General features: G+C 37.1%; 5 protein-coding genes and 1 long non-coding RNA gene across 7 annotated transcripts; 2 read left to right on the top strand and 4 right to left on the bottom strand.

The window, feature by feature from the left end:
• Window positions 1–31,727: 31,727 nt before the first annotated feature.
• On the top strand, window positions 31,728–86,474 carry LOC589794 (collagen alpha-1(V) chain). Of its 2 annotated transcripts, XM_030998029.1 has the most exons (61): window positions 31,728–31,943; window positions 33,448–33,649; window positions 40,138–40,303; window positions 42,062–42,175; window positions 42,807–42,983; window positions 43,421–43,462; window positions 44,179–44,217; window positions 44,853–44,915; window positions 46,227–46,301; window positions 47,243–47,344; window positions 47,992–48,048; window positions 48,675–48,782; window positions 49,250–49,357; window positions 49,712–49,765; window positions 50,434–50,532; window positions 50,955–51,053; window positions 51,594–51,692; window positions 52,469–52,513; window positions 52,972–53,070; window positions 53,716–53,769; window positions 54,563–54,616; window positions 54,901–54,954; window positions 55,624–55,677; window positions 56,283–56,336; window positions 56,796–56,894; window positions 57,526–57,570; window positions 58,329–58,382; window positions 58,698–58,751; window positions 59,391–59,444; window positions 60,215–60,322; window positions 60,951–61,040; window positions 61,506–61,559; window positions 61,910–61,963; window positions 62,482–62,535; window positions 63,174–63,227; window positions 63,969–64,076; window positions 65,447–65,500; window positions 66,090–66,197; window positions 66,861–66,914; window positions 67,310–67,363; window positions 68,061–68,114; window positions 68,739–68,792; window positions 69,639–69,746; window positions 70,147–70,200; window positions 70,941–70,994; window positions 71,508–71,561; window positions 72,110–72,217; window positions 72,844–72,897; window positions 73,954–74,007; window positions 74,737–74,790; window positions 76,118–76,225; window positions 76,926–76,979; window positions 77,518–77,589; window positions 78,103–78,120; window positions 78,382–78,402; window positions 78,896–79,376; window positions 79,678–79,790; window positions 80,628–80,657; window positions 82,996–83,064; window positions 83,601–83,816; window positions 84,584–86,474. In XM_030998029.1, the coding sequence occupies exons 2-61, from the start codon at window positions 33,627–33,629 to the stop codon at window positions 84,725–84,727; spliced, it is 4,911 nt and encodes a 1,636-aa protein (XP_030853889.1). In that variant the 5' UTR covers window positions 31,728–31,943; window positions 33,448–33,626; the 3' UTR covers window positions 84,728–86,474. The 2 variants fall into 2 exon arrangements, with proteins under 2 accessions (XP_030853889.1, XP_030853890.1); XM_030998030.1 differs by lacking the exon at window positions 80,628–80,657.
• Window positions 86,475–94,943: 8,469 nt separating this feature from the next.
• On the bottom strand, window positions 94,944–96,523 carry LOC586598 (PI-PLC X domain-containing protein 3-like). The gene is made up of 2 exons (XM_786373.4): window positions 96,375–96,523; window positions 94,944–95,898 (listed from the first exon to the last, which is right to left on the bottom strand). Exons 1-2 carry the CDS (start codon window positions 96,472–96,474, stop codon window positions 95,036–95,038), a joined length of 963 nt encoding a protein of 320 aa, XP_791466.2. The 5' UTR covers window positions 96,475–96,523; the 3' UTR covers window positions 94,944–95,035.
• Window positions 96,524–122,999: 26,476 nt separating this feature from the next.
• LOC115929063 lies at window positions 123,000–125,765 on the bottom strand. Its single transcript, XM_030997195.1, has one exon. The coding sequence runs from the start codon at window positions 125,763–125,765 to the stop codon at window positions 123,000–123,002; it is 2,766 nt and encodes a 921-aa protein (XP_030853055.1).
• Window positions 125,766–125,835: 70 nt separating this feature from the next.
• LOC115929062 lies at window positions 125,836–126,813 on the bottom strand. The gene has a single exon (XM_030997194.1). The coding sequence runs from the start codon at window positions 126,811–126,813 to the stop codon at window positions 125,836–125,838; it is 978 nt and encodes a 325-aa protein (XP_030853054.1).
• Window positions 126,814–128,292: 1,479 nt separating this feature from the next.
• Window positions 128,293–129,248, bottom strand: LOC115929225. Its single transcript, XR_004066387.1, has 2 exons — window positions 129,200–129,248; window positions 128,293–128,383 (listed from the first exon to the last, which is right to left on the bottom strand). It is a non-coding gene; the product is annotated as an uncharacterized LOC115929225 (long non-coding RNA).
• Window positions 129,249–133,496: 4,248 nt separating this feature from the next.
• LOC100891380 (histone-lysine N-methyltransferase SMYD3-like) lies at window positions 133,497–140,043 on the top strand. The gene is made up of 7 exons (XM_030997193.1): window positions 133,497–133,514; window positions 133,841–134,198; window positions 134,831–134,931; window positions 136,940–137,027; window positions 137,580–137,748; window positions 138,730–138,838; window positions 139,873–140,043. Exons 1-7 carry the CDS (start codon window positions 133,497–133,499, stop codon window positions 139,954–139,956), a joined length of 927 nt encoding a protein of 308 aa, XP_030853053.1. The 3' UTR covers window positions 139,957–140,043.
• The last annotated feature ends 4,136 nt before the right edge of the window (window positions 140,044–144,179 follow it).

Here is a 144,179-nt window from a genome sequence, read left to right as displayed (position 1 = left end):
AATGTCAGTTGTATCTATCATCCAGTCGTTTCCAGTGAATATTGCATATAAGCGGGATGATGGTAGTGGAGTGATAACCCTAGTAATGCTAGCGGGAAGTCTCGTGTAATTGGTTCGCCGCGTCATCAGTTTTTCCTCTCCGTACGCTGGCTACATCAGCAGCAGGCCAGGCGGGTGCCCCGTTGCCTTGACTCACTGTAGAGGGATATAAGATTGGGCCGGGTCATGGATTCCCCGTTAAAACGTCAGTTTGTGATGGTAACTTTACGATGAAAACATCTCCATCATGGCGGATGACGTACTATAACTACTTTCTATTCCACAACTGTGTCTATTTTGTGCATGCACGTGAAATACGACTTTTAAAAAGAGAAAATACAATTTTTACATGTTTTGGAGGGAAAGTTTATTTCCTGGATTTTATGACGTGTCAGCTGTTTCTAAAAACTTGTAATAACATTTTAAAGTTTTACCAGATTAAAATATTATTTTTTCGTTAGGGACACTATAGAATGAACATCATCGGTAACGTTTGAGATGTTTGATAAAGTAATACTATAGGTGTGGTTAAGGAGTATATCGTATGTTAAAGCTTTATCTTGTTTTTTGGTGATGGCCGGACCGTTCATTTTTGCCCAATCGTGGGGCATGGTGAATGGCAAGGGATGTATTAATAATTACGGTATGTGTTTACGCAGCTTTAATTCAAATCCCAGCCTCTGAGGAGTGTGGGTAACAACCGGTTAAAAACTTGGTAAACATACCGCCCCACCCGATGAAATGTGGGATGTGACGTGAAGCCAGGGAGATTGGCAGCGCCTTTATCAGAAACATATGTGGACTGCTCGTCTGGGGTTGGAACGGTATAGGCAATGTCAACCGTCATGGGATCTATCATTTAACCCTTGAGTGTCTGATATTAGTTATTGAACGATGGGAAATAGGCCTGCAACTGTTTTCATGTCATTATACATAACTAGGTCAATTTAATTCTAACCGTTGGCGTTATTAGGAGAAAGCGTGACCGGGGAGAACCAGTTCTAAATTTACATGTAGTTCCAAGGAGGCAGAAATCTGTTTTCACTTTCGTGCTGCTATGGTAGGATAGCGTGTAACATCATTTATGTATTTGATGTTTGGGAATTGTATAGGTAATGTGGTTCAAAGATTTTGTACATTTGATATGACTGCAAACAATATGGAGAATATATTTTGTGAGATTCGAATTCAATGTAGCAAGTTATCTGGGGCGGAGGCCGGAGGGTATAAAATTGGGATGCTCTTTTGTTCAAGTTGAATCGAGTAAAATGAATACGAATTATGCATCAAGACGAAAACAAAAAGTATGTTAGTTTACAGGGATAGTTTACAGGGATACTTAGGGGACCGGTCATAGATAATTTGAAGAAAGTGAAGATGAATTTTTCTTAAACGTCTGTGGAAGGCATCTTTGCAACTTGCAACTAAGATTAATTCAGTGTTTAAATTGAATGAAAAATGCGTTTAGCACTAAAGACGATTATGTCTCAAGAATACGTCAATTTGGCAAATATTACATAACAAGGGTTTGGAAGTGTTATGATGGGACCGTTGCAAAGCATAGGCAATGCACAGTTTTCGACGATACAGGCTTGGCAGTAGGAACAGGCTGTTAGATGCTTATCCATGCGAACACTCTCTAGATATGTACTTAGCCTTCCGATGGGTGTTCCTGCATTCCCTGTAACCTTTGACCTCTGTCTAAGTGCAAGTTCATCCCGCTTGTTCTTCCAGGCTATTCTCGTCGTATTTTCATCAGATGGAAACTTAAACCGGAGGCTTTGAAGTGAACATGTGTGAGGATAGTCAGGATACAGCCCCGCAAGGCAAAACCAAGAAATGACATTTATCACCCATTTTACACTTGACATCTGCTCCCAAGCTGTACCTTAATCCTCAACGGCTCCAGTCCGCCCAAAGATTTTTGCCTAATTAGCCGCTGATTAGTTGTATTCGTGGTGGCTGCGCACCGCGAATTGTGTAACTAATTATCGCCCTTTTGCCGGAAATCGTCAGTAGATGTAGAAGCACACTTAATATTTCTAGAATCGTCTGTCCTTTTTCGTTTTCCTTTTCTAAATTGTTGACTCCCCCTTGGCTTTTCCTTTATCACTTTGACTTTGTCATGGCAATGGCCGTGCAATGCACATCGTTGTATATATCTTTGATACTGAATAGAAATAGGTGTTCGTAACTTAATTTATACTTCATAAACATTTGATATTATAATTTAAATGAAAGCTCCTAAATACACACTAGAGGCAGAAGAGTATACTATACCGGACTTGTCTTATATGATCTATTCATCAGTAAAACGCGATTGCATAATAACGCTTGAGAAATGGTATACAATTATAACTTTTAACTTGTATTATCCACATAATGTATTATATTGATAAATCCCAAGGAAAGGATAGACTTCAACAAGAAATGCAAGTAATCGAGGGCGATTTATTATGAATATCCAAATGCCAGGGATCATTGTGATTGTGCCCAATGATGTGTACAAAGTTCTCCAGTTTATTCCCCCTACTTTGAAAGTTAGTTTGCTTGCGCCTACTTTTGTCGAGGATCTTTAATAAAAAGGAATTAACCAATTTTCCAATGTTTTTTCGTTTCCATGTATTCATCTGGGAATAGATACATAGTAAATCTCCTTCTTTTTCCAAGCATTGGTTGGGCAACAACGCGTTGTCATTCAGGACTAAGCAATTTTATACATCAATTTGAGTTATACGTAATAACATACAGTTAGGGAATTCGTATATTATGTTGCTGGTACTAAAGGCCCAAGTTTGGGCCATGTTTACCTCATGCGGTCTACATTTCCTCTCCAATTGGATGCCCTAAAACCGGCATCAAATTATAGGAGACCGGCCTCGACCGTCTCATCTCTATGAATCTGAGTAATGTCTTCCTTGTGTTTTTACTCTATTGTCTCAAGATTTCTGTCCACTGGTCCCTTTCATGAATTCAAGCATATCTTTGATCAATTTGAAATTTAAATGTGAATCATTCTATTTACTTGTAAATCAGAATCTGAAATGTTGAAGATAATTGATGACAATTCAGTAGCTTTATATCTACCAAACATGGCGAGGTAAAAAAAGACCGCATCTGCCACGTTGCTTGATGCTGCCTGAATTCTTGCGATCTCTGATTGGCCGCCCCGCATTGCACAAGAATGTTACCCCTTCTTACATGTGCTAGAGCGTGTACCGATGTAGCTAGGGTCCTCCCAGCAGGACTGTAATTGAGAGTTAGGTCTCTCCACATTAAAGAGACAGTTGCTAGTTGCATGCCTGCTTTTTACCAGTGCATAGAACAAAGAAGAGTAGAACGTGTAGAAGGTTTCCACCGGGTATAAAGATGCAATCTCTGCAAACTGTCCCGTCCAATTTATCAAGGAATTACTTTTGGGAGACAAGTTGTGATCTGTGCAACAGAGGACAAATGCCTCTGACAATAAACCTAGTGAGGAATGTGATTTCCTGCCCAGGTTTAGGCTAGAAATACACACACTATACTCGAACGTTCTTTGGAGTTGGAAGGTTTTAACACGATTTTATTGGGTTATTAATCAGTTTGATATCTAAAGCAGCTCTGATATAAAATCATAAAATGTCGTATTTATTTTTAGATTTGGCCGCCCATTCGTAATTATGTGTGCCATGGTCTGAATACAGTTTACACGAGATGTAGGTTCATTTTGGAACGCGGTGCAAATTCAAACTTCGTACAATGATTGCATTTCGGCATTTTAATCTTGGAAACCCAAGTTGTGTCATACTAAAATCATGAGGATCCGGAAACAGTTTCTACACCATTGTTCCTTAAAAAAATAAAATACTGAGGGTCCAAACTCCAAAACAATCGGGAGAGTCTGTAGCATGTGTTTTGGCGATGTTACACGATTATAATATCAATCAACTAATCGAATATTGGACCGAGGTTTCCTTGAGATAACTTTTTTTCTCAATATCAAGTATATTGTCAATGGTAAGAAAAATGGAATGGGTTGTTATCTTTTACGTGACACAGATATTAATGATAAAATGCTGAATCACAATCAAGAAAATAGAAAATTAACATGAATAAACGTGCATGTCCTACGCCTAGAGTAATATATTTTAATTAATTAAAGGCATAAAGGCCACTCTTTGACTAAACATATTCTTCGGACGAGACAAAAAGAAAAAGGACGTGAGAAAGAAGAAAAGAGCCTGTTACTGCTGCAGAAATGCGTTAAAGGGGTGACTCTCACAAGTGTTACTTTATTTAGATTTAGATTTTTGTTATAAGTCTTTTGATTCATAAGTAGATGCTGGCCTGTTTTAACGTTATACCCACATCCTACCGTTTTTCGCGCGCACACTCATAACAACCATATTTACATGTTGTATCACCAATGTGAACATATAGGAAAAAGAATTGTACAACATTAACAGGTGGGTCCGAAGCAGTTTTGCAACGACTGTCCACGTCATACATTCATGAATGATGTATTTCCCTAAAATGACCCAAATGTGGCCTAGAAAACCCAACGGAATGTTTACGACCCCATTAATGTAACATTAAAATGCTTTCCCCTTTTGCAGTTGTCAGTCATAAAGCATAGAATATATGACATGTCTACTTCCTGTCATTCTGACATGTGGCCGGATTTTGATAGTCAGCGATTCTGAACTTAGATTGTCTTGTTACGTAACTTACCATTTAGCACAATGCATACGAAGCACAAACTGTCAATTCGATAGTAGAGGAAATTTGTAAAGTTCCGATCTTCCGAATCAGCAACCTTGTCTTGCCATTTGTGCGAAAAATAACTAATAGATAAATAGCTTACTCAACTGTTTAACCTTTTTGTTACCGGACAAAATATTCTTCTGTAGGATTTGTATGTTACCTACGATGTATATTGGCACCCCTGACGACGTTTAGATGACGGTTTTGCAGACTGCAGAGGACACAATATTTATTTGTAGGGTTAATTGGCAATCTAACCCTTGTAATAGGTTCATTTGAATGAAAGCAGACAAAGTCAGAGAAAGAGAATGGCAAAAGTTTGAAATAATTTCGTACCAATAATCAAAAGATATAAACGTTTGAAATATAAGATCACTACATCAAATTGGCAATAGGAAATAATGACGTAGTGACGGATAACTCTATCACGATTGTCGTGTACAAATATATAACTAATTTTATGTTTTACCCCAAGTGCCTTAGCCCTTGGGGCACAACTCAACAATACATTATTGAAAATATATTAGTACAGGTCCTCAACAGAAAAGAGACCATCCCGAGTCATGCATTTTTTTTTTTTTTTACCTTTTAAAAGTCATTATGTGGGTTGGAACAATTAGGAAAGTTGTCCGCCACTAGATCACAGAGACAATTTGAAGACCCCATAGTCTCCATACCTGTAGTGATTGCAACTTTAACAAATCATACCTTTCTTAGTTTTGTCCGATTTCGTTCAACTTTTCACTAGTTTACTTCTTTGGTTTTTACTATTTTCTTGTAAAGTAGTTTGCTATCACGGTTTGATTTCCCTTTAACAATGCAAAATAGGAAAAAAGTGGAGGTTGAACTGAACTGAAATTTAAAAAAGGTTCATTGGTAAAAAAAAAAAAAAAAAAACTCCCTTTCTACAAACCAAGGACTGCAAAGTAGAGTACATTGTAAATCCATTCGACAATGCTTTGGATCTACGGATACTGTAGGCGATTTAGGAAGATTTGGGAGTTTATATGAAAGGAAAATATGGGTACGTGTACAAACAGTCTGGTCACGATGATGTGGTTAAGTCATTCATCACCTCTCCACTCAGCTGTACAAATCTATTTCTATTTTCCTGGTTTGATTTTATTACCGTTTTGGCCAAACTTTCGGAGACTATCGGGAAGAAGGGGGTAGATTTATTCCATTTATTGGCTATAGAAGGAGGAGGAGGAGGACGAGGAGGGAAATATCAATTCCCAAGTTGCAGCCAAAGCAGCGTGTGGTCTTGAAATAATCTTGAACTTCCGGTGGAAATTATTTCCCGCGTTTATTCATGAAACTGAACATTTACCCCACACGAAGTAAAATGTGAGACAGAGGTTAGGAACATGAACACCTTACTCAAATTATTTCCTTAAACGATTGACGACAGGTGGTTATTCATTTTTTGTAGTAATAATGGTTCAAATACCAGACATAGTATTATTATCTTTTGGAGAATGACATAAATATTTTTTTAAAGATTATCTTTGTTTGTTGATAAGTCTAAACCATTTAAATTGCAGTCGGGCTTCAAGAAATCGACCTATTTTAAAATACCTCCGATATCTGTTTATGACATTGTTCTTGGCTAATAGCAACAAATTTCTAAAATATTTTCTTCTTAATCTTATTATTATTATTATTATCAAATATACACACAAACATAAGAATATCCAAACGTCTCTGAAATGTGAATGGAAATTTTACAATTCGAAATATAATTTTAAAGGTTGGTCTTGTAGATTGTATCGTTCATTAACATCAAAGAAAATAAACGGCTGAAATACCAAGTTGACAAGGCCTAGGGATAAGAGTGAATATTCTCATTTCAATTCTAGTGATGATGTTATCGAAAAAAACTGATTTTTAATGTCACGACTATCATGTAGTGCAAACTTTGATATTAACCTTTATTTTTTATTTTTTTATGAAAGACCTTACAACTTACAAGGGACTTGTTTTGCAAGTAGGACTTGCAAGCAATATACCATTTATAATAATTCAAAATTAGAGTTCTTGAAGTTGAGCATATGCCACTGAAATACTTTGAGGGTATGGATTTCTGAAAGCTGGATATTGTGATACTCTCAGCACCCCATCCTTCAATTTGATATGATATAGTTTCACAAAGCTTTAGTCCCTGATGAAAACACTACTTTAAACTGCGGAATATTACTTCTTCGATCTTACTGAGAGTCATGTAAGCATACAGCATTGGATAGCCAGACAATAATTCTGAAAATATAGACATACATACTTATGCTAAACCTTTTGGTCTTGCACCCATCGGAGTATATCGCTAGACGAGAAACTTCATTAAGTCTGTATTCACTGCTATTCTTTGAGTATGTACTATGTAGTACTACTTCTGAACAATTATTATTATTTTCCTATAGAAAACTCCTAAAAGGCAAATTCCAAATGATACGTTAACAAAACAAAAATCATGTGACAGGACTTTTCAAACAAAAGGCTTATTTTGCTGATTAGTTTTGCACCATAGCCTGCTCACTTCCTGTGGACGTGTAAAATCTGATCTAAAAGAATCTCTGCCCATTTATGAATGGAAAATATAATTTGAGAATAAGTTTGTTTCAATATTTTTTCTAAATAAATCGTCGCTGGGACGGCCTTCGTAATAAGGCTCTTATTACTATCTTACACGGGTGAGAAGGGAAGGGGGGGGGGGGGGTGGTGGAGAGGCGTTTGAGCAGATAGGTATTTTTATGACCCCTTATGCATTTTGGATACGAATCGAACATCTATGGCGATGCTTCATGATCAAAGTCGTGTGAATAATCGAACTTGACAAATGATGTCATGTGATTACATGTCTGCATGGTGGCTATGATACATAACTTTTCTCGGTACTTCATATTGATATCATTCTCTTAGAAAATTACTTGGTATTCCACTTGAAATCAAATATGTACGATGGGCAAGTGCGTGAGATGCAGAAGATTAAACAATGTATAAACTGAATGATATATGGCTCAATGACAGTTACACTGCTAAATCAGGAATGTTTTTCGTCTAGACATCTGTAAGAGGGTTCGGGGACTCCGGAACACGGAACATACTGATTCGCTCAGTAACCAAAATTCATTGAAATCATCGCACGCAGAGTAGCGAAATTCGCAACAAAGCAGAAATGTAATCTTAACAGAGATCCTTTTTTTTTCTTTCTCACGTCGTTTTCCTTATCAAAATTTTGTCTCGTCTGAAAATTTCTTACCACTCTTTAGTCTGTTCATCCAGACAACCAATTTGAATTTCTATTGCACTTCTTTTCCAACATTTGAACAGGGGCGACATACTTGTAAATGAAGGTATTGACCAGGGGCGGCGATCCCGGGGGACGAGGGGGGGGGGGGGGACACGTCCCCCTAAATGTTATTTAGGGGAGGGGATCGTGCCCCCGGAAAATTTGTAAAAGTGTCCCCTCAAATGTATAGCAAATACTGACTAAAGACTGCAACACACTCTTAAGCTCTGGAAGGCCCAAGAGTGCAGCGTTTAGACTAAAAAAAAACCTTTCTCGCTCGGTCGCTACACTCCCTCGCATAATCTATATCACAATGTACTCGTAAATATTGTAGAAAAAAAAAGTGCATTTCGCCCCCCCCCCCCGGTCATGAAGAGAAATCGCCGACCCTGATAAGGATGTTCAGAGACAAAGCCATTAAACTCGACTACAAAATTTATTTTGTGTAAGAGTTTTAGATCTTAGATGATGACATAGTAACAGAGGAATTGTTTCTGAAAGAAGAGACTAGATGCTTCTGAGAGTAAGGGCGCGCGAGGGCCAAGGGGGCCGCCTGGGGTGCTTAGGCCGACCTTCCAGGGCACTTGGGGGAACCCCACTGGGAAAACTCCGCAACCTTTTTAGGTAGACCTTGTGAAGAATTTTCTGCCATGTATTGGTGAAAATTTGGGAAGAGGAATGGAGCCTTCGACTTGCTTGCGCTGTTATATATGGAGATACACCCATCATGCGTGCCCACGATATCCTTCCAAAGTTAGAAACCTTGATACAATCAGGACATCCATGATACAATGCCATGCTGTCATGGTCATGGTGAAGTTCAGGAAACGTTCGATCAAGTAGAACCGAGCTGACACAGGGTAGTCTGTTGATGATATAGGTGTCAGTGGTATATGTACACAAACTGAATCTGTTGTGCATCACTCCCATTAGTGAAACGCAATCTTCCCCGCATTCACAGGAGCATCTAGTAGTTACAGAAATCATTAGCTTCCCTTGATTAAAATCTATTTAATAACAATATTAACGATGTGGGATAAAGGGCTTCACAAAATTATTCTTTGTATCCTGCTGACTTTAAGTAAAACAAACACATTATAAGTTAATTGGGCTTAGTTATGGAACCAGTGAATCTGGTAATCCCTTGGTAGAACTGAACAATAATCATTTAAACTAGTAAGTGCAATATGACCATATTCGATAATCACTTGCTTTTACATGTAATTTTTACAGGAAATGTGGTCGTCTTTCAAGGATAACTTACTGTGATTTTAAATCTATCTATATAAACATAACCTCCAAATTAGTACGCCAGTTTAAATTTGTTTTATATAACGAAATGTCCGCTTAAAACTCGTGAAATGTACTACTGTTTCTGCTTAGTGAGTGAGAATTTTTGTTACATGTGATAAGTTATTGTTGATTCCAGGAAACGGTACGGTCTGTCCGTCCTGTGTGCAGTTTTCTCGATGTTTGGCCTACACTACAGTCGTGTGACTCGTTACCTCCACCACATCACGCACGACCAAAGCCAAGTCACCATATAGTAGACCTCGGAGTTCACGTCTAAAATTGATGGTATCCTTCAAAACAAACTCAAACCAGACATGGGCCCTCGATGAATACATAATACTGCACTTTCATCTGAGTGCAACGTGACTAAAGGTGACCGTTTCCGTGGAGCACAACTGCAACTTGTTACCCGTAATTTTATTGTCTCTTCAATCGTAATCATTTTTGACAGAGAAAATAGTTTCGGTCATTATGGTCCGCTCACGATAATTTTCTTTGGTTTGTATTTGTTCTACGCGGGCATTTAAGAGCCCCCCTTGGACAGAATGTCTCCTCATGTTGTTTTCTGTAGACACGGGACGTCGGCCCTTCTTCAGAAGGGGGAGGGTTTGGGGATGGGGGCGCAAGGCTAATCAGAAGTATACACTGGTTATTTGGCATCATACACAGTCAATGCAGAATTATTAATGGCATTTCCCCTCTTCAGCTTCAGGATCAGCGCCCCTCTACATATTAGCATCCCATGGCATGTTGTTTCCATTTCTTTATGCCGAGTGATAGTTGATACCACAATGACTTGCATAAAATTATAACACCTTTGCATGTTCTGTTATTTGGAATGCCATTATTAGAGTAGTGTAAATCTTTTCATTAATCCCAGTGACCAACTTCGGCAATTTTTGATAATAATATGACATGGGGAATATGCTGTCCTGATCATGTTCAATTATGATATTGAAAGAGAAAGGGGAGAGGGGAGTGAATGGGAGAGACCCAGGTGAAGGGAAAAGGGATAGAACCTTCTGGGTTATGGGAAGTCTCGAAACTTTTCTCGACTGTCTCTAATAGAAGGTTAAATGGTTCCAAAAGTCGAGCCCGACAATCATTCGTCAACTCCGATGGCGAAAAATGGAATATTGTGCTGCTGTCAGCGTTGTTAATTGATTGCCATCTGGTGCGTTACCACAGTGCTGTGGGAGGCTAAAAAAACCCATTACCACGCCCCTTCTGCTCATCCAATCAATGAGGATTTGAGATGCTGATAATGCTGTTAAAGCAACCTACCACTTGTATAGCAAAGACAATTATCACAATAAAAGTTGTTTATAGTGAAAACGGTAAAATCAAGGAGAAAAAAGGGAGGTTTAGCCTTTTAGGTGTATATAACATAACAGTTGAAGGAAGAGATGATGAAAATCAACTGTGGCCCTGTCACTGAATTAGATCTTATATCTCTCTTTGATATATCTTTCCTCAATTGTTATAGATGATGGTTCATTGAGGAATTAGGAAGATAAGGATTTGGAGGTCTATGGATTAGACCCTGGATTAGATAATGTACCTTCTTCGCTAATCAACACTTTTCTTTATTTCGTTTAGGTTGAGTGTTAAAACCACATTGTACGTCATGCTATTTTCTACAAATTAGACATTAGTTGATTTTGTTGATTTTACGAGCTTTTGTGTGCTTTATGGTTACCTTTAATCCCACAAATTTGGACGCTGTATTACAGATAGGCCTATATTATAACTGGGTCAGGGCACCATATTACTGGGATGTTGTCAAACAACTTTTTTGTGGTACTACCACACTTAAGTTCAACTGACCTTTCATTGAAACCAAATCGGTATTTAAGAACTGAAAATAAACCTGTTTACGAAATTTACTATTTTGCTCTGGTTTCCCGTCGTTGGAATTGTTGTTGGTATAAATTGTGGAGTAAAACTGTGAATGACATTGAGGAGAAAGATTTTCCCATGAAGAGCGTTGCAAGAACAAGAAAGCTAACTTGGAATAGATGATCATTTCATTGACTAATTCCTAACTTCTCATTTGGAGATCATCCCATTCCCGTCCAACCAAATGCCCATTCCTATTTACCAAATTCGAGGGGGAAAGGCAAACCTAACACTTATTTCTTGAACTTTCTCGTGTTTTGTTTACGTCATGGATTGTCATAATGTACATGTCCCATGAATCTGATAAGGATAGCTCTTCAGATGGCTGTTTATCCGAAATATGACAATGAAGATATGAAAAATCTGAACCGAACTTTAATGCTACATGTGTTTATAGTCCTATATATTCATTTCTGTGTGCAGTGCATGTGCTTTTCAGCAAGTTTGAGTCGATGTCTTATCCTTTTTCCCTTCCAATAACTAAACTTTACTATGAAACCAATTCTTTCATAATCAACATTTTCCACCTGCTTGGACACTTTCTTTCTTCACAATGTATTCACATGACCAGAACGCAACTAAATTGTAAACTCTAACTTAGCAAGAACTTGTATGGCTGAAAGCGATTTATGTATGTTCTGTTTGGTTGACGAAAGTCTCACCTTCAATTTTTCTTCACGGAATTGTGTGCTTTGAGCTCCAGCCTCCCCATTCTAATCGCTTAGATTTGGCTTCAACATCGAGACTGATCTATACCTTTAGAGAGTGGTAATACGATTTGTTCCTGTTAAGAATGAGCAGAGAGGTTGCCAAGTTTGAAAATTAAATTCTAGGAGATCTCGGGCGAGTTCATGGTAGACAAGATGGGTGAACTAACGTTTTTTCTGGTTCAAATGCACAGTGCATGGTGTGGTTAAGTGAAGATAAAGTATTTTTTATTCTTGTATAGTACATTGTACGTATGAAATATTTCTTTGTAGGAGCTAATATTGAAGGATTTACCTTACTGAACGGATCTATACATGCCCAGGCAACGATTAAACTACAGACTAAAAGCTTGGCATTAGCCGTTCATGTTATTGTTTCACGGTTTTGTCGTCTATATGTCATGTGTACTACATGTACAACCCCATATTTACGTTAATTAATGTCATTCTCTGACTTCTGCCATTCACCTATATATACATCTACAGTAGATGGGAAGTTAGTAATTTGAGTGAGAGAGATCAATGGGCTTGCTCGTTGTTGAGAAGAATACCTTGTCTTCATTTTTAGAGAGCCTTATCAGATTACCTGATGATTTCAGAAGAAGTTATTTCCACAACAAAAAGTTATCTCAGTTGATTTTATAGAATTTTTTGATAAAGGTATATACGTTTCATTCAAACTCTTTGTACAAAGATTAAGTTTTCAAAAATATCTTAACTGATGTATAGGCTAAGCTTGGAGTGCTGAGGGAGAAATTCGGCTCTAGAAACTGACTAAGTAGTTAAGTAGTAGATGGGAATTAGGAATTAGCTCCTCAATATTGGACCGAAACGAGGCCGAAAGTGGACATATCTACCAAGAAGTTTGTGCAGAACTCTTCTATCGTAAAGAATTGTCTTCTGTACTACGTAGCACTATTGGAAGAGACTACGCACAGACTGTATAGGAACCCACATCAGCTACGCACACTGTCACCGCACCGTCCGCACGTACGTGGGAAAGCGATTATTGCCAAATTTGGTTCGCAGATTGACCCCTTTCTTTCAGTGCTAATGAATGAATAAAAGTCGAGGTCGGAAGTGTTTGACATTGCAATAGAGACAAGCGAGGGTATAATTGAAATCAAATATGTGCTACTCTATTATTTCTTGTAAATTAGGCACGGGTCAGGGAGTAACAAAACATGAAAACAATGGTATAGACCAGACTAGAGACATCACGTAGGTGCGCATAGTTTAATTATTAAATCAAAAATACACAATTTTTGACAAAAACTGAGATATTTAATATCTAACGGCATAGCAGGAAACTTCCACAATTGATCTGGTCTGTCTTTGAAGGTTTTTTCTCAGCGTAATTTAGCAAAATTTAAATTATCTCGTTAGGATGATCTCTTGGTTTCCTAGTCAGATATCTGTCTCTGCAGTGTCCTGTGTATTTTTATGAGACATGTAACAGTTGTAACCCCATTGTTTATACTGGTCTTTACAGATCGCATAATGAGCCATTGTCATAGCATTTAATGGGACACCGCTGTCCCTGATAAATAAGACATATGTGCATCATCCCTTTGTTCTGACTAAATTTCCTGATCTAAAAATGTGGAAGATAGGGGACCGTGGAAATTGGGAGGGGGCGGGGGGGGGGGGGGTGGGGGGTCATTTGGTCATCGTAAAAATCATGCAGGGAAACTTCTGGAATTGTGTCAATAATATGATTTCGCTGATTTTATGCGTTGTCGCCTCTTTGTTCAGACTTTTATAGCACAGACCAATTCAAACCTGTATTGGTCTTTTTTTAAAATTCAGGCTTCAGGGTAATTGTCACAAGTCAATTGGTATCCATAGATATTACAAGTTGTGGAAAGTGGTGTGTTATGTTTTTGCTCTGGTAATCATTGACTTTGACACTTTCCATGACGTTGTGAGTATAGAAACAACGATGCCCTTGATGGCAGGTTAGGTTCAGATAAGAGTCACAATTTAACCGAACCAATTAATTAATCAAAACTTTAAAATGGTAATTACAGGAAATCAGTTTCAACCGTTGGCATGAGCAGAATTTTGTAAAGGTTTATGAGAGAAGACGAACATTGACAGATCGTATGAAAAAAAGAAATTGCCTTGTGTTTGACCAAAGTAAAATTATATTTCGTAATTGTTGATCAGTAATTATTCCCAACACAATGAATCGTCTTGGGCAAGCCATTATAAACAAGAACAATGGTAGGATCTGTAGTTGAGGTAATGACGGTTTTCCGATACAAACTGTGTAATAACTACTATAATAAGAAGGCATGGTAATAGTTACCAGCTGTAGGCTAATATATTAAATTCATTGGTGAGACATCTGCAAACATTTTGTCGAATTCTATTCATATTATGTACTTCCAGTTTTCAGTTCAAACCTCTTAAAAGAATCATTGAGTGAAACGAGGCAGGTTTCCTTTTTTAATTTGTACTACACTGTATATAGGCAGTATTAAAAAAAAACATTGAAGACAAACTATGAAAAAGGCTCATGCTGTACGAGGAAGGTTTGATTAGAATTTTGGATGGAGATTTCAAAGTATAAGATTATATGGGATCAGGGGGTGTTTCACAAAAACTAAGATGGACTTGATGTTGGACTTAACTATGTCAGGCCATTCATGGCATTGGTTGCTCTCACCATTGGTCTCTCAATTATGATCTTTAGATATGTTTTTTCCCTTTAATAATGAACTATCAAAAAAGGTAGATTCTGTAGATATGTGACCATGATTTGTACATCCCTTGAGAGACCAATGCCAGTTAACGGTGAGAGAAAACAGTGGCATGAAGGGCCTGCCATAGTTATTTCCAACTTAAAGTCAATCTTAGTGTTTGTGAAACACTCCCCTGAACTCGTAAAAATAGAGAGATCTTGTGAACTTCTGCTGACTACCAATGTCCTAATTCGTAAACTCCAGACAGTTCCTCTGCGTGATTTGACTCCAGACTACCACATGTCTACACTGCCCCAGGTCTCAAATTCTGCCTGGTACGACCCCAATTATTAAAAAAAGGAGAAAAGAATAGTCAACTTGAAGAGTTTTTTTTGCATGCAGCTATTCTATCCTTTACCAAGAAAATATATTCCTTAAAATTTATCTAACATAAGTAAGTTGGGAATATCCAGAATAACTTGAATGTGCCAATCTTCACGCTCATGCACAGAAATCTGAATGAAATATGTTAAATATTGTCTCATGTTATTCTCCTTTTGTTCAAAAGATGTATTTTCAATATCATTAATCATTTCCATTATTTGCTGATAATTTTGTTGTAAACGATATAGGTCTAGATATAGAGCTATATATATTAAACGGTTAGATAACGGTTATACACCGTCTTATGCGGTCATGCTAGGACCTTTCCACTAAAATAACCCCGGGCACAACTATATCAAAACTAAGTTCAGCTGGCGAGTGTTTGTGTAGCCTGTAGCGTGTACACACAGTACTTGGAAAGTTTTACGCATGTGAAGTGCAGGTCGCCTTTGGTGGATGTTATGTCTCGGGTCGGTTATGGAAATTATATGTTACCCGTCATTTGTTTAATATTTCACTGGTGGAGGAAAGTTAATTCACAGCTGCTTAGTATTGCCACATCTTCTTATTAATCATTGATCTAATATCACACAGATATGGGGAAAGGCTTTGTTTGAGAGCTAACTAAAACTATACTGACTTTAAAGTTTGTGGAAGGGATATTTTAGGCCAAATAAAAAAAAAAAAAAAAAAGGTTTAGCGTCCTGCCCTTTTTTGAAAAATAGGAAGGAAGAGGCCCAGTTTTTTACTTTTCAAAATGGCCGCTCAAAATGGCCGCACGGTACATTTTCCATGACAGACGGGCTTTTTCTCAAGATGGCCGCCGGCATTTTTTTATTTTTTAAATCCGAAATATATCACTTTTGCAATATATTTTTCATGTTTGTTTTTCTTTAAAAAATAAATAGATAAAAAGTTAATAAATTTAAGAAGAAAAAAAAGGAGACGGCCCCCGAAAAAGAAGAGGGCGGGGATGCTAAACATGAATATTTGTTAATGGCCTATAAAACCTTGAGAGGCAGTCAGTCCTCTGTATGAAATGTCACTTTAAAATAAAGAAGCGAAGTGGCCATACAGGTCATGGGTCAACCCACGCCTTTAGCCTTCTCCATCTTTCTCGATAATCACGAGGCAAATAATGTGCCTCAGACGGCACTTCACCTTGTGCAGTAATTTGCTTGGTCATCACTACCAAAAGTATTACATTAGGCAACTGGCAGCCAAACTCGTCAAGGTTAAATCCAGCGCCGACGTGGCCAATAATGTTCCTCCTGTTTTGGCTGTCTGATCTTGCTATGCTTTACATCTTGTTACATGGCTGTTGCACCTCATGGTCATTTGTAGCCATTTCATAAACCTCAGAATGCCTTGAGAATACCGGTTTGGCGCCACCACGTCGAGGATCTCACCGTTTCGAAAAAAGCAGTGTCGGTCAAGATAGCAGGACTATAATGACTTCACATATACACACAGTCAGATACACACACACACACGCACTCAGAGTCACAACCCCTCACCATCCACCCATCCGAACCCTACCATTTCTGCGTAATAATTACTTCTTTTTTTTGCTGGAAATTATTAGTTCCAGTAGTTACGTAAATGCGAAAATACCTGCCTCAGAAACCGATAATGTATATGTAACTCCTTCTTTTGATGATTGCGAGACCTCTTAAACTCTCAATGAATAATAATAATAATAATAATATTTAATTTTTATATAGCGCTTAATACAAATGTCTCTAAGCACTTTACAAATATACTATTACTATTACTAAACCTATTTTAACGACAATTTTGGAAAGAAATATTGGCTTTTATGTCTCGTTGGAAACCATCTGTATAGTTACCTGAGGCTGAGATCAGTCACAGTTCACATTTATTGAGTTCTGGTGGAATCATTGAAGAGAACACAACATCTCTTGGGACAAATGGGGTTCACATGAAGGCCTGGGAAAGTCATGTAGTTTTGGCCCCGATCGACGAAAATAATCGTATGACTACCAGAATACATTACTTACCCGACTGTCTTGGTGGCTTCATTTCAAGAGTTTATTTCCGACCGAGTCGGGTCCAGATTTCTCATATCATTTCAGTCACCACGAGATGGTCATCATCTCGTTGCCTTTATGGACCTCTCATTTGATTACACTTCAGAAATTCATCTTTCAACCCCGAGGGTCCCTTTTTTCTCGAGGTTCATAGTCATGTAGAGTCCCACCACGTCCGTCTTGCACGCTGTTAAAAAGGCTAAAGTTCATGATGAGTACTGAAAATACGATTGACGAAACAGTCTAGGAAGTTATTTCTGTGGGTTCATCACGTATTATAACCCAAAAAAGGGTTAGCTTCGGTATTTGAGTGTGAATTATGAAGCACAAATTGTTAGCAACTTGGGGAAAAAAAGTATAGAAAGACGTGGGTACAAGGATGGGTTCGGGACTGTCCAAATATTTATTCTTGGTCGAATACAAAGATAAAAGCTTCAGAACTGCAGCATAGAAATTTAGAAGTAGAGGTAGAAGTAGAAATGTGTAAATTCTTATGAAAGCCTTTTCAGGATTCTGGATGATCAAGGACATTCATTGTTAATTCAAGCATGGACTAGGTCCATCAATTAGGATACAAAGCGATATGTCGGGCAGGTAAAGGGCCATTGGAGGTAATCTGTTGTTAAGTTATATACCTCACGATAAAATCCACGAATGTGCTGAGTAAGTGAGTATGCAAGTCTACGTTGACCTTAGTGACCTCTAGGGCAGGGCGCTTGTTCGATATGGTTTAGGGCGAATGTACTGTGATTATGTTCTCTCCTAGTCTGAAAAGGAGTCCACCACTGGTATGGGATTGTGAAGTTATTCATTCTTTTCCCTGTGACGTATATAGTAGGCATGTATGGCAAAATTGTGTAAAAAAAAGGAGTGATACCCCCTACTCCTTCGTAAGAATAAATATAGCTCTGGAGACTGGATGTCTTCAGCAGTGTTGAGTAGCTCAAAAGTAGTCCAATAGTCTGGAAATGTGTCCACCACTGTCTGTTACGGGATTCGACGTCTCGTCCGTGTGAAGTTATTCCTGCCTTGTATTGGTAACGTAGTAGGCATGCATGGCAAAATTGTGTAAAACAAAGGAGTTACTCCTACGTAAGACTAAATATAGCTCTAGATGTCGTATAGCAGTGTTGATGTTAACCACCCAATACATTCAACTATAATATATATATATATTTAAAGCTTATCAGTACTAGTTTATAGGAGGGGTTAGACCGCCCTGCAAAGTCACTGGACAGGTGGTTATCTCATCAACTCAGCTCTCAATTAACATAAGAAAAAGAGGATCATGGGGGACCAATGGTCACCGATTAGGCATTGTTTTCTATATAGAGGGAGCAAGTAGCTACAAGTAGGACAGTGTGGCTTTAAGTAGACGTAGACGGTTATGATTATGGGAGGGTGCTGTGAACTCTGTGAGATTGTGATATGATTATCTAGGGAGACCGATGAATGGTTACTCACTTTCCCTTGCAGACGAGACGCCAATGCATTCCTACTATATCAAAAGGTCATGAGGGAAATAAGTTTTATTGTATTTTTCCCGCCATCTTCCTTTGTGAGACCCGATTTCAGCGATAAATCAAACGTGATGCAGTCTATGTATACACATAATATGTAGCAAAGACTTGTTGATCCATGGCTAAGGGGAATATAATCTGTGAAAAATATTCCATTCTTTTTAATAGAAATCCGATTTGTTTATTTTTTAAATATTCTTTTACCAGGATAGCTTCATCAGTGATAATGACACTATTTAACAAGAAGAAGAAGGTCCTGTAATTCAACAAATATAACATGAAAAATATAACAGAAGATACAACCCAAAATGGTCAAATAAACAATTAGTCACAAAGAAACATTACTAAACCTTTGGAAATCAAAAGGCAATTTCAATAGTTTTGTGCTTCGCCTATTGAAATATGCGAACATTGACATCTTAGGCATTTGTTAATCCGAATATGATTTATATAGGCTAAAAATATGGAATTGAAACTACCTTTAAGTTTATTACTTGAAAGTCTTTAAAATCATGTTAAAGAGCTTTTAAAGCTTTTAAAGGAACAGTTAAATTAACTGTTCCCTTGAGTACGTATGGACCCACTTTAGGCTGATTTTTATGCAGTCCTAAATGACATCTGTGATCAGTAGGAACTTTTTTTCACTTCTCTAGGTTTTTTCCACTTTTCTAGTTTTTTCATGATTCTAGTTAAAAAAAACATCGACTAAACTCTAAAGTGAAAAATAATAATCTCTCTTACATCAGCAACTTTTCAAATAGAAAGCACAGTCTTTCAATATAATATTTGACCAATATCAGCATCATACAGTTTGATTTGTACTAACTACTATTTCGACGTTCACACCAATTGGGGAAAAAAGGTCGCACGCGATACCATTCTCCGGTTTAGGGGCCTGTAAAGTAACAGGGTAACAGTCTATATTTAAAGAAGGATATTGGGCAGGCAGACCTCGGCTGATAGGCATCAATATTTGATCTTTAGGGAAATCAAATCAATTATGAGTGTACTCACACCGAATTGTCGCTTGGGATGTTATTTTTTCGTCGAAATTCCCATTACCGTTTACTAGTACATGTATTAGAAACTAAGTTAATTTCCATATTTTGAAAAAAGTTACCTATATGAAAACCAATCTCATTTCATTGTTATGTTATTTCTAAAAGCTCTGATAGGTGCATTATGCAGTCTCGGGGAAAAAAATAAAAAAATTTCGGGGGCTACTTTTTTGGCATTTCGGGGGCAAATTCGCCCCGATCCCCCGTGTATTTTTTTCCTGTTATGCACTATACATGAATTCCTCTCAGTAAATCAGCGTATGTTTGCTGTAGAAGCGTTAATTATCCTCCGAGATACTTAGTCATTGTGGGATTGCTAAAAAAAACACATATGTGATTCCCTATATTTATATTTTTGTTGTGGTAACGTTCCATTGTATATATTAATGCTGCTTGCTGTACCATCGAGTGATTTTATAATGTAAACAGAAAATAAAGACCTTTAAATACCGACGTTTGACTTGGAAAATAAGAAAAGACTGCGCAGCTATTCTCTATAGCTTTGACACATTTCCTTTCGAGACTATATGACTCAAATGTCTGAACTTATTCCCCCCCCCCCCCAAGGAGAAATGCAGCATTCTAAGGTGCTGTTTCACCATATGTGGTCTCCATAATGACGATAATAGCCAAAGTTTATAAAAGGTAATGAAAATGGGAAAGCTTCTGAAGAAAAAAAATCTTCAACTGAGCTATCGCGCCTTTTTTCGAAGTCTTTGCGATTGTGTTATAATTTTAGGCCAATATCGCACAATTAACTGAAACGTTTCCGCTTTCCGACGCCAGCTTTCTTCAGAAGTTCGAAGTCTCAGAATCATTCTGGTGTTTGGCCTTTCACGCATTTTTATACAAATGTTACGCTGATACATGTTGACAGGAAAGTGTTATGACTTCCGAGGATTAGGATCTCCCTGATACTTGAATTTGTGGGTTCGGAGGCGGATTCAATTGATGATTTTGAAACGTTGTGAAGTTCAAGGTACGACCGAGAGTACGCCGGTTTTTGTTTAGGCCGGGCGATGATATCTCTATTCATGACAAGTTAAGGGAAACAGGTTGGATGAAGCGATCATTAGGCCCTCCAATACTGAGTTAGTAACAATTACCGGGTTTCATGCTGTACAAGACTAATGCAATAAACATAAACATGGGTTCAAGGATGGGGCAATCTGGTTTTGCCGCAGTTAGAAGTGGGAAAATTGAGTGATGTCTGTTTCTATCGTTGAAAAACAGCTTACTCGCGGTACAAATACATTCATGAAAAAGTAACAACCATAAACCAACCTTTTTGAAATGGGTAACATTCGAGTTAAAGTCCATAGACAAAACACTTTTGATATTTGATTGCTTTTTAATTTTTTTAAAAACCATTTATTAATTATATATTTTGGGCGTTGACCAAAGTCAACAAATTTAAATTATCTTAATAATGTTGAGCCGAAGAAGAAGAAGAACAAGTTTTTCATCGTCATAAACCTTAAGATAAAATAAAATTTGATCGTAAGGGTACTGGACTACAGCCCAAGAGACTGACAAACCACGGTAGCGACAATGTCGGTCTCGTGGGTTGTCGGTCTAAGGGGAATCAGGGGACATTCACTACTGCGATATACACGGACCTTGCCCAAGTCGAATCGATATATACAATACTTAATTAATCGACATCGAATCATCGGTGCGTTATGTTGTTAATATTGGCTCCTTGAAGCCAGCTTAAAACGACGATTTTTTTGGGGGGAACTTAACATAGATGGTTCAACCAATCATTTAGAATTTTCCATCAGTATCCATATACAAATGATATGTAAGAAATGCGTATGAAACAGATTATTCTGGACTAAGTTTGAAATAAAATTGAATACCTCTCCTTCTCCCTCTTCCCCTTCTGCTGCTTCCGTCGGTGATCATTGGACATATAAAAGCATCGGAATGAATACAAACTGACATAAGACGCCTAGTTCAATAAATGAATGAACTGCAAATCCCACTCGTTCTCGGCAAGGGGCCAAAAGAATAGTTCCTCGCACTTTTGGTCCATAATAGAAATGACTGCAGAGTACGAGATGGAGACAAATGGATACAATTATAGCAATCTTGTGTTGGTGGATTTGTATATGACTATTCAGGATTAAAAAAAAAAAAAAAAAACATTTATTGGCCGTTATCACTTTCATTACGCCTTGATTACCCTAAGTATGCATTTGTGTATTGTTTTTAATAACTTGAACTTGAAGGCCATATCTCTCTTTGGGTCTTCCAACAGCCTTGCGTACATGATGTTTTGAAACGTTAGAGAACCATGTACTTAATCTAATCACATTGTTAAAATGTGAGGAAAGAGACTAATTCAATTTGCACACATTTTTCGTATTCACTGATGGTTATCTTGCTATGGTATTGCCCGAAATAGCAACAGCTACAGTTTGGCGACCTGAATTCTGATTCAATTTTAAGTAATAATTAATATACATGAACTTCAAATCATTCATTCATTAGTTCGTCGATGCGGGCAAGGAGTCCATGAATTTGGATTGATATGTGATCTGGTCTTTTGACAGAAAGGACCTGGCATGGTTTTCAGTTTTTACAATGGCATTCATAAAGATATTGTATTGTTGATAACCTGATACTGAGTGCTGGTACACAAACACACAATTACAATACTCTACGATTATCTCGGCAAAAACTACCCAACTATTAGAAACAAACTACATTTGTCGGTGAATCTTATTGAGCTTCTGGGAGAATATGTATGGAAGAATAGCTGAAAGGTAAAGACCAGTTATGGTCATGCGATTGCATTGTGAAAGAAACGTTGTGGTATCGATCAGAAAAGGTTGATCATCTAGCATCTAGCATCTGCAAGATTCTGGAATCATCAAAATGATAAGAAATTTGGCCCATTCTTCGTAAAGTTACAAGATCTATACACAGAAAGATGTATATGGGACTACCCTATATCTCTCACAGACCATGAGAGAAACAAATTTACCAAATATATGAATTAGTAGGCGGTTTCCCGGCAAATTTTTTATCATCATGTATTAGTCAAAACATATTCTTTCACATGATTGGTAATGAGAGCTTCCATTTCATTTTTTGAAATTGGGGCGTTTCCAATACTGGTCTTTCTTTACCTTTAAGTATCTAGAAGGCTAGTTTGGAAATAGTTGTAGAGCAGTCTGCTCTAGTTCTGGTATTAATCACACGCAAGGGGAAGGTGAATTGCTATATCAACAGGTGTCTGAGGCAGACACTTTCTACGTCAAGACATAAGACAAGGCATTTTGCTCTTGTTTCTTGTACATTTATCACCGAGTTTTCCTTCGTGGTACATACTACTTTTCGTGTCGGGGCCACACCGAGCTATTATAATTTTTGTCTCCAGGATCACATCAGTATAGCCACCTTGGTTTGGATCAGAATCCCGTTGCGTGGGCGTTGTTACATATGGTTAGCATGTTGTGCGTTACCAGATGGAAGAAAGGCTGGCAACACAAGTTTGGGAAAAAATTGCCACCCTTGAACTTCTTGCTTCCATGGTTGACCTGACAGTTCAATGGCAAATTAGAATGAACCCTGTGTACTCGATCAATTTCACATATTGGGCCCTGTTGCGATGGCTTTCAGTTATTCACCCGTTCTTCATCCTGCCAAGCGTAAATTAAACCTTTTCCTCATGGTTTAAAGATGGAAATAGCTAACAGGTGAACGTCGGGATTCGTTTGTTTTACCTTTTCAAACGAAACCAGTTGTTTTGAACTAAGGTCAACCGAGTAGCTTATTCTTTTTGCGCCTAAATTGTCGATTACCACACTATCTCGAACCGAATAATAATGGTGGAGATCGTCATGGCGACTCAAATGAAGACATCTAGCCATCCAGGGCCTTAGCTGGGCCTATAATGCTTGTAGACAAAATAATATATTTAAATGCAAGGCATTCCTAACAGAAAGACTTCGCAATATAAGAAGGACGGCATCGCATTGGCTTGGATTCAAAGCCGGGTCCACCAGGTTAAAGGACCTTTAGTTTGGTCTTCCATAAGGTTTTTTTGACCATACCGGAGGTAGTGGCATACTGACCGTGGTATCAGCTCTGGGAATTCATCTATTTCATATTCGACAAAGGATTCTCTTTGTAAGTGATCACATGAATCTATTGGGTAAAGGTAGATTGGCGACGAACTCACTTTCACTCAAGTATTAATATATCGGATGTCTCTAGTTAAGAGTGTCCTAACCACAAATTTTGCCGTGGAGATACCGATTTAGGCATTCTGAGTCATGTTTGGGGTGAGCAGAACAGAGGCCTTTAAAATCTCGTCTAGAATGTCTCACAAAGATGTGGGGGCTGAAATTGCAAGTGACAAAGAGAAGCCACAACAAACAGGTGTTTCCATGACAGGTTTTGAAGCCACAAATACTAATCAATCTGGGTGGTATTGGTCCCATATCTTCCACAAAAAGGAAGTTATACAATGTAATACACACATAGCTGATGAGTAGAGGTAAACATTTGCCCCCCCCCCCCCTGAACGGGTGCTAAGGAACACTTTTGGGGTAGTAATATGGGGGCAAAGTGGAACTTTGGGGGGTTTGACTAAGTCTATATTATTGAACTCTTGAAGGTCCACACTTTCACATGGTACAAAGTAGCACATTGAAAGGTGCAACTCGTAAAGAATTCAAACTTGAAGATCATCGGGTACACCATTTTGTAGTGGCGCTGCTAGTATTATACCGTTTCGGTGCAAGTTCAACCGAGATTTTTTAGTGTGCATGTTAGTATAGACTTCTGTCATCTTACTACAAACGTTTTTAAATTCCTTTGAAGTTTTTAAATGTGAGTTAGGTCAGGCCCTAAGCTAGACTGATTCGCTTTCCAGGCCCAGTCAACTCCAACCATGCTCCAACTAATCACACGTTGATCTTCTACAGTAAGATGATTAACAATCCATCCATAAGATTAGGCATGATGATTAACCAGCCAGTGCTTGTTACTCACTGTTTTGTTCTACCCATGGAGTACACAGTTTAGTTTCCGATCTACTCAAGATGGCAAACTCAGAGAAACTGTTGTGCCCTTCAGGTCGTGGGGACAATGCGGTTCCCAGGCTTAAAACGTCAAAATTAGTACTCTCCAGCAGTAATTCAAAATGGAGGCAGCTGCTAGTCCAACCATGGCCCAACAGAGTGAAAGCAACGTGAAACGGTATCACCTGATCCGTGCAATATTTGACCGGAGAAGCATGATTATGAATATCACTAACAGCCATATGGAAGTAATCTATCCCCAAAACAACTACATTATAGGCACCTTATCCGACGCCTTGATTTCTTACAGTAGAGTATGGGATTGAATAAATGGTCTCACAATAAGTTTTTTGTGAAGTCTGCTATTACGATACTATTATCTTGATGAAAAGGATCAGAAAAGCGAATATTGATACGCTGATCTGTCGATAAGAAGCGGGCTACGTGTTGCGCAAAACGTGACTTTGAAGTCAACTGCGCTGGTACCGCCCGAATACGCCTAGCGCGTAGCAAAATAAGGCCACAGTAGTTTCCTACATGAGATTGCACATACTAAGGATAGTTTGTAAGTCGTTATATTATTTGACTTGCAACTAGCAATGTCTAAAAAGTAAATTTAATTAAAAACAAAACACAGGCTCCATGGCTGTATACAAACTTAATCATAAACACTGCAGGGGTGTTTCTTGGGAAAGTTGAAAAAGAACTTTTAATTTTTTTTTTTTTAGTGTAGAAGGTTTCCCCTGAAATCATATTCAAATGATGACAAAAACAGCTAATGGTCGTGGATCACACTTTCATGCCACATGTTTGTGTAATCCCATATTATACATGATACAGTCCTACACAATTCTGTGTAAAGTACATATGGCTTTTAGCAAGACTTGGCAGTTTCTCATCATTTTGCGAACCTCTCAGCACAATCATGGGCATTCTTTTCCGATCACTCCCACACAGTTTCTTTTCCAATGCAATCCCATGACCAGTTCTAACTCAACTTTATCTTTAAGCCCTACATAATAATGAATGAGTGAAGGTCTGTTGGAATGCGTTTAGTTTAGATTCAGCAATGCAAACTATCGGAAAAAGAAGAAAATAACTATACTAGAATATGTGAGCACTACCATTGATTCAAACATTTAAATTGCTTAGTATATTTCCATTTGATGTTTGCAAATGAGAGGGATTATATTAATGGGAGACGGTTGATAAGGGGAGGGGCATGCATTGTCAATAATATGGCGCCGCCGCTAAAGCTCGCACTATGTTGTCTTCAGTAGATCGTAAAATATCGCGGTTTGTTGCACCATAGCGATTTTAATGATTTAACTTCTTTCTTATTTTAAGGGGGAGGGAACTTTTGTCAACAAGTTATTGAATGCTTATGAAATATGAATAATAACAACAAACGCCGGGCGAATTATGTCTTTCAAAAATTAAATTATTTTAATTACGTTCCGAAACGCATAATAAATAAAACTACGAAACTTGATTTATATGCTCATTCAAGTAGATAGTGAACGCATCCACTTTCTTTCGTTCAAAAATGGATTACTTACACGACATGAAGGAGAAGAGAAACAAAACATTTCTTTGCCTTGTTCGTCAAATCCCAATCCTATCGGTGGAGATTGTATTTGACTCAGGAAATCCAAAGCACTCTCATCGCAGGAGTCAACGAAGCTATGAACATTTCGATCTTGTTTCGAGCCATGAAATGATGGAGGTAATATCACGTTAGCGTTTGGTATGTTGCTAAACATTCTCATTCCACTCTTTGTTGTAAAACCTATAGATCTTTATGCACTATACCCTTAGGAAGTGAAAACTGAGAATTTACTAGTGGGGAGGGAATAAGTAGAAATCTACCCATAGGTTAAACTGTAACTGACACCCGCGAAACAGTGTCAATGGAAGGGGGGGGGGGGGTGATGAATTGACACCAGGGGCGGTTTTGGATCCACGCCCATTCCCATTCACAGTAGTACCGATACATTTGTTTGAAATCTGTCTACAAACCCAGACAAAGACATTAATTTCATGGTGGAACGCCGACTCTCGTAAATGTAAGGTGATGATCTGTAGTTCATGTGAAGTTTATGTCTCAACGATTTAATTTATGTATGTGCCCTTCCAAGTTTAACTTCAAGTGAAAAAAATGAGTGTTATCACCAGACTCTTTTAGAGTTTTTTAAAGAATCATTTCTCGGCTTTTCATCGTTATCAGTCTTGTTTTGTATTCAGAGAACGATTAACATTGTAAATAATGTTTAGATAAATTCAATAATTTGTTGAACATGATGCAAAATTAAATTTTAAAAACGACCCCTTTCTTTTTCATATTCCAAAAATCGATTAAACTAGAAAAAGAAGAAAAAAAGGCGACCGATTTTTATATTTAGAATTGCAAAATCGTTGCAATAAAGAGATTGAAAGAACAAAGAATATTTTAAGACAGATCAGGTCTGGGTAAATCAACACAAACGGGCTGTTTAGAGGAGTAGTACTTTAAATATTGGCGTATGTTGTCTCATCTTTATGTAAACGCCTGCAATCAAGAGTACTTTGCTCTCCAGGGGTAGATAATTGCGCCTCGGGGGCGGTGTGGATACTCTCACTTTCCACCTCATCTCGGTTACCCTCCCACCTCTATCGAAACTCGAGACTCAGCCAGGCAGCCACGTACATTATGGGTTGGTCGGTCTGACATTTTTGCATTGGGCGAGTCAGTTGATACTGAGGAAATTAAGGTTTGGATTGTATTTGATTGAGGTTGATGAGATGGTATTCGTGAGTGGAAAGTTGGAGTTATAATTTTTAAAGTTTCCTACCGTAGACACATTTCCATTATCGAGTATCATTGACTGAGAAAAACAACTCCAATTTACGGTTGACAGGAACATTCCTACTGTTATTTTTAAATAACGCCCAGGCGTTTTTTAATGCTTATACGTCTTGGTTATATCATTTCTGTTTTATTTCATTAATTACTTGTTTAAATCCTGTTGCGATTACCAACCCTATTTTTGTTACTGGGAGACAACGAATTTTCTTTTTCCGGCAACTCCCTTTAATTCCGTGTTTGTGGCGGGATTTCAATCAACAGACAAAACACGCCCACGGATCCTGCGTCCGCTTCTCTCTCTCTCTCTTGCTTTTCCTCTTGCTCTCTCCCCATCTCTCTCTTTTTTTCGATATAATATGACGTCACATGTAAACACAGACTCAGTGAAAATTCTGACGGAAACCGTGTCTCGTGATATTTTCGTAAAGAGAAATCCGTTTTCACAAACTGGCCATGTAATCTAAAAGCTTCTTTCATCAGCGTAGCGGAGAGAACTTGTCAAGCGTTTTTCAGTTTTTCATTTGTTAGATCATAAAAAAAGAAGATATATGAAAATGATATGCTTACACGTATGTGCGGGGGGGGGGGGGGTGGTACACACCAAAGCCTACACCAAAGACTCATCTAATTTGATGTTATGCCTGTAAAAAAACATTTTGACAAGTGTGAAAATGTATGGGCGAACTCTTACTTCAAAGTTTCAATTACTTTGTTTTTGTTTATTGGTGGGCCCCGTGACATCACTGACATAAACCCAAACGAAAAGTCATACCGAACATTTTAAAGGGGAACTCCACTCTGATATTATTATTAAGTTGGTTTTGATAGAGTTAACAGAAGTTGGCTGAAAAATGAAAGAAACAGGTAGTCTAAGTGTGAGTTAGAGCAAAAAACGATTTAATATGATATTAGAATGTTACGAATTTTTGAAGGTGTGATTTATCAAACACAAATCGGCAACTCTTTGACGTTCGTGCGAGACCCCGTCCCGTTGCCCTTTTCCAAAAGAAATGCTCATGTACCCTTTACATCTCATTCCATGTATGTTATTACCAAGGGGGAATTAGTCAGTCGGTCACTCAATTGTGTCTGACAGTGAAGTCTAGAAAGTATACGTGTTTCCTTGCATAAAAATGAATACTAGGACACTGTTAACGACTAACGTTTAAATTTCACAGATAGGACATATGTGACATATTCATAACTCCTGCAAAGTTCTACAGAATTTGATGTTGGCTGCAAACGTGACATAGTACCTTTAATGTGCGGTCAAAACGCAACTCAGACATAAACAGATTATTTTTAGTGATAACTCATTTACGACCTTCATGTTAATATGGCTTTTATGGGAGTTGGGAGATTTGAAGTTCAATGTCAGTTTTACCATCGAAACTACTTTTTATTAGTTGATATCTGTGGCTTGGGACGGAAAATGAGTCATCAAATTATGCTCCGAGCATGCTTTTCGTTATAAAACATCTATGACTGATATACCTGTATTCAATCATTCAATGACATGATTATGCATTGTTACGACACTTGCTACTGCGGCAATTGCCCCGCAATGAGTTCCTACACTAAACGAATTCTTAACTTTCAACCATTGGCCCAACACTATATCTAGTCGTAAACCTAAACTTAACCTAAAACCCAATCGCAAAACAACTACTGCATTTCGTCGCATATCGTCTTTTAAAAAAAGACTGGGTAGAAAATAAGAACAATTTTTTATTTTGTTTCATTAGTAGTTGATTGACCTACCCGCCTCTGATTAGAAGGTGCGATGACATTTTAAACAAATATATAGAGCGCCTATGGTTCAGGTCCTGAGAGAGAGAGAGAGAGAGAGAGGGGAAAGGGGGGGGGGGGGGGGGGGTGAATGAATAAATGCTTTACCCAAGGGTAATAGCACAAGGACTTGATCTCGCACCCGTGTCCTTCCGTTTTCAAGACCGTCCCTGAAGTCGCTGAACCTCACCGTCTCGCGTTCAGAAGTATTCCGACCCAATTTCATTGAGGGCCGACAGTAGTTGAGATATTGGTATTTTTTTTCCAAGAATTGTACTTTTCCAGACGACGTAGAAATTGGCTTCAGGTGTTGAACCAGAAGTCAATATTCCCAAAAGGATTGTGTTCTCCTTATACTGTTATAGTAGCATATTACGGTGCTTTAGTTTGCGGTAGAGGATTGTGTGGGTATGGGCGAGGGTGTGGCTGGATGTTGTACGTGAGTGAATACACACTCTATAATATTCATTACCAGTATTGCATTTAATAAAGAATGTGGAAGTGAATTATCAATCATCCAATCATCTTTTTATGATTGTGTTCTCCTTATCGTAGCATCTTACGTTGCGTTAGTAGTGTGAGGTAGCGGGTTGTGTGGGTGTGGGCGAGGGTGTGGCTGGATGAACACGTGCGTGAATACACAATCTTTATTATTTATGACCGATATTGCTTTGAAGAATTTAGATTTGAATGATCAATAACCATATTCACCTGTAGAATAACTAGCGATACGACAAATAAATACGGTTTTTACCTCTCAAGTCAGGCATGATGAAGGGGGTATCCCCTGCCCCTCTTCAAGCATAGGCACCCTCGCTCTATGAAGAAGAAGGTCTATTATGCTTACTAGGCACTAACAACCTCGAGAAAACCACAAGCCGCTATCTACATCACTCGTATGACGATATTAGTTATGGCATCTCATCTTTTTCAATAGCACAGCACATTCCTGCGTGCCGCTGACCGCTAAACTGTTGGTCCCATAAGATGGGTGCCGTAGCAAAGCTTTGAAGAAGTAAACCTTTGTTTGCATTGGAGAAATAAATGGCATTTGATTGCGGCTAGTCTTATATTTTAAAGTGTAAGCATTTAGGTCATGGGACGTAGCAATGTTAAACATCGCTCTGATGCGTTTAATGTGTAGGACAATTACATTATACCTTGAGAAGTACGTCAGAAGAAAAATCGTTGAAAGAAATGAATGGTATCCTTTTCTCTTTTTTTCTTCTTACTGGCAGTGGGTTATAAAGTACAAAGATCCAGGAAAGCTTCTATTTTGACGTGAACAACTGGAGTGTAGATGATGTATTATTTTGCGCATTGTACTGTCGGCGAATGAAAATTTGTGTGATATTGGTAAGCCACCCTATCAGCCGATTTCCTCCTTTGTGGCTTAGCAGTTTCCTTAGACATTGGTCTTGGCAGTGTCCGGTGGAAATACACCAAGCTATTTTGGCCTGAATTGGAATTATCTTGCAGACGGTTTCTATTTTCATTTTATCCAACTAGGTGTATATCCGTAGTCTGTAATAATATAGGTCATTCACGGCGTCTCTACTCTGTTTCGACCCAGATGAACCCTAAATTGAGAATGAGACCTGAACAATTCATCACGTCCCTCCCCTTTTTATTCTCCTCATTATTCTCCTCCTTTCCCTTTGTCTTTGTTCTTATTCTTTTTCTTGTTTCTCTTCTTCTTCTTCTTCTTCATCATCATCATCATCATCATCATCTATTTCTTCCCTTTCCTTCTCTTCCTTCTCTTTTTTTCTGTTGTTACATGACGTAGTTTCATATTTCTGTGAGAACCCTTATTACGTACTCTTGGTATCGCTGACTGTATGAACAAGTTTCTCAAAAATTCCATCACAGAGAGAGAGAGAGAGAGAGGGGGAGGGAGGGAGGGGGGGGGGGGGGGACACCGCTGACAAAGTTGGATTGAAATATATTGTGCCTTGTGTCTTAATAGTTTTAGCCATAAGTCCGTAATTTGTAGGAAGTTCTTAGAATGTAGGTCACATGAACGCATTGGTGCGCTGTGAGATATGGCGTCTCCGTCGAAAGTACTGAGGGATAAACGCAATGAACCAATTTCATATCAATTTAACATTTGTGCTTTATCATTAACTTTGAAATAAATAAGAATGCATTTCTAATGGGGACAATCCTTTATTTTATTTTTCTTTCCAAAATTACAAAGCAAATCATTCGCAGTGAATTGATTTTTAAGAAATATCATTGTTTTGACACGGCTGCCAACGACAGTATCTGTGCGCATTCATGAAGGAAATTATTTATCATTATTCGGAAATGCATCGGGGTAGACCAAGGGGTAGATTTTTGTCTTAAGATGCAGTTCGCAAACCTTTAACAAATGTTAATGTTCTCATTCTCCTTTGGCTCCAGGTACTGTGGATCTAATTAAGGTGCTGAATTTTCCAGCTGAAGAATTGAATGGAAGACCGAAGGGTGTCTCACAAATAAACGGGCGATGTACATCAAGACCAGTTGATACTCAAGTTTATCCTCCCACGGAAAGAATAGACCGTGCTTATAGAATAAACGAAGTCTCTATCACCCGACAAGCTAACGAGTTATTCGGAGGTAAGTATCACCGTCCTTGCCTTGACGTTCAACTTATCTAAGAATAGATAAAATGACAGTTATATTATTATTGGGAGAAGTTTTCGTTCCACCTAGCATTTTCTTTTTATCAATGAACTCTAACCGAGAAAAAGTCGCGAAACATTCTTTCAACGACACCCTTTCAAGTATTAGATGATGGTTCCAACAGATATGTGATTTGTTATTGTATGTATAAAGAAATCAAAAGCCATGCCATTAAATGGACCTGTGAATTTTTTACATTCCCACGGACCAGCTGTACAAACGTACTCCGGTGAAAAACAACCACTCAGAAATGTACGATATACCAATATTGTATAGCATTTCCTGTATTTAAAGGTAATACAAAGTTTTGGGCAATTTTGAAATTGGGTGGAAAGTGATTCTTTAAAATTTTGATATATTTGGATGCCCCTGTGGATGTATTATAAGCAGTAGAAAATTTAGCACCTAAAACACTTCTGCTTTCGAGAAAACTTGAATATAAAAATTGACCGGTGCTCCCGTTAAATTTTGATAAATTTTCAAATAGCGCCTACGGCCGTCCAGTGGTAGCTGCGACCATGAAAATCTCAGAATATGTAGTTGTGATATATAAGTTCCAAACGAAAATAGCTAATCGGTCGATTTTAGTCAAACATTGTTTTATAGTCTAATTATAATATTGACCTTGAGAGGGAGCTATACAACATGAAGAGTGTATTATTAACAATTTCGTAACTTCAGACTCGATTTCAACCGCGACAACGATCACTGAATATTGTAGGATCGCATATGCCAAATTCATGACTCCATACCAAAACTTTGTATTACCTTTAAGTAGTAAGTATTGAAGTTAAATCAGTGATGATCCATATGGAGAACCCTCTTCTACAAATATTACAGTAGTTCTATATTTATTCATGTTACAGATTGCCTTGAACCATAATGCATGGCCCTACAGAGGAATTTTTCCTGTGGGGGGCCGGGGGATAATGCAATGAATTTTTGACAATTTATTGCATTTTCTTCGTTTTGGGGGATATGTGGAAGGGGCCGCGTACCCTAGCAAACACTGCGTACAGTCATGATTCAGGGGCTAAGCAATGGCCTCGTTACTGTGAGGCCCCAGGATAAAAATCGTGTCGATCAGCTTTATTAGTGCCCTTTTGTGAGGCATTAATCCTCATTACTGTCAATTATGATTTAAGGACGTAGGTTCCCTAGCTGATTAGCATAGTAGCACACATATGATTTAGCAGTCACGCAAAACAAACACTCGCAAATTAATATTCAATACAATCTGAGAATGTATGCCATTATCTAGATCTATTAGAATTTTTTTTTTTTTTAAATCCTTCCCTAAACTGGGGTAAAAATAATTATTCCACTATTATGACCAACAGTGTATAAACCTTTGACATGAGAGTCTTTCATTATGTTCTAGAAAGAAATGGAGTGTTTTTTTTAAATTGTAAACCTCGAGTATTATCTCATCTTTCAGAATACTTACCTGCGGACTATTCAATCCTCTTGACGTTAAAATTAACGGGGTCAAAGAGCCAAGCGCTGTTTAGTATCATCAATGAGCAAGGTAATGAACAACTCGTCGTCAATGTTGGTGGAAATTCTCGCATTGGAGTCGTCGGCAATAATGGACAAATTAACAGACATAGATTCGACATGAGTATTTTAGGCGATGGAGGGTGAGTATAATCTTTAAAGAATTAATGTGAAGGAAAAGGATACATTGAGTACTTTTATCGTAGAAAGAGTTGCATGTGTTTGTTACAATCTTTTACACATCTTTTCAGAGAGCACTAAATTCCACTCTTCATAATAGTTAGGTATTTATAAAATAGTTACATATACATGTATTTCAAATCAATTCTTGTTTATACTTGTACTCAGTCACGCCTGGAAAACAAGCGTAAAATCCCAAACGAGTTTCTGAGAAATAATTTGAATGATATAATACAAAGTGCAGAATATTCTTTCTCCGAATTTTACTGTAATCTATATATACATGGGCTTCTTAATGAATAACTGTTCTTTTTAGAATTCTCCAGCTTCAGTGGTTTTCATTACTGGGTGGGGGAATCAATCAGTCATTGCTTTCGATGTGCCTTGTACAACGTTATATATTTTGCATCAACACTTTCTCTGTGATTCTTCTCTTTCTTTGGTTCCAGTATTTCATCTCATAATCAAGTATAAATAAAGATTACGAATTGTGATATAGTTCTAGGTTAAAACACAGCGATCGCGTTGGTACCACACTCGCTGATGGAGGAATCCAGTTTAGAAATGCCGTGAATCGGAAAGATACTCATGATAATCTCCATGACCTCTTTTGACCTGTTGCTATGTGTGATATTCTGCGATGTAAGTACTACAACCCTATCTAGCCAGCTAGCACTCTTCAAGGAGGAGAAGGAATTTTATCCAAACCGTGCCGATTTTACCAGCTGGATCCTCACTAATTTGTCGCTTGTATGTCGTGCGGTAAGCAAGATTTCTTGAATTTCTTCCTTGCTCGGCGAAAGCTTTTCTCCAGATGTGTGGCCGCGGCGTTGAACTCCAGAGGTCAAAGGTAACGCTTGAGGAATTCATGGCTCTGGATGTGTATCTACTCCCTCATGCCCTGGTGTGCCTGTTTTTTCTGTTCTCTCGAGATGTTAGCACAGATGGAAAATGTTCATCTGTAAAGTTGACTCTTGGAAGATGCTTTTACCCTTAATATTCCAGGTCCTCTTGGAATAACAGGTCACTTCGATTTGCCAGGCAGAGAGCTCTTAAGCGAGCCCTGTGATCGCGAGAGGTCACGTTTCTGCTTCACGTCCTCCTGTAAGAGAACACATGGAATTGATTAATGGTCACATGGCTCCGAAGGAGATATCATTCCTGGTTTTTTCATTTAAGATGTTCCCACTCGAAGATGTTTAATGTCCTTCGAAACATAGGGAGCATGAAGGACATCATGAAAATACAGCCTCCTTAATGTGTGCATAACTTTTGGCACGATTTCATTTTCATATCAAGGATAAGTCCAGTGGCACCAGAGAGTGCTTTCTTTGACAGACTGGTGCTCCATTCTTTCAATAACTGCTCTCATGTAGTCAAATATGTTTGTAGAAGAGAAAGTCAAAGGCATAGAAAGAGGTGAGAGCAAGCTAGAAAGAAGACGATTGAGTGATAGGGTAAAAGCGGAGGAGAATAGATAGGGTATGAAGAACCTGTGATGGGGTCGGGGAAGTTGGTTTGCCCATAACATCGTAAACGTAGTAAATGATGATGGTTATGGTCATTCCTGGTTATCAGCTTTGTGGTAACTGGATGGGCACCTGTCACTTGGGCACCTGTTGCAAAAGTTTACGTGCCACCCTCCCCTATGGCGCTGTCAATCCTGAAGGCCAAGTTAAACCCATCAATGGACGTGATTGCCACACCCAACGCCATACCCGTGTTTGAGCGTATCAACCAGGAATGTGAGCCGACAACAAGAATGAATGATGGATTGCAAGAGGTTGTACCAACTACCAACTGTAGGCTACCAAGTACCAAGTAACACACATTTCAACCCTAGTCGGACCGTCCTGAAAGCTCATATGGCTGGACTTTCAGAGATGGATAAATCCTAGAAAAGTAATTTCTGAGATTTGTAAGCACCCTTCATCCACTATTAACTCTTTCAGTTAAGAATTTGTTTGATGGATTCAGGAGTCTGTCGTTTCCTTGACAAATTTTTTGTTCAATTTATGTTGCAAGTGTCGCACACTCGAATCTTCAGGATGGTGATCCGATGTTACATGAATACCTGATCTCCCGTCTTGTTTCAAGTCTTATTAAATGTCGGTTAAATGGATGGCCTGTGGAAGCTTAAATATAATTAAATATTGTTCATTACTTTTGATTGTTGCAATTTTTTCGTTCTTCAATTTGGTTAAATGAAGAAGACAAAAACAGCGGGCCGGGAAGGCTAATGTACTTAATCTCTTACGAGTCTTATCCGATGAGAATACAAATGTGGAATGCACTCTGGGTGTTGCATAGTAAATGTCTGTATTTGTGAACAAACAAACAACAGAAAAAACAAAAAAGACACTGCCGCTCTGCGTGTTGTCCTGAAGAAAAAAATATTAAAATATATTAAGCCAAACAGTTAAAATTCTAAGATAGTGAAGGCAGAAGAACGTGTTAAAAATAATGGCAAAAGGATGTTTTTAGCAGTACCCCAGATCAATGTCGATTTACAATAATATGAATGCATAATGCAGCTATGAAGGACATGCGAACACTAGCATCATGATTATTCAAAGTGTGAAACAATAGAATGCTGCGTCCAAAGCGCGCTCATAATTCTCTCTACATTATGGTTTGGCTTTTTCTATTTTTTTCGAGAACTGTTCGTTCAGGCTGGAGAAGGGTGAAAAAAGAGAAAACCTTCACATCTTCAAACTTGCTGGCAGTGATACCAAATGTTCAAACCCAATGTCCAGCTTCATAATTCCCACAACGAATGAAATGATTTGAGATCTTTTGTTTACAGTCCCTATGATGCACGGAGACCACTGGCTCAAATCATGAAAAAACGGGCCTACGTGAGCAAAACTGCAACCACGAAAACATATGGACCTTTGCAAGAGGTTGAATGTCAAACTATATGCCATATCGATATTACTGACATCTCCAACAATCAACAGAACGTGGGTGTCTGACATGACTGTCTTTTAGCACTCAAAAACTACCCTCAGGAAACAGTGAAGGCCATTCTATTGCTTGTTTCATTCTTCTTAGTCTGTATGTCTAGCTTTGTAAACGTATACTGTTGTAGTAGCCTATGACCTTCTTTTTTGTATGTTTGTTTCAGATTGCAGTTTCTTGACGATCCAATAACATAAGTTTAATAAAGCAATTGCAGCATTATGTCGTAGATTTTGAAAACAAACGCTAATGGTTGAAATCCTTTCATGGAGATTCATGGAGCTGTGTAGTGCCTTGATGAACCTATCCAAGCACCCTCCTGCTCTTTAAAGTCGCACAATGTCGAAACAAACGGCGGGATTGACGAAAATGGAGACAATCCGAAGGTTGAAAGAACTACAACAGAAGTGTTGATCATAGTGCAAATTCGTACAAATCTCGCCTCGCGGGTGGAGATGTGTTTTGTGTGAGAGAATTCACTGTGACCTTCCACCGTATCTTGACCCCGAACAGATGGTAGCAGATGTATCCGATGCGTTGCCCAATCCAATCAAATCTGTTTGGAATAGTATTCCTTGATTCCGGACTCTTTAAACAGCCGCAGAACAGAAATTTGATAAATCATCAGCAGACACTAGACATTTCGGGCGGGAAATTTTGTACATAAATGGTCGAATCAGAGAGATAGGATGGTCAAATCAAGAAGGCTTCACCCAACAATTCAGAACTTTTAAATGCGAACTGTAAAGTTACAGGATATAAGATGGACGCTAAAATTACAAATTTGTTCGACATCGGTTATGGATTCCGACAGATATTCTAGTGGGATGTTCCGTCCCTTTTCGATGCCCCTGCCTGTCTTACATCTGTTTTAAACAATCTTTGGTTTCCAAAATGGCCGTCGGAGAAGCAAACATGATTATTCAAGGACTTCCATACAAACAAAATTTAGAATTGCAAAGAGGTGGGCGTTGGATCTGTCAGAAGAGTGATTTATTTTTTCATTCGGGGCGCCCCATCCAGGGCCATTGCAATATTCTAATCAGTGAACGTTATACCGGAATGGTTTAGTCTGCTGTACCCAGGGAGTGTAAACAGAACGCCCACCAACTTGACATTGAAATCTTTCGAAAACATGACCACCGTAGGCCTATGTTTTGACTTTTATATCCCCACCACAAATATTATTGAGTTAGTGTGTAAACAACTAAACAAGAGATTCCACGGTACTTCCTCTAGTTAAATACAGGTCCATGGTACTCGTTTGTACGATGTTCAAGCAAAGTATTCAGTTTTTTAAAAATAATCAAAAAATTCCAAACTTATGAACAATGATCTTCTTAAGTATAAATGGGCAAAATGAGGCAGGTCGGACTGCGATCGATGATGATCTATTTACTTCAAGAATATATTTCAATAAATGAATCGTAGATACATAACTACATTTAATTTCGTTGTATGAAATCATCCTTATCCTTTCATCTGTGCATGCAGTCTTGAGTAATTACCAAGGTAATTAAGGAAGATATGGTGAATATCGTCCTTTTTTGTACGGGCGGATTTTTTGTTGTGAAATGCCAACATTAATTTTGGTAAAAACTTGACGGTGTAATGCGATCACACTCGAGTGCAACTCGGTAATCCACACCGATCGTAAAAAATCTTAGTTGTTTAATGTTACTAGTTTGAAATTCTGTTTTACGAATATTTATTTGGCAATATGAACTTTTTTAAAATCAGATTTGAGAAATCCGCGCCTCATCAATCATAGCTGAACAACCGTGAGAAACAGGCCTGGAACTTTGGGAAGTACACAAGTTGCTATGAAAATTAGTTGAGCGTACGATTATAATGTTAGTTTTTGCGTAAAAAACGTTTAACTCTTGATTAATCCCGAATACTCAGATTGGAAGGACCAGTGATAAGGAGTGGTTTCAGAGACATAATCAACATTAATCATCATACTCGTTACCTAGAACCAAAGAAAAAATATTAAGGTCAGGAAACTAGTAAGTTCTTTGCCCCGTTCTTTGCACGAATATCGATCACTGTCTAAAGATTCATGTATATGCACAAGTTTTTTTAATAAATGCCTGTCGCATGAGAAAATCATCAGTCATCACAATCTTCTTCAAAACCATCGAATCAATGTTCCTGGCTCCTTTTTAAAAAATCATTGTATGTTGGCAGTATGTACATTTTGAAAGAGACATGATTTTGAGAGACAAAAAGTGCATCAACTTCTCATCGTTTAGCCTTATTTTCTTGGGCGTGAGAGACTGAGTGGGTTATGCCGCAGAGACTACTTGGTGTTTCATTCACGGCGAATATCTGCACATGTCATTACGACTCTTACCTCCCTATTAAAACCATTACCATCCTAATCATCATCATCATTACCGCTACAGCAACCCAAAACTGCCTTTCATTCTCTTCATCTTCGCGGGGATGTGTAGTCTGGTTTTGCTCTTGGCTTCCAAATGATAACAAATACCCGTGGCCCTTGGCGGGGACAGCTATAGACACCCCCGCCCTTGACGGTCTAAACTGGTGGGAGACGTAGATTGTTGATGACACGGGCAGCCTCTCGACCTCATGTGCATTCCAAAATTCTATGATGGAGCTTTCATCTGCGCTAACAACTGATATAAGTAATTTTTATCGAGCATGGGAATATGTGATAAAGATGCTGATGGATGGCAATATGGTGTATTCTTGATGGGTTGTGTAGGTTTTGCTCTGATTTGTACCGGATTTGTACTACTCGCTCTATGAAATCTAATGTACAGGCGGAAGCACTATTGTCTGTTAACTTGTTCCATAGCTCCCCCTTTTCACCCTCTTTTTTCAGGTTAATAATAACCATTAAAGGTAAAGACCAGTATTGGCAACGCCCCAATTTCAAAAAATGAAATGGAAGCTCTCATTACCAATCATGTGAAAGAATATGTTTCGACTAATACATGATGATAAAAAATTTGCCGGGAAACCGCCTACTAATTCATATATTTGGTAAATTTATTTCTCTCATGGTCTGGTGAGAGAGATAGGGTAGTCCCATATACATCTTTCTGTGTATAGTGCTTGTAACTTTACGAAGAATGGGCCAAATTTCTTATCATTTTGATGATTCCAGAACCTTGCAGATGCTAGATGCTAGATGATCAACCTTTTCTGATCGATTCCACAACGTTTCTTTCACAATGCAATCGCATGACCATTACTGGTCTTTACCTTTAACATGTTTAAATTTAGGTTAGGAGAGTGAAAATGATTGCTGCTGAGAGCCGAAAGGGCATTTGCTCTGTTTTAAAAGTTTGTGTCTCATTGGCTCTCGGCTCTCAGTAGAAATTGATGTCACTGATATACTGCAGATTATACTTTTACTATCACATTTCATTGTATCCGAGGTTTTTTTTAAACAGAAGAATTACAAAATATAACAAAAATTCAAATGAATCTAATGATTCTCTCCCCAAACTATCTATAGATGGCATCGAGTGGCATTAAGGGTGAGCGGAAACCAGGTCTCCTTGACCATCAATTGTCTAACCCCCCAAAAGTGGACGATTGAGAGGAGTATAAGGCCCTTCCCTCTCGATCAGGGAGTGTTCCTTCTCTTTGGCTCAAACATCAATGGAAAGGCTAATTTTGATGTAAGTGTTGTAATTTTAAGTTGAATGTCAAATAATAATAATAATAATAATAATAATGTTTTTTTTACCCGGGGTGGCCACTTCAGTTATGAAACTGCTATTCCAGCGGGCCCTACATAATATAATATGTTATTACTACCCTTCTCCAATCTAACATGCTTAGCACCTAGCTAGAAGGCAGAAGGTCCCATTCCGCGCGTACGCAGGGGGGTAGTTTTGGGGGTTAATCCCCCCTTAATTTTTTTAATTGTAAAAAATATATATGTGCTCACCCCCTCCCCTCCCCCCCCCCCCCCCCCCCCCCCCTCTGCTTATTCAGCGGCTGGCTAAGTCGTTGCGAAATTTTCGGCGCGATTTAAACATTAAAAAAAAAAACCTTCTAAAAATCCTGCATAGGCCACTGGTCCCATTGTTATAAATCTTCGGTATGACTCGGGGCCCAGGACCTCCTGTTCATGAGGAATGTAGTTATAAGGCTATGTAAATAGATTTGTAAATAGATGTTTTAAGCTTATGTTATCTGGCATCTAAATATTTATACATGTAGTTTCATCTTTTCATTACATCTTAGATCTAAGTTCTTACTTAAATGAAAAAGTAGAACTAGATCGTAGCAGTAAAACTCAATGTGAAGCTGTCCCATGCTGCTGATCAGAAGATATCTAGGAACACAATTCTCTATAAAGTTGAGATCCCTGGTGCTGTGAAGGTGTGATGGGAAAATGAGGAATGATGTAGAGAATGTCATTGATTTACAGCAGACTACCCACAAGGTCAAAGGGTCATGGCATTCCCGCGTCAATATGACAAATATGAGTGAGGGATGCGATATGACAACAGACCTGGTAGAACAGTCTCACAGCACCCTCTTCATTATTACAGTTTTATCTTCATGCTTTGAATGTACAGAGATGGTGAAAATATTCACTTCAAAGTATCCTTCATCGCAGGAAACAAAAACATTGGCAACAAGTTACATTACCTCAGAAATATGGAAGAACCCTTTAGAAAAGAGGTTAATTTTCACTTCAAATTTTCACATAGTTTAATTGGTGCCTACATAGAAATGAACACATAATCATAGAGTAATGTCTAACTTCTAGACTTTGCAACACTCACAAAATAGTGCTTTTATGATGAATTTCAGGCTTTTTAGCGTCTAGTTAATACCGCACATTGGCAATATGTTCAGAGGGTATTCAATAGTATGACAAATTGACAATGTATAAATGTGTCTGTATAGAGAGGAGGGTGACTTCTAGTGAAGGGGATAAATAATTGCGAGTTTTCTCATTCTTTTTATTAACATGTTGGAAATCATCCAACGACGATAGAAAACGCCATGAAAACCAACAACAAGTACAAGTTGCAGTATCCCATATTGCAGTTTCCCAAGAAGAGCATCGATCTTGGGGTGTTTTCACATTTCAAATATAACTCAGCATAGATCAAATTCCTACCAATTTTGATGCCACATGTATGTCCCTTATATATATCCATGTGTTTGTTTCTTTTCAAAATTCAATTCAATTCAAATTTTCTTTGTGATTGTCTTCATGATGGAGTCAATTTGTTGGTGTCTTGATGATGATGATTCAACAACCTCTCAAACACTTCTTGTTCTCATGCAAAGCATAGCAACCCTTCCCAATACTTGTACACAGTTTCTATCATAATGTTGTAACATAACTATTACCTAATATTACTCTGAACAAGAGAGACCAGATTGATATCTTGTCATGTTTTCTTTCATTTTAGGGTCTCATCCAACAAGCACTCATCATTCCAGACCCAGCTGCAGCAAACCTTCAATGCACAGATTACGATGTTGACTGCGCCGGTGCTGCCAACGTCTTCTTGGAAGAAGCAAGGGTAATAATCACATCTTGAATGATATAATTGTTTCTGTAATGACTTAAAACTTCAGTCGCCTGCTCAAAATTGTTGCTATTTTGATCACTCCTTATTTGCTTCAACTCTTGGGTATCATAATAGACTCTGTGGATATAGCTATCTATTTAAATGACAAGTAGCAGCCAAATGAAATGTCATGTCCATTTTCTGCTAAAGAGCTTTATACTGTATATCACTTAGATTATTAAAAAAAAGATAATAGGGAAACACAAGTTTGTACATCAATGAAAAACCATGTCCATGGCTAGCTCTATACTGGTTCATACAAGGTTGGTTTATCATAGGCATAGCCAGCTATTGCCTATTGGTCCACACTGCAGGCAACAAAAATATATACATCGTAATAATCATAGCATTTAACAGGGATGTCAATTTTCAGGCAATAACCCAAATTGAGGCCCGGGCGAGTTATTTTTAGATCATAGTTCAGGCTTTTTGGTGTATAAAATAGCTGATTCTAAGTGATTTTCAGGCCCTCTGATCAATTCTAACTGGCATCCCTGATTTAAATACATGTATAATTGTTTTTTGTTTTTAAGAACGTGAAGGTAGAAATAATTTGTGGAATATGCTTATCTTTCTATATCAGCTTCCAGATTTAAATACTGGCGAGCAGGTGAATGGACCGGTGAATGTATACGATGGTTCTGGTTATGGAGAGGGTAGCGATGGCTTTAGCTATGACATCTCGGTCATTGACCCAGGGCTAAAAGTCGTGGTTGCAGGTGAAGGAGCAGGACCCATCAGTGCCAGTGGTGACAACAGGGTGAGTGAAGGTCAAAGGTGAAAGTTCACCATGTAATTGTAATGCTAAAGAATCAAGGACACGATTGCAAAACCTTTCAAAAATTGACTTGGGGCAATATCAGTATTTTTTTTTTATAAATCATGGTCAGATGACGCAATCCGTCAAAGTAACTTTCATTAATTTCAATGGGTGGGGGACAAGGCCATTCAAATTCCCTTGAATTCCAAAGCCTTTGTGATCATAATTGAGTGAATATGCCATTTCAGCAAGTAAATCATTCAAACAAAGCATACATCAGAGAAAACCAGACAATTAACAACACACCTGAATGTATCTCATTATTTGGTAATTTAGTCTGGAATATATGAATGACATTAATTATTGATTGATGATCGCCATTGATTCAGGCATTTCGTGGCATCCTCTCATAATAATCTTGAACTTTTTTCCTACAGGGATCTAAAGGACAAAAGGGAAACCAAGGAGAAAGCCGGATTGTAAGTGTTAAATGTTTTGTTTGCTTCTATATCGCCCATAAAATATTCTGGTTTTATACTTAAATTGTAAAATAATCAAGTAGATCTAAGCTAGGTATTCTTAATTGTTTTCTATATATCAGAATATTTTTGTTGATGATTTTATAGATGATCATAGCTAAGAAGTGTATACTCATTAGTTATATAAGTAATGCCACTCACCCTCTAAGTCAAATGAATAATGATATCGATGACTTTTTGTTAGACAATAGGAAATTATTTTTCATGGAAGTTAAGTTACAGGCATTTTAATTTATAGGCCATGATTGAAATCCCAGTAGAAAGAGCTTTCATTTATCATGTTAATCCATAACCTACAGGAAACGGGTGGTCCCTTATTATGCCTATGGGGATTAGAGAATTCAGTATTCAAGCAGTTAATTGTCAGTAGTGAGGAGAACCAATATCATTCTTTCATCTCTATTTCATATGTCATATGTGAAATGTCATATGTGAATTTTCTCACTCTTGCAAGTCGTGGATACAACAGCATTACTTTATCTTTTATTTAAAAACACAACTACTCATTTATATTATACTTCCATAAAGCTAGTGGAAGAGATGGGAGATGGTGAGTTGAAAAAGAGAGAGGTAGATGGAGAATAGAGTTTTTAACCAGTCCTTAGTACCTTTCTTGATCGTTTCTTTTCTTTTTTTTCTTTTTTTTTTAAATATAGGAACACTATGCCGGACCAGTGGGACCAGCAGGACCAAGGGTAAGATATGTGTTGTTTGGAACAAAAAGAGAGCAGTTTAATTAGTTGATCAACTATCCTCATAAGAAAATTACCTGCGCGAACACATTGTTCAACTACAGATTTCCTATGCAGTAGAGTAAAGTTGAATGCCTTTTTAATATGTTTTCAAGGGAAAGCATTGTCTAAACACTCAATTACTTTGCTTTCCAGTGTGCAAATCAAATGTTGTATTTCCAAGGACTCCTTTTAAATGGCACTGAACTTGCATTATTGGCATAGATGCAACCAGAATCCATTATTAGTTTTTTGAAAGATGGCTCTGTTCAATTTACAGTACATTATTGCCCTTAGCTTGAACTTATTTGTTATCCCATCTTCCTGGCAGCCCAAATTTTATTCTGCAAATCATTTCCTTGTTCTCTACATTTATTTCTAATTAAACAGAAGCCTCCCAAAAGTATGCGCATTTAATTCAATTCAATTTCAATTTCAATTTATTTATGTTTCTAACAAAACATTAAAAATCAATTATAAACATTTACAACCATTTAGGAAGGCATGTTGGAAACAGAGGGGTTCAGTAAAAAGCTATGCATATATGGATTTGAGATTTTTATACAACTTACTACTACTGAATTGTATTTGGATAACAGGGGTATGCTGGGCCACCGGGACCGGATGGACCTAGCGGCGGACCAGGAGTGAAAGGAGAACGGGTGAGTTTACCCTTGAGATAAGAACATACCCCATCTACTCCTCATGTAGGCCTCTGACTTGTTTTATGAAGTTCTTGCAGTATCAACCTGATAAACGTTTTGTTTATCTGTTCAATGTACCTTTTTGGTTGAATTCCTCTTAATTACTTCTCTTGCATAGGACTTATGGCTAATATATTTATATCCACATTGTATAAATGGTTTTTAACACTCTGGGATTATCAGGATGACCAAGGAGTTGTTAACATCATAAACATGTTCCAAATGAAATTTATGGCCGGGCTGTTGTTTGTAAACTTTGAATTTCTGAGAACACAGATGATCACTCCGTGGCCACAGTGCATTTTTGTGATTAATTCCTTCGAACTAGTTTTTAAACTCTGGGATTATCAGGTTGACTAAGGAACTGTTAACATCATAAACATGTTCCCAATGCAATTGATGGTCAGGCTGTTGTTTCTAAACTTTGAATGTCTGTCAGTTTTGTGGTTAATGCCTTGAAAGTGTTCCCAATCCACTCCATGTAAATTATTTGTTAAAAATCTTTGATTCTGTGACCACCAAAAAAATATTTGTTTTTCTTTCTTCAATCATCAATATGATATCCAATGTTACCTTTTGGCAAAGAATTTACTTCTCCATAGTTTGAACACAAGTGCACTGTGTGTGTGAGCGCACTGTGAGCACACTGTGAGCACACTGTGAGCATACTGTGAGCGCACTGTGAACACAACTGTGAGCACACTGTGGAAACAAGATTGTGACAAAACCATGTTTATATTGTTAACAATTCAAACGTGTTTCAAATCCATTAGAAGCTTCCACTGTGAAGTGCACTATTATGTGAGTTTCTCAGTAATCAGTCTACACACAGTTTGACCATTGTATGTCGCATTTACTGTGGAATTAGTCCAAATGCACTGTGCCATCACGGTACTCATAAGATGAATCTTTTTTTATGACCACAGTGTGTTAAAATTGTTCAAGGAAAGTCATTCCAATTCCATTTTGTGGTCATACTGTAACCACAAAGAATCTGACAGTATGGAAACTGTGAACACATGATAATGTGAGGACTTGGTGATTCCATCTGTTGTTCCAGTGTGATAACATGTACTTTCCAGCAATATATGCAAGACTTTTTGGTTGATCGTGGAGTCAAAACAGAATGTACTTCACTCATAATCTATATATCTCGACCTTCATATATTCTTGTCACAGAGGTGTTTATAAATATTGTTGTGTATTATAATAATGACATCCTTCTAGTTGCTTAATAATTGAAGTCTTGTGCTTGAATTCACATGTCAGGGCAGGCCGGGGCGAGATGGAGTTGACGGGGTGAATGGTTTAAGAGGACCACCTGGACCAAGCTTTATCGTTCCGGTGAGTTACATTTCAACTGCTGACTATCTTTGACAGGTTCATTTAAATCCAGTAAAATTTAGCTTACAAGAACCAGTTATTACTTCATAATTTATCGGCTGATTTGCTTTTTTATTGCCCTTTATTTTTATCTGGCTAAACTAAAGCAACAAATGCTCCAGTATCCATAAAGTTACAGTTGCGGTGAGGGTGAGGAAGCAAGGATTTCACTAGCTTATAACAAAAACTGTAATTTGTCACTGATGACAAGTTTTGTGAAATGGGGCCCAGATATAACTTTCATGATGACGAAAATAAGAGATCCATTAGACAACAATTGTTCCATTACCAACAATTATTTCTTTCTTATTGTCCTTAAAGAAACACTTCATGAAATGCACTCACAAAGTACTAACAATATATTTCTATATATTTCAAATATACACTTTCTATGACTTCCCCTCTCTCTGGCTTGAGGGATTATATTCTTAAAAAACAACATTGGACTCACTATTCTACATCACATCTTAAACCACCGAGTATGCAAGGAGTAATTAGAATTCAGGCGATTGACATCACCTGCAGTATACAATGGACTGAATCTGTGAATCTATAGCCAGATGACGAAGCCACTGGACCACATAACTCCTGTAGATTATAAAGTTTCACTTGAAGACCCTTATCGTGGGATGATAGGAAATGAAAGTTTGAATGTTATTTATAAGATGAAATGGGCCATTAAAACACCAAATATGGGCCCTGTCTTATCGCAAGTTTGCAGTCCCCTATCTCTTTTGTACATAGTTGCGGTTGATATCAATCGAAAACGAGTTTTGATTAGTCATCTATAAGACTGGGCCCTGGTCACATTTCCTATGGACCACAGTGGTTAATCAAGATTCAAGACCCATTTAGTGAAGAGCTTGGTAATTACAGTTTGAGTGTTGTTTGTTGGTTTCAAGGCAGCAGTAATGTCAGCCATGTCTGATGCAGCATCTAGCAGTAAAGGACCAGGAAGTCAAGCCAACCTGGCAGCCATCAGACAGGTTTTGGAGGAACAGAGGGTATGTATCTCTTTTTCATTCCATCTCAATTTTTGACTGAGGTACCTAAAAGAATTGTAAAAGCTCTTAAAGACGTGACTGAAACACAAAGGGCATATATACTCAGTGATGTCAGTAATTTGAAAGTCTCTATTTTACATGAGCTCAATGAAAGTAAACTTAGTTTAGGTAAAATTATGCCAGATTGTGGCAGTGCAAATACTTGACCCATTTCCCAATTATGTTGCTCAACCTCTATGTCATAAACTCTTGATATTTCAACAATATTATACACATTATCCATATTATCTACACGTATCTTCACTTCATGTATCACACTATCACTACCAACCATACATATTCTGCATACACAAAATTCTAAAGGAATTTAAATCAATTTGATAGTGTATGTAATGTAATGTTATGTATATTTTTAATTATGCAACTAATTTATTTTTATTTTGAAGAAATACTTGCTTTTTATAACTAGCCAATTCTTGTCTTTTTCATTACTTTAAGATGAATTTCAATCAAACATTTAATGATCAATTGTTTTGACTAAACATAAATTGTGCTCTAATAAACGAGGAAGTAAATCTTTTACACACAATTGCCATAGAACAATCTTATATCAATTAAATTTCATATTTTGTTAACATCATTTACAGATAGCAATGAGAGGAGAAAGGGGACCTCCGGGAACACAGGGTTCAAATGGTCCTTTGGTAAGTCTAAGCAGTCTTAATACTCTTTTCATCAATCCCAAGTGTGCTTTGGGGGTATCAGAATAATGAAATAGTCATTAACCCTTGGCCTACTGGAGCTGAATGGTTCCTACATTTAATCTGTGGGAATGAGATCATTCAGGATTCAACCGGTAAATAAATGGCAAGATTCACAGAGATGCAAGTGAGGTACTGCAACAAATATTTTCTTCAGTATCCCTAATGGTGATATTAGCTCTTATGTATTAGACTTGGCAAAAGGAATTGCATAAGGTCAACATAATGACGATATAACCATAATTGTGTAGTCAAATTCACCCCATCAGTATCAATACTATTCTTCCTGAGGGCATGGCTACAATCTTATTCTTGCCCCCAAGCTTAAGCTGAACTACCATGATGAGGCACTCAGTGATTGCAGTCATTCAACAAATTATTTCAATCCTGGTACCCAGTTATGAAGATCCATCGAGTGGCAAATATAGATTAATATTCTTTCAAAGGACACACTTGCCAGGATAGGGTTCTAAATGCAGTTCTATGTACTTCATAGTCCGGTATGTAATCCACCATTCTCCACTCAGCAATGATACCTCAACAAATTTTCTCCTATTTTTGTCTTCCAGGGTCCTCCAGGACCAGATGGGCCTAAGGGAGACCCGGGCTCCTTGGGAGACTTTGGACCACGTGGACCATCAGGAACACCAGGTCAGCCAGGACGTTCAGGCAAGAGGGTAAGGTTTCATCTAAGATTAAAATCTAATATACACCATGTTTTAGGTTAGTTTGATTTGACCAAGTTAAATCTGGTTATTATAACTTGTCTAAGTTAAACATGGTAAAATGATTAATCTTGACCGACTTAAACCGGGTTCAAGTGGGTTTACCTTTTAAAAATTAAACCTGGTTAAAGTGAGTTTAACTTCTCAAGTTAACCTGCTTAAATTGAGTTTAACTTGCCAAAGTGAAACCTGTTGAAATTGAGTTTAACTTGCCAAGGTTAAACCTGGTTAAAGTGAGTTTAACTCGCAAAAGCTAAACCCGGATATATTGAGTTTTAATTGACTGAGTTCTATCTTGTTAAAGTTGACTTATTTAATCCTGGTTTAGACCACTGCTCTACCACTGAACTACCACCTCTCTGCAATAACCTTTGATTGAATGCATTTATTGATTCAGATGTTTCTTGTGTCTTTGACAGGGTCGTCCTGGTAAGGATGGAGGTCGAGGTCCAGCTGGTATTGGTGGAGAGAAAGGAGATCGTGGCTACGATGGGTTGCCAGGATTACCTGGTGTGAAAGGAACGTTTGTAAGTACTTATTTTCTTCAATTTAGACAAAGAGTAAGGAATTTTTCTAATCTTGATTTGTTGCTTACCCTGGTAGATGATAAGATTGTTTTTGTATCTTCATTCTATTTAGCGTGAGGGAGAGAGAGAGAGAGAGAGAGAGAGATAGAGAAAGAAAGAGAGAGAAAGAGAGACAGAGGGAAGGGAGAGAGAGAGAGAGAGAGAGAGAGAGAGGGAGAGAGAGGTGGTGGGGGAGATAGAGAGGGGGGGGGGGGGGTGAGAATGTACAAGTACCTCCATTATTCATTCTGCTAATTGTTATGTGATGAAATGAAAGATAATTCAATTTTTTTCTTTTTTTCTATCCACCTAAAGGGACGATCAGGAGACACAGGACCTCAGGGAGACTCAGGACCAAAAGGACGAAATGTAAGATATTTCTATTTCTATTGATTCATTATTACATTGGCATAGCTATGGGGGTCACAGGGGTGCAATATCCCCAATCAAATAGGCGTCGCCTGACGTTCCTCTTCACCCAACCCATAGTTTATAACCTTGTGACTTTGCATTTTATCCACTAAGTAAGATCATGCCTCTCACAATGATGAGTCCCCCCACTCAAATCATGACCCACACCATGCTACTGCACCATTCACTGTTACATTCTTCTGTTGGAGTGGGTCATTATCTCATTAGAAATGTATCTAATATGTAGAGAATGGATCATGGAGTACACAGTTGGGAGTGATTGGAAATTTGATCACCATATTAAATGCATTTCACATTGGTGCATTCTGTCTGCAAGATTCGAGGAACACGTTCGCTATCTTCTGCTCATATGTTTTATTACATGTAGACACAATAATATTCCATTTCATTGGCTCCAACTTTGTATTCAAATTTAGCTATTGGTGTTTCTCTATTTATAACGACTAAGTTTTTGTAAGTTGGAGAGTGCAAAGATTTTTAATATACACAACCTGAATATAATTTAGTCTCTCTCATGGAACCTCACTTCACTTTATACCTTTAGCTCGACCAATTTTCTGTCTCCCTTGTGCGACACATTTTGATTTTGTTTTCTTTACCTGCAGGGAGAGGAAGGGCCTTACGGAGACCCAGGCCCATCCGGTCCCCCAGGAATCCGAGGAGCACCAGGTTCGAGAGGGCCAGCAGGACCTCAGGGTATTTCAGTAAGTCCATTTTTCATATCATTGCATTTTGGTATCCGTCAAAAGTGTGATTAGGGATTAGAGAAATCTATTCTATTCAGAAATGAATAAATTCAATTATTTTGTTCTCTATGTTGTTATCTTTTGTATACTTGTTGGTAGAGTCTGTGACCTTCTTTACAAGAATTTTAGTTTGATCTGGTTCACTATTAATTGATGAATTGTGAGATATGCTTGCAATTTACATACAAATTTACTTCACATGTATTGTACTTGATCAATGTTGTACACTAACAGACAACCCTAACAAGATTGTACCCATGAATATAGATTGTAGAGCTATATTTGTTTTACCACAAGCAAATGATTACTGCAGTAATGGATTCACATAATGAATATGAAGTCTAGGAATTAAAGTCTACACCCTATGTCTTTGTTACCAGGGACTTGAAGGAGAGCCAGGTGGACCTGGACCAAAAGGACCAGTTGGTCTTCCAGGTGTCGCTGGAGGTCCTGGACCGATGGGCAAACATGGACCTGTGGTAAGGAAACTAGGACTTAAGTCTTTTATGTGGTCTTGAAGATTGTATATGATGGAAACTAGCTTAATATTTTTATTGCAGAGCACCTTTTTATAGAAATGTTATATTTTGACAAATGGTTATCAATCCTTAAAACGTATCAGATTGTCCGAAAAATAATTGGTTATTAAAGTTGAACACTTAATATTTGCAGAAATATGATAAGGAATATGGTTGTAAACATATAAATATTGGTTATTTCACAGCATAGTGTAGTTTGCATGATATAAAAAGCTGGATGAAAAATTCTTGATGAGGGAAAGAATCTACCTGTGGATGGTGCTCTGATTTGCCATCAATTAGTTGTTAATTGTGCGATGTTTCAAAATGTTGTGAAAAATGTAACGAGATGACATTTAATTCAGGGTTGAAAATCTAATATTCCTGAAAAGTCATTACTTGCAAGGTTTATGTCAGCTTAAAAAACTATATCCATCTCTTCTTTCTCTTTCTCCTGTATTTTATTTATAAATCTCTAACTTGATGGTCTCTCCTCAATAGGGTGCAATGGGTCCACAGGGACAGAGTGGGCCACCTGGAGTCCAGGGTCCCGTTGGTAAGCCTGGTATTCCTGGTGTTCCTGGAACTGACGGTCCAGCTGTAAGTATCAATACTTCTTTTATTGAGGTCTACCATGAAATCTGTCAATGAAATACCATAAAACCTGTCTTGAAGAAGCCACAACAGTGAGACACAAAAGTATCATTTTGTTCTATTCATGCTTCAACAGAAGCAAAAAATGTGGCATTTCTATACAGCTTACGCTGAAGCAGGTTGGACTGTAATTCAGATTTAGATGACTAACTTAAACAGTTATATCATAGAATAATTCTTGTAACATGTAAATTGTTTGAACATTTTACAGCTTTTTATCAATACTTCATGTGCCTAAATGCCTGTAGCATTGTTATATACATGTGTTTGAAATTTCAAATCCTTGATAACACCTATAGACATGAATATACAGATATCATTGTAAAGGATTCTAATAACTTTTGAACCAACAGAGTTTTTGACATTGTTTATGTGTTTTCATTAATTCTACATTGAGTAGTCCCTTGGAAATATCTTGGAAAGAATTTCACATGGTGTGTATAGTTTCAGAAGATGATGACATCATGAAGCGATACATAACCTTAAGCCTGTTGCCTTCCATCTAGTGGCAGATTTATGGGGTTATGTGCTGGTTCTCCCCCTCTCCTTTTTTCTAAACCCACTTTGCATACCTTAAGGATGCCCCCATAGATTGTATAATTTTTCTCAATTGTGTACTCCCACCTCCTACCCCCTCCCTCTCCTCTTCCTTAAAAAATATGTGTCATATGCTCCAGTTTTTATTTTTAATTGTTATTGTCTTATCTCTCTTTTATGTGTAGGGTCACCCAGGTCAAGATGGACAGTCTGGCGCCAAGGGATCAATGGTAAGATGATGACAAATTAATAGTTACGATAAACATAACTCTTTCTGATGAGAATTGTATACAGTAAACTGTGGCATTTTTAGGTGTGTGTAAATGAATGGCAAGTGTATGTCATTCTATGTAGGCCTATGTCAGTTTTCTAGAATGTCATGGTTGAAATGTCCCCTGAGAAGCATTTGTCTTCAAATTCCTCAATATTCAAGATATTATCAAAAATAGCTGATAAAACAGACAACCAATCATTGTAGTCCCATATTCCCATTTTCTGTGTGCAGTTTATGTGATTGTCAGCAAAATTAAACGAAGTTCTAGTCATTTTGATCATTCCAAAACTTTCAAAGTATTCATCAATTTTGTATTTACTACCTAATCAATCTTTCCCAATTATTCTCATCCTGCTTCTTATAAAATGTCATTGCCTGACCAGTACACAACTTTATCTTTGAATCAAATCCTAGGGTGCACCAGGATCTATCGGTGTTTCAGGCTACACTGGACCCATGGGAGTGAAAGGAGCTCGAGGAATCTTTGGAAATTCTGGGCAGAAGGGTAACTCAGTAAGTAATAGCCATTTCACTCAATATCTTTCTCTTTCTCATTCTATATCTCACTCTCTCTGTCTCTCTCTCTCTGTCTCTGTATGTCTTTCATTCTTTATTTTACTTCATACCACGTGCTCCCATAGACTCTTTCTGTATCTCAATCTACCTCACAACATGTTGAGGTATCTCTCACTCTAAATCTCATTTTATGTATTTCTGTATCCCTCAATCTATATTTCAATCTGTATCTTGCTCTCTCTATCCTCCCTCCCACCCTCTCTCTCTCTCTCTCTCTCACCCTCTCTCTCTCTCTCTCTCTCTCTCTCACTCTATACATATATCTTGCTTTATACCTTGCTCTATCTCTTATTGTACCTCACTCTTGATATTACTCCCCCTTCTCTCTCTCTCTCTCTCTTTCATTCTACATTCCTTACTCTTCTTACTTCTATATGTTACTCTATCCCATCTATATCTCACCCTATGTATCACTTTATATCTCTATTTTCATTCTTTCTCATCTCTCTCCCCCTTTCTCACTATCTCTCACTATTGCTCTGTATCTATATTTATCTTTTTCTTTATTTCACATTGTATTTTTTGTCCCATATTATTCATCTCTCACTCTGTTAATCTTTTTTTATTCAACTTGTTTTACAGGGTATGGATGGTCTGCCAGGTTTCAAGGGAGAGCTGGGAATGAAAGGAGAAAGGGTAAGCTACTAAAATCCATTCTTGTTACAATTTCTTTTATAACAGTTGAGGAAATTTGGAAAAGGGCATCTCATTAGTTCATTTGGAAGCAGGGAGGGGAGTATGATAAAACAAGTGTACTGGTAATAAGGCTTCGATTTCCATGAGCCAATAGGACCCTCAAATTCTTAGATAGGCTACATGGTAAAAAATGAGTATGTCAAATATTCAATTTTGTTAACAGTTGTTCCTTATTTTCTTTGACCAATATAAAAAGGTGGCCATTAATTTTTCCATTTTGCAAACTAGGCATGAACAAATTTAAGTTTGCTGACGGAAGTTTTGAATGAGGTGCATTATACATCCCGATGTTGGCCTCTGTGCTTTAAAATGATGAGAATAATGTGAATTATGTTGATATTGTGCAATATGAAATATTTTATTCCTGCTGTTTTTATCTGGTATTAGATACAACATTTTTTTTGTATTTGTAAAAGTTATAATTGGTTTCCAAAGATACTTTAATTCTTCACCGATTTGTTGTTGTTGTAGATAATTAGTAAAATACTTACCATCAATATTTAAGAGTACATATTTATCCGCATCACAGAAGTTTGTGTTTGAGGAATTATTTACATGTTTTGAGTTAATCATGCTAATGCGCTTATAATTCTAAACATTGCAATATTATATTCTTGTTAGGTATTTGATAATGTATGATACTAATTTCTGAAAGAATAGTTCTTGTGCTAATTCTGAATATTGTATGTCTTTAAGCAGCAGTAGTATTTTCTGTTTTTCTTTTCTTTTACAGGGACAACTAGGAGTACCAGGTCCTCGAGGATCTGAAGGAATCGGTGGACCCAAGGTAAAATATTCTTTGAGAAAATTCTTCTTTGTAGTCCAACAAAAGGATTGAAATATGATGCATATTCCAGTTTCTGTAAGACCAGTATACAAATTTTATCCTAATTGTAAACAATAGTCACTTGGGCCCATTTTGAGGGGGATTAATAATAGAAGATCATTGTTGTACTAGATATGAGTGCTTTTTGTATTATGGTATGAAACTTTCCTAAACACCAACAAACTTGTTTATACATTACATGCAAAGTGTCAAGAATAACCATTGTTCAATTTTTGTTTTCATAGGGTGAACAAGGTATGCCTGGTGAAGCTGGACCCATTGGCACATATGGAGATCAGGTGGGTGTCTTTTGGTCAATATCTCTCTTTCTTTCTCTCTTTTTTTTGTCTCTCTCTGTCTCCCTCCCAACTATCATTACTTGTATGATGGATATTACAGTGACAAGTGTCAAAGTGGATGTATGAGGTCCCTTAATGAGCTGTACTCATAAACAAGCAAAACCCATAGAACTGTAAAATGTATAGGGTTATAAGCCAAAAAAATGCATTATGCCTTATAGATAATGCATAGACTACATCTGGGTAGTCATAGTCATTTTAAGAATTAAACTGCAGTTGTAGAACATGACAGTCCATCTTTTGTAATGAATGAATGAAAGACTCTTTTGTTGCATATTCTGTATATTTGTTCATTTCGTCCTAAAGCATATACTAAAAAATTGGCAGTAATAGAAACATTGGCAAAGCTATGTCCAATATCTTTGAGTCATTTCTTTTATACATATTGATACATTGTATCTAATTTTTGATTAAACCTACAAAGGATAAGATACAAATGTTCTGCTATGAGTTTAAAGAAGGAGCCTCCTGAGATCCTGTACCCAATGCAAATCCTTGCATTATATTTTTTAAATGAAACTGGTATAAAATATATGTTGTGATAGCCCTGTATCTCTTCCTTTAAGATGTGCAACTAATATTAATTTTCTTTGTGGATGGTCATTTTAGGGTCCACCAGGCCCACCCGGTATCCCCGGTTACCCTGGAAACGTTGGTGAAAAGGTGAGACAAAGTTCATTATAATTATCATATGTAAAAATGTTACTGGGTAGAATCTTCTTTTGCTGATTATCATACGTATCAATGGTACTGGGAAGAATCTTTCCATTTTGATTATCATATGTAGTTGGTAGAATCTTTTTATTGTAGTTATCATGTGTGATAATGGTATTGGGTAAAATAAAATTCATATATGTTATCATCTGTAATAATGGTACTGGGTAGTATCGTTACCTATCTGATTGTCATATGTAATAATGGTGCTGGGTAGAATCTTTTATTTCTAATTATCATATGTTATAATGGTGCTGGGGTAGAATCTTTTCATTAAAATCATTGTATGTGGTAATGGTACTAATTAAAATCTTTTCATTCTATATATCATATGTAATAATGGTATTGGGTAGAATCTTCCTATTCTAATTATCATATGCGGTAATGTAACTGGGGTGGAATCTTTTCATTCTACTTATTATATGTAATAATGGTGCTAGTAGAATTTTTTCATTCTAATTATCATATGTGGTAATGGTACTGGGTGGAATCTTTTCATTCTGATTATCATACGTGATAATAATATGAATTAATTTGTTTTATTTCCTTTACAGGGAGAGTTGGGTCACAGTGGAAAGCGTGGAAGGTCAGGAAGAAAGGGATCAAGGGTAAGTCTTATTTTAAATATTGAACTTATACAAGTAGATAATCTCTCATCATAGAAGAGAGTATTGCAGGATAATAATGCATGGTGTGTGATATGCATTCATTCTGTTTTGAAGGCACATTACCAATAATATATCATGTCTGTGTGGTGTATTGATTCTATTTTATGTGTTTATGTGAATGATACTGGAAAGTATTGATTCTTGTTAATATGTTCTGTATGGCTCAATTGGCTTTTTTTTTTTTTTTTTTTTTTTTTACTTATGTCAATAAAGAAAAATTCATCACAGGACCATTGGTTGATGTTTCTTTTTCCTTGTATAGCAACTTTTATTCAATAACCATATTTAGAGATTTCTTTGGATAAGAGATTTATTATACTAAATACGATGGATAAGATTATCCAAAGCCTCTATGAAGTTGCCCTTAGGAATGACTCATGTGATGTTATCTCTTTGTAGGGTCCATCTGGCATGAGAGGTCCAATTGGACCTGGTGGTCCTATGGGAGGACCTGGATCTCGTGGTCCACAAGGTATTCAAGGAGTCCCTGGTGAATATGTAAGTATAGTACCTTCTAGGTATCTTATAATTGTGCCAAAATATGGTGTCATAGAGAGAGCTTAAACAAAATCTTTTATGTTTTATATAATTTTTAGTGTTTATTTTTAATATTACATCAATAATGTTGATAACATTAATAGAATGGACTGGTTCATGTACATGTGTGGGTAACAAAGTATCCATGGTATGTTCTCTGGTTGCGGAGGTTGATTGAAACATTTTTTAGTTTTAGTACAATATACCTGGTACATGTATGTATTACATCTTCATTGCGCATGCTACCTATGGAAATCAAATAAACCATGTACAATCCAGTCTGCGTACTGCCAAGCATGTTTTGATGAATCCTCTATTGACATGGATTGATTGAAGTCTTTTCATCCTAATTGTCATATCTAATAATGGTACTGGTAAAATCTTTTCATTCTAATTATCATAATGCGATAATGGTACTGGGTGGAATGTTTTCATTCTGATTATCATACGTGATAATATGAATTAGGAATCTGAGTAGATAGATCAATCATGTAATCTATATTTCAGTATGCTTTTTTGTAAAATGTGGGAAAAGACTCGTATGCAGATACTCAATGTTTTATTTTTACCATTTTCTTTTTCTTGACTGCAGGGAGAACAGGGAGAACGTGGACCTCCGGGACCCGTTGGTGACCAGGTGAAACAGCATCATCTAAATAGTCATCTTCAATTTTCATATAAAACATACAGTCATTAAAATTAGATGCAATCGATTATGTTCAGTTTTGTTTTACCCTGTTTATATATAACGAAAATGACACGTGCTAGACTCACCAATTATTCATGAACTTAAATTTGTTTAAATTTTACACTTTCGAGAAGTTGTTGCCTTAGATTTTTTCTCTCTTTTCCTCATACGAGGCATTTTATTACTTTATATTATTTCTAACAACATAGCGTTTAGAATTTGATTACAATATATATATATATATATATATATATATATATAAAATAAACAGGCTGATAAAATGAAATAGAGGAGATGAAAAGAAATTGGAAGGGAAAGATCCAGGCATGAATAGAAATGTGTTAAAGGCTCAACTATGGAAAATACATCTTGATATTACTTATTACTTTTTTTTTGTTTCTGTATTGCCAATTGACATAAAACATGAAGGTCATCCAAATGTGCCTCAGAAAATATTTATGTATTTCTGTTAGATTCATCACATAGAATCCACAATATAGATCACATTCTTTGACAGGGGTTTTAGACTAAAGATGTTGTAATTGAAGTCTGACAAGATATAACACAGTGGATGTACAACACTCAGGAAGTCATTTAAACAGCTATTGATGTGTTTTATCACAATTGATGAAAGAAACTAGAAGAAATTAAACACTTGAACCATTGTTGATTTATTTTTTTTTCTATTTTTTTTCATTCATGTTTAGGGACCACCAGGACAACAAGGACCTCGTGGATTTGCAGGAGGAAAGGGACCTAATGTAAGTCATGTTTTGCTTTATCTCTTATCGCTATTATCATTTGAGGGGGATTGTTTACCCTACTCCTTCAAATGAGTGCAGCATGCAGATTCTGAACCGAGTTGGCAATTATTTCTAGATAAAACCCACTGTGAAAAGCATTTTAAATTGATGGATGGTGCACCAAGGAACATGGATTTAGCCGTAACCTATCTGAGAAATATTTGTACACTTATTCCTATACTGCTGTACAAGGTCTAATGAATTTATTTTGATAATGTCTGAGGATATGCTGGGCTTTTTATGCTGACCTTTGACCTTTGACCTTTTTTCCAGGGACCACCTGGTCAAGATGGTATGCCTGGATTCCCTGGATCTCGTGGAGAGTCTGTAAGTAACCAGCCACTTTTAGAATATGTTTTCTTGAGATCTCCCTTATCTCATTCTTCTTCCTCCTCCTCCTCATCTTCTTCTTCTTCAAATCCAATACAGACCGTCACATGCATATTAATCTAAGTAATACTCTAACTTCAGACTTCTTTGATTTCAATAAATATTCATGTTATTTACTTTCAATTCTAGATTACTGCTAGAGTGCTAGGTTACTGCTTTTTGAATAATGAAATGATATGCAATTAAGATTCAAATAGGTTAATAAAACATTGAGCCATTAAAGCTATTTAAAGACTCTTCTCCCTTTGTTTGTGATGTTTGAGAATTCACCTGTGGATGGATTTTAAAAAAATGTTTCACCATTTTTTAATATCCGTTGTTGTCCCTATCCATTAAATTGTTAAATCCCAAGTTCAATGGTGTAAGGGGGTTGCCAGTGACAGTTTTTGTAGTTATGTCCCTCTTGATAAGAGGTGAATAGATCCTACACACAGGTCCTTCTGTGTAGAATTTGACCATGCTGTGTTGAATATTACCATGCAGTATATTTTCTTTTTCTTAACTAGTATTTACTTTGTCCTTTTCATTTTTATTTTATGATTAAATTTGTAATTTTCATTTTGTGATTGTTTTCAGGGTATGGATGGAGAGTCAGGTACCCCAGGACCTGCTGGTGTGATTGGGCCTCAGGTTAGTATATTCTACTCAGCTCTTCTCTTCTTTTTACACAAACTGAATGGAGAAACATATATAGATAGCAGCGACTGATAAAATAGAAGATTGACCAACCAACAAAGAAACACAAAAGAGATATTCCAGAGGGCTGAATGCTAGAAAATAGCTGAAGACAATGCAAAAGTAAAAAAACTGGAGTGCACCAAAATTGGAAGCTAATTTGACTTTACCGGGCTCCTATGAGTAGTAGTACGAAATATGCTTGTTGCAAGGGCAAACTGTCTCTCAGAAATTACAAATAAAGAAGACATATTTATCATGAGTAGTAAGTGAACCATGGCAGCACTGCCCATAGGAGTTTCTGTGTCACAGACAGTGTCTCGCTTAGTACTTATGACAAGACACTTAACTAAGTCATTGGCAATATGAATATTGAAATATATTAAGTTTCTAGTAAAGATAAAATCTGCTTTATATATTGTGCTTAATACAAATGTCTCTCAGCGCTTTACAAACATACTATAACCCTGGTAATTATTACCTGTTTAATTCTTCAGTAGCAACATTATACATCTTTTTTTTAAATAGATTCAATTTTACCTTCAGAAATTCAATTTAAAATTTCAACAACACCAATCAACTAGTGAGGAGATACATTGCACATGCAATTCCAATTAATTCCTACTACTGTTTGTGAATATACAGTATTATGGTGTAGACCAGCAATCCATCTCATATCCCTACATCTTAATCAAATTGAAGAATGTTTTTGCCTTGTGTAATAGGGTCCTCCAGGAGAACCAGGATCATCAGGACCAACAGGATTCCCTGGACCTCCAGGAAGCCCTGGTGAGGCTGGTCTTCCCGGTAACGATGGACTTACTGGTCCACAGGTAAGATCATCTTCCTCACTGTTCCAGCTAGTCTAGTATGGTTCCTGCCCTTATACGATTCATGGAAGTGCCATGGATGACAGACATGAGTGCTGTACAAGAACCCACTATGACTATTATTATTAACTTCAACCCTAGACCCAACACTGTAACTAACCTTATTCCTGAACCTGACCAAAAGCCTAATTGCCACCTTGACACCAACTCCAGGTTCTGTACAGAATGATGACGAAAGAAAGAAACGGATGAAAAGGGAAATCATTCTTTGACTCCAATAATGAGGGTTTTTTTAAAAGTATAATTTGAATAAAAGGAAATAAAACGCTAGTTTTAGTATTATATGAATGATCTGTCATCATTATGCCCAATTAAAGGCCCACTGCACTACTTGTAGCTACTTGCGCCCCCTATATATCAAACAATGCCTAATCGGTGACCATTGGTCCCCCATAACCCTCTTTTTCTTATGTTAACTGAGAGCGGAGTTGATGAGATAACCACCTGTCCAGTGACCTTGCAGGGCGGTCTAATCCCTCCTGTAAACTATGGCAGATAAGCTTTAAGTACATGTTTGTTGAGATTCATGAACTGACTGTATGTTTCTGGCCTCCTTTCTTGTCTTGTTTAGGGTGTGAGCGGTCCCGTAGGTCCACCAGGTATCCAAGGACCTGAGGGAGCAAGAGGTTTCTCAGGAGAACGTGGATTGAGAGGAGAACAGGTGAGTTTCTATCTACCATTCAATCATTCTATTTCACCATACTTTTGTATCAATCTCTTATTTGTGAGGAGTAGGCCTACTGCGACATACTTCAATTTGTATATGGTATTTATAGAAGTTTGTTAACTTGGTGGATCTTATAGATTATATAACTGGATTAATGTAGCACCTTTTCCACAGGATACAACGGTATTAATCATATTAAAGACTTTGGCATATTCTGATTCGGATGGAGATGGACATGCATACCTGTTTCCGAGAACAAAAGTGGCCTCTGTGTCCCATCATGTAGAGATATATAAAGTTATTTAATAGCTTTCAGAATTGTGTGTTCATACTTATCATTTGTAATATATTTTATTTGAGACTTCAATTTTTTTTTGATAGACACATAACACATTTTTGAAACTGTAAGTTGTTTTCAGGATTTTATCAATTTCAACACTTTCTCTTTTTTACTTGCAGGGTATTGAAGGAATGAAGGGAGAGGATGGTCCTCCTGGACAATCGGGTCCTCCGGTAAGTACAAACAACCTGCTTGTTAGTAGGATGAGCAAGGTTAAAGGTCAACATATGGACCACATTAGGTCAAGCTAGGGTCAAATCAACTGTGAGGATTATTGAAATATAAAAGATGAATGAAAATGTTGTTACCTAGCTTTTGTTTAGATTATAGACACATAATTGTATATATACCTCATCTAAATAATTCAAAATGGCATTTTATAAACATCCTAAACCAATGATTTTTCTTTCTGTGAGCCTCTCCTCTCACTACAAATACAATTGTGCAAAGAAACAGTTTGATATTTTTATGATGATGTCTGATGTTTGATTTCTTTTTTCTTTTCTTTGTTTCGTGATTGCAGGGTGTTCAAGGTCAACTTGGGCCCCCAGGACCACCAGGAGGAGTTGGTCTACCGGTGAGCATACCCCATTCATTACCCCCTTCATCAAATCCTCAACTCCTCATGTTGCCACCAGAGCCTTGTTTCACAAAACTTGTCATCAGTAACAAATGACAGTCTTTGTTATGAGCTACTGAAATCATTGCTTCTGATTGGTTATCAGCAGATTTGTCGCTGACTTTTGTCATTTGTCATTAACAAAAGGCTTTGTGAAATGGGTACCAGATGATCAAACATGTTTGGAAAAGACTATTTCAGGAGACAGGTTTCTAATCATATTGCCTTCTCTGTTGTTCATCGTCATGAAAATGAAACAGCGTTCACTGATCAACACAAACCTGATATTTCCTGAACCCACATTGATTTTTAAGAAAACAAAACAAGCTTTTATTGGTCTAAAATATTGAACGAATTATCTAAATCAGAATCCTCCCCCCCCCCCTCTTACAATATCCAGGATCCACTTTAAAAAAATCTATGTATCCAATAGTGACTTAGCTTACTGACAATGTTTTTGTTTTCTTGTGTTACAGGGTCGCCCTGGAGATCAAGGACCAATCGGACCTTCAGGAGAAAGGGGTGATGCGGTAAGTCTCAATTAGTGTTCTGAGTTGAAATATTTGGTCAAACACTAGTTTTCCTTATGGTCATTTTGTTCTCAACTTTAAATGTACTGTTGTCATTATGTTCTTTTTCCAAAGCCAATGTTATATTTTGTAAACTTTTATTATTAAAGTAGAAACCCAGATAATTGAACATTTAGTCTCCAATTACAACATCCACCAGGCTCCCAATGGTTTTGAAGGTTAAACAAAACTTGACAATAGCACAGTGTATGTGGCTTTCAAGCAGCCTTTCCATTTTACTGATCTTTACAGAAGTTGACAACGGCACAAAGGAATTAATGAATGAAGTAGAATTTCTCTTAGCTAGTTATTATATGTGATTGATAAATATAGAATTGATATGTTTAGAGAGAGATAACAGTGATTAATTACTTCATTCGTTGAGGTTGTTTATTGTACACCACTGACCACTATAGTGCTGCTGCGCCTCACCTCTTAACATTACCGTATACAAGGCACTAGATTTGTTTTGAATATCCTCTTAAGAACTAGTTCTTAGTATTCCCTCTTTCTGTTATTCATTCCTATACATATTCACTCTTTGCATTGAAAGTGAATGAATGATTGAAAATAGTTACGTTTTTTCTTTTCTGTTGTAGGGAGAGGAGGGTTCTATGGGACCTGCTGGTCGTGATGGTATGCCAGGTCCAAGAGTAAGTTATCTGTGACTCTCAATTCGTCATTAGTCATTTTAATCATTTGTGACTCACACAATACGTGTCTACCTAATCTGAATAACTACCATGTTTTTTAGTTTTTTCTTCAATGATTTGTATCTTTTCACATTATCCGCAGTGCACAGACGATTCATCAGGTTAAGTTTTGAGCTTTTCATATAATGCTCTCCTTTTCTTTGTATGCGTTTGTCATAATGGCTCTGTTTCTTGATCGCTGAAATATCAATGAAGCGATGTACCAACCAATCAGAATTTTCAGTGAATTGTTATTGTTATTGGGTGAATTTATAACAAATTAAGTGATTATATGAATGATTGAACAAGTGTCCGACTGATGATTGATCAGAGAACTTACTGTAAAGTTGATTGTTTGATCAGTCGATTAAAAATATAATATTGATATATTGATTCGTTGACTTATTAATAACGGGGGAATGGAGGATGGTTTTTGCTGTACAACTACTGCTTGATTGATTCACTCTTTCATTAGACTTCACATGTATATTGGCACTAAGAAATACCATCATCTCTTTATTAGCTACAGCTCCATGCATCTGAAAGTGTGTTCACACATTATATATTCACTGTCTGATTCAACGCTGAAGCACATTATAAGCTCCAATCAAACTCCATGCTTGAGAGTTGGGCTACATTATGGCTGTCATATTGGTTGGCATACAAGGGTCAAGCACTAATCTGATGTATCTTTGTATCCAGGGACCCCCAGGACCCATCGGCCAGCCGGGCCCACAGGGTCCAGAGGGAGAAAGAGGAGACAGTGGACCAATTGGAATCAAGGGAACCAAGGGAGAGCGAGGCGAAGGGGTGAGTTCTATTAACTTGTGGGATATTATTTGACTTTGGTATAACAAATGTCTCCAATGAATTATATCTATATCATGCTTTATATTCAGTTGTCTCAATGTGCAATTACACTTTACATAATTCCAAGTCCCTTGCCTGTATAAAGTCAACATTATGCTACTAAATATAATCATCTGGACAAATACGTCATGCTCTCCCCTTTTCAGTTATGGTATGCTGCCCTCTTGAGGGCTCGTTGTGTACAACCAGTGTTGTTTTGTGTAATCATGGTGAAGTGCACCCAATCCATAATTAAATGATTTTTCTAAGTGTAATGATAATGGTTTGAATGTCTTCGTTCATATAATGGTGGCAGCGGTGGGATCGAACCCTTGCTATTGAAATGACTGAATCCACAGATCGTGTTGCCACATTATGAAACTTGTTTAAGAAAATGGATATGCACATTCCATTACCTAAATGTTTACATTGCCCATCGTTAAAGGAGATGCTTTAGAACACGTCCAATGTGCATTAATTGATCAAGAGGTACATTTTGAGTGTATTTTTTCTAGAAGGAATGAGTGAAAGAAATTTAAAGCAATAAATATAGAGATATAACAGGAAATGAACTGAAACACAAATTTCAGTTCTGTTTCATTATTGATTCGACAACTGAAATGAATGTTTAAGTAAGTATGACAAGTTGTTTTAGGTTAGAATTTAGGTAATATACTTTGTCTGAAGTAGTTATGAAACATATATTTCATGTAATATAGCAGTTATAGAAGTACACTCACAAATTGTGTTACTTTAAAAAATGGTTTCCTTCACCGGTTTTGTATTAGGGTAATTTTACAATCGAGTGTGCATGCCTCAATTAAAATAAGTGATTAATGTTTGTTGCTAACAAGCTTCTACTTTCCAGGTTCACAATTCAGGTATTTCAAATGTCTTTCATTTATCATGACTCAATTTCTTTATAGAAATCAGTACCTTAACTTATGGGGTCGGACATTTTCCCCATTAGCCAGTAATGTTTAGATGATGTCTAATTTCAAACAAGATAGCTAAATAGGAGATCTCTTCTTTAAGAAAAAAGTAAATTCTGATTTTTAAAAAAATCTGCAAGCATTTATTCTTTTACATAATTGCAACCAATCAAGAATCATTTAAATTGTTAGTAGTATAATAAATGACTTGATTAGGATATTTGAGGTTTACTCTTTCAATATATTAATTTTGTGCAGCTACAATTATTTCATCATGACCAGTTCGCTGTCTTTGGTCATGAGCTTAATCTTAAAGCTACAGTATCAAAATGAGTTATTCCATTACTGATGAAATGATCAAATGACTTTGGCTCATTATACATTTTATTTCTATTTCAGGGACCACCCGGTCCACCAGGCGAAAGAGGACCACTTGGAGAATCTGGACCACCCGTAAGTCAACCTTCCTCCATCTTTATATGTCCTATTCCCCTTACCGGACATTCTGCTCCTCTCTCTCTCTCTCTTTATCTCTCAACTCGCACCCATTTCTGTATCCTCTTTCCGGCCTTAGCCCTCCTATTCTGTCCCTGTTCCCCTTTCATATATGCTATTCACCTTACTCTCCCCTTGAAGCAGTCCTGATCCAATCATTTTTGAGGTAATGAAAATAATGTCCAAAATTTCTTTTTTAGTACTTCTATTCATTTGACAAGTTTCTGAAAAGAGCTTGTTCTTTTCCAACATTATCTTTTGCCTCTTCTTTCATATTCTACTGCTCTAATTGTACTTTATCATATTCTGAATGAGTAATAATTTCTCCTGTGAGTAATCTGATTACAATAGTAATAGTACTGGTTTTAGTTTATTTAGCACATTGTCCTGGATACAAAACACTATGAGATGACATCTTTAGGTCAGCACTGGAGGATATGGAGTAATATACAAATTACAAAGCAGTGTCAGTGTGAGTTCAATACTAAACATAATTTGCATCATTTGATGTTGAATGTTTTGTTTGTTTAATCTTGATGTTGCTCAGGGAGACGATGGAGAGCAAGGTATTCCAGGCCAGTCAGGACCCCGTGGACCGAAGGGAGAAGAAGGGTCAGGAGGTAACCCAGGTGCTCCAGGACCTATCGGTTTACAGGTAAAGAAACTTTTATCATCATAGAACATCACTTCTTTAAAGTGAAAAATTAAATACTTCAATTATTTCTTGGTGGAAAGCTTTTAAGCCATAGATTACAATAATATCAGTTATATGCTATTAATCAGTGTCTGTCAGAGGAGAAACAACTCTGTGCCAACTCGAAATCTAAAGCTTTGAAAATCAGAAGTTGTCGACCTAAATATAATTGATGACAGCATCTTATGTAGAGTACACATTCACAATGACGTTGCTTGATAAGCACGGCTCATCACCTCAGTTATCTAGACCAAGACGATCAGGTCCACATGTTATGTCATCACTGTAACTGCAGGCAAGTTTTCCCCTGTTGACATTTGGAGGGGTGCAGAAAATGAGGTTTTAATTTGGTTTTGTGCACTATAGAAAGGGTAAATCATTTCATCAGAAATGAGCTTTGAGGATATCAATTCTCAACAAAGAAGATCAATGTAAGGACAATACTTACATCATTGATGTTGGATCACCTCATACGTTTCAGATAATTTACATGTAGGTAGTGAGATAGCAGACAGCAAATAATTCTGTTTTTATTTCATTCAAATGTATAACAAGTGATAATAGGTTCATTTTTTACATGTTTTATTGATATATATTATACTGTTTATCTCCTTCTCCATATAGGGTATGCCTGGTCCTTCTGGTAGTAAGGGAGAAACTGGAGATCCTGGTCTAACAGTAAGTTCTTAATCATATCTTCTCACAAAATAATTGTGTTTTGTATAAAATATTTATAACAGGTTTGATTCCAATAACAAGGCTTCTATATTTGTCTATTTTGGCCTGTGCTTTTTGTAAAGCCCTTTTTAGGTTTATACACACATATATGAGGTATGAGAGTTTTATCGTTTTTACTGAATGGAGAAATATAAAATATATTCATATATGCATATGCATACAAATTATTAACAACAAATCCAACAAATTTATCAAGAAGATAAAACAGTCTTAGCTGATTCATTGATTATTTCTCTCATCTTCCTTAAACATCTTTAAGATGTGTTAAAGTGATGTGTGGCTTGATGGAAAATTCTTCGTTCTAAGGCAGTGATTTTCTTCTTTTTTCTTTATAGGGAGCTCCAGGTCCACAGGGTAACCCAGGAAAACGTGGATCTACTGGAAGTCAGGTTAGTCCAGGTCATGTGATCTATCATGTGACCAATTATATAACTATTTCATGCTGAGGTCATGTGATCTATCATATGACCTATTGTATAACTATTTCATGCTGTGTAATTCAATATATTGAATGGTCAAATTCAGAATTTTCACTGAGGGGAGTGAATATACATGTATGTTTTAACAGATGATGAACTTGTTATTCTACCATGGGGATATATGCAATATCTTGACCTCTTTCCTCTCACTTTATCCTTCTTGATTTGATTTAGGGTTTAGCATAAGCATTAAATGTGTACAGCAAAGACAACTACTATTTGCTTGGCCTATGAGATAGCAGTTGGAAATATATAAACTTTACTTCTTTTTTTTATCTGTAGTTATTTGTGTGTGTTGCAAAGATAGATTATTGTATATAGAGGGATCTCTTCTTTGTGGTATGAGGTTTACCCTTACCCTTACGCTAATAGGCTATAAGAGCAATGCATTTAATAAGTCCATGATATATATTTTAAGAAGACAATCTGGAGGAACTGCTTTGAAAGGAATATTAATGTATTATTTTCTTCAAAATAACATAGTAGACAATATGGCCAAAATGCTATACATTTATATGCGTAGGGTATTTATTATTAATCATGTGAAATTCTAGAAATTACTTTGATGTTGCATTACACATGGCTTTTCTTATCGTTTTACTTTCAGGGTATCCAAGGGCAACCAGGACCCCGTGGTGACAATGGAGCAGGCGGTTTGAAGGTAAGAATTTTTCATCCACCGATGGCCAGAAGGGCACTAACTCATTCTTTATCACATGGTTTATGCCCTTTTGGCTCTGAACGTATGATTTATAATGCCTTAGATTGGTAAGCTAAGTCATTGAGAGTGCTTACACATAATGATCCATTCAGTGAATATAGATGTTTTAGTACTGACACTTGATTCTGAAAAAAATTAATTTATCAGAATTGTATGACTTGTTTCTAATTTTGTTGTGCTGGTGTAATTATTATTATTTGCAGTTGACAACTTATGCTTACATCAGACATCTTATCATTTGAATCAGAGTCTGTCATTAATGGTAGCAATTTAAGTATTGATTTTATTTTTGGGGACATTACAGATTATGGACTATAGTTGATATGTTTATTAAAAGCCCAAAGGAGCAATGTGGAATATGACACACTCACACATTTTGCTGTTGTGTCCATGAAACTATTCTATATGTCAGCAAATATACTTTGCAAATGTTATGTAAACGTTGATGCCTTATAAATTTCACCCTTTTTGGTTCTGTGAATGTTGATCAGAGCCGTCTCAGAGCTAGGTTATGATCTTAATGGTCTAATCATCATTTCCTTTTCTTTTGTTTTACTCTTTCAGGGAGACAAAGGAGATCCTGGTCCAAATGGAAGAACAGGCAGAGATGGACCCAGGGTAAGTATTCCTAGCATTTTACAGTCAACACATTCTTCATTCAAGATTGCAGATTTACACATTGACTGGCATAAAATTATTCATCTTTATAACAATTAAACCCCTGTGCAACACTAAAATACAGGATATTTAGACTGCAAAACACCCCTTGTAGAGCATATTTTTTTTAATGTTAAGCTATGGTCACAAATCAGAGCAGCGACCGACCGATCAGTAGCCTGCTCGGTCGCTGCTGGAATTAAGCATCGCCCAGCAATTAGGTCGGTGCCCGGGCGGCGACCGCCCAGGCACCGAGCGTATTTTGGGCGGCGAGTAAAAAATGAGCAGGCGCCGCCCAAATTTTAACTCCGCGCTAAAACTTCAGCGGCGACCGAGCGATGCCCTAAAATCGAGCGGTGCCTGGGCGGCCGCCGCCGGGCAAAATTGGTTAAAAACTCGCCGCTCGGCCGCCGAGCAGGCTACTTTTGGGTAATGTGACCATAGCATAAGCAATGCTTTACACTATCACATTTTGTCCGAAGAGTCTGGAACAACATATTTTGGGTCATATATATTTCAGGTGTTTGTAAATCTTTTGACATTTCTGGTTCAAGTGAAATTTTGGGATTTATAAGGGTGCCATGTCCCTTTTGGGGTCAATCATGGATTTTAGCTTTTATTCCTTTTTTTTTTTTTAAGTCACAAAATGTTAACTTTTTTTTATCAAGGGATGGATTGTGATATCAGTCTTGTACTTGTCAATAAAATGCAAACATTGATGAATTATCGACCATTTTATTTTTGCACCTTGCTTCTAATTCTGGTTCTAATAAGTTTGGTTCTACATACAAATTTTGTTCCTTCTAGGGCTTCAAAGGTGATTCAGGTGTCAAGGGTGAACCTGGTTCAACTGGTCTCCCTGGTAACCCAGGACCACGCGGTATTGAGGGACCTTCTGGACCCAAAGGAAACCAGGTAGGTGCATTCTTCTGAAAAACTCTGAAAATGGTGTAAAGTAGCTCAAAAACCGTTTCTTTATGAATTAGTGCAATAGCTTTTAGAGATATTTTGTATGTGATACTTTCTTGTTTTGTTTCCATTTGCATATTAGCTTAAACATCCAGTGAAGAAAATAATATTGTGCTTTGTAAAAATGTGTCTTAGGCCCATAATATTATGTTTCAAAGTAAAGATTGATTTTGCTCAACTGTGGAGTTTCTTTGTATGTTCAATACATAGCAACTTTCCCAACGTTTTACCATGACCTTTTATGATACTAAGCTTATTTTTAACCAAGAGTAATCATTCCTGGATTGTTCTATTAAGTTTCATACACAACTCTCATTTGCTAATACATTGCTTTTCCTCGTTACAGGGTCCACTTGGATTCCCAGGAGAACTTGGTCTACCAGGACCAGAAGGAGTACCGGTGAGTAGACTAGACCAGAGCTCATAAAATCTTTGGCCAGTATTAATTTAGTAAAAATACAATGCTGTGTCTATAATAATGATAATAATAATAATAAATTTATATAGCGCTTTTTAAGTGCTTTACAAAGCTACACAAGAAATAGATTTGACTCAAATAATAGTAGAACAAATACAATGTAATAGAATGCAATACTTAATTTAGACAAATTAATAAGGTTTTTAGACAATTTTTGAACTGATTAGTGGACAAAGTTTTACGAAGTTTGAGAGGAAGAGAGTTCCACAATGTTGGGGCAATGGAGTTCAATGCAAGGTCCCCGTCGTATTTCGTGTTTTACCTTGGCAGTTGTTTACGTCCTTAGAACAAAGATTTCTTGAGGGTATGTACTGTTACTAATTTTGGAAATGTATGCTATTAGAGTTATGGTAGGATAATACTTGTGTGGCACATCTGTTGTGATTTTATGCTATACCAAATTAACTATTCTAATTATCCTATCGAGCCCATTGTAATTTTCATTGTGCTTTCTATAAATCTGAAGAAGATACATGTTGTATCTTGTATTTTACAATTGTTTAGTAAATGGGGTGCGAACAACCATTTCAGTTTAATTATTATTGCAGATTTAAGAACATTTCATTATCTCATTCCTTTATTATGCTATTGATCGTCTTCCCAATCATCAATGGACATGAAAGCAGGTTGATATCATTGATTTATTTTCATTTTGTTTGTAGGGAACCATTGGTGAGCCAGGACAATCAGGATCTGATGGAGACCCAGGACCAATTGTAAGTGTTGTGTGTGATGTGGTAAAGATTGATGAGGATGTGGGATTGATGTTGGTGTTCACACTTGTACAAGCATTACTTTTAGTTTCCAATATGTATTTCTACATTTGTTGTAAATGTTTTTAATTGATTTTAATGGTTTTTTTAAAAAATTTACCTTGAAAAATTGAACTAGATTGAACTAGATGCAATTAAATGATGATATTGATGGTGGCAATAATGATGATGGTAATGGTGATGATGATAAATTATAAGGGCAGTGGCTATGATGGTGATGAGGAGGATGGTGGTGGTGGTGTTGATGATGATGATGACGATGATGATGAAAACAGTGGTGATGATGGGGATGGTGATGTTGTGATAATATCTTATTAGATCTTATGGCAACTAAAGTGATGAGAAAGATGCATGTGAAAACGAAACTGTAATGCGATGGTGGCACCAATCAACCAGGGAGGCTTGCTATCCTCTTTCTCAAATACAAACCTTATCTTTTTCTTTCTCTTTCTCCAGGGTATGCAAGGAATATCTGGTGATCCAGGCAGACCAGGACCTCGTGGAAGACCGGTAAGAGGCTTTCTTATATTGAGCAGGTTTTTATTAATATTTTAAGTTATTATCTATTTAATCCCTGTCTCCTGTAAGAACAAGATTTTTAGCATTTTTTTTCTCATAAAGAATTCCAAGCGTTTAATGACTCTTTGATTAATTTCATTGTTCAATAGGGCATTAAATATCTCCCATGGAATAAACTTCACAATTTAATGTACTCGTCTAAGGAAGAAAAATGTAACAATTCTCTCTCAAATTTCATCATGGTCTTACCCATCAAGTTCAATGTTATCCAGTTCTTAAACAGGATTTGGTTTCCTGCAGCATGGACCGGGTACAGAGAGATTGGTTCAAGACACACTATGTACAGACCCGCAGTCCTGCAGTAACTAAATAACAAATAAATGATTAAGTGGCCCAAACATGTGAATCAATGTATGCAGCTCTTTTCTTACTGCTAGGAAAAGGTGCTATATCAAACACATTTTGGACTGGATTGTATCGAATCGAATCGATTTGAATTGATTGCTCAATATTTAACTTGTTTTTATTCGGGTTACCAGGGTACCCCTGGCTCACAAGGTCCTTCAGGAAGAGAGGGTCCTAAGGGAGACCCAGGTGAAGATGGTCCTCCTGGTCTACGTGGAGATCCTGGTCCATCTGGTGACAATGTAAGTATTTTCATCAACAAAAAAATTGCCACATCTCTCCTGGCAGAATTATTTTTTAAACAGATATTTTACACATATTAGGAGGCTTCCTGCATTATGATATTGCAAAAATGTAATCTAACAGTAGTTTAATTCTTCAAAAAAAACCAAAATGAATCACTAGGATTTGAATATACTCATTCAATTTTCTAATCCTATTGATGCTGGTTGTCTATCATTAGGAATCAATGAAAAAGCATATTACTAAGCTCCTGCAAAGGCAGAAACTTGTTTGTGAATGGCTGCTGTTTATGCAGCAAGACAGTGTGTCCAATGGCAGAAAAAAAGACTGTTTTGATAAAATCGTTTTATATTTGCAGATTAATGAAGGAATCATGCTTAAACCATTGGTTTGTGTAGTATATTATCATATATCTTGATGAATACCATGCATTTTGAGCTGCTGAAGAACAGTCTTTGCCTAACACCTGTTAGACTGTGTTGAAAGTGAAATAAAAATGAATATTAAAAGAAGAAACCAAACTGAATGTATTGATATTACTCTGTCCTTTAGCTATAACTTATATTTGTATTTGCTTTCCTCTATCGCTGATGATTTCATTATACTTTATTTTCTTTGGTGACAGGGTCCACAAGGTCCTCAAGGACCACCCGGATTAAGAGGTCTCCCTGGACCAGAGGTAAGCATTTAGGACTATATCGGTAGAACTTGTAGATAAAGGGGCAGAACCAGCCCCCCCTCCCCTATTTTAATTGCCAATTGGCATACATAAAGTACACAATCCCCAAAGTTGCCCATTTAATTTCAGTTTTCTTCTTCATCTAACAAGGTCGTGAAAACTGTGATAACCTATTTCTTGCTTGTCAAATATTGTGTGCAATTTACCCCCCCCCCCCCTACAAAATCTGTAGCTTTCTCTCCTCATGTACATCCATTCAACCTTTTTCATACTTTGAACTCATTTTGTTCATGAAATGCTTATGTACTACAGTGATGTCAAAGCAAGTAGCAACGTAACTAGCGCCTTATCCACTAAAGATGCGTTTATCCTGAGTACAGAATGATTGTCCCCATTTCAGTGCAAAAGCCCCCTCAATTTAATTCTCTTCAAACTTCAAACTTCAAAATATAGATTGCCATACAATCTTTATGATGGATTGTAGTTCATGACATTCCTAATTCATTGTTTTGCATGGAATGCTGAAAACATGATAGGGCATTAGGTCATTGGTCAATTCTCTATTAAAATGCTTAATGTGAACCATTGCCTTTTGTTTCTTCTTTGACGCTCTCTTTCTTGTTCTTGTCTTATCCACTAAAGATGCGTTTATCCTGAGTACAGAATGATTGTCTCTATTTCAGTGCAAAAGCCCCCTCAATTTAATTCTCTTCAAACTTCAAACTTCAAAATATAGATTGCCATACAATCTTTATGATGGATTGTAGTTCATGACATTCCTAATTCATTGTTTTGCATGGAATGCTGAAAACATGATAGGGCATTAGCTTATTGGTCAATTCTCTATTAAAATGCTTAATGTGAACCATTGCCTTTTGTTTCTTCTTTGACGCTCTCTTTCTTGTTCTTGTCTTTTTTTCTTCCTTCCCCTATTCCTATCCCCTTCTCATGTATATTTCCATCTCATCTGTCTCTATCCCCCTTCCCCTCTCTATCTCTCTTTCTCTCCCTCTCCCTCTCATCTCTCCTCTCTCCTCTTTTTCTTCTGGTTTCTAGGGCAACCCAGGAGAACCAGGACCTCCAGGCGCACCTGGAGCACAAGGTCAAGTTGTAAGTATTGCCAAGAACAACATTTGAATATGTTAGCAAACCTGTTTTATTGTAAAGCAGCCCTATGCAGTTTATTACAGTATACACTCTGCTGCACCCTTCTCTCCATTGCAGCAGGGATGTTTATTCTGTTTATTCTCTTTTAAAAAAAATTTATCCATTAATTTCAGTCCTCCATGTCGGTAACGATTCTTACATGTATACATATAATATGACACCAAAGAACCTCAGTTTTTGAATGGCAAAAGAACACCAAAACAGAAATATGTTGAGAAGTACTGTATCATCAGTTATGTCTTGGTGATATTGTTTCATGATGATTGTGAAATACTTGGAAATTATTTCCCATTAACTATCTCCTGGTAATAGTACTGTGTAAACTTTTGTATGGTGTCCAGTTCTCTATTTTCTTCTGTCTTTCTCTGTTGATTGAAAGTAATAGGTGTGTTTGTTATTCCTTTGCTGATGAGTTACTGTTGAATGTTAGTGTGATAAAGTATTGAATTGTGGCATTGTAAAGTCTTAAGGATATGTTAAAGGAATCATGAATCAGTATTGAGGCTTTGAAAGCTCAGATGCCAACTGTTTTCTGTAGAACACTTTCATTATGTTATTATTTATTTCAACAAGCATATTGTCAGCTAAAGATATAAAGATATTAACATATAATCAAAAGCAGAAACTTCAAATTGATATTATAATCTCGTCTTTTCTCATATTTTGTTATAGGGAATCCAAGGACCTACTGGAGCCCAAGGTGACCCAGGCCCACTTGGACCTAAGGTAAAATTATTTATCATTTATTCCTTTTCTTTCTCTTAATCATTTTTAAGCAACTCTGTCTGTATTTTATTATTCATCTCATTCTATACTCTGTATCATATTGCAGCTGATAGTACAAATGCATTAACGTTGTGTTTAGGAAATGAATTTAACACTATTCTAGCTTTCTGCAGATGATTTGAGTCATGAACCTTTCTCTTGGGAAAGATATCTCCTTTCTTGGTTGCAGAAAACGTTGACTGTATTTGATGAGTCAGACTACACATTTCAACTCTGCACTGTTCTGACAGTCCATTATTGTCATCATTTCGACTTCTCTTACATAAATATGATGATAACTACCCTCATTTCTGTGATATCCTGACTCAGTGAGCCTATGTTTAATAACCTGTAACCTACAGAAACTGGATAGTTTATGTACTAAGCTTATGGGGATAACAAAATTCAGTAGTAAATGGGTTAAAGGTACTATGTCCCATTTGCAGGCCAAAAAAATGAAAAAGTTAAATTCCAACTGCATTTGAAAGATAATACTAATTTAGAACTTCCCTAAAAAAGTGGGGCTTGAAAATGTCTTCAAAAGGGAAAATAACGACTATTAGTTGTCACTTTAGGGCTATAGAGCCCAAAACTAATAGTCTTGATTTTCAGACAATTATACCGAATGGTCATACGTTTTATGCTGCGCAAAGATTCAATCAGTTTAATCTTGGCCATCACAAGAAGTGGGTTATTGATGTAGACAAATGCTCATGTACCCTTTACAACTCTTTTCATGTATGTTATTACCAAAGAGAAAAAAAAGCCAGTCCGTCACTCAATAGTGTCTGACAGTGAAGTCTAGCAAGTAAACAGGTTTCCTTGCATAATTTGAATATGAGGACACTGCTAACATTTAAATTTCACAGGTAGGACATACATGACATATTCATAATTCCTGCAAAGTTTTACAGAATTTGAGGTTGGCTGCAAAATGGACATAGTACCTTTAAGATATGTGTTAAACAACCCCATAGAGCATCAAATGTACTGTGGGTTTTTTCTCCTTCTTTTTTTTCTAATTTTAATTTTTGTCATTGTAGCTGAAGTGAAGACATCGTATGCTAATGAGGATCATTCTTTTAAATTGTTGACCAGTTACCTGCAACTAAAAAGGTGCTACTGTATGTAAAAACAGTTTTTTTGTTGTTACATTGTTGAACTGTGGTAGCTGCTTGACAAAAAAACCAAAGTACAAAACTTACAGGGATCAGTCTCTGATGTGGACTCTGTGACATTTTGTTGTGTCTTTGCTTAATTATTTGGAATCGTTTGTCTGATTTGACAGGGAGATCGTGGATTCCTTGGCCGAACTGGAGAGGTTGGAATAATGGGAGAGAAGGGAGACAAGGGAAGCCAAGGAGAAGGTGGTCCTCAGGGACCCAAGGGAGACCCTGTAAGTGTTAATTTATTTACTTATTTTTCATCTTTTCTTCATTCCGAGTAGCCAAACAGTTATTTTAAACAATGTGGGCCCTGCACATAAAAAACACATTTATGATATAACAAAACATGACTATTGAAGTGATCGCATGCAAAGGTTGATACATGAATATCAATTAGCATTACAAGATTGAAACAAACTATGAATACATTCCATCTTTTGAATAGTCTTTCTTTTCCAATTTTAAATAAAATGCCTTTGATAATGATACCTTTTTAAAAGAAGAAGTAAAGGGCTGCTTATCTAGTAATAGCGAACAATATGTACCACATTTACTGTTAACCTTCTTCATAAGGGAAGAGTAATTTTTTTAAATGTGGGATAGGGGAATGGATGTCAAAGGATTAACCGTCTTTGGGGTAGTTCATTCTTTTCAGGGTAGTTAGTTGTACTAGGGTTGGGGAGTGTTGGGGGGGGGGGGGGTGGGGTGGGGGGGGGGGGAGTTGTCTGTTAGACATATTGGATAGTTATTGTAAAATGCTAGTTGATAGTTTGAAGGATATTTGTAACCAAATAAGGCTTTGAAAATCAAGGCAATTAGATTATACATTGTGAAATATGTGGATATTGTGTTATTCTTCATATCTATAACATTACTTCACATACTTTTGCTTGTCTAATTTTTCTCCATTTCTTCGTTTTTGATTGACAGGGTTCTGAAGGGCCACGTGGTGTGATGGGACCTGAAGGACCACCCGGTCTACCGGTAAGTCGAAGAAATATAAACTCTCATATTCTCATTTTCTTATTTATATTGCCTCTTTCCATCTAAAAACAAGGAGCTTACTGTGTAAAAATCATTTTGTATGGCCGCTGTCCTCAACACTCTGTGAAGATTTTGGGGTTTTATCGTGTATGAGGTCGAGATAATGTCTCCGTTGATGTAGTAAATGTCTCAAGTTATTATTATTTTTATTATTGTTATTGTTTGTCGTATTGTTATTGAAATTATCATCATTCATGAAATTCTCTTAATTTCTTTTTTTGTCTTCATCATCTGTAGAAGATGTAGTAGTAGTTTTTTTTCTTTGCCTCATCAGAGAGAAGTAGTAGTAGTAGTAGTAGAAGTTTTTGTAGTAGAAGTAGTTGTAGTAGTAGTTGGAGTAGAAGTGGTAGTAGTAATAGTCGTAGCAGTAGTAGCAGTAACAGTAGTAGTAGAAGTAGTAGAAGTAGTGATTTCATTGTTAATATATGTATTTATTACAGAGATTCAAGATGTTTTGTTTTCTTATATTTGTTGACAGGGTAGAGATGGTTTATCTGGAGCTAAGGGAGAGCGAGGAGACTTCGGTGTGGTTGGAGATAGGGGAGCACCAGTAAGTTTCAAACATCATCATTTTCACATAATACCTTTCATGAATCCTCCCCCTCCCAATTCCTACACCCATATTCAGTTGATGCTTTTATATCTAAACCTTTCCCGAAGAGAATTTCTCTCAAATGTCAGTGTATTTCTTCATACTCCTGCAATTGAATAAGTAACTTTTATAATATGTGTACATTCAATTCCTCAATCTCAAACATTTCAAAGTGATGAATGTTTTGGAAATGGCTAGGATTGACAGCGGATGACAAATCTGTTGCTGTAAGACATATTTCTATTGATTTTTGATAATTTTGTCTAAAGTCATCTAAAACTACACATGAAATATTGGAAGAGTGAACATTTGTATGAAGTACATGTTATTCTATCAACCTATGTTAAGCAAGGGTAGCTATTGTTAATTTTAGTCAGTGAATTGAAATGGTGGATAAGAGAAAGTGATGTATTATTCTATTTATCTTATAACCCATTCTTTCTTTCTTTCTCTTTTTCTTCATTACTACAGGGATCTCCTGGACAACCTGTAAGTCATTCTTTGGAATATTTGTTATGTTTCATATTTTGTTCTTTGATAACTTTAAACTAGTATCGTGACATTAGATCTTTGCTATTTTATGAGAAGAATTAATTATGCCTTGTATTCTTTGTGAATTGTGTATGACTGTTTTGATACTAGAAACATAACATGTCTGTAATTCAGATTCTGTACCTCATTTGCATTTCATTTTAAATTCAATTTTTTTTTCTCTCTCTCTCTCTCTCTGTTATCCTTTTCTACATACAGGGACCACCAGCAACAGCAGAGGTAAAAATCTGACATAAGTGTTTCTCTCAATACTTTTATTTTGTGCAAAAAGTTTTCTTTTAAATGATATGTAAAACAAAATTGATAATGATGATTCTCTGATGGTTTTTCTCTCATAAAAACAAAAAAATGGGAGAGATTGATAGTATTTTGGTAGATGCTATGAAAACTGTTACATTCATCATTTCTGGAGACAATGCTATCAGTTCAATTAGGTTATTATTAAGAGCATTTTTTCAACCATATAATGTGTAAAAAGATGAGATTCATGGATAAACTTCTGTTTTTAAAGAGAAATCAAACACTTAAAGCAAATAAACCTAAAAACAAAGCAGAAAAATCAGAGAAGTAGACTGGTATTTTGGGGAATTTTTGAAAATTGTAATAATTGTACATATATACGCTCTTCAAATTGGCTGAATTGATAATGCCACTGTGATGTAGTGAACTTATTGCAAGGTTTGGATTTCCCTTTAACGAATCTTCTATTCAGTATCTCCAAGCCATGTTGGACCGTGGCATGCTCACGCTCCGTCCAGATATGTATCCCAACTTCGGCGCTGGTTTCGGAGGCGGAGGAGCCGGTGCCTCGACAGACGGTGAACAAACCTTTGAAGCTACCGGAAGTGACGTTCCCTTGTCCACCTCCAGCTCCAATCCTTTCGGAGGCACCAAGAGGAGAAAGCGACAGGTGGGTCCCAGTGATCTACCATCAGATGGAGACTTCCTGGGCATTGACGAGCTTCTGGGTAATGGTATGCAGGGCATCGATGATCTACCCGATATGCCTTTCAGATACGTGCCCGGCTTTGATGAACTCCCTCTCCCCTACGTCAAAGCCATGGAGGTGCTCTTCTCGTCGCTCGACCAATTGCAGACAGACGTCGAGGGCATCAAAAAACCAAATGGAACCAAGGACAACCCCGCCCGTACCTGCAAGGATCTCCTCATGTGCCATCCAAAGACTCAAGATGGTCAGTAATGCCCCCTATGACCCCCTCACAGCATCACTCATGCCCTTCGACTGGTTCCCTGTGCTCCAGATTGACCCTGATGATCTTCGTAGATCATAAGAAAATCATAAGCTTCAACTTCTTTGAAGTTGCACATAATATGTTGTATGTCAAATGATAATCCAAACTAAGGTTCTTTTAAACGAAGATCCTAATCAAGTTGAAATGCTATACTGCAGTTTAGGTGTTAGAATCTTTAGCATTATTGTGAGAATATAATATATTCTTTCCTTTGTATGATTTTTATATATTCTTTTGACAGGGTATTATTGGATTGATCCTAACGAGGGTTGCCCTGACGATGCATTCTATGCATTCTGCAACATGACGGCTGGCGGTGACACCTGTCTAGCGCCCGATAACACCACCGGACATGTAAGTTGAGATAGGTGCTGCTGATTCTCTTATCCTCCTTACCGTTGCAGCCAGCCAATAATTCAAAGCAGCTGCCTTTAGAATTTATTCACTAGAACTGCTTTCCCTTTGCCTACCTTTGCTTTTAATTACATGCTGGAAAATTCATACTGCTATAAAGTTCTACCAACAAAATGCTCAGGTCTTTCACAATTGGTGAATTGAAACTTTTTGCAGGATAAAAATAAATGTTATGCAGATTATTAACGCTGTGATATAAAGCCATGCAACCAAAGTTATTTTTTATTAGGAATGAACTACAAAGAAGCATTTTATTTTGAACAAAGCATTTTTATTAAGTTATGTTTCTTGACATTGCAATTTGCTTACCTCCTGAAATTCCATTTAATTTTGCCTTTAAAGCTTATAATTTCTCATTAATTTGTTAAAGGTCATCTCATAAAAACCTGCAAGAATATTGATCTGTTCCCAACTTTCCAAGCTTTGCAGTTCCCTCTTAAGGAATTCCATATAATTTAAAAGCATTATCCATAAGTTAATAAAACCTTTAAAGGTGGTCTAAGTGATGTATTGATAAATACCTATTTGCTATCTCCTTTTCCGACATGTGATACACATTTAGTCTGCAATATATTTTTCATAAGGAAAAGATATACACAAAACTTAGACCACTTTATTGGTTTTCTGCTGCTTTTGGGCATTCACTTAAGAGAGCCAGCATTATTGTAGAATATATATCATTTTGTAATGTTTTGTTGAAATTTGTTTGTGTTCATGACCATTACCATTCTGCATTTCTTCTGCTTTTTCCCCCTGCATTTGTCTATTTATCCACAGCATTTCTACAATTACACGGAAGAAAATTCGGTATTTTGTACTTACAACTTCTAATATCAATGTTCTATTTATGTTAATAAGTTTTTGTTTTAAATTGCCATCTTCAGCTAATTCTGTCTTGGCATTTGCTAAGCTTTGTTTTGTTGAATGTGAAATAGTAATGGTTATTTAAGTGTGATTTCAATGCCTATACTATAGTATAGAGCAATTGAATTTTTACCTCAAAAACGTTATAAAATGTATGTTCATGATGCTCTGTGCATAATCAGACAAAATAAAGAATAGTTAAACCAATTCTTTTCCAAATACATTATGGAAAGACTAATTAGAAATTGAAACAATTTAAATATTTCCATATATAATTGACTAATACATTGTTGAAGAATAAAATTCGTTGTTGTTTTTCTATTTCTCAAAATATCACTATCAATTCACCAACTCCTCAGATTGATTTAACTCATCAACTTAATTGAGACCATGACATACTCACCGGATCATTTCATTTTTGTTTGATATTACCAGTCAACTTCGTACAGTATTATTCATTGTCATTCAAATAAGTATCAAAAGGACTTTAGCATGATTCTATTACATGTCCAGGGTGGTATTCAATATTGGTTTAACAACATATTTATTCAAGTTTATGAAACAATTTTTACATTAATGAGTAATTCATGAATTTCTCTCTTTTGCTGCATTTGTGTGTGCGCTAGAAAATTATGGCTGGTTTGGAGCTTTGTTAGTGGCATACTTTGGTCAGTGTTGCAAAGTTTATTTGTGAATTAAGGTGGCTTTGTCATAGTGTACTACCTGTGTGTCTTGTGTCAGCAAAATCCATCAAAAGAATTGTTAGTAATCTGTAATGATCGACCTTTTAAAAATATCATAGTTATTCAAAATTTAATTATGTGTGATGTATTTACATCTTTATTTTACATTGCCAGTAGTAATCAAAGAAATACAGAATCCTGAAATCCCTGACCTTAAACAAAAAAATATATGTCTTGTGGAAGATGTTAGTTTTGTCTGATATTTGATAGGCTCAGCATACTTGCAAACAGTTTTTTGCTTAACTAAGAATATGCTTGAATGGCACTGTTGATTTTCTTCGCTGGTTTTATGTGTCCTGTAGTTTATCAGTTTGTAGGAGATCACAAACACTGTCAATAACCATTACAGATAGCGACATCATTTATTTTAGAAAGAAGCTGACTTTGTCATATTTCACTCATAAATGTCATTCCTACCAAAATTATGATGAAAAATGATTGCCCGTATCCCACTGCTGCCACCAGAAATGGCAACGGTGAAATTCCATGGAAGATCTTAAATCGTGTGGTTATCTCACTGCTGTCACCAGAGAAATTGTAAATAGTTTGATCCCATGTAAGAAATAAATCAGGAATATCATTCAAGATTCTGAGTCCCGAAAAATGGTTAGTTCGCCAATGCCAATAAATTAATGATATTAAGGGAATATTTTATCATACGCTATACAATTTTATAAAAAACACGGTTTAATACCTACGTTTAATATTTTCATATGTAAATTGATCATGGAGAGATCTTTCCGAGGAAATGTACAGCAATAAAAACAATTTTTTTTTAAATGTCTGTGATCCCTTAGGTGATGTTCGGGAAATCATACAAATTGTGTCGCTAATTCTGTCCATTTCACCAGAATAATCAGAAGTAGGAGCATTCACTCTGCCTCATCATTCTATTTGTTTGCATAAAGTTAGCATAAATCAATAAATATTTAGTTTAAGGCACATTTTATTATGCCTCCACTACAAAGTATCCAGAGGCATTATTCTAAATACAATGATAACTTCCATGTGCATGTGTCTTGTCCATGTACATATATATTCCGTCTCAGGCTGCTTTGTTTTCAAAAAGTTCAAGTTTTAGATAGTGAAGTTTGGTGGATATGTTCACCGAGTATTGGATTTGGGACATATATGATGAAGCAGTGTGGATGTTCCTTCACAGATACATGTACATTATTAATTTTCAAGCATGTCCAAAAACACACCAGTAACAAGGTCACACGAGTATGTGGGATATGCATGCTTTATATCTCCTCAAACATCATTATCAACTCGAAAAGTTTCTTACTTTAGGTAATTTTCAAACATATTATGTGTTATAAAAGTTCCTGGCAGTTCAATAAAATCATGTTTGATTTTGTTTTGATAAACAGAGCGAACTACAGGCAAGCCATTTTACATGTACATTTATTTTTTGTCATGACATACATGTTATAAATCAGTTATAAGCCACTCTATTAAGATCATTTTTGTGTGATTGATTCCTGTGAAAGTATGAAATTTCGATTCATGCTATATCTCTTCTTTTCTAATTACAGACAGAAACTAAAGGATACCGCAAAGCAGTTCCAGGAGAGTGGTTCCTGGAGAATTTGAGAGGAAAAGAGGTAAATTGATTTTTGGTATGACCAATGGGTTCTCAGGTATGACCCAGGGTTCATGTAAGCTCTCACAATTCATATGAGTAGAATATGACATAAACTTGTTAATGTTCATTTAAATAGACTGGAAAAAATTCTTATCATTATTATGAGAAGAAAAAAAAGAGTGTTTCTGATATATATATCAATTTCCTTCTGTTTTGCTATATTCACTGCATTGAAAACTGATTCATATGATATATATGTTGAAAACAGAATATTGATTTGTTACATTGCACTGTACATTGATGTATATGTTTATAATCAGAATATTGATGTACATCAATGAAGTTTCATCAATGCAATACAATACAATACATATACAGTAGACTTCATTGATGTACATCGATATTCTGTTTATACAATACATGTATCATTTGTAATGCAGTGGCGAAATAAGAACAAATTTGGATTCATTTTAAATGTAGAGATACTGTTTGAATGCATTTATTTCCAAAGTCTGTATGGTTGCACAATATCTATGACTCATACTTTGTATTCAGTTTTCCTACCAAGGAGGCATCGTCCAACTGACGTTCCTACGTCTGCTGAGCTCCAAGGCCACGCAGAAGTTCACATACTCGTGTGTGAATGGTGTAGCGTGGTATGATGAGGCAGAGGATAGCTTTGATAATGCCATCAGACTTCTAGCTTCCAATGATGAAGAGTTCACGTTCGATGGCCTCAATCAACCTAAGGTCATCAAGGACGAGTGCAAGGTAGGTTGATAGTGAAAACTGGTTACTATAGTATCCTGCCGCTGCCACCAAAAAAGACAAAGGTGGAATTCCACAGAATACCTTTAATCGTGTGGTTTTCTCACTACTTTCATCAAAGAATTCATAGATAATGGGATTTTGGGGTTTTTATTTTTTGTAACAGCAAACAAAAGCTAATTCAGGCATTGACAGATAATTGTTGATGGCTGGTCACACCAGCAGTCCCTGAAATGAGAGTCCCAAGTAGGCCGATCAAATTGGGTTTTTTGCTGCTCAGATAATGTCATGTAGTATCACTAATATCTTCAAAAACAAAAGTAAAAAAGCATTTCCATTTCTAACACATGATACAAAATAAATTTGTGGAGCACACAATGAATGAGAGTTTAAGTGTAGACTTACATCAGAGAAAGACATCATTGCATCACTATTAAGGAAGATTGGATTTACTGTAAAACTGCTTTCGAAATTCATTGTGTAAATACATCAGGGATGACATTTTTAAGGCCCCACATTATATAATGAACATGCTTGTAGGTCCAACATTTGTATTCATCATGTTTTGTGCTCATTAGCATAGATACCACTTGGTATCACTGGATGTAGTTATATGATACATCATAGGTAAAAATCAGTGAGACCTTAATTGGTACAACAAACTCTCTGCGATAACAGGGTATGAGCACTATACAACTATCCAATATTGTCATGTTATCATTTAAAGGCTAAATACAAACAATGATTTATTTCCTTTTTATATCTTACAGAATAAGCCCTCGCTTGGTGAGACCATCTTAGAAGTCAATACATCAAAGCTTCATCAGCTTCCAATTTCTGACTTTGCTCCTCTCGATTTCGGGAGACGCAACCAGAAGTTTGGCTACACGGTTGGTTCCGCGTGTTTCAACTAGAAGTAGGGGCAAGCAACATATGTGTGCCTGATGGTGGTAGCAGAACCATGACACATCAGCACCGGAAAAAAAGCAACAATGATTAAAGAGATCGGTACCAAAAATCAAAGAAAAGTTTGTTGCTTTTTTATGAAAAGAAAAAGAGTTTCGGTTCATCCCATGAGTAGTAGACTAGCAGCTGCGCCTGGATTACTTCCGGGTTACAACAACACTCACACACCCTTTCATCAAGAGTGATTGTCGATTTTTGTTTGTATTATTTTATATAACTGTATCATTTTAAGTGTAGTTGATGGATCCAATCCCCCCTGAGTGACAATACAGGATCCTATGAAATGGTGCTATTTTCTACAGATTATTTTCATCTGTTTTAAGAAGTTTGAAGAAAAAAAAATTATGATGATGAAAAAAGTGTTGTGAATAACAATGTATTGATATTTTTACACAAATCTTTTTTTTTCAACAGGACAAATTTTATAAATAAAAAAAAAAATGAGTAGGCTTTGTAATAGTATTTTTCAAGCTTCGTCTTTTAACCAGTAGATGTAGTAGAAGTAGACCACAGTCTTAGTTATTGCTTCTGTATCCTACTAGTATCTAGTAGATCTGTTTTTCCTCTTTCTCTCTCTCTCTCTGCTTATTTGTAGATGACACACATTTGTTTTCTTCTCGCGTTGTATATTATTACCGCTGCCAGTAACTGTGTCTTGGAGTTTTCATTTCTATTTTTATAGTAGTTTGGATTAGATAGTGAGGAATGTAATTACAAGCAAATGTAGACTTTTTTTAAACATGTAAGATTATTTCAGGTAAATTGGGGGATTTTTGATAAGTTTGTGTATTGTACAGTCATATTTAGGCACGTTTTTCTAGCTAAATTTGGTGGTTTGTTGTAGGTCTTTTAAGTCAGTTATATTTTTCTTCTTTTTAAGTAAATAATTATCAAATATTCAGTATTTGATGTATAGCGTCTTTTTGTTTATATATCAGCCTATGTTTGAAAGAGTAACTCTTGTTTTAGCTGTAAATCATTCTGTGCCTTGCCTGAAGCCGCTGCTGCTGTGTGTAATGCCTATGCTCATTGAAAAAACGAATAAAATCGATAACATTTATAGTGAAAACTTCAGTAAGAATTGTCAGTTATCTTAGACATCCATTTTTTAAATATGCCATTGTAGTGCATTATCAGTATTTCACAGTATACCATGACCGTATCAAGCTGCAGTACTACCTAGGCAGAACAAGAAGAATTAATGTGAGCAAACATTATTCGAGAAGGCTCTACCTCCAATATGAAAGGACATTATAGATTAGCATCTACTTGATGAGAATGATAATCGGAAACTCTTCATGAAAGAAAAAGAAAAGCATTATATGTGAAGTCTTCCAATTCCCCTGTCCCAACAGCTTATATTGATGGAGAAAAAAAAGTAATATAAAAGTTGTCAGGTTTCTATGAAAATTATGATTGGGAAGTATTAAGTCATATTTTATTACCTCATCGTTATTTTGTTTTCTTTTTTCTGCTTGATAATATTTTGGGGAGAAAAAGAAGAACAAACGATTACATTTCCTGTGGTGTGAACAAATATACTCAACTTCATTGTTAAAAGTTTGATTGTTAATAAACAAGATATGAGTTTGGATCTGTTTTTTGTTTTTCTAAGATGGATAAGTTTGTGAATAAATTTTTGTGACCAATAAAAGCCTTGGGAATTTTCTGCCCCCTGAATTGAACAAAAAAAAATTATGTGTTGAAATTGGAGTTTTATTTTTGACTGTTGTGTATTATTTTTGACTGTTTTGTATTATGAAGGTCAATGTCAGTTACAAGATGTTAATTGTCAGTGACGGATCCAGGGGGTCTCTGGGGGCACTTAGCCCCTTACCTGGCCAGACCTTCATGTGGAAAATCTTAAATACATGTCGAATATAAAAAAAGAAAATGTGCCCTACAATTACGGCGCCTGGCTCTTTATTAAGCCATCAAAAGATACCTGAAAGTGTGAAACCTTATATATATAATAAAGACCACCCAAGGGAGACAAGAAAAGTGGTCTTTTTAGGCAGATGGTCTTTAAGTACAGGTTCTTTTAGTACATGTTTCATTGAGAAACCATTTTCAAGGGGAACAAAAGATGTGGTGTTTTTAGAAAGGTGGTCACTATAGCAGGTGTGCCTGTATTTATATTATTATATAGAATTTCAGATTTGCAAACTCCTACCTTCCCCCGCCGAATAATCCTGGATAAATATTGATGAGGAGGATGATGATGATGATGATAATGGTGGTGGTGATGATGATGACGGTTGCGGTGATGAATACGTTGATCATGATGTTAACTAGATAACTATGGTGGTGGTGGTGATCATAATGGCGATGATGATGGTGAAGATGAAGAAGGGATATTTTAGAGCAAATTATTATGATCTCCTGCCCCCTCCCCCATTCTAAAAAGGTGAAATTGTTCGGACAACTCCTTGGACTACCCCCCCCCCCCTCCCCCGAACATAGATGTATACCAACTAATAACCCCGGGAAAATACACCCTAAATTATTATACCCTGGACAACTACTGTATTTTTGTTTTGAGGGGTACTATTTTGTCCCGGGATACTTGTTCTAGTAGACCTAAAGGTTCAGGATAGATGTTCTGTTCGGTTGTTTTCCCCCAAGTGAAAGGGGTGTCCCGGGAATGAAAGGGGTGTCCCGGGGGTGAAAGGGGTGTCCCGGGGGTGAAAGGGGTGTCCCGGGGGTGAAAGGGGTGTCCCGGGGATGAAAGGGGTGTCCAGGGGATGAAAGGGGTGTCCCGGGGGTGAAAGGGGGTGTCCCGGGGGTGAAAGGGGTGTCACGGGGGTGAAAGAGGTGTCCCGGGGATGAAAGGGGTGTCCCGGGGTGAAAGGGGTGTCCCGGGGGTGAAAGGGGTGTCCCGGGGATGAAAGGGGTGTCCCGGGGGTGAAAGAGGTGTCCCGGGGATGAAAGGGATGTCCCGGGAGTGAAAGGGGTGTCCCGGGGTGAAAGGGGTGTCCCGGGGATGAAAGGGGTGTCCAGGGGATGAAAGGGGTGTCCCGGGGGTGAAAGGGGGTGTCCCGGGGGTGAAAGGGGTGTCTTAATTAGCCCCACCTATAGTCCGTGGTTAAGCTTACTCCACTTTCTTTTCACACCGGCAAAAAATTGCTTAAACCCGGACGCGTTATTTTTTTATGCGGCAAAGATTGGGGTTAGGTGCGTGTTGAGCCTATGGGAAAGTTTAGGGTTAGGGTTAGGGTTAGAGTTAAATCACGACGAAAGGAAAAACAAAGAGGGCTTGGTTGAATACAAAATACAATTAAAACAGAGAAAGACGGTGAATTATTAAAAACTTCGGTTCGCTTCAAAAGGAAATTTCTGTTTAAAATAAGAACAATAATATTTACTTTTTGACAAGCATTGCCTGAAATAATGCTTTCATGAAAGTTTCATATCGATCGGCAATCATTTGCCTCGGTTTCAGGTTGTTGAGCTAGGCCAGTAACTAATGCCCCTATATGTGACTTAATCCACCTCTCCTGTTGTACTCATCTGAAGCGCCAATACATCTAAAAAACACTGCACCCGGAGATTTCTTTAAAAAGGGGTGGTTTTTTTTTCTCTCTCTCTCTCTTTGGATCCCTGAGAAATTTAAGAAGGGGGTTATAAAATATTAAAAAGGGATTTTTTTTTCGCAGGCTCCCTTTGTTGGAAGCCTCATAAATTAAAAAGGGGGTTATAAAATATCTTGTATGTCATAGATAGGGGGGGGGGGGTACATTGAGCAGTGTTCCGGATTTAGGGGGGTCTCGAAGGTAGGGAAAGCCCCCCAAAAAGCCCGCGAAAGGGGGGTTCAGAAATGTTTGCAGTCCTGAGAATGGGGGGGGGGGGGGATGCTTTCAAAGGGAGGTAACGAAAGGGGGATGACATTGTAAGAAGGTGTTTTTTTATCAGAAAAGGGGCGGGGGCACTCCATTTTGCAGTGTGCATAACATGGGGTCCCTCTTCCCAGGCGTGTAGCCCCCCCTAATAATTAAAAAAAAAAGTACAAGAAGAAAAACAAAAAAAAGATGAAAAAAAGGGGGAAAGAAGTGATGGGGGGGGGGCGAAAGAGCCTTGCCTCCCAAGCTGTCGCCTCCCCCTTCCCCAATAAAAAAAAATAAGAGAGAAGGAAGGAAATAGAAAGAAGGGGGTATCAGTCGCAATTTTTCTCCCAACAAGTTGTAGATCGGTGTGGGGGTGGCGATAAAAAAAAGAGAGAAAGAAGGAAAAGGAAAAAAGGAGAGCTAAAAGGAACCGGAAAAAAAGGTGAAAAGAAGGGGAAATAGATCATTCGCAGTTAGTTAATCCCGCCAACAACGTGTGGAGAAGGATGGGGGCAAAAATGACCGTGCCTCCCCTCCCCCTCCCATTAAACCTTAAAGAGAGAGAAGGCCGGGAAGGGAAAGGGAAAGAGGAGAGAAAGGGAAAGAAAAAAAGAGAAATAAGAAAGGTAGGGAGATCAGTTGCGATTTCTCCGCCAACAAAGTAGATCAGGGTGGGGGGGGGGGGGGGGGGGGGGGGGGGGCGGGGTATTGGCGTGTTGATCGGGGAGGGGGCTCGAGGGAAATAAAATTTAAACGTGTTTTTTTTCTAATTCCATAACGGTGGTTTACACATAATGTTGAAATGACATAATTTTCCGAGGTTTTTCCTCATTCTTTAGTAAATTATACTTTTTTATGCGTTTGTAAATTAACAGCCAGGCAAGAAATATGCTTCTTGAGATGCCTACATGTCATATTTTTTTGGAAAAGCATTTTAAAGAGAAATAGAAAGAAAGAAAGCAAGAAACAAAGAATAGTTTATTACCAGTGTCACAACAAAATTAGGTATCAAAAATTGTTCATCTGACCGCAATTAAACGCCTAAAACCCCTGAGCTTCTGGCGGCTCTGCCCCCGGGACCCAACCAAGGGCCCTTGATGATACTCATCTGACCGCAATTTAGTGCCTAAAACCCTTGATCTTCTGGGGGCTCCGCCCGCTGGACCTCACGCCAATCAGTGTCCTGCCAGTGTCACAAATAAAGTATAAAGATATGTTCATCTGACCGTAATCAAAAGCCTAAACCCCTGAGCTTCCGGGGGCTCTGCCCCCTGGACCCACTGGATGCTAATCTGACGGTAATGTTATGCCTAAAACCCCTGAGCTTCTGGAGGCTCCGCCTGCTGGACCTCACGCCAATCAGTGTCCTGCCAGTGTCACAATAAGGTATAAAAATATGTTCATCTGACCGTAATCAAATGCCTGAAACCCCTGAGATTCAGGGGTTTCCGATTCAGGCGGGCCCCTGAATGCTTATCTGACCGTAACTTGCCTTCAACCCATGAGTTTACGAGGGCGGACAAGGTATCAAAAGATGTTCATCTGACCGCAGGCGCGAAGCCAGGGGGGCAGTGGGGGCGCCCCCCGCAAAAAACAAAACAAAAAAAACGGCCCAAAAAAGAAGGGAGAGAAAAGGAAGAGGACGTATGAAGAAAAAGGAGAGGACAAAATACATTATTGAAATTTAAACAAGGATTAAGAGTCGAAAACGGTACAACGAATCGTCTTCTTTTTTCTAATGATTTAACGAAACGTAAAAGCTTCCGCGCTTCGCGCGCGCGGATGAAAGGGGAGGGGGAGGGAAATTGAATTCAGACGAGGATTAAGAGTCGAGAATGGTACAACGAATCGTCTTCTTTCTCTATTAATTTAATAAAAAGGAAAAGCTCCCTAGCTTTGCGCGGGAGGGGGGGGGGTGAATTTAGACAAGGATTAAGATTCAAAAACGGTACAACGAGCCGTCTTCTTTCTCTAATGATTTAATGAAACTTAAAAGCTTCCGCGGTTCGCGTGGGAGGCGGAAAACTGTATTCAGACGAGCAGGCGCGTACGCATGGGGGGGGGGGGGGTGTTTATGTGTGTATCTTGGAGCAACCCCCCCCCCCCTTGTTGATTTTGTGATTTAAAAAAAAAAAATTATTTAAAAAATAAAAAAATAAAAAAATAAAAAAAACAAACAAAAGTGTCCTCTTCCCCCCCCCCCCCCCCCCCCACTTATTCAGTGGCTGGCTGAGTCGTTGCGATTTTTTTTTTTTGGGAGCAAAAAAAAAAAGTGGGTTCCCCCCCCCCCCCCCCCCCCCCCCCCCCCCCCCCCACGTGACGGGCCGGGAGGGAATGTACTGACATCCGTGGTAGACCGGCGCCGAACCGTAGTGCGCCTTGGAGCCTCCGGGACTCAGCAGCCCCTTTCTCCGCACGGCCCGTCACGGATACCGTGAAAGACCGTGAGAAAACTTGAACTTGAACACAGAGAATAATATTGCCAAAATCCCACGGCGCACTACGTTTCGGGCAAACGGGGCTGCTGTGGCCGCCGGGAACATAGTGTAAACGTAGCATTACGTCTTTCGGATGGTGACGTTTAAAGGTCTGTCCCCAAACGTAAATAATCATATCTGATTGAAAGACACACACACTTACCATCACCATATATTGTACATGTGCATGCACGTGTACAGTACACCCAGGGAAGGGAAGATGATAGAAAGGGGGGGGGGGAGAAATAAATGAGGAGATCGAGAGGAGAGGATAGATATAATGAAAAACAAAGAAATACATGGCGAAAGAGAAAGAGAAGAGGATCGATATAGATTATATTGCATAATATAACTAAATTAACTAAATTGATAATCTTATTTCGTGAGACTTTCCTTCTTTTTTTTTCTTTTTTTTTAGGGGGGGGGGATGTACACAATTCATTATTTTTTCGTTCTTTAAATATTTTAAAATTACATTTAAACAAGTATTTAGTGTGGTACAATTATATTTGTCCAAGGGTGGCATTCTGTAAACTATGCCAAATTTAGATTAAGTGGAAGGTATTCGGGTTGTCGTAACAACTATCAATTAAGACAGTTTCAATTTTCTGTGACAATTAACACCAATCTCACTAACACGAAGATTACATAGTTTCAGAATACCACCAGGTGATATTCTTTGAATTACATATTGAAACAAAGTAGAAGTATATGCTCTTTATTCAAAACTATGAAATGTACTAACCACGTTCAAATTAAATTTTCAACTTGCATTTATAAACTGCTTGTCCGTAGCGAAAGAGGTGTGTTTTCTGTTTTTGATGGGGGTGTCTCATATTTAGTGGTTCTAGTGGCCCGGGTTTTTTTTTATTATTTTGTATTGGTGATTTACGTCTTGAAATATTGGTGCCGAGATCTTCCCAGAGAAAAGCAGAAAGAACTACCTTGCATACAATGTATTTTGTCTGAATATCATCACTGTGGAGATACATGTACTCATGTATATTGCAGTAAATATGTTCATAGATATACTAAATATCAAGATAGTTGTATTATAGTATTAGTGTAAATTGTGTTTTGCCAGAGAAGCACTTTTATTCATTACATGGTACTTGCACTCCTGTACTAAAACAAACAAACTATATTCTATATGGCTTTATCCTCAATCGTGAGATAGAATCAAGAATTGACATACCGGTAAATGTTTCACATCTTTGAAACATTTGATTCTTGTGTTGTCTAAGTTTATATTAATTGCTTAATAGAACAGTTATTTACACATATTTGATATGCTATATATAAGATGCTTCTTATAAGTATCGGCTTGCATGGTGATGTAGATATACAGTAGGCTTAGGGTTGCACCATGTGAGAGGGGGAAGGATTGGACAGTCCTAGACTCCCGAATCCTCCCCCTCTCACATGGTGCAACCGTAAGCTTACTGTATATCCTATATATCTTCGATGATGTTTATGCTGTTAATTTGGTTGCGGATAATAAACTTTGAAAGAATTGCTGGAAACAGATCTTCTTCATGATTACTATTTACGTACGTAATTGGAACTTCGTGTGTTCAATATAGTTGAATGTACATGTAATTTGTCAAGAAAATTACATTTACAGAAACCAATACTGCAGTTCTTCAACAATAGGGAACAAGTGATGAATGTAAAACAGTTAACTTTTAATTTAATAGAGACAGAAGCATTTATTATGGATGGATGCATTCTTACTAGGTTAGAATTGATGCACTTTTATCATAACTGTAAATTTACATTGATTTTCCACAACAAAAAAAAAATCAGGTTTTAGGTAGTTTGCCAAAATTAATGATATCTTCTAGAGGTCACTTTATACTTCCTTATGTTTACTTTAAAAGCATGAAGAAATTTAATATTGAAAAAAAAATATTATTACAAAAAGAGATCTAGAAAATAAAAAGACAAGTAACATATTGAATATCACTTTATGATTCATTTATTGAGTTCAAAGATTGCAAAAAAACACAAATGAGATGAAACGGTCTAGCATTTTTCACAATGCTTGATCAGCAAAGCTAGTACTTAATAGCTTCCCAAGGACTTCAGTGTCCTTCAACATATCCAGCATGCATCTACATGTATTTGGAATGCTCTTCCATTCTATCTCCTATTAACTTAACATCAAGGCATGGTACACACACGTGTATAACCATCCTTAATTGCAGCAGCTTAACATGTCATGGTACGGGAGCAATTCTACTCGTTCTACTTTACACCTGGCTGAAACTGTCCATACTATTACAATATCAAAGTGTAAGAGTCACCTAAAGAGTGGAGCTCAAAAGGCTAGAGAAAATTTCATTGAACCTACAAGGCGAAGATACAGTGCGTTGTATATTAATGAAAAATAAGTAAACATTCACAAGGCTTTGTAGTAAGATGATATTGGCCAAATTCGAAAGCTTCAAGTTTACATTTTTTTCTCCATCAAATACATATTTCAGATCTTTTCTTCCTCCAAACTTATGAAGCACCTTGGAATCAATATGCAAATACAAGGACACTTATTGTCCTGAATCATTTTTTTTTAAATACACACACAAACACACACACACACACACAGATCATACATTTCTTAACAAGCGACATAAAGAATTTTTCACTAATTGCAAGACTTTTTAATGAAATGAATATGATTTTTTGTAAAGGAACTGAATAATTAATCCATGTATCAGTGAATGCTGGATGCAGATTTTTGTTTTACATTGCCACTTGGACTGAATCACCGAACAGGTTGAGTCGTGAGAAATTTCAGGCTTACTTTGAATCAGGCAAGGGTAGAAATTCTACTAAATATTACTAAATTAGTTTTTAAACAAGGGGGGGGGGGGAAGCAAATTGAAATTTTTTTTGAGGATAAAAAAAAAAAATGTGCTCACTAGAAGCTCTGTAGCTCTGTAGAATAGCTTGTAGCTTAAGTATGTATTCAATAGTTATTCATATTAATTCATTACATTCTCATTCATTGCTGTGATACTTTTGTGTGTTAGTGGTACCAGACACGATTAGCATTAAATGCTATTTTCTGGTCCCATTTTATCCTTTAAATGTTAACCATTGACATTTGATTGTTATATTGATATACTTTTTGTTTGGATAATAAACTTCAAACTCAAACTCAAACACATAATAATACTCTTTGATGCATTAAACATTGTACTACACACAAATTTGCTAGGATTAAAAAACCTCATTTAAAATGCATAATATATTCATAAACAAATAAGGAGTAAGACATTTCAGTAAAAATACCTGTTCATACCAGAACCTTTCCTAACTGGGCACTTCAAAAAAAAAATCATATTCTTTTTAACATACTGCACCTCTTCTCTGGAATGCATTTCCTCAGGAAATATGTCAAACTAGAAATTGTATTGGATTTAAAAGAAAACTAAAAACTTATTTATTAGCAAGTACGTAACCCCTGTATACTATTTTATGTGATAAAAAGAAACTCCATTTTTATTCCTTCTTCACTTATAACATGTTTATATTATATATATTTAAATATATCAATTTGTTTTGTTTTGTATTGTTTTGTTATTGCAAAAATATTTTAATTCAAACCTTTGGCACAGCCTCGACAGGTTCATTTGAACTTTTAAAGTGACCCAAATTTCGTTTGATTTCTTTTCCGTCGTATGTATTGATCAGTGACTTTCTCATGTTTGTATAATTGGTATTTTTGTTTTATTTTACATCCGTAATATCTGTTATGTACATATATGTTTTTTATTGAATGGAATGAATACATCTTTTTAGTGGACCCCTCTGTTTCCAACATGTATTTCTTAGATTTGTTTTAAATGCTTATAATTGATTTTTAATGTTTTGTTGGAAACACGAATAAATTTGAAATTTGAAATTGAAATTGAATCTTTAATTTTGAAGTTTGGCACTTTGCATGACTCCACTACTCCTTTGAATTGAGTGCAAGCACAGCCTCAACAAATTGCTCCATCTCTACAAAGTCTGCAATAACAATATTAATACCAGTGGGTCCACTAGTTTTATCTTTGAGGAAAATCTTTGTTTGCATAATCGCAGTAAGTGCAAACTCATCTTTCAAGTTACTACCAATGTGCTGCAGGATGGTGTTGACAGTCGGTGTCAAGATACCCTGTGATACGTAGAACATATCCGGGGGCCTACCTGTAGTGAGGTCATCATTGAGTTCGGTCATCATCTTGAGTGGTTCATCCGTGTCGGGCCATTTACTTTTGATACTGGTGCATTTCCGCCAGATGTTAGTATGCTTCGCCGATATCTCATCGTGCTGGTAGATTGTAATGACCTGCCAACCTTCATCGGAGAGGACATTCAGGGTAACCCCTTCTAAATCCATCTCTGGACAAAGCTTGGAAGAAAAGGCCTCCTCTATGCAGGATATAAGCCCATCATGATCCTTCGCCTGCATATCGTAAAGATGATTGCAATCAATAATGACAACTTCCCTGGGATGTTCATTCAACCAGTCATTGATTTCTCGCAGGCCATCACTGACGAGTAACCCATACAGGCCGTGCTCAAAATAGAAGCCCTCCTTGCCAGGCCAGGGGGAAATCCGGAAGTCAAAGTAGCGAATCCCCAGGTCCAGCTGCTGCTTAAAGTTGAGTGCCTGTGTGACTGACCATCTGTGGATGATCTTCTTGGCCATGTTGACTGCAACTGCAATATTTTTACTAAGGAAATCTATCATGTCCTTTAGTATTTTGGGTGATCCTGGTGCAACAGGTGACTTGCAGTCGAGGAAGAAACTGAATGAGTTGTGAGATCCTATATCAAAGAGAGGAGGAAGAGTGTAAAATATACAGTTTCACAGCAACTCAATCCTAGTAACATTTATTTTGGAGCGTTTTCTTTCTTCGCTAACTACATTGCAGGAAGGATTTTTCTATCATGAAATGAATTTGTTTGCAAATTTGCTTTAAAATGAAGAGCAAAATTCCATTAAAAAATTCATTCAAACTATCATAAATACAAATTAATTATTAAAAAGAAGGAAATAAACGTTGACGGATCATGGTAGTTAATTAGAATTATTCGTTAGTATTGATGTAAGATAATATCTAACAGTATCATGACTTTATAAAATAGAGAAATTTCACATTATTATTGTCGAGATATATGAATAATAAGACGAGACGAGCCAACAGTCAATCCCTCAAGTCTCAATGATCGAATCGGTCATAACATGATCATTTAACTAACAGCAAAATTAAGCTTTGTGACAGTGGTTTACTGCTACATACCTGGAATAGCTATATTTTTCAATGATTCACTTCGTAGTCTGTCTGGCAACTCTCCCATCCAGTTTGGAAATGTTTTATATGTTGCACTTCCATTCTCCATATTTAATCCGTCCTCTTTCCGCGCCAAACTGCTAAGTGAGGCGGTGTGATATTCGACGTCGCCTCTCTAAATAATATTTCACCGAGTCCTTTATCCCATACAAATCGCCCAATACCGATATCGCTTTAGTAGTTTCACCCCTCACTCTAATAATGAGATATTTAGTAATTAAAAAATTCCCCCTCTGAAAGATAATTCGGTGGTATAGTGTACTTTCGCACCGCCAGCTGGTGTGTTTTATTCTGTCACATTGCACGCATTGGTTTCCTCACTCTCGTATAATAACTCTGTCATCGTTCTTTCTATTAGAAAAAAATAAAAAGAGGTACACAACCAGGAGGGCCGAGTCGTTTTCGGGTAGTGCGTCTCGGAGATAAATAGTTGTTTCTTGGCGACTGAAAAGTGGGCGTGTCAGTTTGTTCCTATCGTATCACTGTGAACAATCCCGACTGATATTGTAGTTTATAAGATGATGAAGTGGATCCTAATCAAATGATTGGTTGAGAGCATACACGTGACCAGGCCTTTATTTTGCCTAACACGTAATTTTACTAATGACCGGTCATTAGTAAATGCTAAAAATGACCGTTAATTAACAAAATGATGTTATAAAACATTTATTTTATAAAAACACATAAAATATCATCTTATAAAACGAATAATACACATCATTTTGTTCGGGCATTAGTGAAATTACCCACACTCGGTACCTTCGAAACAGTCCAAACAGCCTCGGCTGTCGCCTCGGGCGTGTAAGACTGTTCCAAAGGTACCGTGTGTGGGTAATTCCTCCTAATGCCCTCACTGCTGTGTATTATTTTTATATTATTCGCGGCCTTGGCTGTAATGAATGAGCTGATCGTTTACTGAAACAATATCTTTAATGATATACATATTACCTTTCATATAGAAGTATAGAGATCAGTTTGTATGTGGGAAAGGTAAATCGATAGGCCTGCATAATACTCTTTAGTTAAGAGGCATATGCACTAGCTAGCGTGTCCTCCCCCCCCCCCCCAAAAAAAAGAAGAAGAAAGATTGATGCTTCTTAGAGACCGACGATTTAGGACAAGAACCAGTAGACAATTCGTGGCTCGGCAGTCTTGATTGTACCTGAAATCAATATGTACCCTGTCAGAATAAATGAAAACAAAAAGTAAAAGAGAACTGAATAAAGCTCTGTGCTCACGCTAAGGTGTCTTTGTTGATCCAGGGGCGGTGCCATAGGGGGCAGATGGCGGCCGCCCCTATCATTTTCCAACAAAAAGGTAAGAGGCAGAGAAGGAGAAAGAGAAGGAAAAGAAAAGGAAAAAAAAATGTGAAGGGAAAAAAGGTAGGGGAAGAGAAGGAGGAACTTGGAGTTAGAGAACTATAAAATGTAAATATGTGGGATAGATGGGGTTCATTTCATTTGTATATATCTCAAAATGATTACGTTATTTGGAATTTTCAAAGAAAGACACTGCATTTATTCCCTTCCCGAAAATCTTAGAGAACTAAATATATGTGCCACAAATTGTCCTTTTCTATTCTTCCTCAAACAGAACAGATACATTCATTGTAAAGAGTGCTATTTTAGAGCACATTTTTTTTTGGCCCAAAATGTGAAAAATTTGCCGTTTGATATTTTGTTACATTTATTGTATTTTTTGGTACATTCATTGTAAAGAGTTTAGAGCACATTTTTTTTTGGCCCAAAATTTGAAAAATTTGCCGTTCGATATTTTGTTTCGTTGCGGGGGAGGGGGGGGGGGGGGGTGGTAAGGTAATTTTTTTTAGTCACCCATTACCACTTTTTTTAATTATTATTTTTCATTTAAAAAAAAAAGGGGGGTTCAACCCCCCCCCCTGCGTACGCGCCTGACCCCTATTATAGCACTTTGCATAGAATATTTGGTCTTTTAAATTCGTCTGGATTTGTATGGAGTGACTGTTTTTACCATTACATCCCTTGTATCTCACTATATTTAAATCCAACATTATAAAGGTTGCATCCAGCATGTCAGAAGTATCATCTACAACTTTGAAAATGCTGTCATTTTTTTGTATTAACTTAAAAAATATAAAAATGAGGGGGGAGGGTTTTTTCCCCTCTAAAACAAAACAAAAAGTGTGAGGAGGGTTCGACCCCCCCCCCCCCCTGCGTACGCGCTTGACCTAAAGCATTAGGTATTCACCTGCCAAGTCATAGACATTTCATTCAGCATGCAGAATATTCTTTAGTCTATTTGATAGCATTATGTTACAAAACCTAGCAATGAATCAACATAGATAGGTATCTGGCAGAATACTTTTCAGTTTACTTTTTGGTAACATCATGTCACAAATAGCTTGAGAGATTTGCCTTTTTCCATTCAATCAAAGGTTATGTAATAAGTATGAATATACATATATGTCTTTTTTGTTTTGTTTGTTATAGTATGTTTTTATTATATTTATATTCAATTGTATGTTAATGGGCTCCATTTACAAGCTTTGCTTCTCAGGGGTCCATAGCCTGTCATCATGTTATAATTTTACCAGTACCAATGTGATTGTAAATTGTTTTTAATGATTGGCTGAATACATTAAATTGAATTGAATTTACAGTATATCTGGAGATTTGTAATCTCTCTAATTTCATGTACACCTGGGGATTTTGCCAAACTTGTTTCCCAAGAACCTTTAGGAACATGAAATTGAATATAAAGATAAAAGGCCAAACTGAGGCAAACAAAAAATTGAAAAGATAAAAGGCAAAGATAAGTTCAGATCTATTCCATGATGCCTACATTTATAAAATTAGCATACTATTAAATAATTTCTTAGTTGGGTCCTTGCTTCTGTGAGAGATAAACAACATATTAAGACTGATACTAGGCAAATCTATGCAAATTAGAAATTATGTCACATTGGCACTGCACACATTGAAATGTTCATTTTGTATTCATCTCAATGCCTTTTTCACATAACAAGACATTTACATTCTGCTTGAAAGCTTGATTATGTTACTCTTTGTCTGCTTTGCAACTAAGAAGAAATTTAGGAGCGACAATTTTTACCAGACAGGAATAACAATTGAATGAAAAGATTCAAACGTTGACATGATTTTAAAAATTCCAAATTATTTAAATGTATCATTAATTTGTAGAAAATCTCTAATACATTTGGAGTACCAAGTAGGATAGCGTTGATTAATAATTAATAAGTTTCCTTATCCATTTTATCATTGTTGCAATTACATGTGATTTGAAATTGTAGTAATTAAGTATATCTCTTTATGACCTTATGACCAAGGAGACATGCTTAATATATCCTAAAGCAATGTTAATCAAGTGGAGCGCAACTATTCCCCCCGCAAAGTATTAACGAAGAATGAATACATGTATGTTTGATTTCTGCCACATGATCATGGCTGTAGTCAAGGATACAAGTAATAGCAGCTAGCACATTTCCAATCATGCTACAAGTTTGTGCTGGGAGACAGACGCTGTGTCGGGACGTGATGGGGTGAGGATGATCAGTGTGTGTGTGTGTGTGTGCGATTGTGTGTGTGTGTGTGTGTGTGTGTGTGTAGTGAATGTATTATTTTTCAGGAATGATAGTAATGATGTAATAACTAAGTTCAGTATGTTATTATTATTATTAGAAAAATTTAGTTATTTCATTCTATTATTCTACTTCTTGGCTCACTGTTTTGTGAATAATTTATTTATGTTAAGAAAACGGAATGAAGTTTTGTATTTGTATGGAATAATTTACATTCAATCTTTATGTAATGACTTATGTTGAATGAAATCTCTAATAAAACAAAATATGGATTAAGGAAAAAGTACGTGTGTGAATATGTGTGAGGTGTGTTGTGACCTGCACTTTGTGAGCATGTATCCATAGTTACAGGAAGGTGCATAGAAGAGGCCTTGTGTGGTGTGGGTGAGGGTAGGGTGTGTGTGTGGGAAGTTTTATGTGTGCCCAAAGTTAGAGGTAGGTGCATCAAAGGGAATTGCAAACACGCTGTTAGATATACTTTGCCATTTCATTTTCAGCTGTCAAGCATGCATGATTGAGCAGACAGTAGACTTCTGACTGCAGTTAAAAACAAACAGCTGGAATATATCATATTAAAACTTTCTCATTGTATCCTGGATAGATCTAGTAAACAGAATCATTCTTCACTTTATTGCATATCTTTGTGAATTCTATAATACAACCTTGTTGCTTAACTTATAGGTTTTACATGGCAATATCATAAACTCATAATGAAAATATATGCAGTAGTAATTTTTGATCATATTTTTAAATACTCAACCTCATGATGTAAAATAAAACAACCCAAAAATCGAAAGTATCTCATGAATTTAAAATCCTTACTCACGATGACATCTTCCTATTGAGTTGCGAAATTATTTTAAAATCTGATTAAAAACTGTTGGGGGACATGAGCAGACCTATTCTTTACTTCCATACATTTACACAAGCAACTCCTGTTGTAAAGTGGATTTTAAGAAAACAATTTTTGTTTCATTTTTAATAGTATTTCCCTTTTGTATGATTATCCTTAACAATACTTCGTTAATTTTCATCAAAATGTAGAGAGATGTCTTCATTCATTGGAGGAAAACATGTGCACATTGCTATGAGAATGGGTAAATCTTTATATATCAAGATATCTTTATCTATACTCTAGTCTGATTTATTTCATCTATTCATCTTTTCCACAAATAACATGTGTAATAATAATAAGTGAAATTTCATTCATAATGAAAGAGCTTCAAACTTATGAATGCAATTATAGGGAATGAGAATGTGATGTATGAACAATACAATAAAGCCCCTCTAAAGTGTTGGGAGCCCCAAAAACTTGATGGCGAAAGTTCACTTATATTGTATCATAATGTGAAAGAGGATGTCATTTAAGACACGCCTATGCAAAGATTTTCAAAACAAATGTGTTTGAAGTCGAATATTGATGAAAGAATACAAAGTTTAGGTTTTCTGCGTACAACAGATAACCCAAATTATGCATTCTTGTATTAATATTTGTCTTGAAACACTTTTTTTTGGTGGGAGAGGAATCTTTGCAGAAGTATGTCTTAAATGACATTCTCTTTCACATTATGATACAATTTAAGTGAAATTTTGCCATTAAATTTTAGGCGAATTTGGGGCTCCCAACACTTTAAAGATACTATGTCCCTTTTGCAGCCAACCTCAAATTCTGTAGAACTTTGCAGGAATTGTGACTATGTCATGTATGTCCTATCCGTGAAATTTAAACGTTAGCAGTGTCCTAATATGCAAATTATGCAAGGAAACCCGTTTACTTGCTAGACTTCACTGTCAGACACTATCGTCAGAATTGAGTGACTAATTGGCTTTTTCTTTAATGATAACATACATAAAATGAGCTGTAAAGGATTTGTCTACATCAATAACCCACTCCTTGTAATGGCCAAAATTAAACTGATTGAATCCTTGCGGAGCATAAAACATACGACCATGCGGTACAAAGGTTTGAAAATCAAGACTATTACTTATTGGCTTTATAGCTCCTAAGTCGATTTGACAACTAATAGTCGTTATTTTCCCACTTGAAGACATTTTCAAGCCCCATTTTTTTAAGGGGAGTTCTAAATTAGTATTATCTTTCAAATGCCATTGGAAGTTAACTTTTTCATTTTTGGGCCTGCAAAAGGGACATAAATCCCACAATGAATATCCAAAAGTTAACATCGTTGTATCCCTTAGTAGTCTGTTTGTATCCGTTCATCATTAAATTTACATTGAAAGCTAACAATACCACATCAAGAAAAAAGTACTTTAGGTATCCTCTAAAAATGACACACTTAATATTTGTACTGTGAGGCGGATAACACATAATCCGGATCAATGTTAATTTTATCTAACTTATTTTTCGTACACCTTGATGTTTTCAAGCACCCCTTTTAAAATGTATAAGTCATTAAAAATTTCATAACTGATGTGAGACTTAGGTTTCAATCATAGCAGAAAATGATGTCACATTCAAATATTACGAGCTTAAGCTCATAAGCAAGCGACTTTATTAAGGATAACAATAAATTGCAAGATGCATATAGAACTTTCTCTACACTGCCATCAATCTCAATTAAGTTAAAGCCTCTAATGCAATAAACTCACGGGAAAACAATTTAAAGAAAAATCTATATAAAGGAAAATTACGATGTCAAACTATATTTGAACCAAATTATTTCTACAAGTTGTTATAAGCATATTACTGGATTTTAAAAACAGTGCCGGATGTATTATACCTCGACGAGCCACCTGGTACCATTAACTAGGGCATGTTGGTTTTACAGAAACTGTTTTGCACGCAGGGGGGCTCAAGTCTATACAATCTACCAGCTTCCCGTGGATGTTTACATCTATTGTCAAAGTTGCCATGGATAATCCTTTTATACTTCATGAAAGTAACAATCTCAATTAAGTTAACAGCCTTTAATGCAATAAACTCACATGAAAACTTTAACAAAAAATCTGTACGAAGGAAAATTAGTATGTCAAACTATATTTGAACCAAATTATTTTTACAAGTTGTAATAAGCATATTACTGGATTTTAAACACAGTGCCGGAAGTATAATAACTCGATGAGACACCTGGTACCATTAACTAGGGCGTGCTGGTTTTACAGACACTGTTTGTCACGCAGGTGGGCTCAAGTCTATACAATCTACCAGCTTCCCTTTGATGTTTACATCTATTGTCATAGTTGCCATGGATAATCCTTTTATATTTCACGAAAGAAACGGGTCCTTGCAGCAAAATATTTTGAAATTCTTCTTTATGCCACTGACAAAAGGATACTTGCAGCAGATTTTGAACATTACTTTTCTCGCTCGGTGGATTTCAATTAAAAAGAGAAAGACGATGGGATAAAAAAAAGGGTTTATTGTTACTGGTTTAAAGTAAACTTTTACAACGTACAATCAACCGACAGTCATATACAATGTCTAATTCAATACCTTTTGGTAAATCTCTCTAGAACACCAAGGGCCATTGTGGAACGACTTTTCGTTTGTTGCTGATTTTGTACAGTTACAATAAAACATGTTCACTCTCCATATTAAGCAAACAATCAAACCACACATATATGTAATCATATCCCAAACTTTCATGGTATATCATATTCAATATGATCTATTAATTCATAGGAATGCTTTAATTTTGTTTATTGTCTAGTAACAGCCATTGCGGTTTATTTCTACCCTGCTCACTGGATTCAATTACAATCCAGTGAATCCACATTTACATTTAAACTTGATCTTGACCCCTGGACTTCACATCTCTAGTCAAGGATTCAACTCATTACATAATAAAAACCTGTGCATTCTACCAGCAGATGTGCAAATCCTTTTTGTCTTCATTTCGTATTCTGTGAGCTACATGTCATTTACTAATAAATAATATTTATTTTACTGCGTTAGCTTCATTTCGAACATAATGATACGGGTGAATTATATTAGTTGGAACTGATCAATAAATCTTAGAGTATATTTATTGTGTAATACGTTATTGTTTTAATTTGAAGTGATCGATTTTATTTTGTTAACATCCAAAGATAGTTATTAAAGAGATAATATAAAAGTACCGGGCCTCCCTATGTAATCAAGGCTTATAAATGTATAACTATCGCCTATAAATAAGTCGTCAATCAAATACAATATATTTAAAGTAATCACCAACAACTTTTTATCAAACAGTTGTGGAACAGTAATCATTTACAGCAAGCTATGTACATATTTTGTATTGCATCAATTAGCAAATAACACCACCTTGATCTATTAACCATAAAGAGTACAATCGAATATGAAGCTATACCATTTAGGTAAATTCACATGGATTGGAAAAGAAGACCTTCAGGTTACAAGTTGGTCCTTTTCTTTTCCCGGCATCCATGTCGGCATCCATGTGACTCACTTAAAACTTTACTGCTGTTTTTTGTTCACTGTTTTCTATACTGTACTGTATATACATCAGTCAATAAATAAATACAAAACTACTACTACTACTACTACTACTACTACTACTACTACTTTTACTACCAATAACTCTACTACTAATAGTAATAATAGCGATAATAATACTCTAACAAAACACATAAAGGATAATAATAATAACAATTAAAACAATTATATCTCAATATAATTTTTTTACTTTATACAAAAGTTTAATAAACTATACCTGCCACCAACAAACACAATGATAAACAAGTTGGAGGGAAATTGAGCTCTCATAAACTGAAAATAAAGTTTAGACATACTGAAAACAATATAAAAATAACCTCAACAACCTATAACAATAACAACAAAAATCTACAAAGCGACCTACATGCATGTCATATTAACCTTATTAGCCTTTTCTCTTGAATCATTTTTGTGAAATGTGATAGATTTGTCACCCTGTCACTACAAAAGCATGTTAGCATGTTTTTTTAAAACATATACCAAATGTGTCCCCAAGAGGGTAAAAAAGGGAAATCATGTTTACCTACTTAAAACATGTATTTTTAGGATCAGGACTATTCCTATTTTTGAGAAATGCAAATTTTGGAGCTTAATCTCCTTATTTATTCACCAGTTATGAATACTATGAGTTCTTACATATTTAATTGTGAACTATAGTATATCTTTTAACTGTGATATAAAACTCATTTACTATTAACTACATCAACAAAGATGTTGGTCTTTAAGAATATGTTTCAGAGATTATTCGTGCATATTTTTGAGTTTCTTTCTCGAAAAATACAGATTATGTATCCCTTGAAAGTAAAAAATCGCTCTAAATTTGTTTTTGACAATAACAAGTTTTCAATTTGAGTTATAGTAAGTTATGGGTAAGAGGACACTTTTTTTTTTTTTTTTTGGTCTCGAAATTTTGACGACATGCTCGAGTAAAAAAAGCATTTCACTTGTCCCAACGGAAACAATTTGGTGGTCATGACAACTTGAACTTACTATCAGAAGTGTTCAACCTTTCTATGGAACCACACAAAAAATAGTTCACCGAGAAAGTCTTGTAACCTCAATTTCGGAAATTAACTTCTATTGCAACGGGTAAACACATATTACAGAGATTGCTTTGAAAATTATGCTCAGGAAGCAGAGAAAATTTAATGAATGACAAGTGCTACTTAAGTTATCACATATACACTCAGCAGAAATAAAATGTAAGTGCAAATTTTTATTGTTAAAAATTTCATATAAACACCAATAAAATATAACAAAATATATATCAAATAAAAGGAAACTAATACTCTATCAACATCAGTTAAAACCAAGTTTTGAACTTTCACACTAGGATGGGCACATTCCTTTTACCATTCCAAGGTATGTGCATCTGTAATACATTTTTTTCTCAAAAATGCAAATAAAAGAATGAGATATAGTGAGGAGTATTGAGCTGTTGATGTTAACTTTAGTCTCTGGACTGCATATTTTTACAAGCACGGTCAACATGCCACTCCTGTTGTGTTTCTTGTGATTTCTTTTTAATAATAATAATTAATATCGACTCAAGCATTCGTGCTTATGACAGTTGGCCTCTGCATTTATCTTGATTATTTTTTACTTAACTCCATACTCTCAAGCTTTCAATTATATATATGCATTTTTATGTGTGTGTATTTAAGTTGTCACTCTTTATGTAAATCAATAATATTATATACTATTATTGTTATTTCAATGTTGTATATTTGATTTATCAATAAAGGCAGAAAATCTGCTTTAAAAAATTGTATTAATTTGACTCTACAAGATTGCAATCTTCATCAACACTTGCAAATCTTAATTATAAATAGTGTCCACTATCCCTTTTTTCCTTATTTCTTTTGAAGTACCGATACTTCTTTTGTTAATTAAAGTGCACATAACTCTAATGGATATATAAATTATTTAATTTCTTGATAATAGCTTGATAACTTGATAATGAAATTGTACAATGTACAGAAATATATTTGTAAGGTAAAGAAGAGTTTTCAACTTGATATTATGATTACAATTGCACTCAATAAATTGACCAATTCAATAAAACATATACCAATTATTATTATTATTTAAATTGCATTTATGTTGTATGAATAGGTCGTATTTGGTTATATATCCTGACACATGGGCGCCCTCTTCCATGCATCTCTACTTACCTTACGACAACAATTTGGCATAAGACTTCAAAGAATAAAATTGAATTTCATGAATAATTATCATTACAAAAAGAAGGAAAATCAAACTCACAAAGAGAAGAATACATAAGGGGAAAAGGGGAATAAACAGTGGGGAAAATGAAAAGGACAGGGAGGGGGAAATACACAGATAAAACATTAAAAAAAGGATAAGAGACTCAAAAATAGAGAAAACAAATGCTCTTAAAAACACATGTATATTTATTTGTTTAAATGCCTTTGGCTGGATTTTAAAGTAGAATACAAAAACAAAGTATCTGGAAGATCTTTATGGTTCAATCAATTTCAAAAAATTTAATAGATGTAAGCAACTTTTTCTAAACTAAACGTGACTGTAACTTTAAAATGATAACTACATTAACAAAAAAATGTTGACATCCTCTGTGAAATTGAATAATGGTATCAAATTTGTGTAGAATCAGCTTTATTCCTCTTAAAAAGTACAACTTTATTGAACATTTTCAAGTGAATGAGAAAGTTTTGAATTGCACATATTTTAATGTGCTTAAAAAGCACTTCGGGAAAATTCCTCCGGGTAAACATAATGTTGATGACTGAGTTGAAAGAGAAATCTATTTTTTTTTGTCTTTCATTAATGCACCCTGTTGGAAAAATCTGACAAGGTTAAAAATAGATTACTTTGGGATGAAACAATGATGGAAGAGCATATCCCCAAAAAGTTTCGTTCTAGAATGTATGAATTTTCCAAAAATCTCATGTTTGATGTGTGAAGAATTCTGGTGTGGCAGATGATTCACCCAATCTAATATCTAAAGTAAACTTGTGATTTTCTTGCCACTTCTAATACTACTGATTTGAATATTGATGTCGGCCTACAGTATATGATTCCAGCTATAAAAATTTCCTTTTAGGGGGGGGGGGGGGTTATACTCTAGCTCTCTTTGGTACTATACTACTAAATATCCAAGTAAAAATGAGTTTATACACATAAAATTGTCCTTGAATCACAAAATTGATAACTTTCACAAAAGGTTATGTTTGTTTTTATGTCAATGGTAACCAATCAATAATTTATTACCAATTACTGATGAAACATGAGGCTAATGGCACTTTTTGACGCATCAAATCCTCTTTGCCTGTCTCATTTTATTTTTTACTGTTGAGATAGAATGCAGGTCTGCTACTTAGCTCAATTCTTACAGCAGTATTCCAGTTTAAATATACACGTACAGACAAATTGATCTACACGTACTGGCCATCCAAGGGAAAAATATAATAGTAGGTGCCGTAGTGAGGTGGAGTCTCAAATAAAGTCCTATGTCTTTTTAGTATGAATCAAAAATTAATTACGTATGACACCGATAACTGTATAATTACAAACAATAGTACAGTGAAATCAGAAATCATGTTATCTAAATACAATCACATCACACAAATGAAAAATTAATAAACAAGTGATAAAACTTGTAAAATACATGTAATTACAATAATCTTTATTCAAAATAGAAATCATTTATAGTCAACTATGCTGATTCATAATGATTATCTAATCTAAAGTGTAGTAGCAATAAGATGTGGCCACATATCTAATATTTAACTACCACAGGAATTGAAATTTGATAAATTGTTCACATGCTCAAATACACTGCTTATCAGTAAATTAACTTTATGAACTTCAAAGGTTTGAAATTTATCTTAGAAATGTTGTTAACTACAAGTACCTACTCCCTAATAAATCAATATATAATAATCATTTCAAAAAGAAACTTTTCCCACACACGACTCTCATACCCAGCCGCACCCCCTTTATTACGTTCAAATAATGTGGGATGATACAAAAGAACACAAGGGGGTATTATCTTAGCTTATGAATAGCCCTTACAATGAGTCACTGGTTGCATCATCATGATGTTGCTAGGGGAAACAAGTCTTCTACATAAACAATTAAACAAACATGCATGGCGGTCCTTAGCAGCCGCTGCATGAATCAATTGTATTGGTTGGTACCTGGGAATGATGCCACCTGCAAACTAATGATTTGATGACTTTGCTCTTTAGATCAAGGACATACCGTGTACACTAAATTCCCGAAGAGTACAGTTCATTGGACTTTAAATATATATTTATGAATAAATGTGTTGATTATAATTATTTCCTTTTGTAGCCTTCACAAAGTGAAGGAAAATACAATTCCTTTGGAGTGAAAAAGGTTTCGTGCGGAAAAACTCTGTATAATCTGATCCATTACTATTTTCATTATTATTATTTATTCGGCAAAGACAAAGAAAAATCGGCGAATACCAAACAAGTATACATTAGGAAAAGAGTCACATGGATGCCGGGGAAAAAGAAAAAGATTAACCAAATAACTATAACCCGAATGTCTTCATTTCCAATCCATATGTGGCGTTACAGAAATGGTAAGGATGAAATGGTGAGGTATAACTATCTATGAATCACTGTGTAATCAACAATAATCATTGACAAGACGAAACTTAAAAAAAACTTTAAAAACTTAACCCCCCCCCCCCACAAAAAAAAGAAAAAAAGAAAAAAAGAAAAAGGAAATGCCGCTTTGTGTGCATGTATATAACAGAAGGAAAAAAAAAGAAGGGGGAGAATACATTCTGCTCTGTGAATTATGAAAATTCTTTTGAAATTGATTGGTCTCTGTTCATCAGCAAGCCATGTATTTTCGACATTCTTTACACAAATTTGCACCTAGATAGAGGACGCATGGGAGACGCACGGCCAGCGCTTTGGAAATTTGCAATTTTGGCCAATGCGTTGTCGTTCGCTAGGTGTGCGTCATCATTTGTTATGCAGCACAGTTCACACCGACGCCGAATGTCGCGCTTTAAATCGGCAATCAATTCGGCGTCATTTTTGTTTACTTTTCAAAAAAATCTCACGATCTTCTCAGATATGTTATGTTCTGATATCTTAACAAAGCGTGTCAATTGGTGACAGAGCGTACAAAGTGGGGTCACCGCTTTGAACCAAGCTCTGTTAAACTCTGTTAATCTTTCCTACGCTTTGAGCAAAACTTTGATAAGCTTTGTGGCGCTTTGATAAGCTTTAATACGCTCTCCCCGCTTTACGCAATTCGTGACAGATCGCCTCAAATTTGAGGCGATCAGTTTAAATTTTTTGGGCGCTCTTGCCGAATGTCCCGAATTGCTCAAAGCTTTCTCACGCTCTATTACGGTCTTTACGCTTTAATTAAGCTTCGTTACGCTTTGCCGCCGCTTTGATCGCCGATTTAATTCGCCATCAATTCGGCGTCGGTGTGAACTTAGCATTACTCGTTCGTCGAGCGCGCTGGACCAACGATGGACCAACGCTATGCATTCGTCGTCATTCGCTGTGTGCGTCGGGATTTTTTGAGCATGCTCAAAAGTGTGCGCGGAGCTCGACGCTTGAATGTACACGCCAAAAGGACGCCAGACATGCGTGGAGCGCGCTAGACCAACGCCAGACATACGAGGAGCATGCTCAAAAAAATCCCGACGCACGAACGAGTAACGATATAATGACGCACACCTAGCGAACGACAACGCACTGGCCAAAATTGCAAATTCCCAATGCGCTGGCCGTGCGTCCCCCATGCGTCCTCTATGTGTGACCGTGCCAGCCCCTATCTTAAGGCCCGTTCACACATAGGGGACGCAAGGCTAGCGCATTGGAAATTTATGATTTTGGCCTGTATACGCGCAACGCGCTAGCAACACGCTATGCCTTCGGTGTCAGCTCGCTAGCTTCTCCCAAATCCTGACAAAAGTCGGGCTCACGACTTTTTCCGATTTTCAATGCGCCGGCCGGCCGCGGCTGCGGCCGTGCGTCGTCTATGTGTGACTGGGCCTCCAACTTATTGACTCTGTTCTTACTCATACACATTTGAATATCAACGTAGCTAATACAGGTAGATTCACAAATTTGCTCACATTTTACAATGACAGGTATTCACGTTCCTACATTAAATCCAAATGGTACACTTCTATCTAAATCTGAGCTATACAACCTTAGATCAAAAAGTTACCTATAAAATCAATGTGTAGACCAATTTGTGCATGAACAGAAGTAAATTGGACTTGGAACAGGTATTATTCACAATCCTTTAAAAGCTTTTGTTTCTTCAAAACATATATAGTCAAATTAAACAAGATTCCCTCACAGAATATTTTGTGTACTTCTTTTGTTTTTTTTACTACACCTTTTGAACAAGCGCTTTTCCTATGCGCTGTTGCTGTTCTGGTTACAGTTAAAGGAAATAATCAGGAAAAGCAGTGAATTAATGTATAATTAAAATTGTATTGTTTTCTGAAAAGGAATGTCGAAATGTACATGTATCGTGTGTGTTACTGCCCGATGCACATTGTACGGAAACTGTTAATGAGTTTGTATCAATGTTGGGCATTTTTGTTTACTTGTCAAGGCAGATACCTTTGAGATTCAAGCATATCATCCACATGAATCAATTATGAAGGACAGACGGTATCAGGACGGTAGTAATTTTCGAATAAATCATGCACCTGTGTAGATAGCTTGAAGTTTATCACAGTTTTGATTCAAGACATATGGTCTCCTTTTGACAGTGGCTCACAGACTCTGGACATGAGACAAAAAATGTAGGGGGAACATGATATAAATGCTTTGATTTAGAAACTACAGTAACATACAAGATTAAATTGTTACCGAAATATTCAATGTTTTAACCTAGCGTAAGCCCAAACTGGATGAAACTAATAATAATTACATTTACTTAAGGCTCTTATTACACAATTATACAATGAATTTTCCGTCTTTGAAGGCTAATGAAATATTTGGAGTGTAACAGTAAATATTGTAAAATATCAGGAATAGAACATTTCCTGTAGAACATTTAAAACAAAATGATATAAAACCACCTATACAAGATGCAATAAACATGTATATAGTGGTAATGCTCTGATCCCTTTTTCGGGATATTCTTTTTTTAATGTATCTAACAACAGCATTAAAGCACTTAAAATTGATATACAATTCAAATTGTGAGTCAAAACATGTATATTGTACAAGAAATGTCAAGCATTATAATGTTGAATGAATAATCGATCACAGTGCATTGTAACATAACTTTATCATAAGCATTGTACATGTTTTATGAATGCATTTTCAAGCACTATGGTTTTGACAGAACAATCAATCAAGAGTGTGTTACAGCATTTCCGATCCAGGATGGCTTTCCCCTATAATCAGCAGTAATTGAGTAGATAAAAAGACTCGGGGTTCTTAAAAATAGGCATGATGACACTGTTCACCACTCACCAGAATCATTAGAGGGCAGTATTGGGTTTCCATTCACAGAAAAATTTGATGCAAAATCTTTGACTTTTTACTTTTAAAATAAAAAGTCAAAGAGTTTCCATCAAACATAATTCACATAAACTGGTAAGTAAAACTTAGCATTATAAAGAAAAAGAGAGAAAATTAATTTATAGTACAAATATGCAAAAAATGTTTCAAATCTGCTCTAAAATCTAAAGTTTCAGACAAACATTATAATTTCATGTATATTAGAAGGGGATTATGCCCTTTTTGGGGTCTTTTTTTGCATCCGATTAGGTCAACTATTCAAGGTGCGGGTTTTTCATTTGTATGTTTGGAAGAGTTTTTCTAGGTTTGTATATTATCTTGGTGAGTACTCCTGGTCTAATTTTCCCTCATGTCATCTTAACATATTATGTTAAGAAATTTGGCCCAGTCTTTGTAAAATTACAAGCATGCACTGTACACGGAAAGATGTATATGGGACCAGGCGCGGATCCAGGGGGGGGGGGCCGAGCGGGCCTTGGCCCCCCCCCCCCGCAAAAAAAAAAAAAAAAAAGAGAGAGAAGAAAGGAAAAGAAGGGAAAGGGAAAGAGGAGAAAAAGGGAAAGAAAAAAAAGGAAGAAAAAAGAAAAGGGAAAGAAGGAGACGGGGGGGGGGAGCCGAAAGAGCCTTGCCTCCCAGGCTGTTGACCCCCCCCCCTAATCAAACAAATAAGAGAGAAGGAAGGAAAGGGAAAGAAAAAAGGAAAAGAGGAGATACTGGCGTACGGATAGGGGGGGGGGGGGGGCTTGGGGGAAATCAAATTCAAACGTGGTTTATTTCTAATTCCACAACGGTGGATTACAAATAATGCTGAAATTACTTAATTTCCGAGATTTTTCCTCACTTTTTAGTAAATTATACGTTTGTATGTGTTTGTTGGAAAATGACAAATTCCTAAATTTACAGCCAGGCAAGAAATATGATTCTTGAGATTCCTACATGTCAGGGCCCGAGGTACGGCAGGGATCGGGAGCCTCGAGCTCCCTCCCCCCTCCCCCTACACTTTTTTTGAAAAAGTATATTAAAGAGAAATAAAATAGAATGAGAGCAAGAAAGAGAGAATAGTTAACTGCCCGTGTTAAAAAATAATGAGGCATCAAAATATGCTCATCTGAACTGGATTAAATGCCTGAAACCCCTAAGCTTCCGGGGGCTCTGCCCCATGGACTTTACCTATAGGGCCCTACGGTGGCCCATAGATGCTTATCTGACGGTAATTTAATGCCTAAAACCCCTGATTTTGGGAGGCTCTGCCCCCTGTACCCCTCGCCAATAGTGTCCTGCCAGTGTCACAAAATAATAATATCTTTGAAATTCAGAATCCAGAACGGTACAGCAAATCGTCTTCTTTCTCTCTTAATCTTATGAAACGTCAAAGCTTCCGCGCTTTGCGCGCGGGAGGGGGGGGGAACCTGAATTCAAACGAGGATTCAAAGGCGAGAACTATAATACGAATCTTTTATGATTTAATGAAACATAAAAGCTTCCGCGCTTCGCTTCGCGCGGGATAGAGGGGGAACTAAATTCCGACGTGAATTATTTTCGAGAACGATACAACAAATCGTCTTCTTTCTCTAATGATTTAATGAAAATTAAAAGCTTCCGCGGGAGGGGGGACCTGAATTCAGACAAGGAATAAGAGTCGAGAACGGTACAACGAATCGTCTTCTTTCTTTAATATTTTGATGAAACGTCAAAGCTTCCGCGCTTCGCGCAGGAGGGGGAGGGGGGGGGACTGAATTTAGACAAGGATTAAGAGTCGAGAACGGTACAACGAATCGTCTTCTTTCTCTAATGATTTAAGGATTCGTAAAAGCTTCCACGCTTCGCGCGGAAAAAGGGGAAAACTAAATTCAGACGAGGATTAAGAGTCGAGAACTGTACAACGAATCGTTTTGTTTCTCGAATGATTTAATGAAACGTAAAAGCTTCCGCGCTTCGCGCGGAAAAGGGGAAAATCTAAATTCAGACGAGGATTATTTTCGAAAACGGTACAATGAATCGTCTTCTTTCTCTCATGATTAAATGAAAATTAAAAGCTTCGCGAGAGGGGGGGGGGGGGGTGACCTGACTTCAGACGAGGATTAAGAGTCGAGAACGGTACAACGAATCGTCTTAATTCTTTAATATTTTGATGAAACGTCAAAGCTTCCGCGCTTCGCGCAGGAGGGGGAGGGGGGGGGGGGGACTGAATTTAGGCAAGGATTAAGAGTCGAGAACGGTACAACGAATCGTCTTCTTTCTCTAATGATTTAATGAATCGTAAAAGCTTCCACGCTTCGCGCGGAAGGAGGAAAACTGAATTCAGACGAGGATTAAGAGTCGAGAACTGTAAAACGAATCGTCTTATTTCTCGAATGATTTAATGAATCGTAAAAGCTTCCACGCTTCGCGCGGAAGGAGGAAAACTGAATTCAGACGAGGATTAAGAGTCGAGAACTGTAAAACGAATCGTCTTGTTTCTCGAATGATTTAATGAAACGTAAAAGCTTCCGCGCTTCGCGCGGGAGGTGAAAAATTAAATTCAGACAAGAATTTTTTTCGAGTACGGTACAACGAATCGTCTTCTTTCTCTAATAATTTAATGAAACGTCAAAGCTTCCGCGTTTCGTGGAGGAGGGAGGGGGAAACTCGCCCCTCCCTGCACCGACCCCCCCCCCGCATTACGTCACTGTTGGTCACCATTACGTACCAATATTTGGCTCGCAAATTTCAAATTTGCGCCCCCCCCCCTAAGAAATCCTGGATCCGCGCATGCCTTCTACAACGCTAATCTCAGAGCGAAAATTTCCGCGTAGCGTCCAAATAACCTACGACGGTATTCAGCGTCGTTTGTTCAGCTATTACGGAGTGGCGAGCTCATTTAAATACCCCGTAGTCAGCATTTGCGTCGCCGTGCGAAAAGTCCCTAACGTACAACTTTCATTGTACTTCAATGTATGCATATATTTATCTATTCATTTCTGTTTGAGAACAAGAATATGAATATAAAATCATAACAGCATAGAAAAGAAATGCAGAAGAAAACTATGTTGCAGGCAGAAAGAAACGCAATAACGATTATGCGTTTGCATGTAAGTGTATCATTATAATTATTCATATTGTTTTATTACAACTTGTGAACTAGTATGCATTCAAGCTTTTGGAACTTTTTGTGTGTATTAATATGAAAGAAAGCGTTTGGAACTTATAATGCACATGATGCAATTTCAGGTGCAATTTACTGTGTGAAATGCCTTGTCGAATACTCAAATACTCAATTATTTTTGTTTAACCTTTTATACAGTAATACAGATAAGTGGAAGCCAACCAATTTTCTTTTTAATTATGTCAACCACAATCGGGGTAATAATATATTTGTAAAGCGCCTAGGCACAACGTTGGATCGATGTATTGAGCGCTTTATAAACACGGAATATTATTATTATTATTAATCTTTCTAAACCCAATCAAAATGGGACACGCACGAAGGCGCGGATCCAGGGGGGGGGGGGGGGGGGCGAGCGGGCCTTGCCACCCCCCTCATCAAACCTAAAAGAGAGAAGGAAGGGAATAGGGAAAGAAGAGAGAAAGGGAAGGGAAAGGGAAAGAAGATAGAAAGGGAAGGAAAAAAGAGAAAGAAGTGAGGTAGGAAAGATCAGTTGCGATTTTTCTCGTCAACAAGGTGTAGATCAAGGCGGGGGTAGGTGGGGGATGGGGGATGCACTGGCGTACGGGTGGGGGTGGGGAGCCACCAAAGGGTGCCACCACCCCATACCGGTGATTTAATGTTGCTGAAAAGACATAATTTTCCGAGATTTTTCCTCACTTTTTAGTAAATTATTGTTTTTATGCGTTTCTTTGAAAATGACAAATTCCTAAAAATTACCGTCAGGCGAGAAATCTGCTTATTTAGAGGCTTACATGTCAGGGCCCGTGGAACGGCGGGGCTCGGTGGCCTCGAGCTTCCCCTCCCACTTTTTTTGAAAAGTATATAAAAGAGAAATAGAAAGAAAGAGAGAAAGAAAGAAAGAATAGTGACCTGCCAGTGTCACAAAGTAATGAGTTTTCAAAATATCCTCATCTGACCGTGATTAAATGCCGAAAACCCCTTAGCTTCCGAGGGCTCTGCCCCCCCCCGGATTCCACCTAGGGCCCTACGGCGGGCCCCTGGATGCTCGTCTGACGGTAATCTAATGGTTATAACCCCTGAGGTGCTTGGGGCTCCACCCCTGGACCCCCCGCCAATAAGTGTCCTGCCAGTGTCACAAATAATGAGGTATCAAAATATGCTCATCTTACCGTGATTAAATGCCGAAAACACCTGAGCTTTCCCAGGCTCTGCCCCCCTGGATTCCACCTGGGGCCCTAAGGCGGCCCCTGGATACTCATCTGACCGTTATTTAATGCCTTAAAACCCCTCAGCTTCCGGGAGTTACGCCCCCTGGACCCCACACGAATTAGTGACCTGCCAGTGTCACAAATATGGTACACTGTCGCTTATATGGTTGCAATATTTTATTTTTACCCCAACTTATGGAATTATTTTGACAATGATTTATTCCTAATGGATCTAGATAATAGTTTACATTCTCAGATTGTATTGAATAATAATTTGCCAGTGTTTGTTTTGCGTGACTGCTAAAGCATGTGTATATTATTATGATTATCAACTAGGAAACCTACGCCCTTAAGTCATAAATGACAGTAAGGAGGATTAATGCCCCACAAAAGGGCACTTATATGGCACATCGACACGGTTTTGATCCTGGGGCCTCACCGTTACATTCATAGTTCAGTGGCAAAGCAATGGCCTCGTGTCTGTGAGGCCCCATGATCAAAACTGTGTCGATGTGCTATATTAGTGCCCTTTTGAAGGGCATTAATCTTCTTTACTGTCATCTATGACTTAAGAGCGTAGGTCCCCTAGGTGATAAGCATAGTAGCATACACATGCTTTAGCAGTCCCGCAAAATAAACACTGGCAAATTATTATTCAATAAAATCTAAGAATGTATACTATTATCTAGATCTATTAGGAATAAATCAATCCATAAATTGGGGTAAAAAAAAATATTCCAACTATATGAGCGACAGTGTATCAAAATATGCTCATCTGACCGTTATAAAATGCCTAAAATCCCTGAGTTTCGGGGGCTCCGCCCCTTGACCCCCCCGCCCGCTGGGCCTTTTCACCTAGACCACACGCCAACTTACGCTACGCTCTATCTCATCATAAATACTTCAGCCTCCCCCACCCACTTTGAAAAACGTTCAGCGGGGCCTGCATGTAAGAATGGGGTGATGCGGATTTGTTGTCTGCCCCAAACGTTTTTGCTCATTACGCCAATGCTGGTCACCATTACGTACCAGTATTTGGTTCGCATAATTTCAAATGTGCCCCCCCCCCTCCCCGCCTCTAAGAAATCCTGGATCCGCGCCTGCACGTACGGTCAGGCACTAGTGTAGGAAAACTTCAAATGTTAATCAGTTATAGGATAAAATAACTTGTCTGTGGCCTTACGAAAAAGTATATATTTAGTCAGGCCTAAATTGAGTTGCAAAACAAAGATTGTGTTAAAAGGAAAAAACAAATTTGATGACATTCTAAATTCCCCAATTACCAATACAATTGGAGAGTGAGTACTCGTTTTTGTTTTTCTTCAAAACTTACTCAATAAAAACAGTGGCCCGGATACTTCAGCCTCTCACCAAACGTTACTTTGTATGAGAGGGTGGAGTATCTGCCTTTACAACTTTAACTGTGCAAAAACTACAAGTTGTCTTTCTTGACATGCTTGTTCCAAAGAACCTGCTACGTATAAATTTGTAAAAGTGACATAGTAAACAACTTTTCATTCTGGTTCTGAAGAGTATAAAACACAACTTGTAATCATAATTATTACAGGTCAATAAAGTCTAATTTTTGAAACTTGATACGGAGCCCGACATCTTTATCATATCACGTGCGACAATGACTTGTTTTCACACATAAAATATTTAGGCTGATCCAATAAAAAAAAATGGTTATTGATTGTATTGAAAATGATTATTGATTGTATTGAAAATGATTATTGATTGTATTGAAAATGATTATTGATTGTATTGAAAATGATTATTAATTGTATTGAAAATGATTATTGATTGTATTGAAAATGATTATTGATTGTATTGAAAAGGATTATTGATTTACAGTTTCTGGCCATCTCAGGTACATAACTATTTGATATGATCGCGGAGGAATAATGAACTCTTACAGCCCCTGCAAGAGCCGACGTATGTTGATAACGATTCACAAAACTCAGTCTTTAAGGCAGGTTTCGAGAAAATTAGCGTACATGACCATGATGACACTCACAACAATTAACCTTATTCATTACCCAACAAAACACGAAGAAAGAGCCCCTCGACACCATTGGTGTAAACATCCATTTTCTTTCGAAATTTAGAAACGTTAACCATTATAATACTCTGTATGGACTTTAAAATCTCTTAATGTTCTTCCGGCGGGAGTGAAGGGATATGAATTTGCGCCCCTCCCCCCCCCCCCACGAGACCAAGCACCAGATATGCCACTCACTGATGAACGGGGCGTACTGATGGGGGGGGGGGGCAACTTTGATACCAGTGAATATTGCTAAAATGAAATAATTTTCCGGGATATTTCCTCGCTTTTTAGTAAGTTATACTTTTTTACGCGTTTGTTGGAAAATGACAAATTCCCAAATTTTACAGTCAGGCAAGAAATATGCTTGTCTTACGGCCAACAAGGAGGGGGCCGTGGAACGGTGTTATCAAGACCCCCCCCCCCCCCCTCATGCTTTTTTTTTGTTTTTTTTGAAAGAGTATATAAAAGAGGTATGGAAAGAAAGGGAGAAAGAAAATATAGTGACCTACCAATGCCACAAAATAATGAGGTATCAAAATATGCTCATCTAAACCGTGATTAAATACCTAAAACCCCTGAGCTTCCGGCGGCTCTACCCACTGGACTCCACCTAGGACCTTAAGGCAGGCCCCTATATGCTCATCTGACAATAATTAAATGCCTCAAACCCCTGAGCTTCTAGGGGCTGCGCCCGTTCTACCCTACGCCAATTAGTGTCCTGTCAGTGTCACAAAATAAGGTATCAAGAGGTATAGCCTTTATATTGTTTTATTAATGAGCTATATCTCGAAACAAATCAAACTGAGTGATGATATGGAACAACTTTACAATATCAATCTTCCGTTCTCCTAAATAATCCAACCCCGGGTCTTATGGGCATACACAATGTATTACTAAATTTGGAGCATGGTTTAACGGTGTTGGCACCAAGATTAGTGGCGATGGTTCGTTCGAGACTCATACAGTCTTTATATTGTTTTATTAATGAGATATATCTCGAATTAAATCAAACTGAGTGATGTTATGGAACAACTTTACAATATCAATCTTCCGTTCCCCTAAATATTCCAACCCCGAGTCTTTGTAGACACACAAAATGTATTACTAAATTTGGAGCATGGTTTAACGGTGTTGGCACCAAAATTAGTGGCGATGGTTCGTTTGAGACTCATACAGCCTTTGTACTGTTTTATTAATGAGATATATCTCGAATTAAATCAAAATGAGTGATGTTATGGAGCAACTTTATAATATCAATCTTCCGTTCTCCTAAATATTCCAACCCCGAGTCTTTGTAGACACACAAAATGTATTACTAAATTTGGAGCATGGTTTAACGGTGTTGGCACCAAGATTAGTGGCGATGGTTCGTTCGAGACTCATACAGTCTTTATATTGTTTTATTAATGAGATATATCTCGAATTAAATCAAACTGAGTGATGTTATGGAGCAACTTTACAATATCAATCTTCCGTTCTCCTAAATATTCCAACCCCGAGTCTTTGTAGACACACAAAATGTATTACTAAATTTGGAGCATGGTTTAACGGTGTTGGCACCAAGATTAGTGGCGATGGTTCGTTCGAGACTCATACAGCCCTTATACTGTTTTACTGATAAGATATATCTCGAATTAAATCAAACTGAGTAATGATGTTATGGAACAACTTTACAATATCAATCTTCCGTTCTCCTAAATATTCCAACCCCGGATCTTATAGGGAAAGCAAAATGTATTACTAAATTTGGAGCATGGTTTAACGGTGTTGGCACCAAGATTAGTGGCGATGGTTCGTTCGAGACTCATACAGCCTTTATACTGTTTTATTTATGAGATAAATCTCGAATTAAATCAAACTGAGTGATGTTATGGAACAACTTTACAATATCAATCTTCCGTTCCCCTAAATATTCCAACCCCGGATCTTATAGGGAAAGCAAAATGTATTACTAAATTTGGAGCATGGTTTAACGGTGTTGGCACCAAGATTAGTGGCGATGGTTCGTTCGAGACTCATACAGCCTTTATACTGTTTTATTAATGAGATAAATCTCGAATTAAATCAAACTGAGTGATGTTATGGAACAACTTTACAATATCAATCTTCCGTTCTCCTAAATAATCCAACCCCGGGTCTTATGGGCATACAAAATGTATTACTAAATTTGGAGCATGGTTTAACGGTGTTGGCACCAAGATTAGTGGCGATGGTTCGTTCGAGACTCATACAGTCTATATAGTGTTTTATTAATGAGATATATCTCGAATTAAATCAAACTGAGTGATGTTATGGAACAACTTTACAATATCAATCTTCCGTTCTCCTAAATATTCAAACCCCGAGTCTTTGTAGACACACAAAATGTATTACTAAATTTGGAGCATGGTTTAACGGTGTTGGCACAAAGATTAGTGGCGATGGTTCGTTTGAGACTCATACAGCCTTTATACTGTTTTATTAATGAGCTATATCTCGAATCAAATCAAAATGAGTGATGTTATGGAACAACTTTACAATATCAATCTTCCGTTCTCCTAAATATTCCACCCGTTCTACCCTACGCCAATTAGTGTCCTGTCAGTGTCACAAAATAAGGTATCAAAAGGTATAGCCTTTATATTGTTTTATTAATGAGATATATCTCGAATTAAATCAAACTGAGTGATGATGTTATGGAACAACTTTACAATATCAATCGTCCGTTCTCCTAAATAATCCAACCCCGGGTCTTATGGGCATACAAAATGTATTACTCACTTTGGAGCATGGTTTAACGGTGTTGGCACCAAGATAAGTGGCGATGGTTCGTTCGAGACTCATACAGCCTTTATACTGTTTTATTTATGAGATATATCTCGAATTAAATCAAACTGAGTGATTTTATGGAGCAACTTAACAATATCAATCTTCCGTTCTCCTAAATATTCCAACCCCGGATCTTATAGGGCAAGCAAAAGGTATTACTAAATTTGGAGCATGGTTTAACGGTGTTGGCACCAAGATTAGTGGCGATGGTTCGTTCGAGACTCATACAGCCTTTATACTGTTTTATTAATGAGCTATATCTCGAATCAAATCAAACTGAGTGATGTTATGGAACAACTAAACAGTACTATATGTCCATTTTCCTAAATAAACTTTCATTACATTTACATCATTTCATTACAGTGTATAGCCGCTCCGAGGAACGTTTGCTATTTTCAATTCCCTGCTTGTACTTGGCTTCACGGAGTAATTCGTCCTTTATAATGATTCTCTTCATTCCGGAGCAATGTACATGTTATAAGACCGTGTCTAAACTTCCACGTTGTTATAATAACCACACAGGAGGCGTGACTTGAATAGCTTCCCTTTAATAGTTGTGGCGCTGTAAAGCACATTCAACAATCGTGTGAATCCTGTAAAGAAACAAAAATAAACAAAGAATGACTATTGATTCAAAATACCCAAATTGTTCCTTTTTCCTTAGATTACATTCTTTGTAAGCAAACTAGAGTAAATACATGACCTACAAGGGTGTATTTAAGTTTAAGACTATAGTGCAAAGCAACTAGAAGTAAAGATCCACATTCGAACTCTTAACAAATAACTATTCATTTCACTTCTTTACTCCAATAAAAAGTGTCTTCTTTAAGCAAAACAAAAATGTGTTGTTTTGTCTCATTTCTGAATTACATAAAAGAATCCATTCAGCATACTATAATCACATTACAAAAAAAACCCTTTTCAAGTATTAAAACGAATAACGCGATATTACCTAGGGCGACATAAACAAGACTAAACGTAAGGCGAATCACTAAACCTGGCGTCTAAAAATATCCCTCCGCTATATAATCTGTACGTATAGGTACTACAATTCACTGAAGTCCTAAAATAGCGTAAGAAAAATAGGTCTCACGTGTTCATCTCGAATTTATGAAATATGACACCAAAACAATAATGAACGTCTCCAGATAACTTATAAACTATCATGAGACATTTCAGCAACTCTTACACTTCCTTGAAGTATATATAACCAAGAATTATTTTACAAATTATCAATCACTTTCACAAGTAGGCCTACCGTAAGCACAGTCAAAACCAATACGGACTTTTACCACTATCCACACTTCAAAAGAGGCCCAAATTTGTCCTACAAACCTCAAAAACATTAAAGATACACGTACAATCCTAGCATAACATACACTCATAAGAATAATAGCACGGAATTAAAAATAACTTCAGTTTTTGCATATAAATGAAGGAAAAACTAGGATCAACCGACATGGTTGATGTACCTTCGTATGGTCTTGTTTTGCGCTGTAGCGAAAGTGCTGATAGTCTCAGCTCAGGTAAAAAGGGTAATTATTCTGCCGCGTAACAAATACGGGAAAAAATAATGTCATGCCTTGACATCCCGACCCCCTAAGCGTGACGGAATGTCACAAAAACACAATCTAACATGATTTAAGACTAAATGGAACACTTATAAGATCAAAGAGAAATACAACGAAATCACTATCCTCTATAAATTGCCCATTAATAGCAATGTTTTTTCAAGCTGTTCAAATTAATGTCCAGTAATCAACAGTTCTTGAACCTATTTAAATGCCTGAATTTTTCTTCAAGCTGTTCAAACGTCCAGTAATCAACAGTTCTTGAACCCTTAAAAGTCTGAACGTTCATCTCGCTTCATCAGGGATACAAGTTTTGTAATCGGCCTGGTGGCACGCGTCCCATCTGCGTATTTCACTTCGACGACTCTAACAAGGCCATCCTGTCCAGGCTGAGTCCTGACTACCTCGGCCGTCTTCCACGACCCGCGTTTTCTGTCATCACCGATGATGAGGACGATATCGTTCTCTTCCACGTTGTCTGAAGATCGTTGCCACTTCTGACGTGGTGCCAACTTGTGGGTGTACTCCATCCATCTACGCCAAAAACCCTCCACCATTGTATTACACAGTTCACGGCGTTTCCGTAGATCTCCTCTGTAGTCCTCACAAGGAATATCAGGGCAGTTCAGATCTCCTCTCCCAGTGAGAAAGTGATTGGGAGTCAGCGGTGGATGATCGAGAGGCGACGATGACATCGCAGTCAGGGGACGGCTGTTAATGAGCCCTGAAATCTTGCAGAAAACAGTCTCCCATTCCACGAAGGTAAGACGGTCAGCCTTCACAAGGTGCCTCATAGCTTTCTTTACTTCTTGGACCATGCGCTCTACTGCCCCTTGGTGATGGGGTCCTCCCGGTGGTCCGAACTTCCACTCAACCTTATAACGTTGACAGTGCTCCCGTACCTGCGTTTGGTTCAGCTTAAGGTTCAGCTCATTGATCGTGTTGTCAGCCCCTCGGAAACAAGTAGCATTGTCACTAACCATCATGGCTGGTGCTCCTCTAATACTGACAAACCTTTCTAAGGCTTGAAGGAATGCCTGAGTTGATAGGTCTTGGACTACTGTCAGGTGGACAGCCCTGGTAACCGCACATGTGAATAAGGCACCATATCCCTTGGTCGTGGTATTACGATTCAGCTTCACCATTACTGGGCCTAGGTAGTCCACCAAGTTAGTCTTGAAGGGTGGCGAGCATGGGCTGACCCGAAACTCTGGTAAATCAGCCATCCTCTGGTGCGTCGGTTTGCCTCTATGCCGTCTGCAAGTGATGCAACAGCGTACAACACGTCGTGCAATGTTCATGTCCCCCACTATCCAGTACTTCTTCCGAACCTCATTTGCTGTCCGCAAATGACCACCATGAAGGGCATGTAGATGTCTATCGCATACCAGGAGGAAGCTGATATGACTCTTCTTCGGAAGAAGATATGGATGGCGAATGTCATACGACAGCGGTGCTCTACCTAGACGTCCACCAACACGGTACACTTCACTGTCCTCATCGAAGAATGGGTCCAGCTTCTGTATATTGGAATCTTGGAAGTTTATCTCCTTCTGAGCTTGTCTGACCCAATACAGTTCTGCCTCTTTGATCATTCTTTGGGATGGCCATTCAGAGATCTGCCGGAGGAATTGCTTCAGCCATTGATTCCGGGGAAGCTCCTTGAGGGATAACACCCTCGCCGTGACCATCTGTAGCTTTGACCAGCTGGAGAACTTGGTAGCATCAACAATCGGGGAGTTCTTGGACACAGCATTCACAGTTACTGAGAGGATCTTGGTGTTTCGGGAGTGAAACTTCTTCTGTTCAGGATCTCCCGGTTTGACAGGAACATTTTCTGGTGTCCGCCAAGAATGAGGAGGTAGTCTCAAGTACTTTGGGCCCTTGATGACCTCCTGCATGTCTGTAACAACGCCTCCTCTGGAATTGAGATCAACAGCATTTTGATCCGAGGGAACGTAGGCGATATCACTGTAGGGGTCAAATTCAGATGTGATCTCACCGACTCTATGTGCGACGTAAGATCGGAAGGTCTTAGACTGCCCTCTAAGCCAACTAATCGCTGTCATGCTGTCTGTCCACATCTTCCATCCGACTATGCTGAAGCGTAGAGCATCTCTGATGGTGATCATCAGTCTGGATAGAAGGAGAAGAGCTTGTAGCTCCTTCCGAGGCATGCTTGTCTGTTTCAGAGGTGTCACCCTAGATCTGGCACAGACGAAGGATAGATGAGCTTCTTGGCTGTCAGCATGTGACCATCTCAGCCACACTGCAAAACCCATGGCGTCCTCTGAAGCATCACTGACACCATGCATGGACACTATGGGTAGGGGTCTCGTTCCCCTATAAGGCTCTGGTATCAGACATCTTGGGATCTCAATGCCGTCCATCTCATTAAGGTCTCTGTTGATCTTACTCATCATGGAATAGAGCTCACTGCCTTGGTCAAGAGGGGAGTCCCAGTCAAGGTCCAGCTGCCACAACCTTTGAAGAAGAATCTTGGGGTGTACCAACAGTCCGGAAAGCATTCCAAAAACATCGTAATAGGATGCCGTTTGAGCAAGAATCTTCCGCTTGGTGAGGGTAGTATCCTCGGAGGGTTTGACCTTCTTCACTCTCAGTGTGTCCTTAGATAGATCCCAGCTGGTACCTAGGACAGTAGCAGTGTCTGTGTTTTCTGTCTCATCACAGACCTTCTTGACATTAGACTGCCACTTCCTTAAGTTGAAGTTTCCTTTCTTCAATGTCTCTGTCAGCTTGGACTTCAACTCCAGAGCTTCCTCAGCATTACTAACTGACTCGTTCAGGTCGTCCATATAGAATTGCTCGATGATTACTTTCTGTATCTTGTCATCATCTGGTGCATGCTCACGAGCCACATGTCTGAGGGTGATGATTGCTGCGGTTGGAGGGGGTTTATCCCCGAAAGTGACTGTTGTAAGCTCAAAGACTTGTATGGGATGGTTTGGATTCTCTCTGAAAACGAACCTGTGGAACCGAGCATCCTCTGGTGAAATCTTAATAGCCTGGAACATCTTGGATATGTCTGCGATCATGCCCACTTCATTTTTACGGAACCGGAGGGCCACCTCGAGAAGATTCGAGTTAACATTCTCTCCTTTGATGAGACAGTGAACGCCCTTGGAACTTCGCCTTACCATCGTAAACTACCCGGACTGGAGTTGTTTTTGAGTCTTTAACAACCCCAAAGTGTGGAAGAAACCACATCCTTCTGCCTACATCCCTGTCTTGTTGCAACTCGTCCTGTGAAACCTGCCGGGAGACACCCCTTTCCAATTGGTCTCTCATTTGCCGGCAATAGACTTCCCACTCATTAGGCCGGTCTCGGAACTGGTTCTCCAGGCTCTTCTGCCTTTTAACTGCGTAGTCATAGTTGTCTGGTAATTCTTCCGGAGATCGCTTCCAGGGTAAGCGAACCTCATAAGAGCCATCTGGTAGTTGAGTAACACTCTTCTGCATGGATTCAGTTCCTTTCTCGTCATCAGAGAAGCATTTACATTTCCTGGGCTCCAAACCAGCTGTCTCGAGTTCAATCAACTCCTCCAGGGATCCTGAAGCAGCTACACTGACGTAGTTGAGGAGTGGTGCTGCATTAGCTGCTGGGCCTCCTTGAACAAACCAACCTAGAGGACATTTAACCGCAACTGGCTCATCTGGTCTGCTTCCCCTGATGTACTGTTCCCATACCATAAAGTGAGTATTGTCCACTCCAAGCAGCAGGTCAATGACTGGTGATGGAGCCACATCTATCTCTACACCTGTCAAGTGGTCATAGGACTGTAGATGCTCAGGGAAAATAACAGGTGTATTCCCGCATGGCTTATCTATCTCAGTAGCTGTCAACGGATAAGACCAACTCCTTTGTAAATCCTCAATCTCACAATCAAGGACTCTCAGCTTCCGCTTGATATTACTGCCGCCAACAAGGCTAAGGTCATGATCCTGGAAAAGATCACCCTCCATTCTGGGAAAGATTCCTGTTCTCACGAGTGTGGCCTGACTGCCTCCATCCAACATAATGCGTACTAGATGTCGTTTGCTGCCACATCGTAGATATCCCATCACGGTAGGTAAGGTAGCATGCAGTTTCCCTACATGGTTGATTGTAGAAGTCTGTATGGAGCTGTTAGACTGAGCGGGTCGCACAGAGTCTGCCTAGTTAGCATAGCCACTTCTCTGATCCTTATCTCTGGCATCACCATGGGCTTTGGGACAGATGGTAGGAAAGTGCTCGTCACTACCACATGTCTGGACTCGGCATGGTGCCCTGAACTGGCACTTGCTGCGGTCATGAGGGGGTTTCCCTGCAATACAGTTGCTATGACCACAACGGAGACATACACAATTTGCTTTCATGACTTCATACTTCTCCTTGAGTGTTAGGGCTTTGAACTTGTTGCAGATCTTGAGGTAATGAGAGGAGTTCTTAGGATGTAGAGCACATTTTGGGATATCACGAACATATGAAGGAGCCTCTCTGGAGTCCCAAGACACGGCTGCAGTCAAGGACTTAGAAACTCTTTTTGGTTCCATACTATCTGCGATGGTGGCTTTGGACTTCTCCATGAGAATTTGTTGCCGAAACAACCACTTGCTTAAACCTGAAATGGAGTCGTCAGCATTCTCATCCCGAACACTTTTGTAGTAGTCCATTCTGTGATCTTCTGGGAGTTTCTGTTTTATTTGGGTAAGCATGATTCTGCTATTGAGCTCCCCAGCCAGGCCGATGGTTTCCGCCTGGCATTCAAAGTTCTGAAGTACCTGGATGAATCGCGCCATTGCTGGAAGATTCACCTTTCCTTTATACTCGTATGGCTTGAGACCATCCAAATCTTGTGGCAAACTGTCCACCACTCGGTCCTTGTCATCAAAACGTTCATCCAGCATCTCCCATGCCCTTGCTACGCTTGAACAGCTTTTGACCAAGTTTCTCTTCCTTTGAGACACCATTGACTCCGCTAACTGGAAAAAACATTCAATTTCTGACGATTCCCTTGTGCAGTGTTGGAACATTTCCTTGCATCTCCGGTAATCTTTGATGTCACCATTAATGATGGTAGCTTCAGTCTCGCCATCCTAGGGGCACAGGCACCTGCAGATTGATTCTGAAAGGAGGTGCGGAGAGGAGAGCTTGGGAGTGTCACGTTCTGCTGTTGCTCGGATGTCTGCTGTACTGGTGGTGGCGACAACTGCTTGCTGAGCTAGAACTCTCCTACCAGCAGTTAACTTCTGAACAAAGTCTGTCTCGCAGTTGGTCATCCAGTCTTCCTCAGCCTCAAATTCCTCGTCATTCTCTATGAACTGTACAAGCTCTGCATGCTTCCCTTCCACCTTTACAAACTGTTCTTCAGCCTTGCTGATGTACTGCTTTAGGTCTGCAGATTCATCGGAGAGATTGACAATGGACGTTAATGTCCTCGTCAATTGTCCCTTCAGATTTCTCCTCGCCAGCTTTAGAGTCTTCATGTCAGTCATCTTCAGTTGATAGTTATACAGCCTGATTGTTGAAGAATGTTATAAGACCGTGTCTAAACTTCCACGTTGTTATAATAACCACACAGGAGGCGTGACTTGAATAGCTTCCCTTTAATAGTTGTGGCGCTGTAAAGCACATTCAACAATCGTGTGAATCCTGTAAAGAAACAAAAATAAACAAAGAATGACTATTGATTCAAAATACCCAAATTGTTCCTTTTTCCTTAGATTACATTCTTTGTAAGCAAACTAGAGTAAATACATGACCTACAAGGGTGTATTTAAGTTTAAGACTATAGTGTAAAGCAACTAGAAGTAAAGATCCACATTCGAACTCTTAACAAATAACTATTTATTTCACTTCTTTACTCCAATAAAAAGTGTCTTCTTTAAGCAAAATAAAAATGTGTTGTTTTGTCTCGTTTCTGAATTACATAAAAGAATCCATTCAGCATACTATAATCACATTACAAAAAAACCCCTTTTCAAGTATTAAAACGAATAACGCGATATTACCTAGGGCGACATAAACAAGACTAACCGTAAGGCGAATCACTTAACCTGGCGTCTAAAAATATCCCTCCGCTATATAATCTGTACGTATAGGTACTACAATTCACTGAAGTATCCTAAAATAGCGTAAGAAAAATAGGTCTCACGTGTCATCCCGAATTTATGAAATATGACACCAAAACAATAATGAACGTCTCCAGATAACTTATAAACTATCATGAGACATTTTAGCAACTCTAATTACACTTCCTTGAAGTATATAACCAAGAATTATTTTACAAATTATCAATCACTTTCACAAGTACCTTAAGCACAGTCAAAACCAATACGGACTTTTACCACTATCCACACTTCAAAAGAGGCCCAAATTTGTCCTACAAACCTCAAAAACATTAAAGATACACTTACAATCCTAGCATAACATACACTCATAAGAATAATAGCACGGAATTAAACATACCTTCAGTTTTTGCATATAAATGAAGGAAAAACTAGTATCAACCGACATGGTTGATGTACCTTCGTACGGTCTTGTTTTGCGCTGTTCTTCTTCTTCTTGATTTGTTTTTGTTTAGCAATCAGTCACAGTTGACTATTTTTGCCACACACTATTTTATGAATTATTTATATATATATATACATATGTACAATTTCATGTAGCGAAAGTGCTGATAGTCTCAGCTCAGGTAAAAAGGGTAATTATTCTGCCGCGTAACAAATACGGGAAAAATAATGTCATGCCTTGACAGTACATGTACTAATGCTTACGAACGTACTCGTGTACTAGTACATGTGCATATGACAGAGTACGCACGCCGCACGTCTGTTATGTAGGGAATAATGAATATTCATATCGCCACTAATCTTGGTGCCAATATATGCTACCGTACGTTACCATCGAAATCCAAGTAAGTTCCTTGTACGTTACCAGCGAGGTATGGTACAACGAACTTACTTGGATTTCGATGGTAACGTACCGCTTGTCCTCTGAGGGAGGACGCCCTTTTGTATCTACGAGCGCGTGACGTCATATACGGATAAGGTATATTAACAGGTCACTACTTCCTGTAATGAATGTCAGTGGGAATTCCCACTCGATAAAAAAATACATACTCAGACCAGGGATGTGTGAGTTTCACGAGCCCTGCTCAGACATATAACTGCATAGGTGAATGAAACATTATCATTCGCCTCTAAATTGAAAGCGATAGCCCCGTTGGCTGTTTGAGCTGAGAGGAGCAATTTCTTAAGTTTACACTACTTAATGATGGAGCCGGAGCTGAAGTTGCGTGCTGTGCTTATGGAACCTGTGTGTGTTAAAGAATCAGATACTTGTGGGCGGAAGTTGGTCGCCACTGCAAGACTTGCGCCTGGACGACGTATCCTTGAAGAATTGCCATATGCATATAGTGTGTCTTATTACAAAAGGGTGGACTTCTGTGCTTTTTGCCTCGAAAAATGGTATTGATTCTTATTTTTTTGTTAAAATGTGATACTGATATCAACAAGTAAAAAGTGATAGGGCCTTATGGCTTTATGGCTTAGTCTATATTATATCCTGCATCAAAAATTTGTTGGCTTTTGATTGGTTGAGAGCTCGTCACAGAAATATTTGAACTATTTTTAGAAAGTACTATATGAGAGTACTATTTGGGAGTTAAAGAAAAAAATGGTATTTTTGTTTTTAAATTGAATTTTCTTTTTGTTCAAATCTTAATTTAATGAAAACAAAATATTTTAAATCTTTTTAGATAAAAATTGACATTTGTTGTGTTCTAACAAAAAAATTCTTCCCCAATAAGGTCTATGTTGTTTTTTTTATTTTATTTTTTTAAATAAAAATTATTTTTTGATGCAGGATATTATACAAATATACACTGCCTTGAGAGGTTCTGGTTAAAACTATGCGCAAGAGGTGACTCCAATAGTACTATTTGCTGAGGGGCGCAGCCCCGAAGCAAATGGTACTTTTGGAGTCACCGAGGCCCATAGTTTAACCAGTACCTCGAATAGAAGGCATGGTATATTTGTTTTATATCCTGCATCAAAAATTTATTTAAAAAAAAAAAAAAAAAAAAAAAAACATTTTTAGGAAAAAAAAATTTAGAACAAAAAAATGTCAATTTTTATCTAAAAAGATTTAAAATATTTTGTTTTCATTAAATTAAGATTTGAAAAAAAAAATTGAATCAATTAAAAAAAAAATTCACATTTTTTTTTCAACTCCCAAATAGTAAACCAAAATAGTACTCTCATATAGTACTTTCTAAAAATAGCTCAAATATTTTTGGTCATGTGACGAGCTCTCAACCAATCAGAAGCCAACAAATTTTTGATGCAGGATATAAAAAACAATATACCATGCCTTCTATTCGAGGTACAAATGTACCATTTGCTTCGGGGCTGCGCCCCTCAGCAAATAGTACTTTTGGAGTCACCTCTTGCGCATAGTTTTAACCAGAACCTCTCAAGACAGTGTATATTTGTATACTTTATTAGGGGTCCTACATATTGAAATTCATGTGCTTTCTTTTTCTTGGACATTTACTGAGTTAGGTTCCTTTGAGTGTAGAATACAATTCATTTTACTTGAATGATAATATGATATTATGATAATATTCATTGAGGCCATTAAAACAAAAATCATGTTTAGCGTCCCCGCCCGCTTCCTTTTTAGGGGCCGCCTGCTTTTTTGCTTTTTTTTTAATGATACAAAAAACAACATAAAATATACTGCTAAAATGGTCTTTCCTGAATAAAAGAAAAAAATAAATTCAAATGCTGGCAGCCATCTTAAAGATGGCCCGACTGGCTGTTCAGCCAGTCGGCGAAAATGTACCGAGCGGCCATTTTGAAGGGAAAAATAATAAGAAAAAAGGGCCTCCTCCTTCCTATTTCTCAAAAAGGCAGGACGCTAAACATGTTTTTTTTTATTTTAAAGGGCCTAAATAAAAAAAAAACTATCCTCATGCAGCTCCAAACTTTCTAATTCTACACAATCAAACCCCAGCCCAAATTGGGCTGGTCTCCCAATTCAGACATCTTTACCCTTTTTAAATTTGGGAACATCCATTTTTTGTAACAGTAATATAGTAGAAGATAGTAGTCTAATATTGATTAATCATTATTATGCAACATTTTGAAATAAAATTAAGCATTACTTATTAAATAGCACGAAAACTCTAATGAGGTCAACATGAGTCGGCGAAAATGTACCGAGCGGCCATTTTGAAGGGAAAAATAATAAGAAAAAAGGGCCTCCTCCTTCCTATTTCTCAAAAAGGCAGGACGCTAAACATGTTTTTTTTTTATTTTAAAGGGCCTAAATAAAAAAAAAACTATCCTCATGCAGCTCCAAACTTTCTAATTCTACACAATCAAACCCCAGCCCAAATTGGGCTGGTCTCCCAATTCAGACATCTTTACCCTTTTTAAATTTGGGAACATCCATTTTTTGTAACAGTAATATAGTAGAAGATAGTAGTCTAATATTGATTAATCATTATTATGCAACATTTTGAAATAAAATTAAGCATTACTTATTAAATAGCACGAAAACTCTAATGAGGTCAACATGAATTGTTTAAAGTTTGTAACTTTTAGTAAAGTTTCTGGTCTTGTATTTTCATTTAACCCTTACTGTACTGGGCTATTTTGAGCACCTCACCTTCTGGGGGGGGGGGGGGAGCTCCTGCCCCCCCCTATGATCTCGGCCGTCGAATGTCCGATGAACACAAAAAATTTGCATGTTTGTAGATATTTACGTAACAAACAAGATTAGAAGAAAGATTATTAGTTTTTTCCTAATATGCAAACTGTTGCCGTTATAGCCTAATTAATTATGCAAAATGCAAATTTTATGCATTTTACAAAAAACGTGTCAGATTCCACTTTTTGAATATTGAAACTCATTCATATGAAACTTCTTTTCTAACACAAAACAGTTATTTTGATGTAGATATAAATGCAAATATGCGATTTTCAAAATATTTATTTTCTTATGTACAGTACAGTAAGGGTTGAGGTATTTGTTTGGATCTAGTACTGTACTGCATTATGTTATATTTTAATGACATTCGTGTAGGTTAACACTGTTTTGAATATTTCAAGAATGAAGTCAACTCCAATTTTCATCTTACTTTCAGTTCAACTCTTAAGAAGTGTACCGGATGCAATTATGTAAGCTACTGCAGTACATTCTGTAAGGTAAGCACAAACCTTTTGCTTTTGTTCCCTCCAACATAAACCCATATTGCCTATATATATTGGAAATGAATGATTCCTGAATTAATTTTATGGAAAAAAGAAAATTAAAAAAGTCAGTGAGTTAAAATAACTCTGAAGTAACAACGTTTTTTTTTTTAATTTTGATATATTTTGATGCCCCTGTGGATGTATTATAAGTACTAAAAAATTTAGCCCCTAAAACCCTTCTGCTTTAAGAAAAATTGAATATACACTTTTACCGGTGCTCCTGGTAAATTTCGAATAGCGCCTATATACGGTCATCCAATGGTAGCTACGTCCATGAAAATCTCAGAATATGCAGTTCTGATACATGATTTCCTAACGGGGAGGGAGCAATACAGCATAACGAGTCTATTATTTACAATTTCATCACTTTAGACTCAATTTCAACCGCGACAACGATCTTAGAATATTGTAGGATCGCATATGCTTCCAACACGATCATTTGAACCAAATTCATGACCCCATACCAACACTTTGTATTACCTTTGGAAATATATCAGTAAAATATGTCCATCTCAGAGAAAGTATCAAGAAGTTTTTGTTAAGTTGCTAAGCTGTATGACAAAGTTTATGGAGTACAGGGCTATGTTATATTAGGTATAGTTGGCCATTAAAGTGACAGAACTTTGGTTGTTTGAAATTAGCGATCATTGCAGAAACTATGCAGAAATAATCAACAGAAATAATCAATCGATCCTGATGTGCCTAAACTTCTATGAACAGTTAAATAAAGTGATTTGTACACATAATTATGATTTAAAGGCATCAAAGGTGTCTTTAATATTAGGCTCACTGACATTGTCGTTTGGTACAGCTGACATTCTTATTTTTATATTTGTACCTTGTGCAGGAAGAAGACTGGACAAGATGTCACGAGCAAGAATGCATAGCCCTGAAGAGAATACGTCCCGACGAAGTACCTGGAGAATCAGCTCAGGTTCTGTCTCAAATCATCCGGAAGCAAGAAGAGTCTGCTCCGTGCACTCAGGATGGTGGGGATTGTTTCCCAACCACCGTAGATCAGTTGGAATCCCATCATGAGAAGCTGAGCAGCAATTCGACAAAGGAAAAGTTTAAGCTCCTTTTGAAGCATTTCATTGATGAGGGTGTCTTAGCTGATATCGAGCTAACCAGCCTGATTAAGATGAATGGGGCAATACGCTGCAACACCTTCTCAGCATTGGATTATGATCTGAATGAAGTTGCAAGTCCAATATTATACTTAAGGTGATTTCCGTAACTATGATTGATAATTGTTTTAACTGACTCTAAGAAAGAATATATATGCTTGTAAGTAAACAACCAGGGGACCGACAACTTTAAGTCCTCTCCAAGAGACTTGGTAATGAGGATTAATGCCTTACCAATGGGCACAAGTACATTGACTTGGTTTTGAACCTGGGACCTCCCGGTTACGAGACCACTGCTCTACCACTGAGCCGTTGCGCCTCTTTTGATTTATTTATTGGTGTATGGCAAGTAATCAGAAGAACTTCCTGAAAGGATTTGTTTACATGACAAGTTGCTGACGGAATTATCGAGAGAAAAAAAAAATGATGTGTCCATTTGCAAATTCCAAAGGGGAAAAAAAAATGTCAATAGTAAATTATACACTTTTAAGTAAAATCTTTTATTAAATTTATAACTGTAATAATGCAAATGTTGTTTGACTTACTGATTGTATGTTGTACGTATATGTTATAACTATGATTCCATTAGCATAATATACTAGGACCTTTTCTCTTCCCAATCCCATATATTTATTTTCTTGTTTGTGTAAATTAACGTGTCATTATTTTGTCTCTCTTTTAACTGTTCCTGATTTTCCTGATTTTAAGAGCGTCTATGGCGAACCATTCCTGTGATCCTAACTGTGCAGCGGTGTATGATGGGAGAAAACTCCAACTCAGGACCATTAAAAATGTCGAAAAAGGAGATGAGGTAAGACCACATGTTTTATTGTCAAATACCACATTTATTTTATTACTTATGTTCTGGATATGCAAGTGAGAAAATACCCTAAATATTTTGAAAGAAATGTAATCGACTGTTGCTTTATATGGATTCCGTCAGGATTATCACCAACTCATTTCACCATGTAATTTTCAGGATTAGTCTGCCGGTGCTATTATAGGATTTGAATCACCCCACCCACATGGTTCAGTTTACATTGGGAATCCAAAAATACACTAGTTTTTTGATTTCGCAATGAAGGACACTTCAACTTTATGAAGAGATGATATATTCTTATTCCTCTTTAATAGATATTTGTCACAATTTTTGAAGATCACAGTGGTCAGTGTTAACAAAAATTGTTGATAAGTCTGGTCATATGAAAAAGAATCTAGCAACTCTATGACTTTGAAAAACATGACAATTAACTTATAGAAATTACATGTACTTAAAATGTAAGATCCTTACAACCTGCTTTTGTTTCTTTTTAGTGTACAATCAGATATTTCAATAAAATCAATTACCCATCTAAAAAGAGACAAGCTTTGCTAGAACCGCTACATTACTTCACCTGCCAATGTGTGAAATGCGTCGAGGAAATCATTGTGAGTGTTTACTTTTTTACAGTTTCATTCTTTGTTTAATACTAGTCAAATGTTAAATATAAACAGCATATAAACAGGTATAATACAAATTAATTGGTATCCTCATGAAATAACTGGTCATTCAAGAATTATCCTTGATCATTTAGAAGAAATATGTCAATGAAATGTTCACTTTAAAGATACTATGTCCCTTTTGCAGCCAACATCAATTTCTGTAGAACTTTGCAGGAATTATGAATATGTCATGTATGTCCTATCTGTGAAATTTAAACGTTGGCAGTGCCCTAATATCCAAGTTATGCAAGGAAACACGTTAACTTGCTAGACTTCACTGTCAGACACTATTGAGTGACTGACTGGCCTTTTTCTTCTTTGGTAATAACATACATAAATGAGCTGTAAAGGGTACATGAGCATTTGTCTACATCAATAACCCACTTCTTGTAATGGCCAAAATTAAACTGATTGAATCTACGCGCAGCATAAAACGTACAACCATTCGGTACAATGATCTGAAAATAACGACTATTAGTTGTCGAATCGACTTAAGAGCTATAGAGCCAGTAAGTAATTGTCTGATTTTCAGACCATTGTACCGAATGGTTGTACGTTTTATGCTGCGCACAGATTCAATCAGTTTAATTTTGGCCATTACAAGAAGTAGGTGATTGATGTAGAAAAATGCCCATGTACCCTTCACAGCTCATTTAATGTATTGTATTACCGAAGAAAAAAAAAGTCAGTCTGTCACTCAATAGTGTCTGACAGTGAAGTCTAGAAAATAAACGGGTTTCGTTGCATAATTTGAATATTAGGACACTGCTAACGTTTAAATTTCACAGATAGGACATACATGACATATTCATAATTCCTGCAAAGTTCTACAGAATTTGATGTTGGCTGCAAATGGGACATAGTACCTTTAAGAACAAGACGGTTTGTTTTTACCCATGAAAATATATTTTCCATACCTTGGTTAGCTTTTGTTCTACTTCTGTAACATTACTCCCACTGACTGTTAGAGTCATGTCGTCAGCATACAAATCAACAATGCCATCATGAAAACATTTCGGTAAACTATTTATGTAGATAGAAAAAAGGAGTGGCCCTAGAATTGAACCTTGTGGGACCGTACTTACTTTTATTACTCACAGTTTGAATAATATCACTCTCAAGTACCCTATGTTCATTGTACATTTAATAGCCAAGGCCGTTGATACCTGCATGGATCTATTCTTATTAGATGCACTAGGTATTAAGTGATTTCCAAAGTCCATATAGAAATTGTTACACACACCTTGCACTTTGCATTTCAATGCAAAATAAAAATGTTCATATTGTCAAGCTATTTTGTTGGTACATTCCAATTAAACATTTTCTTTTCACTGCAGGCATTGGATCCGAATGATGGTTTAGCTGAAAAGCTCCAAGGTCTAGAAATATTCGAGAAGCAAACGCAGGATGCAAAGTCTACACAATGTATCCTTCGTCCCCAATAGGAGAACATCTAGAAGGCACAATTACCATATGTGATCCCATTAATGAATTAAATGGCTCCCCCTTCTTTTTTGACTTTTTTCAATTCATTTGGTATTTTAGTTACTTTTGTAACACTTGAATTAATAGGTAACTTTGGTATTTGCACAGTAAACGTGCTACAAATATCTGTCTTAGTAAATTCTAATTTTCTCTCTTCAATTCTGTCTTTTTCTCTCTCTTATTTCTTTCTTACTTTCTACTTGCCTATGTCTGTTTTTTGTGTGCCTGTCTGCCCCCCCCCCCCTCTCTCTCTTTCGCTCAGTCATCTATATTCTCAACTCACCGACTTCATTTCAGTAATTCCATTTTCTCTTGTAACTTTGCTCTTTCCATTACTATCATATTCATATTCACCCTCCCTCTTCTGTATTCTCTCACTCTTTCTCATTTTTCTTTGCATTCATGCTTTTAATTTGTTAAAACAATCCTAATTATTTGTTATTTCTCATAAGTTATATTCCTTAATGATGTAATTTTTACATTGCACCAAAGTGTTAGAGCTATACATGACCAACCTGAAGGTGATGGACTCTTCCAGCTGTCTTCCAGCTCATCATCATCTCGTGGTAGAGCACAGATGTACGGCATTTGAAGCATGCATTCACAAAAAATCATGGGAGAAAGCTGCCGAGATTGGACTACTGATCACAGAACCATACAGGTGAGATAACATGTCGATCATTCACATAAAGAGCAATTGGTGTGATAACAAAAAAATATCCTTTGAAATCATGACGGACTAACTGACTAAATATGGCTTATTCCGAAAGGTCGGGTGGCGTCGCGTCGCGTTAAATTGAACGCGACCATTCGTCCAACCCCCCCCCGGTTTTGCCGAAAGGGTTCGTTGAGCACAGAGTACCGTCTTAACGCACCCTTTCGTGATAAGCGGGGGGCTTTTCTAGAAAGGGTGCGTTGACTAGTCTTCCACATCGGTCGTTTAGAATGGAATTTAAGGAATAGAAATTTAAGTCGTTTTAAATTGAAATAATCAAAATTGAAACAAATAAACAATTGAATAAAACTATTTTTTACTAAACGACTGATGTGGAAGACTAGTCAACGCACCCTTTCATGTAAAGCCCCCCCCCCCCGCTTATCCCGAAAGGGTGCATTAAGACGGTACTCCGTTCTCAACGCACCCTTTCGGCAAAACTGGGGGGGGGTGGCCCAACCTTTTCTGAATAAGCCACTAAATATCTGTTCATTTAGAGAAGCGATAGTGCATTAGTAACTTTTCTGAACACTTTAAAAAAAAATATTATTCATATGTCCTTTTTGCAATATTCAGTGCTGATATTTATTTGATATTTTTACTTATGCAACTTAGTTATGTATTCGTTACTGCCACTTCATTATGTATACTTAACTTAAATTTGTTCTTGGTTATTTGATTTGATTTGATTTGATTTCAATAAATCCTTTATATATATAAAACACCCACCAGACTGAGAATGAGTGATATTTTATGCATATCTTCCCCTCAGAGCAGAAAATGTACTCATTTCATTAATTGAACTGCCATATATATATATACATATAAATAAACTTGCTGTACATTTTCACATATGCTGTAAATTTTGCAAAACCATATCTTTTTGTGACTATGTATTTGTATATGATACCTATATTGATTTTATAGAGTTTACTATGGACCGTACCATCCACAGTTGGGGATTCACCTCCTGAAGATGGGTAAAGTACAGCATCAACTGAGGAAACTTCAGGAGGCCAGAAAGTATCTCACAGAGGTAACTAACTATTCTTCCTATAAATTGAAGGGACTGTCTTTTAACCACGACTACAATGCGAGATGTTTTTGTACTGATGAAATTTTCTTTGGTTTTTTTTTCATTAAGCTGTTTAGACTACTTTTGAATTTTAGTAGTGGAGTAGAAGACGTAGAATTGTGCATTTCCTTATGTTTGCTATTAAGTAATTACAGGAATTGGATCATCTTTAGGATGTTTGGTGGGAGTTAGGGGTACATGCTGGTGCTCTATATGATACACAGTTAAACCCAGAATAATTTCAGGCACCCGAACCCCATTTGTCCAACCCATTCATCTGATTCCGTGAACAATCTTTTACACAGGTAGTTTTGTCTGAAAAAAAGGCACAGTACACGAGTACAGTAAAATCACAGTAGGCCTACATCGTAACTTCAAAGTTCGTTTCTTACTGGACATTGAGGTTCAGATTCTTAAGTGTGTCTGTAACCTTGATATAAATTACCCAGGACAATAGGTGAAAAGTTCACAATCTCACTTTGATATACTTTGATCCTTACATTGAAGCCCCACTGTACTAGCTCTCTATATATAGGAAACAAGCCTAATCGGTGACCATTGGTCCCCCATGATCCTCTTTTTTGTATGTTAATTGAGAGCTGAGTTGATGAGATAGCCACCTGTCAGTGAGTACCCTGGGTGGTCTAATCCCTCCTAGCCAAACCAGTACAGACGGTCTTTAACATAAAGACAGGGAAAGTGACCTTGTTGGCATGTTTGGAGAATGTATGATGATGTAGATCAATATTTCTTTTCATCACATCGAACCAATTAATGTTTCCCTTTATGCCATCCATTTGTATCAAGATTTGTTTGTTTATTATATTTGTGATCAACTTGTTCATGCTCGAGTTTCTATATATCTGTCTCTTTAAAGTCTCCTTGAACTGTACTGACTTTTTCTGCTTTCGATTTAGGAGGAGTTTAATTTGAAGCGAAAGGTGTCTTTTATTTATATTTGTTTGTATTTTCTAATTCATTATTTTGTTTTTCAGGCAGAGAGTGTTTTGAAGGTAACGCATGGCCCACAGCATTCACTGATGGCGTCAGTGAAGAAACTGCTCTTTAAGTGTAGGTAAACCCTTATGCCTTTCACTGCAGATAAAATCAGTCACTGATCTCAACATGAATACAAGAATTTCTCTGCAGCAGTAGATGACAATGGAAATGCTTTAGGAGGACAGATTGACAGCGAAAGTTAGTGAGATCAACATGAAACGATAAGAGACATAACAATAACAATTAGTTTGAGAAGCTGGCATACAATCCATTCGAAATGTAGTCATCGTAGATTGTAAATCAAGAAATTGAACACAAGGGCCCTGTTTCATGAAACTTGTTTTCAATAACATGTTACGATCATTATAAGCTACTGAAAACCTTGCATTTGATTTGCTGTGAGCAGATTTACCATACATATGTGGCAGTTGTTATTGATAACAAGTTTGCTGAAACAGGGCCCACCTATATTAAAGGAGGTGTTATATGAAACTCATTACCTAGTACTTTGCAGAATTCAGTGTCTATTTCTTCATTTAAACACCTTTATAAACAATTGTATTTTCATTAAAGGTACTATGTACCTTTTGCAGCCAACCTCAAATGCTGCAGAACTTTGCAGGAATTATGAATATGTCATGTATGGCCTATCTGTAAAATTTAAACGTTAGCAGTGTCCTCATATTCAAATTATGAAAGGAAAACCGTTTATTTGCTAGACTTCACTGCCAGACACTATTGAGTGACTGACTGGCTTTTTTTCTTCTTTGGTAATAACATACATGAAAAGAGTTGTAAAGGGTACATGAGTATTTTTTCTACATCAATAACCCACTTCTTGTGATGGCCAAGATTAAACTGATTGAATCTTTGGGCAGCATAAAACGTATGACCATTCGGTACAATTGTCTGAAAATCAAGACTATTACTTTTGGGCTCTATAGCCCTAAAGTCGATTTGACAACTAATAGTCGTTATTTTCCCACTTGAAGACATTTTCAAGCCCCACCTTTTTTAGGGAAGTTCTAATTTAGTATTATCTTTCAAATGCAGTTGAAATTTAACTTTTTCATTTTTTTGGCCTGCAAATGGGACATAGTCCCTTTAATGTACTAAATAACCAATGACGCAATGGATGTATATGTGTTATGTTTATTTTCTACACATTTGACTAAAAATTTACTTTTGTGTGCCCTTAGTAGTCGGTAGTTGTTATTGATAACAAGTTTGATAAAACAGGGCCCAGTTCTATTCAAAGAGGTGTTATCTGGAACTCATTACTAAGTACTATGCATAATTCAACATCTATTTCTTGAGTTAAACACCTTTATAAACAATTGTATTTTCATTGATGTACTATTGACGATACAGACGTACATGTATATATATATATGTCAGAAATTGGAAATTTTGACCTGGATGTTATAAAGGTGCGTTTCCTTTTTTTTATGATCTTTTAGACAGGTGGTAGTTTTACGAATTTGTTTAGTTGGGGTAGTTAGTCCCTGGCAGAAAAAGATGTAGTAAATCTTCTTCATTAGTTAGTGGAATTCATAATTCATTGTATTAATGGTATCAATAGATAAACGTGTAGACAGAGTAGTGACTATAGTGAGTAATTGACATTGAATGATTGATCTCTGCTTTTAGCGATCGAGCTTCAGCTGAACGTCAGTTACAATGTACTTGTAGTACTATAGAATCAGAGGGCGGCCAGGGAAAATGATGGGGATCTCTATCATTTCTTGGTTGGTTTCAGTTCCTCGTAAATCGGCTTCATGCCAGGATGATGTTGATCTTGGGTAAGCATTTTGTGTAGGTTTAAACCATAATGCAGGTTTAGTCTTAAAATGACTATGATAGCACAATAATGTTTTACAAGTTACTTTCCTATTTAGATATGTAATCATATAGTTCAGTAAAAGTAACATTGCGTATATTATAATTTTGATCTGGAAGCAATCACATGAGTTATGCTTTTAATCATGTGTCTTTACACTGGTATAATTCATTAATTATTCGATCGTGCCTATTTTTCATAGGAGTCTAAATCGGATATGACTCCTTTACGAATCTATTTTGGTTCAATCATTTTAATTCTCTTTCAATTTATATACATGTATTATGTGATAGGAATTCTATTATAGGAGGTAATTCTGATTGAATCATTCGATATTCCTAAACTGTCCTTGATGTATTTTAAAGGTTATACAAAGTTTTGTGAAATTTTGAAAATTGGCTGGATAATGATTCCTTACAATTTTGAAATATTTGGACGCCCCTGTGAATGTATTATAAGCACTTGAAAATTTAGCCCCTTAAACACTTCTGCTTTTGACAAAAATTGAACATGAAATGTCGATAATTTTTAAATAGCGCCTACGGCCATACAATGGTAGCTGCGACCATGAAAAATCTCAGAATAGGCAGTTGTGATATATAATTTCCAAGCGGGAATAGCCAATCGGTTGATTTTAGTCAAGAAATATTGTTTTATAGCTAAATTGATATCTTGACCTTGAAAGGGAGCTACAATACGATAAGAGTTTATCATTTACAATTTCATTATTTTAGACTCGATTTCAACCGCGACAACGATCACTGAATATTGTAGGATGATTAGGATCGCATGGTTCATTTGAACCAATTTCATGACCTCATACAAAAACTTTGTAATACCTTTAAGACGGATGCATGTTATCAGAGGATAGTGATGGTGGCTATTTGTAATGCAAATAAGGGGATTTGCTTGTCATTATGTTATAATGATGATGTTTTTGAAGTTCTGACTCAATTATTCTATTGTAGTCTGTGGATGGAGGTACAGACTTCCGATGTTTAATGGATAATGTGTCAGCGTTACTAGTTGATTGAAATTATATTTCATGTTTTGACAAATGTTTTTTTTTTGAACAGATCTGTTTATTTACATTCATCAATATTATAAATGACAGGAGTATGATGCTAGGTAGGTCAGAAATATTTTATCAACAAGTCGAAGAAAATACATATACATGTACATGCTTTCCTAAAACTGAAGAGAAATTAATACTTTTTACAGGTGTATTAAACAAATTGTGATAAGACTCCAGCTGGAAACTTATGGGGGAAAAATTAAACAGCACTTCTACAATCATCAAAGTTCCACTTAAAGTGTTTTTAATATGTGAAGAACATTTTACTTGTACACAGACATGCTGTTTTTTCATGCTTAATAAAGAGACAACCAACTTAAACGCGTTTTAATCTGTTTTTAGGAGAGAGAGAGAGAGAGAGAGAGGGTATAGGGGGACAATGGGATCAGACATTTAAAGCAAGAGATATTCAGATGCAATGTTGGTATCAGAGAAATACGCAATGTTAGTCATACTTGTAAGAAAGGAATTACAGATGAGGACAGTGGCAGATCCAGGGGGGCCCAGGGGGCCCGGACCCCCCCCCCCCCCCCGGGAATAAAAACGTGTACAAAACACGTGATTTTTTACCTTTTATGGGAGATCCCCCCCCCCCTCCCATGGCGTTCAAGGAGGGAGTGCAAATTTTAAAATTTCCGAGGGCCAAAAAAAAATAATGTGCTCACTACCTCATCCCCCCCCCCCTCCCCCATCACCACTGAGCGATTTTTCGGCCGGTGTGGTAGGCGATTTGTTCCGGGTTCCGCGGAACAAATCGGCGCGCCGATTTGTTCCGCGGAACGAATCTACTGGATCGACTCGTTCGCAGATACGTTCGAAAGCCGCCGTTCTTATCCGACATTGGCCGAACGTTTCTGCTTATATAATCGCGTATATTTTTATTACTTGTGTCGAATAAACATGGTAAAAATAAATTTTAGCTTTATCTTGATACTTTTGTATTTATTGTTGGAATGAAAACCAATATTATTTTTTTTGAAATATTACTTAATAATAAGGTTTATAACCTCGTACGGAATTACCCGCGCGCGTCTTTAAAAGGGAATCTCGTATATGTGCTCGTTATAACGGGAGTAGACTGTGTATATGATTCCCTAAATTCCTTCACATCTCCCCTTTCACATGTCCCTCTTAGGTACCTTCCCCCTTATAAAACCACCTCTCATTTGGGACCCTTTGAAATAAAATTTAAATTTCCCCCCCTGCCCCCCCCCCACTAACGCAACCCTTGTTACGCTGTCCCATATCCCCCTTTTTTTTTTTTTTTTTTTTTCTTTTTTGCTGCGTTACATGCATGCAGGCTCATGGTTTCTTTTTTTAATTTTTTATGGATGATCAGTTAATCACAAGTATTTCCTTACACCACACTGACTGGCTTCACAGTTTCT

Source organism: Strongylocentrotus purpuratus, unplaced genomic scaffold (genome assembly GCF_000002235.5).
Source record: "Strongylocentrotus purpuratus isolate Spur 01 unplaced genomic scaffold, Spur_5.0 spur5_scaffold_4, whole genome shotgun sequence".
NCBI lineage: Eukaryota > Metazoa > Echinodermata > Echinoidea > Camarodonta > Strongylocentrotidae > Strongylocentrotus > Strongylocentrotus purpuratus.
Note: the sequence above shows the minus strand (reverse complement) of the source record. Positions and strands in the feature narration are given on the sequence as shown.

What these genes read in the sequence shown, in the direction of transcription:
- LOC100891380 (XM_030997193.1), top strand. An exon ending in TGATCTGAATGAAGTTGCAA is followed by an intron (nt 134,199 to 134,830) that starts GTCCAATATTAT and finishes TGATTTTAAGAG; the next exon opens with CGTCTATGGCGAACCATTCC. An exon ending in CTGATCACAGAACCATACAG is followed by an intron (nt 137,749 to 138,729) that starts GTGAGATAACAT and finishes TTGATTTTATAG; the next exon opens with AGTTTACTATGGACCGTACC.
- LOC586598 (XM_786373.4), bottom strand. Translation starts at nt 96,474, where the DNA reads ATGGAGAATGGAAGTGCAACATATAAAACATTTCCAAACTGGATGGGA. An exon ending in GAAAAATATAGCTATTCCAG is followed by an intron (nt 95,899 to 96,374) that starts GTATGTAGCAGT and finishes TCTTTGATATAG; the next exon opens with GATCTCACAACTCATTCAGT.
- LOC115929062 (XM_030997194.1), bottom strand. Translation starts at nt 126,813, where the DNA reads ATGGGATATCTACGATGTGGCAGCAAACGACATCTAGTACGCATTATG.
- LOC589794 (XM_030998029.1), top strand. Translation starts at nt 33,627, where the DNA reads ATGAGTATTTTAGGCGATGGAGG. An exon ending in TCTTCTTGGAAGAAGCAAGG is followed by an intron (nt 42,176 to 42,806) that starts GTAATAATCACA and finishes TTTCTATATCAG; the next exon opens with CTTCCAGATTTAAATACTGG. An exon ending in CAGGAGAAAGGGGTGATGCG is followed by an intron (nt 62,536 to 63,173) that starts GTAAGTCTCAAT and finishes TTTCTGTTGTAG; the next exon opens with GGAGAGGAGGGTTCTATGGG.
- LOC115929063 (XM_030997195.1), bottom strand. Translation starts at nt 125,765, where the DNA reads ATGTTCCAGGCTATTAAGATTTCACCAGAGGATGCTCGGTTCCACAGG.